Source organism: Coturnix japonica, chromosome 12, assembly GCF_054131305.1.
Source record: "Coturnix japonica strain WE chromosome 12, WE-NBRP24, whole genome shotgun sequence".
In the NCBI taxonomy this organism is placed as follows: domain Eukaryota; kingdom Metazoa; phylum Chordata; class Aves; order Galliformes; family Phasianidae; genus Coturnix; species Coturnix japonica.
Window position 1 is genome coordinate 4,780,201 of NC_140674.1, and position 135,322 is coordinate 4,915,522.

At 50.0% G+C, this 135,322-nt stretch overlaps 10 protein-coding genes across 36 annotated transcripts in view; 5 read left to right on the plus strand and 5 right to left on the minus strand.

Moving 5' to 3' along the window:
• Positions 1–15,869: 15,869 nt before the first annotated feature.
• CRYGS (crystallin gamma S) lies at positions 15,870–24,033 on the minus strand. Of its 3 annotated transcripts, XM_085512676.1 has the most exons (4): positions 19,907–20,093; positions 19,092–19,161; positions 17,562–17,804; positions 15,870–16,189 (listed from the first exon to the last, which is right to left on the minus strand). In XM_085512676.1, the coding sequence occupies exons 2-4, from the start codon at positions 19,152–19,154 to the stop codon at positions 15,917–15,919; spliced, it is 579 nt and encodes a 192-aa protein (XP_085368802.1). In that variant the 5' UTR covers positions 19,155–19,161; positions 19,907–20,093; the 3' UTR covers positions 15,870–15,916. The 3 variants fall into 3 exon arrangements, with proteins under 3 accessions (XP_085368802.1, XP_015726585.1, XP_085368801.1); XM_015871099.3 differs by lacking the exons at positions 19,092–19,161; positions 19,907–20,093 and adding an exon at positions 23,617–24,033; XM_085512675.1 differs by lacking the exon at positions 19,092–19,161 and having other exon boundaries at positions 19,907–23,268.
• A 1,625-nt stretch (positions 24,034–25,658) lies between these two features.
• TBCCD1 (TBCC domain containing 1) lies at positions 25,659–33,815 on the minus strand. Of its 2 annotated transcripts, XR_014933153.1 has the most exons (8): positions 33,471–33,815; positions 33,253–33,402; positions 31,297–31,663; positions 30,493–30,679; positions 29,899–30,396; positions 29,388–29,530; positions 26,783–26,946; positions 25,659–26,195 (listed from the first exon to the last, which is right to left on the minus strand). XR_014933153.1 is itself a non-coding variant. In XM_015871091.2 (7 exons), the coding sequence occupies exons 1-6, from the start codon at positions 33,804–33,806 to the stop codon at positions 26,817–26,819; spliced, it is 1,668 nt and encodes a 555-aa protein (XP_015726577.2). In that variant the 5' UTR covers positions 33,807–33,815; the 3' UTR covers positions 25,659–26,195; positions 26,783–26,816. The 2 variants fall into 2 exon arrangements, 1 of the variants encoding a protein (XP_015726577.2); XM_015871091.2 differs by lacking the exon at positions 29,388–29,530.
• A 266-nt stretch (positions 33,816–34,081) lies between these two features.
• On the plus strand, positions 34,082–45,157 carry DNAJB11 (DnaJ heat shock protein family (Hsp40) member B11). The gene is made up of 10 exons (XM_015871092.3): positions 34,082–34,219; positions 34,340–34,496; positions 37,849–37,946; positions 38,299–38,431; positions 38,570–38,712; positions 39,054–39,136; positions 39,684–39,741; positions 40,292–40,403; positions 40,747–40,906; positions 44,767–45,157. Exons 1-10 carry the CDS (start codon positions 34,152–34,154, stop codon positions 44,829–44,831), a joined length of 1,077 nt encoding a protein of 358 aa, XP_015726578.1. The 5' UTR covers positions 34,082–34,151; the 3' UTR covers positions 44,832–45,157.
• A 6,092-nt stretch (positions 45,158–51,249) lies between these two features.
• On the minus strand, positions 51,250–52,927 carry PROCR (protein C receptor). Its single transcript, XM_015871093.3, has 4 exons — positions 52,855–52,927; positions 52,511–52,747; positions 51,814–52,080; positions 51,250–51,717 (listed from the first exon to the last, which is right to left on the minus strand). Exons 1-4 carry the CDS (start codon positions 52,907–52,909, stop codon positions 51,605–51,607), a joined length of 672 nt encoding a protein of 223 aa, XP_015726579.2. The 5' UTR covers positions 52,910–52,927; the 3' UTR covers positions 51,250–51,604.
• Positions 52,928–53,286: 359 nt separating this feature from the next.
• Positions 53,287–58,527, plus strand: PFKL (phosphofructokinase, liver type). Its single transcript, XM_015871100.3, has 22 exons — positions 53,287–53,390; positions 53,619–53,692; positions 53,772–53,849; positions 53,946–54,135; positions 54,206–54,371; positions 54,544–54,588; positions 54,672–54,780; positions 54,888–54,983; positions 55,053–55,145; positions 55,231–55,356; positions 55,476–55,540; positions 55,629–55,692; positions 55,810–55,956; positions 56,039–56,109; positions 56,192–56,279; positions 56,417–56,569; positions 56,644–56,808; positions 56,963–57,024; positions 57,347–57,458; positions 57,535–57,634; positions 57,707–57,812; positions 57,916–58,527. Exons 1-22 carry the CDS (start codon positions 53,306–53,308, stop codon positions 58,061–58,063), a joined length of 2,343 nt encoding a protein of 780 aa, XP_015726586.2. The 5' UTR covers positions 53,287–53,305; the 3' UTR covers positions 58,064–58,527.
• A 1,917-nt stretch (positions 58,528–60,444) lies between these two features.
• CFAP410 (cilia and flagella associated protein 410) lies at positions 60,445–66,062 on the minus strand. Of its 5 annotated transcripts, none has more exons than XM_032446562.2 (8): positions 65,966–66,062; positions 65,480–65,498; positions 64,975–65,021; positions 64,006–64,235; positions 63,196–63,367; positions 62,529–62,622; positions 61,647–61,707; positions 60,445–61,470 (listed from the first exon to the last, which is right to left on the minus strand). In XM_032446562.2, exons 1-8 carry the CDS (start codon positions 66,040–66,042, stop codon positions 61,313–61,315), a joined length of 858 nt encoding a protein of 285 aa, XP_032302453.2. In that variant the 5' UTR covers positions 66,043–66,062; the 3' UTR covers positions 60,445–61,312. The 5 variants fall into 5 exon arrangements, with proteins under 5 accessions (XP_032302453.2, XP_085368798.1, XP_015726584.2 ...); XM_085512672.1 differs by having other exon boundaries at positions 65,294–65,498; XM_015871098.3 differs by lacking the exon at positions 61,647–61,707.
• An 804-nt stretch (positions 66,063–66,866) lies between these two features.
• Positions 66,867–84,424, plus strand: TRA2B (transformer 2 beta homolog). Of its 5 annotated transcripts, none has more exons than XM_085512752.1 (10): positions 66,867–66,990; positions 71,278–71,556; positions 71,815–71,948; positions 75,737–75,899; positions 76,390–76,578; positions 77,863–77,978; positions 78,817–78,900; positions 82,300–82,362; positions 83,129–83,202; positions 84,032–84,424. In XM_085512752.1, the coding sequence occupies exons 4-10, from the start codon at positions 75,867–75,869 to the stop codon at positions 84,040–84,042; spliced, it is 570 nt and encodes a 189-aa protein (XP_085368878.1). In that variant the 5' UTR covers positions 66,867–66,990; positions 71,278–71,556; positions 71,815–71,948; positions 75,737–75,866; the 3' UTR covers positions 84,043–84,424. The 5 variants fall into 5 exon arrangements, 4 of the variants coding, with proteins under 4 accessions (XP_085368878.1, XP_015726580.1, XP_085368880.1 ...); XM_085512753.1 differs by lacking the exon at positions 66,867–66,990 and adding an exon at positions 69,706–69,817; XR_014933161.1 differs by lacking the exon at positions 71,278–71,556 and having other exon boundaries at positions 82,300–82,561; positions 84,032–84,273.
• Positions 84,425–90,800: 6,376 nt separating this feature from the next.
• On the plus strand, positions 90,801–107,383 carry IGF2BP2 (insulin like growth factor 2 mRNA binding protein 2). 12 transcript variants are annotated; one of them, XM_032446564.2, is made up of 17 exons: positions 90,801–91,093; positions 91,586–91,646; positions 95,274–95,322; positions 95,629–95,680; positions 96,010–96,073; positions 96,869–97,141; positions 100,753–100,887; positions 101,197–101,319; positions 101,554–101,689; positions 101,852–101,980; positions 103,243–103,263; positions 104,370–104,438; positions 104,652–104,771; positions 104,895–104,969; positions 105,108–105,239; positions 105,323–105,436; positions 105,662–107,383. In XM_032446564.2, exons 1-17 carry the CDS (start codon positions 90,904–90,906, stop codon positions 105,755–105,757), a joined length of 1,839 nt encoding a protein of 612 aa, XP_032302455.1. In that variant the 5' UTR covers positions 90,801–90,903; the 3' UTR covers positions 105,758–107,383. The 12 variants fall into 12 exon arrangements, with proteins under 12 accessions (XP_032302455.1, XP_032302456.1, XP_032302457.1 ...); XM_032446565.2 differs by having other exon boundaries at positions 104,655–104,771; XM_032446566.2 differs by having other exon boundaries at positions 101,855–101,980.
• Positions 107,384–108,918: 1,535 nt separating this feature from the next.
• SENP2 (SUMO specific peptidase 2) lies at positions 108,919–119,494 on the minus strand. Of its 2 annotated transcripts, none has more exons than XM_015871089.3 (17): positions 119,349–119,494; positions 116,067–116,164; positions 115,598–115,719; positions 115,110–115,179; positions 114,832–114,910; positions 114,528–114,639; positions 113,912–114,012; positions 113,228–113,322; positions 112,251–112,296; positions 111,954–112,014; positions 111,673–111,813; positions 111,442–111,573; positions 110,946–111,149; positions 110,735–110,814; positions 110,291–110,375; positions 109,945–110,040; positions 108,919–109,715 (listed from the first exon to the last, which is right to left on the minus strand). In XM_015871089.3, the coding sequence occupies exons 1-17, from the start codon at positions 119,441–119,443 to the stop codon at positions 109,653–109,655; spliced, it is 1,680 nt and encodes a 559-aa protein (XP_015726575.2). In that variant the 5' UTR covers positions 119,444–119,494; the 3' UTR covers positions 108,919–109,652. The 2 variants fall into 2 exon arrangements, with proteins under 2 accessions (XP_015726575.2, XP_015726576.2); XM_015871090.3 differs by lacking the exon at positions 119,349–119,494 and adding an exon at positions 117,490–117,671.
• Positions 119,495–129,332: 9,838 nt separating this feature from the next.
• The window catches only part of AMOTL2 (angiomotin like 2), a 6,928-nt gene continuing 938 nt past the window's right edge, over positions 129,333–135,322 (plus strand). Inside the window, exons 1-10 of one of the 4 annotated variants that reach the window (XM_015871244.3) lie at positions 129,333–129,470; positions 129,583–130,308; positions 131,454–131,685; positions 132,560–132,704; positions 132,946–133,038; positions 133,772–134,067; positions 134,166–134,458; positions 134,602–134,774; positions 134,905–135,057; positions 135,226–135,322. The exon at positions 135,226–135,322 is cut by the window's right edge and continues 938 nt beyond it. In XM_015871244.3, the coding sequence (XP_015726730.2) occupies positions 129,635–130,308; positions 131,454–131,685; positions 132,560–132,704; positions 132,946–133,038; positions 133,772–134,067; positions 134,166–134,458; positions 134,602–134,774; positions 134,905–135,057; positions 135,226–135,284 (2,118 nt within the window). In that variant the 5' untranslated portion in view covers positions 129,333–129,470; positions 129,583–129,634 and the 3' untranslated portion in view covers positions 135,285–135,322. The remainder of the gene's footprint in view (positions 129,471–129,582; positions 130,309–131,453; positions 131,686–132,559; positions 132,705–132,945; positions 133,039–133,771; positions 134,068–134,165; positions 134,459–134,601; positions 134,775–134,904; positions 135,058–135,225) is intronic. The other 3 variants (XM_015871247.3, XM_015871245.3, XM_085512715.1) reach the window with 3 other exon arrangements.

The following is a 135,322-nucleotide window of genomic DNA, read 5'->3' on the forward strand; positions in this document are numbered from 1 at the left end:
AAGACCAAATGCAGCTTCTGGGACACATGTACAGTATAAATATTAAGCAACAATCATATAATCATAAAATACATTGAGTTGGAAGGGATGTGTAAGGATTGTTGAGTCCACCTCCTGGTTCCACACAGTACCACCCAAAAACCAGACCCTCTGTCTGAAAGCAGCGTCCAGATGTTTCCTGAAAATGATAACAAATCCCACCCAACTTTAATAAATCCTGCCAAAATGCAAATCCTTGCCACCCTCAGAGCTAACATTCTTACCGGGAGGGCTGGCGTGCAGCAACTTTCAGTAGAAATAAATAAAAGCAGCAGGACACTACTGGTCTGCCAGACTTTTCCTTTCTTTTCCATTTCTGCTGAAAGCAGCCGTCATGCTTCTTATTCACACGACTTTTTTTTTTCCTGAGTTTTCTGAACCTTAAACCTTTAAAAAAGTCACAAATGGCTTATACTTGGGGATGCCTCCCAGAATATCACAACTCAGGAGATGCTTTGGTCTTCCACAAAACCCCCCACTTCTACCCAAACGCTATTAGGATTTGGTGCCTCTCATAACTCTCCTGGAGTTCTCTTCTTCACCTGTCATTTCTTCTCAGTCTGAAGCACAAACCTCAAAGCCCTCCAGCTTAGCTTTCTCATTTTCTAGTCTGCAAGACTATGGGAACAGTTATTCAAGACTTAACACTACTCGCAGTTGGGATGTTCACGGTACAGCTGCAATACTTTATTTCTCAAAAATGCCTGTCTGCTTTGATTTCTTTTGGCCATCATTGAAAACAAACATGGACTCTCTAACTTGGCCAACAAAGTTGAAAAGACCTTCCAGGAATGTTATTTTCTCTTGCACTTGCTCAGTCAGTGCAACACAAAGATAATAGAGACAGAAAGAAAAATGCTGCCAAATATGTTTAGGATATGCAGACGCAGAATGAGAATTTGCCTTAAAATCAGTGGAATAACACACCCAGCAATGCAGGAAGCACACATGGATCAGTGCATTTCAGATACTCAAACGGGAGCCAAACAGCTGTAGGAATTGAGTAATATTGCAAGTGAAGAGTCATTTGGGGATTGCCCACTAGGAGCATGTGCCGCTCCTGAACCAAAGCAGGAATGCAGCTATTCAAGGAATGCTGAAGAGACTTGAGAACACTGCATTATAAGCACTTCTGTCTTTTTTTTTCTTGAACACACACTTTCAGGCAGGCTTAATTAGATCACATATAAAAAGTCAGCCGAGCCTTGAAGTTACATTCTGCAACAAAGGTCGGGGTTTTGCAAGTGTTTTGCAAATGACTGCGTATGCTGTTTCTTGGATCCCACCATAGAGGATACTTTGGTTTTAATACTGTCGTTGTCAACTGAGAATCTGTCCTTTCGCCACCTACAGAACACAATGTATGCAATAAAACCAGGTGTTCAGGAGGTCATTAAAATCCAAAAGCAATTAGTACTGACAGCCTCAACAACTCATTTCCTTCAGGAAGGTGGTGATTGAGGATGGAGGAATAAAGCACAAAGCTTCCCTAGAAGTGAGCCAGGAGGCAGCATCTCCGTTGGTGAGGATGTGGAAGGTCTGGAAGGTACCTTAACAGCATAGCTGTGTTACTGTGTTAAATCACTGCACAGAGAGGCTGGAGACAGGCAGCCAGGCTCAGCAGAAGGAGAAGGAAAATTGAGGGATCACTGTTTGCTGTTGGATTTTACACTGCAAATCTCAGCTGCAAACTTGGAACAAGGGAGGTGATCATAGAACCATCAAGGTTGGAAAAGACCACTAAAATCATCTACTTGTTGACTGCCATGCCAACTGACTGTGTCCCTCTGCTTGTTTTCTCTACCTTTCTAGACATGCATGCCACAATCCTCACTTTTCCCTTCTCTGAGAACACCAGAGCCTTACAGACTCTCATAGCCCATGCTGAAGCCAATTGCTACTTTGCTCTGTTTGCTACCACCCTTCTTCATGCAACTCCTTTCCAATTTCCTTCACTGCCTTCTTCCATATGGAGGGCCTTTGGATATGGAGGACTGCTAAGCTCAGAGCAGGTATAGAAAACCTCCAGAAGATCCTTCAGATGTGAAGTGTAGAATCACAGAATCATTTGAGTTGGAAGGGACATCTGGTCATCAAGGTCATCTGGTGCAAATCTTGTGCAATGAATAGGGACATCTACAGACAATTGTTATAAAACATCTCTCTCAATCACCAGGTTGAACCATCGAACAAGTTAAAACTAGAGAAGGCCTCTTTGTGGAGCTGGATGCCTCTTCCAGGTTATTCCAGCTACACGCTGGGAGCACTGAAGGCACATCCCCTAATGGGAATACACTTGGCAAGGATTCCCCACATCCGAGCTAGCTGCAAGCCAGCACCACAGCTAAGCCCTGTCCAGGGGTTTATGCAGAGCCTTTGTGCTGCACAGAGCCTGTTCTGAGCCTCCGGAGGTCTTCAGGGCAAAGGCTCAGAGCACATCCAGGCTGGGCTCAGCTTTCACGGCACTACCAGCTTTCACCCCCCACGAAAGAGTTAATTGAGATCACCAGGATACAGCGTGCATGCACACACACACAAAAACTCACTGCCAGGATAGTGTGGGATCTTTTCCTTTTTTTCTCCCTCCGTTTCTGTTGCTTCCATCTTCCTCCACCTCCAAAACATTCATTTTCTTTCCTCATTGACGGAACAACCAGCTCAAGCAGAGAAAGGGATAAAATAAACTCAAATAAAATAATAATAATAATAATAAAAGAAAATAAAAATAAATCCATAACAAACCCCTTTCAAATACTCACCCTTCAAAAAGGATAAAATGATTTCAATTTTGGTCTGTCTCATTCTCTTCCCTCCCCCCTCCCTTCCTGAGGTGTATATACATAGCTGTATATTTGGAGAGTGGGGTTTTTTTTAAGCATTATTTAGTTAATATGAATTACAGGCCTCAAGCTGCCTCCCCTCTAAACCCAAAATGAAGCAGCTCTTTTTTTTCTCTCTCTCTCTCTCCTTTTTTTTTTGCTTTTCCCCCTCTTCTTTCCCCCTCACCAACACGATTTACATTCTCAATGTAATGTATTAAAAAGTTGACAGGGCCGAAAGGATTCACATGATGTCGGCTAAGAAACCCAATTTCCATGATGAATTGCCCGGAGCCCCTGAATCACAAACCATTTTTTCCGCTGCTCAGAAGTTGATTTTTTTTTTTTTTTTTTTTTTTTTTAAATCTTCTTAAAGCTTCTCTCCTAATCTTCGGCTAGAAGAGATGGGTGAAAGGATTTTTTTTTCCCTAAACTAAGGAAAGTATTAGCATCTTGGTTGTTGTGCATCAAATTTGAAAATGCAAGGTTAGTAATATTTCAAATCGGCTACGGTCCAAGCCACTTGATAAGTATTCTTGCTGTCTCCCTTCTCTTCTCCCCCCCCTCTCTCTAAGTTTCTGCTGGCAGGAGCACGGTGCTGTTGCAGTGACTGTGTGTGCACACCGTGCTTGCAGGTGGGGTGGTAGGAAGGGACCTTCAGCCGCCCCCACTGCTGCTCTTCCTGCCCTCTTTCCATAGGGTGTGATTTCCAGTGGAGCACAGCCAGCTGTCCCCATTCACGATGGGAGATGGGCATCATGGTGGATGTCACAGCACATGGTGTGAGATGGGGCAAATGAAGCAACAGCCAAATCCAAACAGATGTTTCCCATTTAGGTGCTGGGATAGAAGCCCCATGCTCTCTAGTCTCAGGGATGAACACATTAGCTCTTTTCCTCTATGGAGTTCAGGAAAAATAGATATTTTGCCTTCTCTAAGATGACACCCAACTGTGACAACAAGGCCTTTCACAAGACCTTGTGACCTCATTGCAGCCTTTCAGTACCTGAAGGGAACCTATATCTAGGAGGGGAGTAAACTCTTCAAAAGGACTGATAATACCAGGACAAGGGGAAATGGATTTAAGTTGAAAGAGGGTAGATTTAGGTTGGATGTTAGGAGGAAGTTCTTTACTAGGAGAGTGGTGAGGTCCTGGAACAGGCTGCCCAGGGAGGCAGGACAAGAACAGGACAAGAGCTTCCAATGGTAGCCCCGCTGTGATCACTCACTGAGGAAGGGAAGGAACCCACAAATGCCACAGAGAATGAAAGTCCTCAGGTCTGGTAAGAAGTCACCAGGACATACCCAGGGCAGTCACCCAGCATTGAAAACCAACATCTTAAATACACACTGTGCAAAGTAACACATCCCTTTCTCCATCTTCAGAATCTCCTTACCAGTGTCATCTCATGTCCATAGTTCTTATACTGGAGGAAACACCAGACTTCCCTGCCTCTGGGAATGCAAAGTTGTTGTAAATCAGTGATGTGTCTCACTTTAACCAACGACAGATCTCCATATTTGCCTTCCTTGGTATTTTCCATCTCTTTCAGCTATTTCCTAGATTCCTAAAGGCAGGGTGGCAATTGTAGCATCTGTCTGACAGCTGTCTCAACCATTTTCCTTAGTACTAACACTACTTCCAGTGCAGGGGCAAACCTGATAATTATGGCTCAAAGCTAAGCCTGATGCTGTCTTCCAGGTACAAGTGGTAGTGTACAACTGCCCAGGTGATAGATGTGTCTTAAACTCAGGACCACCTTGAGCAATTCCAGCCCTTGAAGGTTTAGGAAAAACACAGCACTTCAGCTTAGGAGCTGATCAAGCTGAGCTCTGCTCCTGCAGTCACATCACCAGCCTTCCCTTCCCTGGATTTAGCACCAGGAAAGTGTGCATGAAGCAGCAGCAGGAGGGGATGACCCAGTAAGCACTGCCAGGAGCTAATCCGTTCTCCTCAGGCTGATGAAGGCCCCCTCCTGTGTCCTGAGTCCTCAATCCCTGCATGGTGCTGCCTTGCAGAGGGGCTGGGGGAGCCCCAAAGATCACACTGCCTCCCTCCTCTTTCCCTGCTGCTGTTGGTCAAGAACAGTGGAGACATGGCACTGAGGGATGAGGTGATGAGGTCAGTGGGCATGGTGGAATGGGATTGGGTTGGACCTGGGGATCTTAGAGGTCTTTTCCAGCCTTAATGATGCTATGACTCTACCTGAACAATTAGAAGGTAAGAAATATTGCCGGCAGCTCTTGAAACCTTCTCAGATCCCATACTGTGAAGACATTTGGATGCAAGACATGGACTTTGTGCAATTTAAGGGGTTTTCCCATGTATCCCTAGGGCTTGATCAAATTATACCAGACAAAAGCCCAGGGAACCCAATTTATAACTCTTGGAGAATTACAGAAGCACTTTCCTTAACATGCACTGGTATCCTTCAGTAGGACTGGCCAAACAAAGCAGGTTTAAGGCAGGAGGCCAGGGAGATGCCACCAGAACCATCAGCTCTTGCACAATGCATGCACAGAAAGCAGCTGGAACACAGAAACATGAATGAACTTATTTCCTTTACTGCAGGGTAACCAACACTCTCCCTGTTAGATGTCAAACTTGGAGCTCACTTCACACCTAAGTTTTAAATCAGGTGTGGTATTCAGAGCGTACCTTATCTAGATTACGTTCCTTGCCAAGGAACATCAAAGTGATGAGAAGAACAAGTAGAGGGAGCTGAGGATGAGGGAAGATGGATGTTGGCTCATCACCAAGATCCTCAGCAACAAGCTGAGTGCCTGTGTTGCTGCAGCCACGCTGTGTTTAGTACTGCATATCAGGCAGCAAGATGCTTTACAAGGCAGGGTGAGCCAGGAGCCAAGGCAGTACCCTCACCCATCAAGGCATGATCCCACAGCTCCTGAACAGAGCACCCAGCAGCGCCCACCGAACAGTGGGGATGAACCAAGTCCAAAATCCATCTGTAAGATTCCATCAGGAAATGGAGCCAGAAATAAGCTACAAAATCAACCCAAGAGAGAGACCAGAAGAAAGACCAAAGACAAGCACACATATAGCCTGATCTAAGCCTAAGGGCTTCAGTGGAGCTCCTGGACCTATGGGAAGCCAGTGGGTAGATGGGGACCCCCGGTGAACCTGCTCAGAGCCTGGTAGTGCCCTGGCTCTGACATCACATCAGGGATGTCTCTAATCCTACAACCAGGAGCTTTTTCAATATCTTCTGTCCAAAAAGGAGGATGCTTCCTGCCCCATGGGCTGCTGGAAGAGGCCCAAGCAGCCTCCATTGGCCTCGGGTCTGCACCAGGCAGAACTCAAGGTAGGTGCACAGGGCCTGCAGGCAGCTGCCAGTGACTGCAAAGACAGCAGCAGCCTCCAGCGGCCAGCTGGCAAACAACAGCAGTGTAGTTGTGCATCTTGAGTCCCATGGTGAACAACAGTGTGGCCTCATGCCCAATGGCATCCCATGGTGAAGACCAGCGTGGCCTCACATCCAACATCCTACAGTGAACTCTGGTGCAGCCTCATGTCCAGTGTCCCATGGTGGACACCGATGCTGCCTCTCACCCAGTGTCCAGTGTTGAACGCCAGCTTGGCTTCACAGCCAACATGACACAGCGAAGAACAGTGTGGTCTCACGTCCAGTGTCACACAGTGAAGATCAGCATGGCCTCATGCTCAGCATCACACAGTGAACACAAGTGTGGGCTCAGCTCCAATATCACATAGTGAACACCAGCCTGGCTTTATGTCCATGTTCCATAGCAAACACAAGTATGGCTTTGCACCCAGTGTCCTCACATGGCATGGCAAAACCAGCTTCTCTGTCAGATGGGTTGTCACAGTGGGCCCATAGCCAGCAAGGCTACAGTTAGGGCTGTAAGACCCCAAGGTGTCCTTGGTGGATGCCTCATCCCATGCATTTCCTACAAGCCCTCTATGAGCTGTTCTTACCCAGAGAACACCCTGTGGAGGAGGAGCCCACCCAGGTGCCTGGAGAAGCTGCAAAATAGGAGCGGGTGAGCCTGTTTTCCTGTTGTCTCCTTTTTTACAGCCCTTTGAAATAATCATAATCATAGCAATTATTGCAAAGATAAAATAGCAAGGATTATGAAATCCTCACAGGCAAAGCTCTCCATCAATTAGCTAAATCAATCCTTGCTTCAAAATATAATCCACAACAAGAAGCCACAGCAAGAGACAATTAAAAATAGAAAATAACAAGCACAAGAACAACAAATAAATATCTTTGTGGAAGAGAAGGGTGGGGAGGAGAGAGATTCTTATCAGAGAGCAGAATTATTTCAGGCAGTTGCCTGAATATCTCAGCACACTAAGGTCGTATTGCTGAGCATAGCTGAAGGACTCCAGGGATGTCATGAATTGGAGTACACACCAAACAACCGCCTGGGTTGACATTCTGTAAAGCAGTATACATAAAACTGTGTTCCTATGCCTATGTTTAGAGACATGCAACTAGAAGAGCTCTGCAGGACCTCAAGGCCCATCCCTGCCAGCACAGACAGTGCTGGTGTCATCACTCACCGACATCAGCATGCTACCAGCACTCTGAGTAGGGTGCTGGCTCCTTGCTCTGCCATGAAAAGACAATTTCTCTCCTCTCAGCCCCATTTCTTCCTGTTGCAATGCCCCCTACTGACTGAACTGTCTACTGCTCCAGTGCCTCTGTTTTGGGAGCAGAGCAAGCAGTTTGCTTCTTGGAGCCCTGCATCTCCTGCAGCGACCACAGAGGAGGCTGAGTGCCTGATGGGTGTATTACTATTTAAACCAAAGTAATACCCAGTGACTCTCAGATGGGATCAAACCTCAACATCACACGTAGCTTTGTTGATCCCGGTCCCCTGCCCTGAATCCCCACTGCCCACACTGTCCCAAACTCTTCAGCAACACAGAGATCAATGCTTGAATTCCAGAATTGCCCCCATGGACCCCATGGCACCCCACACAACGTGGGCAACCTCCTCCCATGGCAGGGTCCCCAACAGATGGGAATGATTCCCATGTGAAGACACAGGTCCCACTGGGGCACCCCAAAACAACCATGCATAGGAAGGATGTGGTTCCATAAGCACCACACAAAGCCATGGAGATGAATCCCCCAAAAGCTGTAGATCCCCATGAGACTCAGTTTTGACACTGTGAGACGAAAGCAATCCAACGCCAACATGCTGTAGAGCTTTAGCACTGAGCTGGTGCCTTGAATAAGTGTCTATGCCCAGTGTCTGACCAAGCAGATTTGCACTTACGGCCCACATTTCCTTGTATTCACCTCTACTCTGCCACCTGAGACGTGTGTGCTCCCTCTGCACGCCCACATCCAGCACCTGGCACAAAACCCACTGTGCTGAAGGAGCAGGAAGAGCCCTTGGCTTGCAAGGCAGCCAAAGCTGCATTCCCAGCCTCTCCCTCCAGCAGCTTTGTCTTCCCTCTGAAACTCAGAGCTCTTCTGCTGCAGCAGAGAGAAACCATAAGGGACAATCAGAGAGGTTAATAAAAAGTTGAACACGTTCTTAAATGACAGCTCGAGCTGGAGATGTGAGTCTTCTGTTTGTGTTTCTTTGTCGCTCGGCTTGAATATCCCTGCTAATTTTTTGAATATTGCTGTAGTGTACAGAAGAATTGCTGATGACACATTTTCCTAACGCGCGCATTACACAAAAGGAGATTATATTTTAGCCTCTTTTAGAGACTATAAAATCAGATTCATCCTAATGAAACAGCAAATAAAAAGGGTTTTCCCTTTTCTTTCTCAATCTCTTGGCATTTTTTCCTCCTGTGGTTTTATTCTTCTCCTCCCCCCTCTCCTCTTTCTTACATTATCTGTGTTTCCTGCTCATTTCAACTTGATGACATGTTGCTGGGACAACTAAGTCTCGTAACCTTCTTAACTTTGCCATTGTTACTGCCTGGAGTGTATTTAGGAGGAGTGTTTTAATTTCTTTTCCAATGCACAGCGCCTGCCCCGTAGAAAGATATTAGAAATGGAGGGGGGTGGGGGGAAGAAGGCTTTTCTTCTATAAATGTATGCTATTCAAATCATCTCTTTTTTTATTTCCTTTAAACCCATCATTTGTATGCTGTAGGTCGCTACTTTAAAACCCGGCTCGCTGTCGCTGAAAGGATCACCCGTATAATGATGTCATCCATATTCAGCTGAAATCTCAGCTCCACTGGAGCCCAGCTCTTCCCCCACATCCCCAGCCCCATCCTCACCCCTATTCCCATCTCCAGCCCAACCGCAGGTTCCCGAGTGGTCCCTGCTCACCCCAAATCTCCCTCTGGGAAGAGCAGCTGAGGCTGATGGATAAACAGGTGGACAGGCATCAGGATGACAGCATGGGGTTTGTATGGGGAGCATTGCCTGTATCACCAATCACACATAAGGATGAGTTTGGAAGAAGGGACTGGCTCCTTCCCATGGGTTACCCCATGGAGGAGAAGTGACTCACGCAGAGCCCCAAGGATTCACCATGCCAGGGCTCACTAAATCCAGCTGTCCCTGCACCTTTATAGCATAGGGAGAGCTGGGTTCTGCAGAAGGGGTTGTAAGGCTCAGCACAGCATCACCCCAGTGTCCCAACATCAGATACCCAACTGTACCCACGCTGTTCACACAATGTCTTCAGCACCAGTTTGTTGTCGCCCTGACACACTTATTGTACCTGGATCAATGCTCTTTTAACAACTAATTGATCTTTTATTAGCATATAATAACTTACTTATTAAATCTAAATTAAAGACTTAATTGAGACACTTAATCTAGAGTGGCTCAGTGTATCACTCCTCATAAGCATAATGTGTAATTTAATTAATTGACGGCGCTGATAGTGGCGTGTCATCAGTCACATATTCTTCCTGACCTGGGAGCCAGAGGGGCGTGCAGCGGCGGCAGGAGAGCAACACCGGGCTTGATCCACTGCCAAACCAATTCACCTCCCCACTGAAACACACTGAGATCGGCTGCCTGGGATCAGAGATCGATATTAACATGTTATCTGTGCAGCAGGAGAAAGCGGGTGGATGCGTGCCATGAGCTGACAGCAACAGCAAGGGCAGAGCGCTCTGCCTCAACCTCCCTCCCGGTGGGGGTTAGGGTTAGGTTTTCAGCTCCAATTCCCACTGTTGCACCCAGAGTAGCAGAGGGGTTTCCAGCAAGGCCTTTGAGCACTTCATCCCATGTATCTGTGTAGAAAATAGGGCTGGGGAGAGGAAAAATACATGGCAGGAGCTGCGGGTCCCTTCCTTCCGCTGCAGCTCAAATCTGGGTCTGGCACATGGTTTTCCACTGCTTCTTCCTTTGCCCCACCGCCGTCTCCCCACGATGGAGAATTTCATTTTTCAAAACACCATGAGATTTCATTTAAAATAAAATAAAATAAGAAAAGAAAAGAAAATAACAGTCAAAATGGCAAAGGGAGGGTTTCTGAAATATAAAAAAATAAATAAATAAATAAAGGTAAAGAGATGATGGTTGGAACAAAATGTTCCGGAAGAAAGCTGTTCCCTTGGGGTTTCTTTTCTTTAAGCTTTGCATATTACAATTTGAAAGTTTTGTAAAGAGATCCCCATTTTATATTCACACTGGTAGCCTGAATTTAAATATCTCTCTCACCTGAGATTAATACAGGCTTCACCCTGAATTACTTCCCAGCTCTGAAGTACAGCTCTGGAGAGCTCAACTCTCCACAAATTCACTTCTCTTTTAGAGGCATAAAAGCTTAGGAAATATATGAAATATTAAAAGAGCGCGTGTGCCGGGGCAGAGAGGGGGAGAGGGAAGGCTGGGTCATGGGGGGGGGCCCTTTGATATGAAAACCCACTTTTCCTCAAATGAAAGCAAGGATGTGCTGGCACAGGACTCCAAAGAGAAAGATTTCAGCCTAAAGACGAAGCCCTTTGTTTCATTTTGTGATGATGAAGCCCTGCACAAGGAGCGAGATGCAAGCCGTATCACGCACAAAAGAAATCAGCATTTCCGTCGGCGATAGAAAAGATCAAGTTTCTCTGGAGCAAAACAACAAATGAGATTATAAACAAACTTGAAAGCACAGCTCCCTGTAGTGCCAACTCAGTATTAACCAAATGCACGTGATGGGGGAAAGCACCTTGCACGTGCTTGGGGCCCATTAGCTAATTGCCGTAGAAACCTGACATTTTATATCATGATTTAACCCTTGGGCCCCAGGGCCACTGCTCCTCCTGGGCTCTCTGCATTTCCTCTCCTATCACAGCCATGGTTTCTCCACCCAAGGAGGCTGGTGCAGACTGTAACCTTTGCTTCCATTCTCCATACCTACAAAGCAGTGGGATGTAAGGTTTTCCCTTGGCAGACAATCCCAGAGTGGTTGGGGTCAGAAATGACAGCAGGTCCATCTGGTCCACCCAAGAACTACACAGGATGAGGTGCTATGAGCCATCAGCAGAAGATACAGCAGACAGCCCAGGAGCTGCAGCCACCAGCACTGCCTCTGGGTGCTCTGCATGCCTGGCTGCAATGGTTCCTCTAAGCACTGCTGGTTCCTAACCCACACCAAAGCTCTTGTCTCCATCCCTCCAGTCCCAGACTATAATTCCTGCTCCAATGGTCAGGTTTTCTTCTCATCCATCTCTCTTTAGATTCTACCTGATATCAGAGCTCTGCTTGTAGGCACTTGAGAGCTCAGTGCCATGGGCACAGCGCTCACTGTGATGCTTCACAGCCAACAGAGCATTTGGGCTGCACTCATGAGCACCGCAGCAACCTTCCCTTGAACATATGGTTCTCAAGTGCTAAGAATCCCACCCCGCAGGGTGTGCAGGACACCCAGCACCATGATTACCCCAGAAGCCACCAGGTTCACAAGGCAAACCCAAAGCCAAATGGATTGCAATGGGTAACCCAACGAACACCAACGCCAACCAGTCCCCGCTCCACTTTGGGATGCCCCAGCTGGATGTCCTCAATGCAATTATCACCACCAGCTCTAAAGCCCAATGCCTCACAAGCAGCAGCTTGCCACGGCTGCCAGACCCAAGCTGTGATGTGTCAGTGATGGCACAGAGCTTGGCTGTGCTGCTTTGCCCCTAAAGCCTCATTCCCCATGCACGTGGGTGTGCATGCGTGCATGGTTCTGTTTGAGAGGTGCCGGCTGCTGCAGCAGAAGGACTTCTGTGCAGCTCTCCCTTCTGTCAGCTGCAATAAATTTCTTCGCTAGTGCTTCTCCTCTGAATCGAACACAGTTTATTTCATTTTAAAAGTCCCTTTTTCTTTTCTTTTCTTTTTTTTTTTTTTTTCATTTCAGGAAAATGAATGTTAGAGCCAGATAAGAAACTATAGTCTGCTTTCAAGAAGGTTACAAGAAAACTGCATCTTGCATTACTAATCCTTTATCTTTCATGTTAACAAAAAGATTACTGACATATTTTTGAATGAAAGAAAATAAAATAGCAAATGCATCTAAAGAACTGTGTAACTTTCATGCAACACACAAATCGGTTGTTAAACGTGGAGAGAAAAAAAAAAGGAGGGGAATGAAGGAAAGATTCATAATACATTTCCCTTTGTAAAGTGAGCAAACCAACTTTCTATAAGAAGAGAAACTACTGGAGGATCGGAGGAGGCTCCTTTCATAGATGGAGAACAATGTTGCTTTTAACTGGAGGCTGCATTTGGGGGGTGGAGGGGGAAACCTCCCCTGCTGGGGTCTCCAGAGGGGGATTAGGAGGTGCTGAGGGATATAGGCTGCATGGAACCATGTCCCCCAGCCCCTTCTATCAGTGCCGGAATAGAGGAGCCATTGATATGCCAAAAACAGGTATGGGATGAGAAATATCAGGTATGGGGTGAAAATAATCAGCTATGGGGTCACACCTCATGGAACATCTCCATCTGCCCTTGGTGTATGTGTGCCCTGCAGGAGGAGCTGTGCCCTGATCTCATCCCCGATTTTCCAAGAGAAAATATCCCTGCTTCGGCACACAGCACTTCATTAGGAAACCCATCATTGAATTCCCTGACCATTCAGATCCAAAACCCTTTTGATTGAGAATTAGTTAATAACACTGGGCTCAGTATATTCCTTGTTACGCATTTTGCCCACATCCCCCAGATATGCAGTGGTGGGCTCTGCTTGCACTGTGTCCTCTGAAACACATTTAGAAGCCCTGGAAGCTCTCCCCCCTTAATGACACATTGTTCATTAATAAGTGGCCATAGCACTTCCCCATCAGGAAATAGCTGTCTGCCACTTGCTTAGGCTGGAACACGTACTAATCCCAATGTACTGGATCATGTTGCAGAATGAATGGGGATACGTGTGAGATGGGGACATTGGTGTCATTCTAATGAGATGATTTCCCATCCCCAAAACTGCCGGGTCTGGGCACCCAGGAAGGAACACTGCCCTCATTATCTTCTCCTCTCAAGGATCTCCTCCATCCAAACTTAAAGCAATCACTTGCACCCAGAGAACTGATTTGCTTTATGTCCTACCAAGGGTGAACCAAGGGATGTGGTTAGTGGGCATAATGAAGATGGGTTGGTGGTAGGACCTGATGATCTTAGAGGTGTTTTCCAACCTATTCTATGATTCTGTGAAAATACCCCTCAGTTGCTCTGTTTTGCTTTGACTGCTTTCTCAAGCCCCACCTCCCCAAGCATTGCTTCACTTGCACATCTCCTGTTTGCATCATTCCCCTGCACATTGCTCCACTTGCACCTTGCTTTCACTCGTACACTGCTTCCATTTGCACGTCTCTGTTTGCATAAGCCTGTGTTTGTGCTTGTACCTACCCCTACCTGCACATCATTCCACTTACACATGGTTGGGCTCGCACATCAATGCTGTTTGCACATTATTCTACATGCACATCGTCCTGCCTTCATGTCACAGGCTTGCAAACGGCTCCTCTTGCACATCACTCGCAAAGCCTTGTCTCTTCTATTTGCTTCTATTGCCCTCTGCTGGGGACTGCCAAAGGGACAGCTGAACCCTCGGGCACTGCTTTTCTGTCTCCATCTCCCTCTGCAATTCCAAGGGAACTCCAAGCTGGGGTGTTTAACACAGGGCATGGAGCAGCTTGGCTCTGCCTCTGAATCTACTTTGCACGGCTTGGAACCACGCATGAGGACTGTCAGGCCTGCCTCGCTACGATCCTAGGACAGTAATGGGAGGATACGTAGCAGCAGGAGAGACAGAAGGGACAGACAGTGGGGACAGACAGACAGAGGAGGGGACAGATGCCCGCCCCGCAGCTTCCTCTTTGAGAAGCCCTGGCGTGCCTGCTGGATTAGGGATGATAGAGGAGCGTCTTATAGAAATTAATTCCCAAAGTGTAATTAACATCTGGGCCAGCTCGGCGCGCTCCCCAGCTGCTAATGAACCATGGCACCGCTTTAATTCCTGCACCACCGCACCATCTTCTTATTAAATCCAGGAGCAGGTTCCAGCACATTTCCCTTTGAGGGAAAAAGGAGAAAGAAACGGAGCAGGATTTGTCTCAATGAAATATGATAGATTAGAGTTGGCCGGATAAAGAAAGTAAGGGGGGGGAGGAGGAGAAATTTCCCATCTTGTGCACGTATATCGCTGTATTCTCTGTATTCTCTTTCGCAATGACCTCCTTCCGCCCCATCCATCAGCCTGGGGTTGGCTTATTCTAACGAGCGGAGCCTTTTCTCGTGTGGAACAGGCCCATCAGACTCAATCTGCATGCCAATTACCGGAGCAGACCCCCTGATACTGAGAAATGGAAATTAGCCATCAAGCAGGCCGGGCTGGATGGCCTGTGCTCCTGCAGCTCAGAGACACCCGCAACGAGGGAGCCCCCAGTGGAAAAAGTAATCAGGAATAATAATAAAATAAAATAAAACCCCATACAACTAGGCATATTTTGACTGTTGTTCGCCTTGGTTGCCAGCATTTGGGGCATAATGTGGAATTTACCGGAGGGCAGGAGGGTGGGGAGGGGAAGAGTTGGGATAATTGCATTTAGGTGATGGCACGGGAAGGACACAGGGAGGTAATAGGACTGCAGGGAGGAAGCAGAGCCTGATGCCCCAGCATGAGGGTGCAGCTGGAACTGCAGCACCCAAACTCACCAGCTGCTATGCCCACCTGCAGGAATCTTCCATGTAAGTATGGGAAAGGCAACAAAACCCAACATACACACCATGCCCAAGCTGGTGCCCTTTAGGTCCCGGAGAGCTTTGCCCAGGAGCTGATCAAGCTGCTGGGGGATTGTTTGTGCACCGACCCCAATTGCTAAGAGCTGGGTAATGCTCGAGTGTCTGAGGAGGCAGAATTAAACCTCAGAGGAAAGGAGAGAGGTGATAGAGCAAAGAAGGGACTGGGGGAGGATGGGGACGTGCATCACCCTTTGCAGGGAGCTGTGCTCCCGGGGGCTGCAGGTTGACAAGCATCACTTTGCCTGCCTCCCTGCTCCATAATAACCTCATACATCAACCAAGGAGACTGGGGAGCATGGCTGCAAGGGCTCTGCTTGCACTGCCATCATTAGCCCGGAGTCCCTCTGCTCCACATGCAAACAGACTAGAGTCCCCATGAGGAACGCCTTGCATCACAGCTTCCTGCACGGGCATGACCAGTCTGACATCTAGTGGCACAGGGCAAAGCAGGTGTTCCAAACTGGAATGACTGGGAGCCTGGTACCTCCTTCTGCTCAGGGCCTGGGGACTGACCCCTCCCCACCCTCTGCTGCTCTTTGGGAACATTTAGCAGCAATCTCAGGGTAGTTTTGAGATGTTTTCACTGTCTCTGTCCACATCCAATCCCTTTATCTTCTTCTAACTGCCCTATTTTTGGTAGCTGCCCCCCTCGTCCCACACCAAGCAGCATCCTAATACAGCCAGGATGCCCAGCAACCCCCTGCTCCAGAGTCCCTGCCCACTGCCACAGCTGGATGCAGTAGGAGCTGGTGGAGAGCATTCTGCCCAAAGGCAGCACCTGGCCAACGGGTTCACACATGGGGAAGAAGCGGGACAGAGCTTCTGAGTGACTCAAGGTGCTTTATTGGGGGCCCGGCTCCCCACCATTTACTCAGAGATGCTGCGGAAGGACTGGACAGCAGGGGTCACTGCCCCCCATTCCACTGGCTGCCGGTACTCGCCCTTGGGCAGCAGGTACTGCCTGCCCCGATAGTTGGGGTGCTCATAAAACACCCAGGTGCCCTCCAGCACCCGGCAGGCGTGGACTTCACGGAAGTGGCACTCCTCCAGGATGGAAGGGCAGTCTTCAGTGGCTTCAAACATCTGCCCACCGAAATCCCCCTTCTCAAACACCTGGATGTGGCCCTGGGCTCCACTTGGCTGGAAGGAAGAAGGGAGAGAATTGCAGGGGGGTTGGGATGCATCTGGGGTGAAAGCAGAGGCACATCCAAGCTCAGGTCAGGCACCAACACCCCAACACACTGGCACAGTGCTTGAATAGCTCACATCAGCCCCTAAGCACAGCATGGGGTAATTCTTGACCAAGCATCACAAGCAAAGAGCACTTTCAGCCTAAACCCCCACCACAGCCCCAGTTTCAGATGGGTGTGGAGAGAGATGAGCGCACGCTGAGCTCTATCCCATGCAGGCAGCCTGCTCAAAGCCACTCAGTGCAAGCATCAGGAGGGATGCACCCCTCTGCTCCCCGCTCCTCTGGGCAATGAGGAGTTTAATGAGCTGCTGACCCCAGCTGGGTTGTATTACAGACGAACGCAGCACGGGTATTTTCCACTGTGATTTCAAGCGCTGTGTTGCCTGAAGGCACTGCGGTGGTTTTAATCTGTGGCTGCCTGGACACAGTCTCCCCCCGCCTCCCCTCCACCTGTTCTCACTACCCACCCCAGCCAAACTCTGCAGAGTCTCACAGCTCTGTGCCACTGTTCTGGGGGCTCTGAGCCAACATCTACGAGCAGCTGGTCCCAGTGCCTCCTCCCCAAATATGGGAGGGGAAGCCAAACATAGTGGACATGCAGCATCACCTCTGTTCTTCGTGCTGGTAGAGAATGCTGTGCTGCTCTTACACATCCCATGCGCTCCTGCTCTATCCCTTGCAGCAGTTCAGAGCTCTGAACTGGCTGACAAACTCTTCCTGCCCTAGGCTAAGGGGTTTACACACACCTCAAACCCGCAACAGACAAAAGCGAAAGCCTCTTCTTCTTGCAGCTTTAAGACCTGCTCCATGCAATGGCAAATCATTACCCACACTAGGAATGCACAAATCATAGAATCTTTAAGGTTGGAAAAGACCATTAAGATCATCTAGTCCAATTACTGACCCATCAACACCATGCCCACAAGGCACCAGCTATGCTGCTGGTACTGACACCAGGGCAGCAGCACTCAGCTCTAACACCATATTCCCACCCTGCAAGGTTGGAGGCTGCTCCCCCCCGAGGTCATTACCCCAGCTGTGGGACTTGGTGCCACCCACCCATTGCTGTCCTCTTCTTAGGGACCCCAGGAAGATGGGGGCCACCTGAAAGCACCATCCCTAGAGGCGCTCAAGGACAGGATGGATGGGGCTTTGGACAACTTGATCTAATGGGAGGTATCCCCCACACATGATGGGTGGTTGAAAGTAGATGGTCTTTGAGGTTCCTTCCAACCCAAGCCATTCTATGACACTATGAAGCAAGCTGAAGTGGCAGGTTGGTGAACTAAGATACCCCCCCTAGGGAAGCATCACACTTACTATGTGGACGGCTTTGCAGGAGCCGAGGCGGTCATTGAGGCCCATCCAGTGGTGGTAATCAGGGTACTCCCCCCGCCTCAGCACATACATGTTCCCCAAATAGTTGGGCCTCTCGTAGGCCACCCAGGTGCCTCCCTCCACCCGGATGGAGTTGCAGCGGTTCAGGTAGGTGTGGAAATCAGGGCAGTCGGCATTGCACTCGTAGCGACGACCCAGGAAATTCTTGTCTTCATAGAAGGTGACCTGAAAGACCAGCAGGGGAGGGAAGCAGGGGGTACCTCATCCCTCCATGAACAGCATTGGTGTTGCCACTGGAAGGGCAATGCTCCAAAGCATGCAGCCACAATCTGAGCCCATCTGTAACCCCTGCTGCCTCCAACATGGGGAGAAATAGGAAAAGGACAACTGATGTGCAAGTCAGTTGATTCAACACCATGCAGACTCAGGCAGCATTTGCCCTTTTCCAGCCTCCTTAGAAGGGCATCAGCCCCATACATGCTGCCTGGGTTGTTTGGCAACGTTGGAAATTGCCTCAGCCAACTCCTACAGCTGCTCTGGACAGAATTTTCCCTGCCCCAGTGATTTAAACATCTAACACACAGAGCCTTGTAATCCATTTTTTCATGCACACCAGCCTGACTTCTTCACCCTCTGTCCCCAAAGGAGACTTAGCTAATGCTAAGGCAAAGCAGAAACACCAGCAGTCTCAGTATCCCCTGGTCATAGCTTTCCCAATCACAGCAAACATCAACCAGCTGATTCCTTGGTTATTCCATAGTTCATTAAGATACACAATCACCTCTTGATCCCAGCTAGCTGTACTTCACCTACAGCACCTTGGCTTCTTGTATTGATTTAATATTGCTGCTGTGAAAAATACAGTCCAAGGCTGCCATCTCAGCCTCGGAACTAGACTCAGATATAGGACAACCTCACTAACTTTTTTACACATTCACTTTCTGTAAAAAAGTAAGTGAGCCGCAGTTATAGCTGGTTGGTCATTGTGCCCTACCAGCCCAACCAGGCATCTGTGGGTTCACGTGCCCTATCACAGCACCCTGATTTGCCTGTTAAGTTGGTCAAGGTGGCTTCCTGTTTTGTAACAGGAGAGCTCATCTGGTGTCCCCTTCCCACCCTGAGGAGCTACAAGTGACTTGCAATTCAAGCCACTAAGCAGTGACCAACTAGAGGTGTGGTTTGCTGCTTTCTTTCTAGAGCACATACAGAGACTGAAGGAGATGGCTCCTGCCCACCTGCGTTGCCCTTCACACACCCTCTGCTCGCTCCCGTCCCTCAGACTCAGCACTTCTCAGCTTCCCTGTGATGCTACAGGCACAGAGGAGGCAGATGGTTTCCCCCCACAGGACAATGACAGGTGAACTGCAGATTTCAATTCCAGATCCGTCAGTTCGTTTCAGTCACACATTACTCTGATGCAAATCGCCACCTGTCAGTAAAGCCATTGAGTTGTTCTGCTCACAGTGATATCCCCTTAACTGCTCACTGTCCAAACTTTTCTTCTGGGCTTACCTGGCAGATAACAGATTTGCCACAGCAGATCTTCCTTACATGACTGCAAAACTCAAAGAGCATCGGCCACCTAACAGCAGTGTTAGAAGGAAACTCATAAGCAGCAACTGTAAGCAATACCTAGCAGTACCCAGTTGATGTATTAGGCGGCACGAACTCACGGGATGTAACGCGATAGGCCTCCCCGTGCTCGGTAATGTATATGTATGAGGCTGAAATTGGAGCCCTATATAAGGGTCTCACACGGTTCATTAAACGCCATTTTACAGCTCACCATATTGGTGTGATCAGCGTGTAACTTGGTCATGGGGCCGTCAGATGCACATTCTCAATGATGGACGTAGTTCTTTAGGTTACCTTACACAAGGCAACAATTGGTGCCCCGTGTGAGGCTGTCCTGAGAGTGAGTGTGCGACGGCTAACCGCGAGACGGACGCGAATCCTGCGGTTAGATCCCGTGGAAGCGCCGGAGGGGCGATATATTGGCTGCAGCTACTGATTATCCTGCGGTAAGACCGTGGAAGACCGTGGGACTTTGGGCCCGGGTATATATACAAAGGGTGCGAGGACGTACGGTGTCGAGCACCAGAAAAAAACATGGATTCCGTCACAAAGGTACTATTACGGGTTTGTAAAACCCACTGCGGTAGGAATGCTCCTTCTATGAAGGAGATTGTTGCCGTTATTACTTTTTTGCAGGAAGCGGAGCTTTCACCCTCCCCTTGTAATTTGCTCGATTCGGAGCGGTGGGAATCTTTCACCGCTGCCCTGCTCCTAAGAGCAACAAACGATTATAAGGCGGAGGAGTTAAAAACCTGGGTTTTGGTCCTGGGTGCGCTTAAAGCGGCTAAGGAGGAGAAAAAGATCCAGGCAGTCGCGAATGGGGTTTTTGGGGTGGGTTCCGGGACGTCTGGGGTCCCGGAGGGTACGGAGGAACCGCTCCCTTGCGGCGACTCCGTACCCAAGATGGCGCCGACCACGCCGGCCGTTTTCACAATGGCCATGGCGGCGCCCGTAACAACTCCGGAAGGGATGGCGGAAGTTGCCTCATCTGGGGAGGCGCCGCCATATTATCCCCGCCTATACCCCTGTTTGCAGAGCTTTCGTTCACCTGAGGGGGGTGGGTCCTGTCCGAGGGAGGGAGAGTCATGGGGGGAGGCGCGCCGTGGAGGCGTTAAGCCACCCCTAGACCCGCCCCCGGAGGAGGGACCTCATCCCGCGAAAGGGGAGGAACGAAAGGTACTGCCTGCCCCTACCCCTTTGGTTTCGTCTCCCGCGGAGGGGGAGGAGAAAGGGGAGGAACAAAAGGTACTGTCTGCCTTCACCCCGTCGGTTTCGTCTCCCGCGAAGGGGGAGGAGAAAGGGGAGGAACGGAAGGAATTGCCTGTCCCCACCCAGTCGGTCGTGGTTCCCCGGAGGAGGGGGGAGAAGTGGGAGGAGCGAGAGATATCGCGTAAGCCCACTGATTGGACTGACATTTGCGATACAATGCGAGAGGTGGGGCTCAAGGAGCGGGACTGGGCGGTGTTCCCAATTGTAGTCAAACAGGAGGGACCGGTTTGGGTACCTTTGGAAGCAAAAGCAGTTGCTCGGTTTATAGAGGCGATTGACAAAAAGGGATTGAGATCCCCGATGACAATGAGTGCCTTTGAGGCTCTCGTAGCCCCAGGTCCCCTACTCCCATATGATATTGAAAGCCTTATGAGAGTAGCCCTCGAACCAGTACAGTTTACTGTGTGGAAGGAGGAGTGGATAATACAACTCAAAGCTGTTTTAGCACAGGCTGCGCGCGATCCACAGCATCCAGCAAATGGGAAGGAGGGAGATCCAAAAACTGATTTAATGAGGCTTTCAGGTTCATCTGCGGATTTGGCTGGATCTGCAGAGAGGCAGCTTAGGGACCTCCGCCCAGGAGAGCTGCTTGCCACCACGGGGGCGGCTACCTCTGCTTTTATACACTTTATAAGAAAAGCAGAGCCTGTAGCCCCGTGGTCAGAGATTATGCAGGGTCCCTCAGAGTCATTCTCTGAGTTTGCCAATCGATTGATATGGGCAGTAGAAGGATCGGAACTGCCTAAGGAAGCGCTGACTTCTGTTATAAAGGATTGCCTGAAGCAAAAGGCTCATAAAAGTGACTCTTCAGAAAAAGGAAAAAGAACAGATAAAGAACTGCTGCTAGTACCAACGAGAAGGACATCTGTTGTATCACTTGCTGTGTGTCTTTGTGTAATTGCATTCATTACCGGGGGAGAGGGTACTCACTTAACATCACAACCAGAAAATATTTGGGTTACATGGTCTAATCGAACTGGGCAGAAAGATTTCTGCCTTAGCCTGCAGTCAGCCACATCACCGTTTAGAACATGCCTTATAGGTGTACCCAGGTGGGACCCAAAGGAGTTTAACGGATATGTGCATAAGAACAACTGCAAGAGAGATGCAGTGGACAAAGTTTTCTTTATGAAAGCATTTGAGTCTAAGTTCACTGACTGGGCCAGAATATCTGCATGTTTTATTAGATCCTTGAACACCTCCTTGCCCTGGGATCCACCAGAGTTGCAGCTTCTTGGATCCCAATCGGTTGGTAACGTAACATGGAATAAGAACTCTCAAAAGTGGGAACGCCCGGTTAGATGTTTGTATTTTTCGGGTTTTAGGACACCGGGTCAACTGTCCAATCGCAGGGTATGGGAAGGCCTACTCGGGAATGGGGCACCATTCTCGGGAACAACTGGGTCGGAACCCTTTACTTTACTTAACCCCATTCAATTTGACATATATAGCTTGTCAGGGGCATATTGTGGTTTCTCAGCTGAAAGGGTGGAGGGATTCTCCCATCCCTGCTCCGGGGATGGCTCCAAGAATGGATTTGCAGACCAATGCATAAAGCAGGGTGGGAGGTGGCTCTCTTACAATCAGAAGTATGTGGTACGTCATCCTAACGGGTCCACCTATAATCTCTCATGCTACTGGGGCCCTGACGATCTGGCATGTTCTGGTTGTTGTTCTCGAAAAGAACCTTTAGCTGGGGAAGGAATAAACTGCAATGGTACAGCCAAGGCCCTTCCTAAGGACATATTTTTGATATGTGGGGATAGAGCTTGGCAAGGGATACCAAAGAATCCAGTTGGGGGGCCGTGTTATTTGGGAAAGCTGACCTTGTTGGCTCCCAATCACACTGCAATGATAAGTGTTATGAAAAAGATCGATCGAGCTCGACGCCAGAAAAGGTCAATAAAAACATTGGACCAGGATTGTAGTGATGAGGTTCAGCTGTGGGGTCCCACAGCTAGAATCTTTGCATCCGTCTTAGCTCCGGGAGTAGCTTCAGCCCAGGCCCTAAGAGAAATTGAGAGATTGGCATGCTGGTCCGTGAAGCAAGCTAATGTCACCACAGCAGTCCTGTCGGAACTCCTGATGGACGTTAACAACATCAGACACGCTGTTCTTCAAAATAGAGCTGCAATTGACTTTCTGCTGCTTGCTCAAGGGCACGGGTGCAAGGACTTTGAAGGGATGTGTTGTTTCAATCTGAGCGACCACAGCGATTCGATACATAGGAAGTTGGAATGGATGCAAGAACACACGAAGAAGATCGCAATAGATGATGCATTCGGAAGCTGGTTGGAGGGACTGTTTGGTAATCTGGGCCCATGGCTTAAGCAGTTTCTCAAAGTATTAATCATAGGTATTTTATTCTTTTTAGCTTTAATGATTTGCTTACCTTGTTTGTTTCAATGTGTCCAGGGTTGTTTACAGCGTATGATAGAAAGAATGTTTAACGAAAAAATGGAGTACCAACGGGTATATGATAAACTTTGAGAAGAAGGAACTGTATAAACCCAAGATGCCTTGGATATAATCATTAGAAAACTACTGATGTTATTAGATATTGCACTACCTACCTCTGTAGCTTGTCTACCTCACTTTTTAGATAACTTATTAAGTTTAAATTATAGAGACTAACATTTTTATATTAGGATTAAGGATTAGCGTTCGGGATGTAACGGGGCATACTTTATCGAGCATGGAGAGGGGGAAATGATGTATTAGGCGGCACGAACTCACGGGATGTAACGCGATAGGCCTCCCCGTGCTCGGTAATGTATATGTATGAGGCTGAAATTGGAGCCCTATATAAGGGTCTCACACGGTTCATTAAACGCCATTTTACAGCTCACCATATTGGTGTGATCAGCGTGTAACTTGGTCATGGGGCCGTCAGATGCACATTCTCAATGATGGACGTAGTTCTTTAGGTTACCTTACACAAGGCAACACCCAGTGCTTTCTAATAAAGCTGCATAGGGGCAGTGACCCCTCTCTGGTGCAGATCAAGTGGGAAATGCTGTTTCCTTGTCTCCTTTACCTTTTCTTTCCCTCTATGCAAAATGCCACTTGAACGTGGCACAGAGAAAAGATGAGATTTGCACTCATTCATAGACTTAACTCATCCCAGACATTCCACTGCACGCAATGAAACAGGCTCGTGTCTATAACATGTATAGGCTGCAAACAAGCTTACCTTGGGTCCAGCCCTGGACATTTTCTGTTCCAACCAAACTTCCCAGTGCTGGAGTCAAGTCAGGAGCTGTTACAAAACAGGCAGGTCCCAGGCACCCTTTTTATAATGGGCTTGTTTGAAACCAGACAGCCGCTTTGTCATGGGAATAGGATCCAAAATTTGAGTCAGTGATTCTGAGGCTATAGCCCGTTTCCAGAAAAGCAAACAGGATTATGGAATAAAGGAACGCTTCGCCGTCCTCCCTTTGTTATCATCTGCTGAGTCAGAACACCAAAACTCTGCCAAATGCACTCCAAACACACAGCCCCCTGCCAAGACCTGGAAGATGGGGTGTAGGGGGGTGTTTTGGCTGCTCTCTTCCTTCTAAGCATGTCAAACAATCATTGTTCCCAGTCAGCTCTAAAGAGGCCCATCCCCAACTGTAAGGAAGAAATTCAAGTACTTATTGGAGAACACTCCCATGCAATGAAGGGCGCAGCCATGGAAGGGTGGACACATGCACAGGGTGGAGCACAGGGTGGCAAAGAACAGACTCTGATTAAAGCGTCTACTTCAAAAGCCCACAGTGGAAACATCTGCGCAGCAGAGATGATGTGTATTTTTATAGCGTATCCTCAGCTGAGCTGACAAAACTTACCAGTGATAAACTCCACTCAAAAAAGTCTTACCTCACTGCTTGCAATTCGAGGAAGGGATCATTTCTTCTGCCCTCATCTGGCCCACTGAGCAGGGAGGGAGAGGAATGCTGGCTTCTGTCCATCCACACCTCTCCCCAAGCCACTGCATTACAACAAACACCTCTGCAGCTATTCACTGCAGCATCCCAAAGGCTTAGTGAGACAAAGGGGCGCGAAGCTGGCACAGCTGTGTCTGAAACACACAGACCTTACTTCTAATCTGTCAGGACAAGCAGTCTCTGGGCTGTCCCACACACACTGACTCCACATACACTGGTGCAGCTCTGCTGCACCTTGTAGGAAGTTACACTCACACTTGACTGTCAGTGACAGAGGCACAGCAGTACCTCATCCTCTTCCCATTTTAGGTGTCTTGACTCGTCTAGCACTGCTGCTCGCAGCTCTCAGTGCTGGCAACCAGTGGAGATGCTAACAGATGTTTCAGAGTCCAACCAGAACTGAGTTCCTACTAAAAGGCAATCCAGCAGGTACAGCAGGACATCTCCAAGCTCCACTGCACTCACTCTGACTAAATATGAAAAACTCCCCTTAGAATTACATCTTACAGCTTTACACAGTACTAAAAACAGAGGTGGAACTGGCATTGGTCCAAAGAACAAAAGCTGCAGATGAATATTATTTTGCTTTCATTAAGAACTGACCCAGAGACCAGGTGTTGATAAAAAGCAAGTTCTGGTACTCAAGTGATGCTGAGCAGCCAAGACGACAGAGGACAGATGCTAAACGTTTGGAGGAAGCCTCACCCTCAGATACTAAACAGCTCAGCTTTACAAATGCTTTTAAAAGGCGCACCTTCAGAAGATGCCAAATCTTCAGCTGGGAATGACAAGTACACATTCATCTGACCCCAAATCAATACCTGATCCCAGTTCCTCTTCCTGAGTGAAATGGGCTGCCTCTCCAGGAGTCTAGAGACCTTCCAGCAGCCCGAGAGCCATGAGTCCCAGGGCACTGAATCCCATTGCCACCATCCATCCTCAGTGTGGATACAAATCACACAGCTGCTGCATTCAGCCGTCCATGCAATCAGTGCCTCTGTCTACTCTGCCCAGCTCATTCAGGTGCTCATCTGGTAGCACACCGCCCCAAGAGAGGGTCCACCAACACAAAACAAGAGTGGGACTCATTCAAGTTGATAGTCTACTAGGAAATAACAAATGTAGGAGATTGTGTTTGTGTCAAAACGCTGCAACTAAGACAACCTGCAAAGCCTTCAGCTTCACTGCTATTAAGAAATCAGTGCTTTTCTCTCAGCTGACCAGTACACAGCTCATTGAAGCAGTGAAGATGCTGTGTTCCCCTAATAATAATAGTATAGGTATAACTCATTACTTAGAGCTTGTATCAGACTTACCTTGAGTTTTATTGACATCTGTCAAACAAGTCAAATATACAAGAAAGGTAAATCCACCAAAATCACATTGCTTAAGTGCTATCTTCATATTAAACAGATCTATAGCATTTCACTCATAAACAAACAAACATTTGTTTTTCATCTTTATAAAAACAGTGAAGCTGGTCTGTACAATAAAGACACGTGTGACAGCCAAGGCCCTGCATCCAGCTGTACACCAGGAAAGGCTCCTTTGCTGGACCCATGCATACCACAAATGCTAAGCACGACATGAGGCTCCTTGCAGCAAGGGGCACTTGTGTTTTCTCATCATCCTCCAGCAGCACGCACCTTCCTTCTCATTTACCAACAAAACAGTTACAGTATGTTCCTGGGAAAGCAGAAGCTATTACAAATCCTAAACCAGAGAGATGTCCAAATCCACACACAGGTTGAGCATCAGATCCACATCGAGCGCGTGCAGTCAAAACAGCCACAAAGTCTTTATGGGAAATGTTTTCAGGACAGCGCTGTCTGTTCCCACAACTCTACAACAAAGCAGAGGTGCAGATTTTATGCCCAACACCATCAAAGACAAAGCAACGTAAAGAAAAATGGGAAAAATAAAAGGAAATAAAAACATTTCTTATGGTTTGAAACATGCAATAGAAGAGAATAATGAGAGAATAGAAGGGAATAATGCCTCCAGCTCCTACACCACTTCTGCTTGGGAAGAGAAAGAGACTGCAGGGTAACAATTATTTGAAGTCTCACTCAATCCTCTTAAACAAAAAGTGAGACAGGTAAGCACGGATATTACTACACATCTTTCAAAAGCCGGCTGCTCAAGCTTTTACTTCAAGTCACATAGAACATGCCTATCTGCCTTTACAGACACACAAGGGCGTCCCCAACAAACCACCTGCAGAGAACAAAGGAGGTGCTGAGTACACACACAACAGGCTCAACTAAAAAGAGGTTCTGACTGCAAAATAAAGAAAACCAACTGCAAGGCTCTTGGGAGAATCACCACTGAACAGCATCCAACTCTTCTACCTCTACCTAGGCTGTACACATAAATATGGGACAACTCCTCTAGGAACAGAAGAATCAAAAAGAGATGCCTTCTACTCACCCTTCCTTTCCTTTTGGTGCAGAGGAACATGATGCTATCCTGCAGCCTGCTTGGAGCCCACAGCAGGAGGGATGAGGCTATCCAGCTGCTGACGGTTCCCTGTCTGAATCAGCCATTCTTGGAACTTGCTTTCCACCAGCATCTGGAGCTGCTTCCTTTGATCCCTGCAACAAAAACATGATCAGAAAAGAAGCATGCAGAAGTCACAGTTTTCTGCACTTATGAACTTCACTTCTGAAACAAGCCTCTACAAATACCAGCTAAGAGCTGGGCTTGGTTCAAGAACTGTGCCCTGTAAAGAAAGCTTCCACAAAGTGAATATGACTAAAATTAACCCCAAAGGAAGAACTCAGACATGCAAGCTTCCCCATTCCACTAGCAGCCACTCTGCTCCATAAGGCCTCCCTCTTCTGCTTTACTCTCAGAGCACAGATGATGTCCAAAAAGGCAGAATAACACATCAGCAATGAGTGCTCAAGCACCAAAGACATAAAATTTTGTTCTGACAGCATTTGAAGAGAGAGGAAGGAGATCAGGAAAACGATGTGGTTATAAACAGGACTCCTCAAATCGTTTCCATTGCAGGGAAATAACTGTTCTGATTTCGCTAAGAGCAGCGACAACAGGGTGCATCACTCAGCTCAGGAGCTCTATCAGCAATCAGATGTCCAAGAGAAGCACAGGCTCATGGCAGCACTCCTCCAGAGGAGCATCCCAGCCGTTTGGGATCAGCTCAACTCCTGAATTTCTATTCTTAAATAGCTCCTGACAGATATTCTTTCCATTTCTGAAGACCTACACAAAACACAAATGTTTCTAATATCCTGTGGAGATTGCGTGGTTTTGTTTTGACCCCATTCCTAATTTGTTTTGATGCTCCTATCACGGACTGGGAAAAAGCAGCAAACCATCCCCATATATTTCTGTGCCACTCAGCTTCAAAGGGGCCTGGTATACCCTGTTTTCAAGTTAAAGACTCTTCTTTGCACTGTCACTTCCATTGGAAACATTCACTGACAGATCCCCCAGAAAGCAGGTTTCTAAGCTGGAAACTAACCTAAATTCCTCCCCAGTGAATGCAAACACAAACGCAGTCGCTTCTTTCTTCTCTTAGAATTTATCTTCTTCAAGTGCTTATTATATACCTCCGTCTGCTACAGACCTTTAAAGGCTTTCTCTCTGATGTGCTCAGAAAACGAGCAAGCAGGATTTTACGCTTTTACAACTTGTTCTTCAAGCTCTCTTTCTGGTCCTGTCTTACGGGGCTTTTACCTTTAGCCTGGCAGGATTTACATCCTTTCCCCCCCCCCATTTTCCTCTTCCAGACAGCTTCAACTTCTTGAAAGACATCTTCTTATTCTTTTCACCTCACTGTTCAAACACCAGCAGCTTTTCTTCTTTCTACAAGTCAGACAATCTGCTTGCTTTGGGTTGTCTCTCTAGCTGTCTCCCTGCCCACAGGGCACAGAGACACCTTATACTACCAGCTGCCCAGCTTCTTTCCAGCAAGGTGCTAATTCTGGCATATTTTTTCCCCCCTTTCATGAAATAAACGACTCCAGTACCAAGCTCTCACCTCCTCTGACTGCTGCAGAGGGTGCTAAATCTAAGTGCATCACCTATACCATCTAATCTTTCTTTAATTGTTAGACTTTGGTAGGTAAAACACCTTCATAAAAACAGGATGAGAAGCAGCAGCCCTGGCAGGGCAATGGCAGAGGAAAGAAGGAGCACTGCAGATGAGACTGACAGACACAAGAAATGATTCCAGCACAAAAGCTTAAGTTAAAACTTTCTGCTGCTCTCCAAGATGCAAGGCTGGGAGGTTTTAAGGTTTTTACATCTGTCACCACTACTGGATCACTACTGTTCAGCCATCCTCTGTCTGTAGCAAAATCCTCCCAAAGGGCCCTTTCTCCTTCTCACTCTGGAGCTTTTTCAAATGGCAGGTTCCTCTGCTCCCAACACAAAGGCACCTGGCGTTCAGAAAGGAACAGGGAAAGCTCAGGGAGCTGCTCTAAAAACAACCAAATGGATTACAGCTCTGCAGCTTGGTGTGATGGGAAGTGCTGACTGTGTGACTCAACAGGAGGTTTTCATGTCCTGTGTGTCCCATAAACTAAACTCCTCTGAAATCACATGCAGTTACATGTCCACTGTAACTCATGGACTGAGCACAGAATGGGAAGAAAACAAGAGCTCAAATACAGCTTTTTGAGGGATCAAAACTTGTTTCCACCTCTTTAAGGCTTTAAAACCAAGTATCTGGGTTTCCATCTCCATTCTGTATTTGCAAAGGAAGATCCTCAGATTGCTGCATCGCAACGTTTTGTTCACAAAAGACAAAGCAGCAAAACTGAAGCTGACATATTTTTACACCTGACTGCTCAACAAAGCACGCTGACAAAGAAAGCAAGGTGGACTCCTTCAGAGCTCAGCAGCTGGTGCTGAGAAGGCAAATAGATGCGTATCAGCACATGAGATGGGTGAGGAGAGGCCTAGCTCATACAGTAGAAGCTGGGCAGAGGATTTTAAAGAGGACTTTAAAAGCTACTGTCCATGAGGTGATGTATTCTAATGGTCCACATGCACATGCTTAGCTCACCTCAACAACAGGTGGGACAGTAATATAAAGCTTCACTGTACAGGTTGGGGTTAAGAATGATCACCAATCAGCTGCAGGCCAATAATTGGTGGAGCTGTTGTTCAGGGTAGGGGCCCAGATCTCACCCATGTCAGCATGCAGCACTGGAAGCAGAACAGAGACAGCAAGGAGACAGTACCCAGCATGAGGGAAGCCATAAACTCATGCCACCAGGACACCTCTCCTCGGCCCTCAGCAGCATCTAGGCATGTTTTCCTTCAGCTTTGCAGGTTAGGAAATTGCAGTTACAACAAAGCATTCTTTTTGAGATTTACAGTTGTAAACATTATTCCCCTCATTACAATGCCAAAGATCAGGATCTCAAGATTGCCAACTATTAATGCTTTAGAAGTGGCAAGATGTAGCTCACAAAAATCAAACCAAACCAATACTTTTCTGAACCACAATGAACGATGTACGACTGTGCTGAGCTTCAGCACAGTTCAGATGCCTTTCAGGACACAGTACTCACTTGGTCAGGCACGCCTTCTTCACCATTTTCTGCCAGATCTGTACCTTCTGCTCTCGCTGATTCAGTGCCTTCTGATAGGCATGGGGAAGCCCCCCTGGTGTCTCTGTGGTGTCTCCTTCCATCTCAAAAGGAATCACAAAGGTGTAGAAGTCCAAAGGCGACAGGAGGCGGAAGACGCTGGCATCACTGCCCTCCTTGCACAGCAGCATGGGGCTGTCCCAGTAGTTGGGCACGGTGGCCAGCCCCACCTGAGCCATGTGGTCTTCCAGCATGGGGTAATGGGTGTGGAAAGGGGCAAAGCTGACTGCTTGGTTACCCGCCAAGATAAGAGGCTGGGTAGGAGTCAGAATGTGAAAAGTACAGCCGGTGGTGGAGGAAAGAGACAAGCAATAGCAAACAGTGATGACTTTGACGTTGTCACAGCTGTGGACGTGAACAGATGCCTCTACAGGGCCGAGCACGAACGTGCTATTCTGGCACTTCTCAATGGTCACAGAACTGTAAAACAACAAAAATACAGTGAGAAGGGAAGATGGCAACATGAGCAAATGCTGAAAGGACATTTGGCTGTGCCTCAAGAGAACAAAACCTCACCAAAGAGGAGAGAGGAGATAAATGAAGGACTCTTTGCAGCGATGAATTCTGACATGGGCACCCACCAAGGTGTCTGAGCTCTTGGCCAGTGTCTGTTTGTACACCTGGCTCATGATCACCATAGGAGACACCTCAGGCACCACACGAGTGTTACAGGCAATCTTGGCTCTCCTGGTTGTTCCTTCAACTGCAAAATAAAGTTAACCAATGCATTTAAATTGAAGGGAAAAAAAAAAAGTCAAAAAAGCCTATACACATCTCCTACAGAGCAACAGACATGGTGGTTCACTGTCCACATCACTCAAGGAAACATTCAGCACCAAACTTCAGGGCAGTACAGTGATACTGTATCACCACACAAGTCCTAACATTCACCCCTTAAGTTGTATGGTGCCTTTGCTACTCTGCAATGCCCTTGCAGGTGAAGAGCTGTGATTCAAGGCATGAGAACCTTGATCAGTTCTCAGCTTTGCCACAAACACATCACGTTATCTCTTTTCTATGTCTGGCTGTACCTCAGCAATGACCAGTGATGGTAGTGATAAGTGACCTCACTCAGTGGGGCCTTTGAAGCTCATTCATAGTTGCTCACAAAGTAACCCAAGGACCAGCAACTACACACAGGCAACACACAGCACCCTCTACTCTTCCAGACTCACCCCTAACCTAGCACTTTCCCCATATTTACTAGCAGCAGAAGGAAACAGGCAGTAGCAATGGCACTTTCAGATGCCTGGTCACCCAGCACTAAGGAACTAAGACTGTAAATTTGTCTCTAAGAATGAAGGTAAAACCTGCAGATACCTTGTTGTGCCCACGCAAGCTTCTTCCCAGACCGTAGGCAGGCAGTCATTCCAAAAGGATTTATTATCAGGCAGGAGCGCAGCCAGTTCTCCAGTTTGGGAAAGGAGAAGGTTTTGGAGCTCTCAGAGTAGCCATTCTGCCCATGACAGGGCTGCCAGAGGGCGAGCTCATGCAGAGGATGAATGGTCCTTGAGTTGTTCACAGTCCCTTCGATGAGGAAGCTGAGGGCACAGACAGCTTCGTAGGACACCAAGCTGTTGTGGGTGGCGTGTGAGGAGGCACTGAGCTGTTCTGGCTCCAGCAGCAGCTCCAGCATGTCTGGAAGGTGTGTGAGCACGAAGGCAAGGTGGTCCTGGTCATTCCAGTTCTTAGGGGCAGAAAAATAAGAACAAGGTGAATTATCATACAGCTGACAAGCTCCACCAACGCTGTACAACACATCTTTGCTTATACTTGTAAAAGAAAGAAAACAAGTCAGACTTGGTCCTGCTGCTCTCTTTCCACACACAGAAAGGAAGCTGGATTCAGCATCAAGAGCAAGAAGAAAAAGAAATGTGGTGTCATTCTAAGTCCAAGTATCAAATATTTCATTTTAGAAAGCAAAAACAGATTCTCCTGCAATCCTTCCCACACAGATTCAGGCAGCTGCTGCTAGTAGTGAAGGGAGGAAACAAATCAGTAACTGACAGCCAAGGTCTTGCTATGCATCTGTTGGAAACATCGCTGCATCTGCTCCAGACCTTCAGCTATGATTGAGTGCTTCTGATGCGAAGCCAGAGATAATAATAATAAAAAGCAGAGGGTCATTCCTTCACTAGCAAGTGGACCAATAAACCAACCAGCCTCTGAAAGAAGTGTTAGTTCAAATTTTAAAGGGAAAGGAAGTGCAGAGGCTACAGCTTCTTAAAAAGAGAACCACAAAGACTATGAGAGACGCTTCACAAGTAACCAATCCCACTCCACCATGTCCACTGCCCACATCCCTCAGTGCCACAGCCCCACAGGTCTGAACACCTTCAGGGATGGTGACTGCCCCACCTCCCTGTGCAGCATCTCACTGCTCTTTCCAAGAAGAAATATCCAAACTTAACCTTCCCTAGTGAAACTTGGGGCCATCACCTTCATCCTATCACCATTACCTCTGAGAATAAACCTAAAGTTGCTATGCTCTCCTTTCCGTGAGCTGTAGAGAACAATGAGGCCTTCCCCTCAGCCTCCTTCTCCAGGTTATATATGGGTATATCCTACATGGATATAACCACTGACGTTTTAGCAACAGTTACAGGGAATACATCAAATTTATCAGCTATAAATAAACCGGCCCCATCCCTACCCCTCCTGGTGTCGCCAGCTCTGACCCCGTCCCCATCCCCGCTGCCAGCTCCAGCTCCACCACTCTCCCCATCCCGGTCCCCACCACCACCTCCATCCCCATTCCCATCCCTATCCCTTCTGCTGTCACCACCCTCACCACTATTTCCATTTCCACTATTTTCCTTGACTTAGGGAACTGGGTCTGTTTAGCCTTGAAAAAAGAAGGCTGAGAGGGAACTTGATCCAGGTTTGTAAATACCTGAGATGTGGGAGCCATAGTGGTGAGTCTGGTCTCTTTTCATTAGTGCGTGGGGACAGGACTAGGGGTAACGGGATGAAAGCACAGCATAGGAAGTTCCGCACGAATGTGCGGAAGAACTTCTTTACAGTGAGGGTGACGGAGCACTGGAACAGGCTGCCCAGGGAGGTGGTGGAGTCTCCTTCTCTGGAGATATTCAAGACCCGCCTGGACGCCTTCCTGTGTGACATGGTGTAGGGAACCTGCTTTCGCAGGGGGTTGGACTCGATGATCTCTAGAGGTCCCTTCCAACCCCTACAATTCTGTGATTCTATAAGGGGCGGCAGCTCGCTCTGCTCAGGGACGCCCAGTAGAGCAGCCTCCCCTCCCCACAGCCCCATTACCTTGCTCTGCCCCGCGGCCCTGCCCGGCAGCCCTGCAGCTCTAGCCCTGGGGCTGGGCCACTCCTCGCCGATGAGGGACGTCCTCAGGGAGGCTTTGTTCAGCTGCTGCAGGTAGAGGAAGAGCAGGAAGCGCAGCGTGTCCACGGCGAGCTGCCGAGAGGGGAGATGCCGTTAGGTGCCGCCGGCCGCCCCGCTCCCTCCCCGTCCCCGGTCCCTGCCTTGCCGCGCTCCCGCTCCAGCTCCTCGCCGTTCCCACACGCCGCCTCGGCCTCGGCTCGCTGCAGCCTGCGGGGCGGATCGGGAGGAGGGAGGAGGCCGTGGAATCGCTCGAAGTACAGCCAAGCCAGGTCGCGGTCCAGCTGCAGTTTATCACAGGCGATGTACCGCCAACGCGGCCAGCTCAGCCGCGGGTAACAGCCCTCGGCCGCCCTCGCCCGCGTGTAGGCCGCCATTTTGCGCAGGTAGTGTGGGCCCAAGCGGGCGGGGGGCGGCACGGGCAGCGCGCCCAGCAGCAGCGGCTCCGTCCGCGGCCACAGCGACACGGCGGCCGCCATGACAGCACCGCCAACCAACCAGACGACGCTTCCCGCCTCCCCTCGGGAGCCGCTCGCCATTGGCTACCGGAGCCGGCGCGGAGGCGGGAAGAAGCGACACGCCTTGCGATTGGTCGCCGTCTTCTCCTTCCGGCTCTCTGCGATGCGATTGGGCCGCGGCCGCGAGGCGGTGGTGAAGTGTGCGCAAGCGATTGGTTGTCAGCCCGAGCCGCGCGGGGCCGGGCCGCTCCCCAATGGCTGGCGGCTATGGTTGGGTCGCTCTCTCATTGGCTGGCGGCTGCGGCCGGGCGCCGGCTTCGTGTGTGAGGGACGGGCTGCGGGCGGCGGGCTCCTGTCGGCCCGGCCATGGCCCCCGGCTGGCTCGGCCGAGTGTGTCTGCTCCTGCTCTGCCTCTGCGGGGAGGCCGCCGCCGGGTGAGTGCTCCCGGGGGGCTGTTCTTCCCTTATCCCCTCCCTCCTTCCTATAGGCCTGCGGCTCCACAGCGCACGGCCCGGCCCAGCTGACGGGGCCTTCTCTCTTGTCTCGCCCCTCAGGAGGGATTTCTATAAGATCCTGGGGGTGTCCCGAGGCGCCTCCGTGAAGGACATCAAGAAGGCGTACCGCAAACTGGCGCTGCAGCTGCACCCCGACAGGAACCCCGACGACCCGCGGGCACAGGAGAAGTTCCAGGACCTGGGGGCTGCCTATGAGGTGGGGATGGGCTGTGGGCGGGGAAGGGGGCTCAGGAGGGAACCGAGTGGTACAACGGGCTGGACCAGGCGTTGAGGCACCGTCCTTTGGCTGTCAGGGCAATGTGTAGGTCCAGAACAGCTGTCACAGAATCACAGAATGACCCGGGTTGGAAGGGACTTCAAGGATCATGTAGTTCCAACCCCCTGCCTGGCAGGGCCACCAAACATACACCTTTACTAGATCAGGTTGCCCAGGGCCCCGTCCAACCTGGTCTTGAACACCTCCAAGGACGGGGCATCCACAACCTCCCTGGGCAGCCTGTTCCAGGGCCTAACCACTCTCCTAGTGAAGAACTTCCCCCTAACATCCAACCTAAATCTTCCCTCTTTTAACTTAAAACCATTTCCCCGTGTCCTGCTATTGTCAGCCCTTTCCAAGAGTTTACTCCCATCCTGGGAGTAAGTTCCCTTCAGGTATTGAAAGGCTGCAATAAGGTCAAGACTCGGGGACGAATTCCCACATAAATGATTCTCTATAGGGTGCTGCTGTCATCCCTTCTCACCTGTTAAACGCTGTGTTGAATTTCAGGTGTGATGCCTGATAACAAAGCAGAGAGGCTGCCAGGCTGACCTGGGAAGTCCGCTTGTTTGAGGGCAATAAAGGGCAGCAGTTCACCTTGCTGGGGGTGTGTGGAGCTCGAGCTGTTTGATCTTATTAATAGTTGTTTGAGTACAAAAAGGGAATGCATCAGCTGTGAGTGTTGGCACAGGAACTCATTTGTTTGTATGTGTAGAGCGTGACTGTAAGTTTTGGCTGGTAGGAAGTGAAAGGCTGTTGGTTGCCTTCTAGTAAACATGTTGAAGGGTGAAAAGTCATTGCTGAAGCCCCATATGCTTAATGAATTCTGTTATATCTATCCTAAGGCATAGCATTTAAGTAATAATTTATATTTCTAGCATCACACACTGCATAAATCACATATAAACTGTTTTATTACTCAACGCTTGTAAGAAATCTGTTTTTTTCCTCTGCTGTGGATGGTGGGCTGTGTTTCCTTCGTGTCCTCTGTCCTTTTGCTTCCCATCTCAGAATCATAGAGGTTAAAAGGAACTTTGGGTCCCATCTAGTTAACAGACCTGCTAAAGTAGGTTCCCTATAGTAGATTGCACAAGAAAGCATCCAGGTGGGTTCTGAACGCATCTAGAGAAGGAAGGAGACTGCACAACCAATGTGAGCAGCTTGTTCCAGTGCTCTGTCACCCTCAACAGCATAGAGATTGATTATTCCTTGTGATTGTATGGAGCTTTGTGTTTCAGTTTTTGCCCGTTGCCCCTTGTCCTGTCACTGCACACCACTGCAAAGAACCTGGGCCCTTCTGCTGGTTTCTTCCTGCTTCTCCTCATAGAACAGAGGAAAGCTCCTGAGGAAGAGCTGTCAGTTTAGGTAGGAGGTTTGTGCTAGCTTTGAGGAGCCAGGCCATAGGACAATCTGTATCCCATTGTTATCTTTAGGAGTAAAAGAGATTATCTTCCTACCTGGGCTGATGCTGTAGCTGAACCTGTGGCCATAGGTTCCTGCTGCTGTCCCTTATGCTGCTTCCTTCTTCTGGCATGTAACTATAAAATGACTGAGGAAGTGAGGTGAGAAGCAGCTTGAATGTATTCAGAAGAAAGACTTTAACTTTTTTGTGTGTGTCATACAGTTCCTTTTAGTTCAGACTTCTATTCTTAAATAAGTTAACTTAGTCTCACAGCAGAGTTGGTGAGTATAAAGAATTCTTTGGTGGGAGATGCGGAATTTACCGTCTTTGATTTGAAGGCTGATTCATGCTTCAAAGCTGTGGGCTTGGTGTAGTTTATGTGAGCTGGGGCCTTGTCGTACTTGACAGCACTTAATGCACAGAGAGCGTTTATGTGTTCTCAGGGTTCCAGTTTATGTCTTAGCCACAGAAGCAGTTGAAAGGGTCTTTCCTACAGCAAAATAATAGGGAAGAAGCAGCTGTAAAATCATAAAACAGTATAGGACGTAGTGGCAGAGGCAGCAAAAATTGAGTGGTGACAATCTACCTTCCTTTCCCTTGCCAAAGTGCTACTAAAATACAGAGCCTGATTTCTTCAGCATAAAACCTGGAGTTCTTTTGCTAAGAGGCTTCTTCACGTAGCACCTGTTAGTGTCAGGGTGGTTTGGGGGCTGGAGTTCATCTTGGTTTTGGTTTTCAGCTTATCTGCTGAATTGCATTGCTTTTGAGGCAACCTAACATGGGCAAGAACTCTATACAGTATTTGGAGTGCTGTGTTCTTGAACCTCCAGAAGCCTGCTAAGGAAGCAAAGTGAATGGAAAAGCAAATATTTTGTATTCTTTATTCCTTTCTTTCTTGTAACATTGTTAGTAGTCTATTAATGGACTGTGGAACTTAATCCAGTTTTCTCAGGTGGGTGTTGTGTTGCATATCTTAGGTGGCACAGGGAGAGCTGAGCTCTTAACCTTTAGTCCTGGAAAGGTGAAGCCAGTACTTCAAGTCACTGTTTAGTTTTTCTTCTAACCTCTCTTGCTGCTGGCATTTATCATTACCTACAATTGGAGGCTGCCTTTCATCATTAAACCAGCTTTTCTCCAGCTGTTTCCATTCCTCTCTGAAATCTAACCTGGCAACTTCAGCCTTCCAAAAAATAGCCATTGGGCCAGGAAAGGGAAGGAAGGCAAAATCTGGCTGGAAATCTGTGGAGTGGAGAATAAAAGCAAAGATAATACCTAGGAATTAAAACTGAAGCTTTGTGACCTTGAGTGCTGTCTATTGGGATGCACTGTTCTACCTCAGGACTGAGACTGCTCCTGAATTTTGCTGCCCATAGGAACTGAGTCAGTGTTGAAGTTGGTGTGGAGTTATTGTACTCAGCAGGTTCAGCTTGGTAGGCAAACTTGCTGTCACTGCTAATAATTATGAAGTATGCGTCAGATAAATGAATTCCACGTGCTTAAAGAACTGAGAAACCAGGGCTCTATTACATGTTACGTGATTTTCTTCTTTTCACAGAGGAGCAGTTCCTGCTTTGTAAGACTTGATTTTGAGTTATTATCCCCTTCTGAGTCTCTCTCAACTCATTCAGAGTAAACTCAATATATTTTTAATATTCTCTGTGTTGCATCTGCCATTTTAATATATTAATTCTAACTTTTATGAGGTTAAACAACACAAGAAATGTTTAATTTCCAAGCACAGCAGGCAAGTTCCAGCCAATGCTTTTGTGCTGTAATGCACTTCTACTTGCCCCCCAGCTAAGAGCTCTGACAAGGCTCCTCTTTGAGCTTTGTGTAAGCATCCAGGTGCCCTGTGGGTGAACACCTTGTCCTTCTGTGTCCTCTTGCCAGGTGCTGTCAGATGAGGAGAAGAGGAAACAGTACGATGCGTATGGCGAGGAGGGGTTGAAGGATGGGCACCAGAGTTCCCATGGAGACATCTTCTCACAGTAAGGAGGTTTTACCAGTTTGAGTTATTTCACAGTCAGAGCTTTAATTCTGTGATGCTTGTGCGTGAATTTGATGCAGGTCAGTTCAGTGTTAAGACCTCGCACCTAGTCAGGAGGCAGTGACAGTTAAGGTTATGAAGAAATGCACACATATTCCACGTGTTGTTCTTGTGTGTCTTGTCTTGGTCCCATCTCCAAGATCAGTGAATTGAAACCAGCGTTGTCTTCCCACGTAAACAGCTTGGTTTTCCTAAGCAGAGAAATCTCTTTCAGTCACCCGTTGGTCCTGCCTTAGGTGGCTGGCTTCTTGGCCAGAATTCCTTCCAGAACTAACTGGTGTGTTTCTCTCCAGCTTTTTTGGGGACTTTGGATTCATGTTTGGAGGTAGCCCTCGCCAACAAGACAGGAACATCCCTCGGGGCAGTGACATCATTGTGGACCTGGAGGTTACACTGGAGGAGGTGTATTCAGGAAACTTCGTAGAAGTAAGTTTGCTGGCCTGTTGGTCTCTCCAATGTAACCAAGTTTCAGATGACTGGATTGGCTGCTGCATTCAGATTGTGTGATCAAGACCTGGGGTGCTGGCGTGTGTGCTGGTGTCAGCCTCTTCCTCTTGGTTGCAGGTTGTCAGGAACAAGCCAGTGGCAAGACAGGCACCTGGCAAACGGAAATGCAATTGCCGGCAGGAGATGAGGACCACACAGCTGGGCCCTGGGCGTTTCCAGATGACTCAAGAAGTTGTTTGCGATGAATGTCCCAATGTCAAGTGAGTTGTGCTCTTCAGTGCTATATGCTGTTAATTCAAAAACCTGCCACTAGAGGGAGAAGAGTGTCTGTACAACCAGGAATATCTGGGGAATATCAAAGCACTTAACACGGGTTTCTCGTTTCCAAGAAGACAGTCTTAATTATTAAAGTAGAAATGAGTAGATCTATTAGACGAAGAACTTGCTCAATTTGTAAATAAGTGAGAAGGGCAGCATTTGGCTTCCAGCTCTAAGTGTAAGCAAGGAATGTGTCATTTGTAGGGGTGTTCTCATTTTCCAGTAACAAAGCAAATGCTACCACCTAATGCTGAAAACTGTGCTTGCATATTCCCCCTTGCAGGCTTGTGAATGAAGAGCGAACACTAGAAGTGGAAATAGAGCCAGGTGTGAGGGACGGTATGGAATATCCCTTCATTGGTGAGGGTATGTATACGGGCAGTGCCCAGCTTATGACTTGCTTCTTTTCTCTAATACAAGGCTGATCTTTATGGCAGTGTGAAAGTGTCCCAGCTCTGCTTTAGGTAAATGTTCAGGACACGTTATGTGAAGTTCTGCATCCAGAGTGTGCTGCTCAAATCCAGCAGCCCGGTCTTTGCAAGTTTGGGTAACACTCTTGAGATTCTCTCCCTTTGTTAAGAAACATTAAAGAACATTTGCTCCAGACTCCAATATGTGAAGGAATCCCTCTTATAGAAGGAGTTTATGTCCTTTATTTATTAAAGGATGGTTCTCATTACTGTGCGGGCAGGTCTTCAGAACAGCAGAGAGGGGTGAATTTGAAGTAGCACTCTGAAAATCCTAAACTGTTTAGTAAAAGAAATACATGTCAGCAGGGTTTTAGTCACAAGAGAAACAACTGGTTGTTGTTTTTTCCCTTTGACATATGAGCTGCAAATCTCTATTGTGTTTAATATGCTGCTTGTTTCTTTAGCTGTTTCTGGCTGGATAAACAGCTCTTCTTCCTTCACAGGGGAACCCCATGTGGATGGGGAGCCAGGTGATTTGCGTTTCCGAATAAAGGTTCTCAAGTAAGTGACTGGCCTTGTTAGACCACTCTTTCTAGTTACTCTCAAGGAAACTTGCAAACAGTTTTCTGGCTAGTGTTGCCTGCTTGGCTTGTGTCTAGTTTATCCTTCAGTACAATCAGGGCTCAGGTATTTGGGACAGTGCAGGATGTTCAATCCTGAGGATTCTAGAGATTCACTGCTGTCACGATGCTGCAGTGGTATTCCACTTCTGTTTCCCTTAAATTCTGGCATAGATTAGTCCCTGCCTGAATCATGTGATATCTCCTTTTTCCATAAACATACTATTTCCCTATTGTAAGAAAATGTGCTGCAAGGAAAGACTGGATGAGTCACAACTTGACACTCCTTACCACTCACTGCTCTGGAAATAGAAAGGCTATAAGTAGGATGCTTTGCACACAGGAAAACAAAGCTAAGTTTCATTCATTCTTGACTTCCTCTCTGGTTTATGTGAAGTCTCCAATCTCTTTTCACAAATGGATGGGAGGAAGCTGGAGAATCTCCTTTTCCATGGGAAAAGGAGGAAAGCTACAATCTCTTATTTCCGCAGGCACCCAGTCTTTGAAAGAAGAGGAGATGACTTATACACAAACGTGACAATCTCGCTGGTCGAGGCACTTACAGGCTTTGAAATGGATATAGCCCACTTGGATGGGCACAAGGTGAGGAAAAGATTTGCTTTCTTGCTCTAAATAAATAAAATCTACCTGCTGGCCTTTTCTGGTTGGCTTTTCTAGAGACCTCCAGACCAATTTATCCAGAGTCAAAACAGGCTTGGTACAAGGAGTGAATGATGAGGATCAAGGTTCCAGCCCATCAGAGTAGCAACTGCATGTGTTGTCTTCAGTATCCTGGCAGTAATGCTGCCTGTTCCCTTGAATATCGTGGGCTTTGGCAAGGAATCAGTGTCAGTTGAAGCTTTTCAGTGGGCTGCGGAGGACATTCAAGGTACTGGGATGTATTCATAGAACAAAAGTAATGTTCTCAAATTTCTTTTGTCTCCAGGTTCATGTGGCTCGGGATAAAATTACTAAACCTGGGGCCAAACTGTGGAAGAAAGGAGAAGGTCTTCCAAATTTCGATAACAACAATATCAAAGGCTCACTAATAATAACATTTGATGTGGAGTTCCCCAAAGAGCAGTTGACCAGCGAACAGCGAGAAGGTGGGTGTTACAAAGCTCTGTTATGGCTTTGGGCTGCACAGATCTCTCACAGAAGCTGGTAAGAAGTTGGTGTAATGGCACCGCCGGCCTGTAGTGATCAGGAAAGACTTTCATTACCATTTACCCCTCGAATAGCATAATATGGTTGGCCAAGTGCCCTGTGAATAACTATCATTTTCTTTTGAAGGCTGCAAGCTTGGCTGCTGCATTTGTAGGGAACAGGATTAGGTGAAGATGTTGCACTTGGTTGTTTCACTTGGCACAGTTAGCAGTGCTGTGTTTTGTAGCTGGCCATATGTCTGAACTGAGGGACTTACTGGGCTTAGCCCCTATCTGATTGGCCTTTCCTGGAATAAGATCACAAGATTTCTACTTGGATACTCCAGATTTGTGAAAATCCTTCTACAGTCAAGGGTGAACAGTGTTGTACAGCAGTGGGTGAGGTCTGTGCCTCCCTACATCTCCCTCTACCATAAGTGCTTCATGTGTGTGTAGGAAGGAAGTGCGCAGTGAAGACACACACACACCTGTTTTGTGGGAGAGATCAGCATCAGTGCCAAAATGGAAGCTCTTGAGTAAGAAGTGTAGAACTCCTAACACTGTCAGGAGGCTAAATACTATGCTCCGAGATGGAAATTGATCTCTGCTTTGTCAGCTTTTGCAGTGGGTTCTCCTGCTCTGCTCAAGGCATCAGAGTAGGTGTCAAGGAGCCCCATCCTCTGCTGTGGGGCAAAGAAGTTCCTGCACATACCAGTGCAGCTCTCCTACAGAAAAAAAAATCCTGCTCCCCAGCTTCTTTCTGCTGGTCAGAAGAAGGTACGATCACCCTGAATGTGCTGTTTTAGTTGATTCTGGCAGCTGTCCTGCTAGGGGGAAGCAAATGTGTAGCTTTCCTGCGCTCCTCAAGTGTGTAGAGGGCAGCCAAGCCCTGTGTGGTCTCTTTTCATCACTTCCTGCTGTGTTGACATTGCTGTGTGAGCTACTACTTGGAGATACAGCTCTGGGTTGACCAGTCATCTGCGGCATATTCTCTTGCAGCCTTTCTACAGCTATCCAGGCTGGGGTGTCTGTGTCTGTATCAGTTTAAGGCCTTTTCCTTCCACACTGTGCTGCTCTTCTCAATGCTGCACATGGCAGCAGCACCTCTCAGTTGGAACTGAGATTTTTTTTCAGTCTGCTGCTCTCAGTTTGAGAGAAGACTGTGGGCTAGAAGCAATGACAGAGTCCTGTGTGACTGTCAGAACTGCTAGCAAGCATGCCTAGGAGGTGGTGGTACAGACATGAGCGTGTTCAAGCACAGGGCCTTTGGGTGTTTCATACTTTGCTGAAGCAATCCCACCCTTCCTAGGGGAAGGTGACTGGGTAAGCAGTCAGATGCATTCTTGTGTGCTAGAGTATCTCCAAACATGTAGGGATTTACGGAGTTTTATGAGGGAATAGGTCTGTTCATGGTGTGTGACAGCAGTTCAGTGCGTACACTCAGAGGAAGAGTGTAGGCCTTGGCATTCAAAACATCCCTTTTTCTTATTGTTGGCACTGTTCCTAATTTCTTATCTCAAAACCATATGGATGGCTCCTGGGGCAGGCAGAAGACACTGAGAACATGATGCTGATGCTCTGGAATCAGAGAAACAACAGGCTCTTCTCTGTCTGGGTGGTATCAGGGAATTTATTGCATGTTGATCAGAAGTGACTATATCTCTTGTCCGTAATCCATTACTGCTGGGGTTTGTTTATTCTCCGTGTTTTAGCCTCAGTGCTCAGTAAGCAGGAGCAGGCAGCAGCGCCCAAGTTGTGCTGTGACCTGTCACCAGCTCGTGATGTCAGGAAGAACTTTAAGCTGGCTCCGTTAAATATCTAAGAGCACATTAGAACCAAATATCAAGATTCCTGGCTGTCAAAACCAAGCCTTCAACACTGGGGATAAATACTAACATTTCCTGTGAGCTAATGAGGTTATCTTTCAGGCCAGCATGCAGATGCTTAAGGGCTAGCCAGCAGGAAACAAGGTACAAAAGTAGTACTAATGCCATGCTTTTCAGGGTTACTGGAACTCACCTTTCTTCAGTTACGTCCTTCCTTTCGAGAGGCTGCATTGCCAGAAGGCACATCTACTCGCACATTAGCCAGGAAGTGGCTGCCAGCCTCCTACTTCCAGTTCTTTCCAGGACTGTTTTCCAGTATTCCGATGGGGCTAAAGTCACAGTAGTCCCTGTAGTCAGAATTGTTTAAGATAGACAAGCAGGGCAAAGGTTGCAGGGAGGCACATAATCTCTTAAACTAGTTTTTTCTGAATGACTTGCATGCCCGAAAGTTAGGGGGGTTGTTCTGTGGTAAGTCAGTTGATTTTAATAACTGGTTGTGCTTCTCCCTTCATACGTGCCTTGCTTAAAGCTGATAACTACTGAGGTATTTTCTAGGCAGCCTAATCTGATCTGTTCTACAAATGTCAGCATCCAGCCCAGGACTTTTCACCAGGACTCTGGCCTCAGTCCAGCAGGCTGATCTGAGGCAGGACAAATCCTGTCATGTTGAGCTGCAAGCCAGCTGCCAGTGCTTGTTATTGTGAAGCTGATGCTGTTTTGGAGATACCCAGTAGCAGAATTTAGTTGGGTTTAAAGCAACTTAGTGGGGTTTTATTATTGCTGTTCTTATAATTTGGAAGTTACCCATGATGTGAGGAGTTCAATCTCACCATCTCAGATCCTGCCTGTGTGATCCTTTCTGGTGCTGATCAGAGCAGGGCTATCCCATGACCAGGGCTGGGAGTCCTGGCTGCTGTTGAAGAGGGAGTCCCCGTTGATTCTACCTCAGGAAAAAGTGCATCATGTAGATTCTTGACAGCCTGCTTCTTTTGTTCAGGCTTGACCCTTAAGTAGCAGTAAAGACCTGCTAGTCTTTTTCTGGCCATGCTGACCCCACTAGATTAGCTGCTATGGTTTCAGTGCTGACTCGCCTTCCTGTTCTCTTATCCGGCTCTGGTAAAACCTGAGTGCTGACAGGACATCAGGTCATCAATTCTTTGAAATGTTTTATGAATGGCTTTCCAGAAGTGGGGAGGATGGCACTGAATCCAACCTAGTGATGCTCCTTTAGACCCCTTCGTAACACAGTGGCTTTCGAAACATAAATGCAGGCTTTCAGTAGGGTACTATCAAGTCTGCAGATGCAAGTAAGAGAAACAAGCTTACTCTCTAGGGACTAATTCTAGCAGTCAGTAATATTCCCAGCTACTACTTCTGAGCGTGAAAACCTCTCTTCTGTAGTTATTCATGTGAGTTTCTTTAGCTGACAAGTTCAGGAGGAACCAAACATAGCTTTCCCAAACTCAGTGCTAAAGGATTTTTGTAGGGCTGTAAAGGGAGCTGAGTAGATGAGTTGAGCTACTGGAATTCAACTCTGGCAATGCTCATAAAGCTGCTTCTTGATGCAGTTGTACTTAAGATGACAAACGTGTTCTCAACTTCAATAGCAAAGCAGCTCTGGGACTCAGCCTTAGCCGTCTGTGAGGATCTCGAGGTGGTGTGCTGCTCTGAGTTTGTAGTGAGGGAGATTTTCTCCCTTTTTCTCCCTGGAGGCATTGACTTATTGTTTGGTCCTATTTAGTCTTATTTCTGCTGGCGGGAATGTTGAAGGAGCAGAGTAAAGCTGCTGTGCCCCTGAATTTGGGGAGATTTTCTTTGTTGTTTAAATGGTGTTTCTGGTGTCTGTTTTTTTTTCCTGTTATTCAGAAATGTGTGATCAAGCTTGAGGCTAGTGCCATAGGGCCCCTATGTCTGATCTGTAAATGGAATAAACAGCAACTGCAGAGTCTTCCTCCTGTTTGTGCTGTATTGGTAATGCTTTCATTTCTTTTGCAGGTCTCAAACAGCTGTTGAAACAAGGATCTGTGCAGAAGGTGTACAACGGATTGCAGGGATATTGATGGTGGTGAGGGGGGAAAAAAGGACTTTAATCAAAAGTCATCTCTGTTTGCAGTTCTTCCTCCTGCCCGCTGTAGAATGGAAAACAGGGAGGGTGGGGTGGTTGTTAAGGTATATATAATTTCTTTTTGGTAAATGGTGGAATTGTTCAGATGAGTTGGGAGGGGGGGAAGACTACCCTTTTCAGGACACAATGGGTGCTGCTTTTCATGTTCCATGTCCCGGAACAACAAGAATTCCTTGTGCAGACAGAAAAGTGGGAAAAGGAGTTTTAAATTCCACACAGATTGGAATTCCTGGTTTTTAAATATATTTTGATGTGACTTTTCTCGACCATCTCAGCATATTTTCATAGCTTCTCCTGTTTTGTCCTCCATGTTGATCTCTGGGTTTTTCTTCTTTTGGTTTGATTTAAATCCCAGATCTTCTTCCCCTTCCCCTCTGAGTCCAGAGTGTGGTGTTGCTTTGGAGTGAGTGCTTCTTGGGCAGGCATGCAGGTGTTGTTGGGGGTGGGCTGGCAGGAGGGTCTTTGCAGAACATGTTAGGCCCATGTGTGGCTGGGAAAGCAAGGGAAGGAGTTTCTGAAAGCTCCTGTGCGCTCTCCTTACTACAAAGTAGGTCTGTTATCCCAAAAGTCAATGCTCAGTTTTAAATTCAGAGTTGCAGCAGCTTAGCTGAGACTCTTTGGACTTTCAGCGTGAGATTATGGGGAAAATAATGGCAGTGACTCTTCATGATCTTATTCTTCCTAGTCCCTGAATGTAACCAACAGTTGTCTGGCAAAGTTTACTTCCCTTCTGCGCTCCGTCCTCTGTGAGGATGGGGAAGGTAACAGTGCAGAAATAAAGATGTTTGAGTTGGAATGGCAAAAAAACTCCCTGCTTATGTATTTCAGCAGCCCTTACTCTGGTAGAGCTGCAAGTCATTGGACTTGTGATCGTCTTGCTATGAGCTGTCACAAAGGATGAAACTACTGCTGCTAACACCAGCAAAAGCTCCATAGTTGCTTTAATTGTACCAAGGGCCCAGCAACTCATCAGGGAGAGACCTGTGCTGCTCTGATGTCCGTCATGGAGGCGCTGCTCCTTTAAGCATCCTTGTCAGAAATGCTTGTCTCTGCATGTTATTTGCAAGAACTTTGGGAGTGGTAGCTAAGAAGGTTCCCAGAGGTGCCTGCGTCAGTCAGCCTCGTGCTGCTTTGCTGTGACAGGGATGCAGGCAGGGAGAGAGATGAGTCAGTTGGTGGTGTAGGATGCTGCTCTGCATCTTCATCCCGTGCTCCTTAGGGCTGCAAAGTGGGATGGCTGCTGCTGCTTTATTCTTCCTTCCCTGAGCTGGGAAGTGAATAAGATCTGCTTGTGAACTGGGAAGTGCTTTCTAGGGGAGCGGCAGCAGGAAACTGCAAGTTGCTTTTTGGCTTTTGTTGTTAAGGGTTTTCCTTTGCTTTCAAGTTAAAGCAGCACAGATCTGAGTTAGGAGGAGAGCTGCGGCATTGTGCTGCAATGGTCCAGCCGTGTCCCACCCAGCAGCAGCAGGAGCTGACGCAGTGGAAGCAGCAGCACTGGGAAGGTTTCCTGCTGGATCCTTTGTATATTTGTTTTGGCAGAGCAAAGTATGGGGCTCAGGGAACCCAGGGTGCATAACCCTCAGTCTTCCTCTAAGTCTTCATTAGAGCTTGAGGTGTTAATCCTGGCTGAGACTGCTACCTAGAGCATCAGCCTGTTTGACCTGCTGTTTCCAGGTCTCTGTAGGCAGCTCTGTGCCCCGCCTCTCCCCTTGGCTCTGATTAAGAAACCTTAGATTTCAAAGACAGACACACCTGTCAGGGCTGCACTAGTTCCTGTTGTGTCAGTGTAAATAGACAAGGGTCTATTTGCTGACAGCTGCGTGGCCCGCCTTTCTTCCTACCCCAACCAACATGCCCTGTGCTGCTGGTACAGAGATAAAGCTGAAAACTATAGCCAGGTCTCACCTTCTGCGTGTGAGATTTTGGCTGTAATGTAACCCTTCCTACCCCAACCCCCAGCAGCAGGCAGGGCATGTATTGTGAACGCAACTACTTCTGCCCGCCACTGCTTTTCCTTTTCATGCTAATCCTTTTCCTTCCTGTAGGATGTTTTTCCCTTTCCATTGTGGATCAGTGCTGCTCTAAGAGGCCGGTGCTGTGCTGAACAGTAACAATAGCTGCCAAGCCACAGTATTTGCCGGTGTGAGAGCAAAGCACAAGTCAACAGAGAACAGCTCCATTGTTTGTGGTGCAGGTAATTCACTGAGACATGATCCAAGAAGAAAAACAGAAAAAAAACTCAAATCCTACCAGGCTTCCTGCTGCCTTCTTTCCCCTGCTGTGTAGTGTATGTGTGCAGTTGGGATTTGTTGCTGTCCCTGCCTTCAGACAAGCTCCCAGGGTTTCTGTTCTGTCTTTCCAGGAAGCAGCATGCATTAGTGCTTGCAAGGTTATTGTTCAAATGTTCCACTTGGGATTTGGCTGCGTTGGCTCCAGGAAAGACCAGCACTCAGAAAGTCCAGACCTCAGATGTGTCTGTCCCTGTGATCCCCAGGTTCTGCAGTGATTGGTGGCTGTGAGATACTGCGTCCTCTCTCTCAGTAAAGCTTAACCAGCGTGAGTGAGTCATAGCACACGTGGACTGCTTTATCTCACACAGCCTTGTGCAAGGCAAGGATTAGCAGTTCAGATGCAGGGATGTCGTTCAATTCTTTTATCAAGACACTTGTCCTCGAAACATGTTTTTGGAGAAGCTCTTGCCACTTTGAGAAGGGTGTGTTTTAAAAAGCAAATGGTTTTATTGCCTGCCTAGAAGAGGATTGTGATTTACAAAGTGAATGCTTCTGATCACCTCCAAGTTGCATGTTCTTCCAGAGTCTAACCACAGGCTCCCTCAGCTCTAGGTCAAGATTCCATTGCTACCATAAGTGCTTTGTTACTCCCCCCTTGCTGCATCCTGCTGTCTCTGGATAGGCTCAGAGAGAATGTATTCTTCTTGGAGATGTGCAACCTCACTGATCAGAGATGGATAAGACCACCTGTTCTTTCTTGCTCAGCCAGCCTGGGTACTACTGCTGGTTATCTGGTCAGCTTCCCTGGCCAGCAGTGTTCATCAAAGGTAGATGATGATGAAATCGTGGTATAGGATGGCTTTTCCAGAAAGCATTATGACAACCTACATGTTCTGAGGAGAGGGAAGCAACAGTTGCTGACCCAATGACCTTGCCCAGTTATCTAGTCACTCCAAGACAGGTTTTCTGCCTGCAAAGCCCCCTAGACAAGATGCTGCAGTTTTGAGATCATACACAGGAGCTTTTGTGTTTGGTATGTGGGTCCTTAGCAACCATGTGGCCCCAGGGGGGATTTGTTCCTGATGCTTTTGGCCAGGCAAGAGCAGCTGCTGCCTTATTTCTCACTAGAGCCTATTAAACTGCTTGCACAGTGTCCCTTCCTCACCAAGTACAGGCAGGGGTGAAAGTGTTCCCAAACAGCAGCATCCATGGAAACTTTTCTGGAAGGGTTGTGTGGGCTGGCTTGGTTTTTTTTTCCCCTGAAGAGCTTGTTATTCTAAAGTACTTATCTGTATCTAAACATATCTATTTTGGAGAGCCAGGCAGTGGAGATAGGAGGGGAGAGGTGACTGCTGCCAGGGGAGAGCTGCTGTCCTGAAGGCGCCCAGAATCCAGCTGTTTAAATTTGTGTGGGGCTGGACAGGAAAGGAAGGTGAAGTGGCAGTTCCTTACTGGTGTTCTTTTAAATGATATTTAGGTGGTGTTTGGATAGCAGCCGCTCTGCTCCCATGCTGTAGTGCTGAGCTGCTCACTTGGTCTCATAAGGGAATGGCTTACTCAGACAGAAGCTTGTCCCACCCAGGGGACAGCCCAGCTGTGGCTGGCAGGGAGGTGCAATAACTGCCCAACAGCTTCTGTTTGCCACATCGCTGTGCTCAGTGTTGACTGTGGACAGAGCTCAGCTTTTGCCTCCTGTTTCCTCCAGCTGGGCCAGGCATGCTGACCTGGGAGGTGTTAGGAAAGAGAAGAGGGCACTGATAGGAGCCGGGCATCCTCTGTGTGGGAGGGATGTGTCAGCCCTGCCTCTTCTGTCACTAAGTATTTCCAGGGATCTGCCTGCTCACCCCTGGCAGCAGGAGGCTGACAGACAGCAGGAGGCTCCTCTGCCTATAGGAGAAGGCAAACACAGAAGTAAAAGGCGTAATGCTGGCAGTGTGGTGGATGAAGATCTCAGTGCTTCCAAAGATCCCAAACTCACTGTGAGTCAAAAACAATACCAAAACGTAAGTCCCTGGCTCTAGGAGGGCTGTGCAGCACTGCCCTGAATGGAGCAAGTGTGCTCAGCCCACTGCAGCAGCAGGGTTAAAAAGGATGTCTGGAAACTGGAAATTCCACAGATGAAAGCATCTGGGGCTGTCACAACGTGACCTTTGAGGACAGTTCAGAGGAACAGAGCTTGTTTAGTCCTGAGCAGCGCTGATGATTGCAGCACAGGCATTGAGCACATAGAGTGTGTTTATGTTGAGGATAAACTCTTCTTCTTGTCCTGGTGATGAGCAAAAGATGCAGCGGTTTGGGGTGAGGGAGACCTAAATGTGGTGCCAGAAGGATGGAGGGACACCCTGTGTGAGGGGAGCAGGAGTGATGCTGCGGTGTGACCCCAAAGGTGCCGTACAGCCCTCACTCCCACCCAGCACCTCCCTATAGGGTGAGTGCAGTTCCACCCCAAAGGATGAGCACATCACTGCTAGGCTATGTGTGCACACCCATGGGATCTGTGTGGAGGTGAAGGGGAAACCCAGTCCTTGCCCGTGGGCATCACCTTACTCACTGCAACAACACACAGTGTTAGAGGCTGGGCTCCTTATCTCAGCTGGCAGCAATAGCAGGATGAGTGATGGAAAGTGTTTGGCATGATGAGAGAAAAGCATTGTTTGCTCTTAAGGGGATGCTGTGGGGGGGGGGGTGAAAACCCCCAGGGGACTGCAGGGTGGATAAAGCCAGGACGAAAGGGAAAGGGCCCTGTGGCTGACAGGATACAGCTGAGGATTGGCACTTGTGCTGAGGGCTTGCAGGACTGACCCTGGCAGCGGCTACCAGCTGGGGGATGATGGCAAGCACTTAAGCAACAACTGGGGCCCACCCTTCTCTACACATGAGCTGGGCTGCCAGCTGGGCCCTGCGTGCTGCTGGCAGTGGTGACCCTATGATGAGGCAGTTTGAGGGGTGGGCAGAAGAATCTGTGAGCTGGGAGGGGTGCAGATGAGTGCCATAGCCCTTCCCTTTGTGTCATGTGTAGGTTGATGTCGGTCACCGTCAGGGAAGTGATCCAGGGACAGGGTGGCTCTGGGTGCGGTGCCCAGGGAAGGCTGTAGGGCCCCAAGGGCTCCAGCTGTTGCCCTTTTCTCTGAGCTGGCAGAGCAGCCACATCCTGGAGCTCTTCCAGGGCCTACAGACAGGGAAAAAGGCTTTTCTAGAGCTGCCAAGAGCAGAGGCAGCCCCAGCTGTCTAAAGCTGATGTGTTACAGAAACAAAACAAGCCCTCTCCTTCTGACCCCCTACAGTTTCCCCACTCCTTGTGCTGCCACCCATCAGAGCCACCAGATTGCTTTCTAATGGCCTGTGAGTTGCAAAACCTCTTGGAACTACGATGCAAAATCTTGCCCTGCAACTCTGTGCTTGTGATGGAGATGCAGTGGTACTGCCCTGTGCCACAAACACAGCCCTCTGATTTCACCCCATCCCCCCCTCCCCATATGCACAGCACAGCTGGCCTCCCACCCAGCTGAGTGCTGATGTTTGCCTCGATTGGTGCTTTGGATCCCAGGACATTTGGCTGCTGCTTCACTCTGCTGGAGCAGCCCCCTGAAGGGTGGGGGGCTGCACGATGGAGGGCAGCCAGGGCTGCCTGGCAGCTCCAGCAGATATGAGCTGTGGTCTCTTGAGAGAGATCTTCATCCCCTGTTGTGGATGTTGCTATGTCATCTCCCATCCCACTTCTGTTCTTGCTTTCCCCTCCTTGTTGCCAAAAGGTGTTTGTGACCTTCTCTGTGCTTTCTACAGGCCTGCCTTGCCCTGGTGTCAGCACCCAGGGTTGCCATTGCTCCTTGTTCTCTTTCTTCCCCTTCGTTCACCCAGCTTTTGGGGTCCTGTTCCAATATGTGACAGCGATGAACCCTTTAATCTGCCTGGGAGAAACCGTCTATAGTGCACCATGGGGATGTAAAGGGAAAGTAAAGGACACCAATTGGCCTCAGGGGAATAAATTGCTGCTGCAGCTAAACTGAGCAGTGTGCAGTCGGGGTGAGATCAGGCAGCATGAGCCCTGCAGCCTCTCCTGAGGCCGTGCAAGCTCAGTGCATGCTGTGTGACCCCCCTATGCAAGGAACTGTGGCACAAGTGTGGGGGCAGAAGGGCTTTATTGCACCAGGCCCTAAGCAGGGCTGTTGAGCACAGATACGGATGGCCACCAATGGGTCCTTTCCCAGATGTGACATCTGTCCTCCAGGCATCCACTCCCTTCCACACCAGCGTGGTGATGTATCACGGTCTGAATGCCGACCTCTTCACCCTTTGGGGCTTTCTTCTGGCTTTCCACGTTTCATGCATCCAGGCCAAGCGTGGCTCCATGTTAAGCCTCAGTGCACTGTGAGCACCATCCCTGGGGCAGGGGGACCATCCCAGCTGGGGTCCCCCCGGGGTGATGCCGGGTTGGCCCCCTGTGCCCACAGGGTGACACAGGACAGCCGTGGTTTCGCTAGCAGCTCCCTCCTGTGCACAAGAAGATGCCCACAGCCATTCCAACCACCGCAGAGACCCCCAGGATCAGACCCAGCACCAGCGGGGCGTGCGAGCGGCCTCTCTGCTTCCCTGCAAGAAGCAACAACGGTACGTCACCCTAATTCCCATGGGATGGGTGTTGGGAGCAGGGGGACCCCCCCGCACCACACTGTGCCTGGCACACACCTGTCTGAGGGCTCTGGGCCCGCAGGATGTCCACGCAGGTGGTGTTGAGGAAGTGCTGTAGGTTATGGGTGGTCTCAGTGTATTTCATCAGCTCTCGCCGGGCATAAGTGGCCACCGGGTCCCTGCGTGGCCAGCGGAGCTCCCAGGTGGCGCTGGGGACGTGGAAGGTGAGGAAGGCTGTTCCATTGAGGGATACCTCGTAGAAGCTGCGGGTTGTGCCGTTGGGGAAGAGGCAGCAGCCCAGGCGGCAGAGCAGGAGCTGGGTGTCTGTGAGATGGAGGGTGTCAGGATCCAGCTGCTCTATGCACCACCTGGACTCCCTGGGGCTTCCCATTTGGAAGCTGCCCTGTGCTCAGTGAGCTCCTCATGGCTCTCACATGGAGTATAGAGTGGACAAAGGGACAGGGCGAGCAGTGGTGACCCAGGGTGAGAGAGATTGCACCAGGTGCAGAAATGAATGGAGGCAAAACGAGCTCTGGGGAGGAACATGAGTAGAGGGGATGTAGAGAGAGGTGTCAGAGCACAGCCCCAGCAGCGCCCTATGCACGGACACAACCTCCTCACCCTCAGCATCCCCCTTCCAAGCAGTGACCCCATGGTAAACCCTCAGTCCAAGGGCTGCCCTCAGCTCCTTGGGTCCCTGTCCCCGAGCAGCCACCCCCATCAGCACAGCCCCACGGCCCCCAGCAGCACTCACAGTTGAGGGGCCTCTCCTTGCTGAAGACCTGCACTATGGCGCTGAAGTAGCTCAGGTAGCTGCTCACCGTGTCCCGTTGCCGTGCCCAGGCAGCGGGCGGCTCCAGCGGCAGCACCTGAGTGACGTTGCGGTTGTCCAGGAGGTGGCTGAGCCGCCCGCCCAGCGTGGCGTTACCCCAAAACACGGAGCTGCCGTCGGACACCTGCGTCCACTGCAGCATGGTGAAGGTAAGCGGGGCTGGAAGGAGACACCCATGTCACCTGTTGTCCCTCCCCATCTCACCCTCCAGCCCCGTGGCGTCCCACTCCTCCACGCGTGTCCCCACGCATCCCCGCAGCCCTCACCGTCGCTCGATGCCCCGCAGCTCAGGGCTCCGCAGAGCAGCAGCAGCCTCAGCATGGCGGGGCGGTTACACACGGGATGCGGCGGCCCCGCGGCCGCAGTTAAGCGGGACCGGGGAGGTGGGGCCGGGCAGGAGGAGGAGGAGGAGGAGGATGCCGGGACTCCGGCCAGGTCTCTCCCATTTCCTTCACCCACGACGCCCGCACCATTTCGCTGCCGGACGGGGCTGTGTCAGAGCGGTGGGGACACGGCGACAGCCCCGCGGGTGGGATGGAGCTGTGCATCGTTAATGATCTTATCGGCAATCAATCAATCAATCATTGTTATATGAGCATCGCACGGCTCCGTCCGGCCCTGCCCGACGGGTGGGGGCGTGGCCCCACCTTATGGGTGTGGCCATAGGGGTGGGCGTGGGCAGCGGGGGTGGGGCCGCCGGTGCCGGGCAGCGCAGCGATGGCGGCGGCGGAGCTGGAGCGGCTGCGGATGGCGGGGGCCGGCATGGCCATAGCCGTGCTCACCAGCGGCGGCGACGCGCAGGGTGAGGCCCGAGGGGCGGCCGGGGGGGCGGGTACCCACACACGGGAGCCTTGTGGGAGTGCGGCGGGTCCGGAGTCCTCGATGGCGCGGGGGCCTGTGGGATGCGGGGTGTAGGACGCGGGGACATGGAGCGTGGGGCTGCGTGACATCGGGATGTTGGCCCGCCGAGAGCGGCGGGTCCGCCCCTGGCGCAGCGATGTCCCCGCGGTGCCACGTGTCCCCTCCGCAGGCATGAACGCCGCCGTGCGCGCCGTCACCCGCATGGGCATCTACGTGGGAGCAAAGGTCTTCCTCATCTACGAGGTCTGCCCGCCCCGCGCCCCCGCCAGCCGCCCCGCCCCCGGGTACGGCACGCAGGGATGTCACCTCCGTGTCCCCGCAGGGCTACGAGGGGCTGGTGGAAGGCGGCGACAACATCAAACAGGCCACCTGGCTCAGCGTGTCCAACATCATCCAGCTGGTGAGCATCGCCGGGCCGCTCCGGGGGCAAAACCCAGGTGACAAACCGCCGTGCCACGTTCCCCCCCAACCCCCCACTTACTGTCCCCCTCTGCAGGGCGGTACGGTCATCGGCAGCGCCCGCTGCAAAGCCTTCACCACGCGGCAGGGCCGCCTGCGTGCTGCACACAACCTGATCGTGCACGGCATCACCAACCTCTGCGTCATCGGCGGCGATGGGAGCCTGACCGGGGCCGATATCTTCCGTGCTGAGTGGGCCGGGCTGGTGGATGAGCTGCTGCGGGAAGGTGGGTGCTGTGGGATGGGGTGGGTACCCATGGGGTGACCCCAGAGCTCAACACGAAGCGTCGGGCGCAGGGGTGATCAGTGAGGAGATGGCGAAGGCCAACGGGCGGCTCAACGTGGTGGGGCTGGTGGGCTCCATCGACAACGACTTCTGCGGCACCGACATGACCATCGGCACCGACTCGGCGCTGCATCGCATCATGGAGGTGATCGACGCCATCACCACCACGGCGCAGAGGTGAGAATTTTGGCCTGGCCATTGCACGGCTCCCACCCTCCTCATCCTCCTCCACCTTCATCCCTTGGTTATCACAGAATCATTAAGGTTGGAAATGACCTCTAAGATCATCCAACCATTGACCTGACCCCACCATGCCCATTGACCATGTCCCTAAACCTTGTCCTTGCAGCCACCAGAGGACATTCGTGCTGGAAGTGATGGGCCGCCACTGCGGGTGAGGACACTGGATGGAGTGGGGGCTTTCTGTGGTACTTTGGGCCCTTGGGGACACCTGTGTGCCACCACCACTCTCTGCAGGTACCTGGCGCTGGTGTCTGGACTGGCCTCAGGGGCTGACTGGCTCTTCATCCCCGAATCCCCCCCAGAGGACGGCTGGGAGGACCTGATGTGTGAGCGGCTCGGGGAGGTGAGGCACCCATCCCTACCGTGGGGATACAAGGAGGATGCCTGTGTCCAGAACACGCTCAGCTGGCACAGACTGTGGCTGAGCTGCTGTGCCCTTTGCTCCCCCAGACCCGCAGCCGAGGCTCACGGCTCAACATCATCATCATTGCAGAGGGGGCCATCGATCGCAACGGCAAACCCATCTCCTCCAACTACGTCAAAGACGTAAGGCTCACCCCATTGCCTGCCCCACAGCCAGGCCCTGCCTGCTCTGACAGCCTCTCTGTCCCTCAGCTGGTGGTGCAGCGCCTGGGCTTTGACACCCGTGTCACTGTGCTGGGCCATGTGCAGCGTGGTGGGACGCCCTCTGCCTTCGACCGTGTGCTGGTGAGTGCCCAGGGCTGCGGGATGGGGACAGGAGGTGGGAGAAGGGCTTTGTCATCACCCAGTGGGTGCCCCTGATCCACTACAGAGCAGCAAGATGGGGATGGAGGCGGTGATGGCGCTGCTGGAGGCCACCCCGGACACTCCTGCCTGCGTAGTCAGCCTGTCAGGGAACCAGTCGGTGCGGCTGCCGCTGATGGAGTGTGTCCAGGTGGTGAGTGCATGGGGGCACTGGCGGGTGCGGAGCTGGTGGTGGCACCTCCATGGGGTTGGTGGCACCTCTGTTGGGTGTCCCGCTGCTGTCACTCCACATGCGGGTGTCTCTCCCCCAAGACAAAGGACGTGCAGAAGGCCATGGATGAGAAGAGGTTTGATGAGGCGATCCAGCTCCGCGGGAGGTGAGCCACCATGGGGGAACCAGATGGGGTGATTGGGGAGACCTGCTGGAACAGAGGTTCTCCACTAGAGCCACTGCTGTCCTTGCAGGAGCTTTGAGAACAACTGGAACATCTATAAAATGTTGGCACACCAGAAGCCAGCGCAGGAGAAGGTAAGACGGGCTGCCAAGCTGTCCTCTCCATCGTCCCCTCAATTCTAAGGAGGACAGTGCTGTTCCCCTCCTGGTGGTCGTGCCACCATCCCCACCACACGGCTGCTGTCCCCACAGAGCCCCTTCAGCCTGGCCATCCTGAACGTGGGGGCCCCCGCTGCCGGTATGAATGCGGCCGTGCGCTCAGCTGTGCGCATCAGCATCTGCCACGGCCACACCGTCTATGCGGTGAGCGACGGCTTCGAGGGCTTGGCCAAGGGACAGGTGAGTGTGGGGGCACCAAACACCCCACAGGGCTCTGACTGGGGTGGTCCCTGGCTCCAAAATTGAGCACTGCTTCTTGCAGATCCGCGAGGTGGGCTGGCACGACGTGGCAGGCTGGCTGGGACGTGGTGGGTCCATGCTCGGCACCAAGCGGTGAGTGGCCCATGGCCATAAGGGACACTGTAGGGCTCTGGGCTTCTCAGTGGCCTCAGTGCAGGGTCTTTCCCCCTTCCAGGACTCTGCCCAAGACTTGTATGGAAAAGATCGTGGAGAATGTGAGGAAATTCAACATCCAAGCTCTGCTGGTCATTGGCGGCTTTGAGGTATGAGGGAATGCTGAATGTAGAAGTGCCCTTTGGTGTCAGTGCATCTCCCACACCTGATGGAGATGCACTGACACCATCCTGGCCCCGGGTGGTGGTGTGATGTGGGACCCTGCTGACGGCCGTGCCCATTGCAGGCATACGAGGGGGTGCTGCAGCTGGTGGAAGCCCGTGGGCAATACGAGGAGCTCTGCATCATCATGTGTGTCATCCCCGCCACCATCAGCAACAACGTGCCCGGCACCGACTTCAGTCTGGGCTCAGACACAGCCGTCAACGCAGCCATGGAGGTGAGGGGCAGCGGTGGGGTGGGAGCACCGCGCTGTATGAACATGGCCCTGTGACCAGCGTTGTCCCTGCACAGAGCTGTGACCGCATCAAGCAGTCGGCGTCGGGCACCAAGCGCCGCGTCTTCATCGTGGAGACCATGGGAGGCTACTGTGGGTATCTGTCCACCGTCACCGGCATCGCCGTGGGTGCCGATGCTGCCTATGTGTATGAAGAGCCTTTCACCATCCATGACCTGAAGGTGAGCGGCCCTCGGTATCCCAGCAATACCCTGTTTTAGTGGGGAAACATGGTGGGAAATGGAATTGGGAAGAGCTGCGGATGAGATCTGGTTGGGTTGGGGGAATGTGGGGTGGGTGAGGAAGGCTGGGGACATGCTGGGGTTTGTCCTGCAGGCCAACGTGGAGCACCTGACGGACAAAATGAAGACAGACATCCAGAGAGGGCTGGTGCTGCGGTGAGTCCTAAGTCATAGAATCATTAGGGTTGGAAAAGATCTATGAGATCCCCAAGTCCAACCCCAGCCTGCCCCACTGTGCCCACGTCCCTCAGTGCCACATCTCCATGGCTCTGAACACCTCCAGGGATGGTGGCTGCCCCACCTCCCTGTGCGGCTGTGCAGCGCCTCGCTGCTCTGTCTGAGAAGGAATGTTCCCCAACATCCAACCTGACCCTGGTACAACTCGAGGCCACCACCTCTCATCATATCCATGTCCCTCGGGACCCCCTGGGGACAGCCCACGAAGGAGTAACCCCATCCCTTCTCTCTGCTCCCTCAGCAACGAGAAGTGCCACGAGCACTACACCACTGAGTTCCTGTATAACCTCTACTCCTCTGAGGGCAAGGGCATCTTCGACTGCAGGATCAATGTCCTGGGCCATCTCCAGCAGGTACAGGGACGGGAGGGCCACCAGCACTGGGCCTCGTCCCACAGGGGCTTGACCTCAGCTTTTTCTCTGTCCCTAGGGGGGAGCTCCGACCCCCTTTGACCGCAACTATGGGACCAAGCTGGGTGTGAAGGCTGTGCTGTGGATGTCAGAGAAGCTGCAGGAGTCATACCGCAAAGGTGAGCGCAGGGCTGGGGGTGCTGGTTGCAGCATTGCCGCTGTCCCTGCTGATGACTTTGTGTCCCCTACAGGGCGCGTGTTCGCCAACTCGGCCGACTCTGCCTGTGTCATTGGGCTGAGGAAGAAGGTGGTGGCCTTCAGCCCTGTGACGGAGCTCAAGAAAGTCACTGATTTTGAGTAAGTGCCCGTCCCCTGTCCACGGCTCCCCCAGGCTGCCCAAAACTCAGTGGCGAGGCCCACTGTGCCCAGGGCCGCTGGAGAGCCGTGTCCTGTTTTACAGGCACCGGCTGCCCCAGGAGCAGTGGTGGCTGAACCTGCGGCTGATGCTGAAGATGTTGGCCAACTACCAGATCAGCCTGACCGAGTACATCTCGGGGACCATGGAGCACGTCACCCGGCGCACGCTCAGCATCGAGAAGGGCTTCTAGTGGCCATCCCCGATGCAACCTCCCCAGACCCTGCCTGAAATTGCTGCTCCTTGGGGCCAGTCACTGTGCAGATATGGGAATGGAGGCTTCCCTGTGCTTGGCTATGCAGCCCGGCCCTGAAATCATCGTCTTCTAGTTTATTATTTAATGATGGGGTACTCCCGATTCCTTATTTCATGGCTTGATAGCCCAAACCAATTGCTGCTTTTAGCTGACGACCCCACACGGGAGGGGAGTGGAGTGGAAGAGGTTGTGGTGCTGTGCCAGAGCAGGCACAGGACACCGGTCCTGGCAGCCCCCTGTCCCCGGCCACCCTGCATGATGCTTGGCTGTCACCACCACCACGTGGCCCTCAATGCCACCAGCAGGGCCGTGCCCATCATCTCACCACCGCTCTGTGACCCCACCGTGTCTCACCATCGCGGCGTCGCTTGTGTCTTAGAGATAAAACCTGCTGGAGCCAACACTGCGTCACCAGCGTGGTCATTGCAGGGTCCCATAGGGAGGAGGACCAGAGGCTTTGACCCCATGGGGTGTGCACTGGGATGGGGGGGACCATCCTGTGCTGCTCTAAGGAGGGGGTGTGAGAAAGCTGAGCTGCAGAGCCCAACTAACGCTGGGATGTTTCCCTGCTCTGTGCACCCCCCAAGTTGGGGTCCTGGGAGAAAAGGAGCCCAGGCAGCCTCTCATTGCATGACTCCATCCAGAATACGCAAAGTCTGTGTCCCTGTGCCAGGAGACCTCTCAACCCTGGAGGAAAACTGCATCTCCCAGGGTTTGGTTCCCACCTTGGAGGGACGTTCAAAGCGGATGGGTCAGGGTGACGCGTGTGGTTTACACGCAGTTTCTCAGGGTGTAGCTGCCAAACTCCTTGGCTTTGGCTGCGCTCAGCCAATGCCAGACAACTCATTTCCCAGGACTCCTTCCTCCCAGAGCCAGACTGACGAACATCACCATCATGGGGACGTGTCACACTTGTAGGGTTTGGACAGAGCTGTTCTTTTTTCCACTGAGTTATCCCCAATGTGGAGGCCCCTTTGATTTTAAGGGCAGCAGTGCTATTCCCCTAGCTGGCTACAGCGCTTATTTTAGGCTCCGGATAAAGACAGTGAGCTCATCATCCCTGCAAGAGCTGAGTGCAGAGAACCAGCTGAACTGGATGAATGAAACAGCAGCTCTTCCCTGGTGATACCTGCCCTGGGGACCCCAGGCACAGATCACAGCGCTACTCCAGGCACTGGGGAGGGGGGAAAGTGGTTGCCCTATGCTGATATGGGGAGCCCATCTCACTCAACAGGGCCCTGAGCATCACAGAGGGGAAGGAAGGCCACTAACAAAGATGCTACGAGGTGCCCCAGTAGCAGAGAGGGCACCTGGCAGCTGCAGCAGCAGCACCAGCCAAGTATGACAGGCACGGCACGTAGGCAGAGCGCTCTGGCGGGGATTAACAGCCTGACTGCTGTGAGCTGAGAAAAAAGGAGCTGCGCCAGAGCGGCCCCAGGCCACGCTCAGCACTCCGGCAGCCGCCACCAGCCCTGTGACAAGCCACAGTGCTTGCTCCAGACACTCCCCTCCCAGCAAAATGGGGGGCTCCAGGCCATGGGGTGTCTGCCAACACACTTCAGTGGCTGCTCCCATGATCTCTGCTGCAGAAAGGTGCAAATTCTGCCACCAAACAGCTGTTGAGGCAGCCTGGGAGAAGACTTAACCTCTGTACAAGGGCAGGATGCAAACAAGATGCCGGGTAAGTCTCTGGGGCTTTGGCTGTCAGGGCAAGACTAGTATATAATAAATCACACTGACCAGTTCAGTGCAGCTGGGCTTAACACAGCAGGCAAGAACTAGGTCATCTGAAGAGTTAAAGGCATCAGCAATCCTCACCAGAGGGACACGCTGTGTCCCCTCATCCCAAAGCCACATAGATGTGCTTGTGTGCACGGGGCTAACATCCCCAAGGAGCATCCTATCAGCACAACCCAGTGCAGGGGCCTGGGTGGCTGTGCAGACACAGGGAGCAGAGCCACAACCACCACCCCAGGAGCTGCAAAGAACCGCACCAAAGGCCACGTCCCCCATCCTGCAGGCTTTGCATCCCAGCACCAAGCCTTGCTCACAGTCCCTTTGCTCCCTGCTGCAGAGAGCTGCCCCAGCAGCAAAGTGCCTTTGGAAAGCAGGGAGGTGCAGCAGTTGTGGTTATGAGCAGCACTGCAGTCAGACGAAGCATTTCACGGTCAGTGAAGCGGGATGGAGCAGGGGCCAACAGCTGCCCTGCGGCTTCAGAGGGCTCACAATGGGAGCCGTGACCCAGATGTAACACAGCAATGCCCAGAGTCAGTTGCTCTCACCATGGTTGCCGAGCCCCAGCCACAACTCGCAGGTCCTAGAGGGAAAACGGCTTTTATTTGCTATGTCACAATGTTTCAAGTGGTATTTAACAGCTTTGTAAAACCCTTCTGAACGCAGCTTCTTCACTTAAGCACCACCCTTTATACCTGTGCATTCCGACAGCAATGCTTGGCTCGTTTTCTCCCAAAACACACAGGAGCATTTTGCTCTAAGGTTCATTTTACCTTGGGCTGCTCAAATGCCTGCGAGGGCAAGCAGGGGCGAAACTACAGCAGAGCATTCAGGATGTGCTGCTTCACCCAGGCTGCACCAAGGTCTTCCATGGGCCACCTGACCATGGAATCAGATGCTGCTTGTACTAACAAGGCCGAAAGAAATCAAGAGTTTTAAGATAAAGAAAGAATTTGACATTGACCTTCACCATCTGCACCAGAGAGTTGTTGAAAACCCTTCAGGCAGCGTCTTCCCAAGATTCAAACAAACCTTTGTGGGAGAAGCTGCCTTCAGAGCCTGTTCTATGACAACTGGCCAAGTGCTCGGCCAACAGGGAGCAGTGGTACTTCTGGCTGCTGTCAGGCTTTCCAGCCCCTTCATTTGTACAGCACAGCAGCACCTCTGCCCACAGCCCTATTAGCTTTTTCTTGTTGATCACGCCGTGGCTCCCATCGAATGACCCCAGTGATGCAACATGCACACATTAACAGAGCCTGCCACGCCAGCAGGAAAGCTGAGAGGCAGAACCTGCCAGCGTGATGCACACAGCCAGGGGCAATGTCAGGAGAGGTAAAGGGGCAGTTGCTCTCAGCCAGCATCACCTCATCCACAGGGGAAGTGCAGCGGGACGTGCTGAGCCAGGCATGTATGGGCAGAGTGGTGCTGCTGGGCTGGGGCAAGCTCCCTGGCTCATGGAGTGCTCCAGGATACAGCACGCACCCTCACTCCTCTTGCAGCTCTCTCTTCCGAAAGGCCTGCAGCCTCCTCCCCACTGTCTGCTGGACGATCTCCAGACCTTCCGCGTCCAGCTCCTTCGTGAGAAGCAGGATGGCGTTCAGCACGTTGTTCTGCCAGGATGAGACAGACACTGCTTTATACAAACACGTTAACATCAGCCCAGAGAAGGGGGGCACTCGGTTTTTGAGTTGCTGCTCCTTCTAGGGACTTCATCACCTGCACCTACAAGGACAAACCGACCCCCCTGAGGCCCTGAGGGGCAGAGGCTGCCTTGGAGGAGACTCACTGGAATGCAGGACAAACTCGTCCACCCAGTCCTGCATAGACTGCCCGCACACCTCTGGCTCCTGTAGGGAAAAGGGCGCTCAACTGAACAGCTGTCCTTTCTCCAGTGTGACCACATGAAGGGTGAGAAAGGACCTGCCCCCACTCTGATCTGAGCAATGGTAAGATAATAGCAAAAACAGGAGCTGGATAGAACCTTTGGAAGTCCCCAGGCCAGCCTTCCAGCAAAGCAGGACTGCTGCCAACACCAGAACTCGGCTCTGTCAAACCCTGTCGTGAAAAACTCCAGAGGGAGATTCCACAACCTCTCCAGGCACCTACAGGGGAAATCTTTCTTCCTAATGTCCAACTTAAAGCTCCACAGCTGCAGTCTGTGCCCACATCCCCTTCATTTTCATTTGGCAGAAAGAAGAAAAAAAAAAACAGGGAAAAAAGGCAGGGCCTGCAGTAGTACTCTTGGAGCTATAAAGGAAGCCTACAATACGAAAGAACGTGGGCATGAAGGCAACAAGCATCAGAATGAGGCAGAACACGGTCTAGATCCTCGCTATGGCCTCCCTATGCCAATTGCAGCGATGGCACTGAGCCCAGAATACAGCAGCTCCCAGCTGCACAGCCAAGATCCATGAGGTTCATCTGGGGTTACACCACCGAGGGGGCAGAAGATGCACCTATGCACTCGATTCAGCATCCTCCCGCTCACCAGCTGCATTTCAGCTGCTGCCCACCTCCTAGCACTGCCTTAGTGAAGGGACATACGTGCCCGTGGGCAGACAGATGGAGAGCACAAACCTCATCAGGCTTTCTCTGTGTGCGGAGGAAAATAAAGACACAGCACGGCATTGCAAAAATGAAAAGCAATTTGGACTTGAAAGATACTCACTCTTGTCTTTTGGCTACAGTCCACCTCTTGAGATGAGAAGGAGGAAAATTTATCCCTAGGAACAGGCTTCATACCAAGCTGCTCTCGGATTTTGCTGAAGAAAGGGAAGAAGAGCAAATGTTACAATAAGCAGAAGGCAAAACCTTACTCTGCCAGGCCAAAATTCTGCAGTCACTGGCAGTCACCCAACAAGTCTCTAGCCAAGGGATTCAAAGCACATCTCACACACCTCGGCTGCCTACAGAACACAGCAGCCTGGGCAAAACCATAGTAAGAGCCTCACAGCTACAGGATGTAATTAGGCAAGGCAATAAGAGGAGGCTGCTCTCAGCCATAGGACTGGGAACCAATTGCATCACACTGCACTCCAGCATGTGCACGGTGCTGATGAGCACCAAAGCATGCTGCAGGGGAGCTAAGGAGGTGAGCTCACCCACCTCTGTCTGCACATGCAGCTGATAGCAAGCACCCCTCCGTGGAAGGGCCTGTTTGGCAGATAGAGAACCAGACCCGTGAGTACTGTTGACCCAGCACTGCTCCATCACACTAACTGGAACAACAGGAATCTGCACCCACTGCAGGGCTGGCCCATAGAAGATGAGGGGCTTGGCTGGCAGGGTCCTATTATGTTACCCACAGGTCCAGCCCAAGAGCCCTAATATCTCACTTGGTCTCCTCCAAACCGAAGCTCAGCATCTCGCTCTCAGTCTCCATTGTGGATTCGGCAGCACTGGACTCTGTGGATGCAGAGCAGCCATTCTCCATACTCCTCCTGGCTGGTGGGGCCGTGATTTCCTCCCCATCAACCAGGGCCTGGGACAGCTCTTCCTCTGTCACGGCTGTGAAAGCAAAAACAACAGCCTGGAGCCATTTGCTTGCAATGAGCTCCAGCAGCCCAGAAAGACATTGCCTGTGATCAGGAATGTGCTGCTGCTGCAGAGCTACACCCGGAGAATTTCACCCAACAATCCTGCTTTGTAGAGGCCTTTTGCTTTCATTCTCCCCCACGAGAGAACAGTGGCTGTCACCAAGCTCTTAAAAGGAGAAAGATACCAGGCGGGGATGCAAAGATGCTCTGCAAGGCTCCAAAAGCCACCAAATTACTGCTAGCAGGTAGAAAAGCTCTTTCTATAACCGCAGATCCAATTACAGATTCTTTGTTTTGCCAGAGCAAAGGAGAAAGCTCTGAAAAACCACTAATGAATGTTATAGCCTCAGCTCTAATGAGCCTCTTTCAGCCCCGCTAGCACTAACCCTGGCACTGCAGGGCACAAAATGGAGAAACCAGCTTGAGAGCAATGGTTCTACAGAGGGGGGGCTCTCGACTTCTGACAGATCCAGCCTGCCTGCATACCCGTACCACATTTCCCCATCACAAAGAGTGGAGGACACCTGAACAAGAGGAACCAGCACAACACTGGTTTCCAGTTCACCCTACCCAGGGCTCGGGGCTGTTCATTTCCCTGCCAACACCCACCTTGATTATCGAGCTTCTGCAGGCTGGGGAGGTTGCGGAGCACCGTCATCCTGTAGCGGTGGGGGTCCGACCCACAGCAGGGGTTTTCAGACAGCCACAGGACCCTCAGCCGGGGCAGGTTTTTGAGGTAGAAGAGCTCATTCAGGCTTGCTATGTTGTTCTTCCTCAAGTAGAGCTCACTCAGATTCTGGCACTGGTTCAGCGGCTCGAGGTCTGAGATGCCATTCAGGCTGCAGAGAGAGCACAGGCTCAGCCCACCCTTCCTCATTGTGCCCTTAGCGGTGAGCAGGGCCCCTGCAGCACGCAGCTTTTCAACCCCTTTCTCTGCATCAGCTTCACTGAGAAGCCTCACACCGACACAGCGAGGGCGGTAATCAGGAGCCTACGGCTTTGCATGGAACAAAAAGATGGCATTTCATCTTTGTAAACAGAGGGAGGAATTAAAAAAGCAGGCGCTGCTCTCTGCTGAAGATGACAAACAGCTTTTGCTTCCCCCAACCATCCATCACACTGACGCCCTTTTCTCTAGCAGCTCCAGCTGAAGGAGAACCCACAGATTCCCAACATGAAGAAGAACCCACAGAAGATTCCCAAGCTGAAAAGCTCTGTTTCAAAGATAGCAGAGGCTCCACGTGAGATGGGAGAAATGTGGAGCTTGGAGAGCTCCATTCAACCAGCTTTCTGCAGACTGGCTTCATGTGGAGGCCCAGAAAATCCTATGCTCCATAGAATATGACCTATGGAGCAAAAACCCTGAGACATTTTAACCCCCCTCTAAACAAATAGCAAGGGGACAGAGGAGTGTGCTGAAGGATAAGAATTTCCACATCCCTGCTTGAGAAAAGAGGTGAGGAGAGGCTGACAGCCTGGAGACACGCACTAAGAGGCAGCACCAAACCCAAAGCCAGGACACAGCCACGTGAAACACACGATCTCTGCTCTTGCCAGTGTCAGCAGCTTGGGATTCACCTGAATGTGATCACTTCAACGTTGGGCAGATCTCGGCATATGGATATCTATGCAGGAAGAGATTAAACATTAAACTGCACTCTCAGGCAAAAACAAACAAACCCACAAAGCACAACAGAACAACAACAACAAAACACAGCAGTTTAAGCCACACAAGATAAAAGCTAGAGCAGGAATTCAGGTTGCTTCAATCTAACCCAAGCTTAGCACCGCCTGAGGGATTTGCTGCCAGATCCAGCACAGAATCAGCAGCTCCTCCACCCTTTGCACCCTGCCAGCATCTCGCTGCTCTTCTTTCCAGCAGCTCTGCAGTCCTTACGCTGCTTTCCAGGAAGGATCCATCCCTCTCACCCGGGCATCCCTTTCCTGCAGTGCAGATGTGCCTACGAGCCCAAATCCTGCATCGTCAGGTGAACACAGGTACCCCAGTACCCTCCCAGTGCCAGTTCTTTCCAGGTACAGGCAGGGGATCGATGAGATGAGCAGACGGCAGCACGGTACTTACATCTGTGATGTGGCTGCCCCTGTGGGAGGAAAGGGCTATCAGTGTATTGGCCTTGGTCACAGCTTCCCATCTGCTGTGCACTGCAGGCCTGGGCCTATCCTACACCTCTGCCATGTCCCCTCCAGGGCTGCTCTGCCATTGCAGACCTGCCTGGGACCTCAAGGCTGCTCAATATTCACAAGCCCTGCCTGTCCCCAAAGCCTCTCCCTGCCTATCCCCCCTCAATGCCCTGCCTGCCTCCATCCCTCGGCCTGTCCTTTCCATTGCAAGGCCCTGCCTGCCCCCAACCCATAGCCCTGTCCCCAACCCTTAGCCCTACCTATCCCTCCCCAATACCCTGCCTGCCTCCATCCCTCGGCCTGTCCCCCCCACTTGCAAGGCCCTACTCGTCCCCATCCCCTCGTACATCCCTCTCACGGTAAGGCCCCTCCTGTTCCCATCCTCAGCCCCGTCCCTATCCCCACATCCCACATCCCAGGCCCCCACCAGCAGTTCAGCCTCCGGACCCCATCGAGAGCGACGGCTTTGGCCCTGGCCAGCACTGCAGCCCGGCTCAGCCTCATGGCCGGGCCCCGCCGTCGCTAAGGGTGGGGCGGCCGCCAGCGTTGGCTCCTCCCGGCCGGGGCGGAGCAGGGTAGGCCGCAGAGCTCGGGAAATGCAAAAAAACACCGAATGTGTGGAAAAATATCCGCTCCTTTGAGTAATGCAGGGCGAGGAAAGTAATAGCTTTGGCCATAGCGTCACTGAGCGCGCTGTAACATCACCAAGTATTAAGGAAAAGGCTTTGGAAAGTAGCGCTGTGTGCACGGCGGTGTGAGGGAAGCATCGGGCGGTGCTGTGCTGCCCTCGCGCGGCTGTTGTGGAAATATCCCGATTTCCACTACTAAAGCGGAGCTTTTAGATGGATTACTGCCTCAAATAAAAACCCTTTTTACATCCGTTCCCACAGCGCTTGGAAATATGCCCTTTAAGAGGCTGATGCGAGCCGTGAGGTAGTGCCCACAAGCAGCGCCTGCACTGATGTGGAAGGAGAGGAGCGGGGCTACAGGGGGCTACAGGGGGCTACAGGGGGCTACAGGGGGCTACAGGGGGCTACAGGGGGCTACAGGGGGCTACAGGGGGCTACAGGGGGCTACAGGGGGCTACAGGGGGCTACAGGGGGCTACAGGGGGCTACAGGGGGCTACAGGGGGCTACAGGGGGCTACAGGGGGCTGTGGGTGGACTGGGCTGAGGCAGGCTGCTGAGGGGAGGGAGGACGCCATCTTTAAGGGGCGGACGCCATGTTTAAGGGGCGGGGCTTCTCACAAGGCGGGAATGTTGTGGGCGGGGCTTCCCCTCACGTTCTCCTCGCGGTGGGCGGGGCTTGCGCGGCGTGCGGCTGACGTCACTTCCTCTGCGGACAGCGCTGGCGCCGGGGACGGTCGGGTCGGGTCGGCGCGGTGCTGGCGGTGGCGGGGAGTGGAGCGGAGGGACCATGAGCGACAGCGGGGAGCAGAACTACGGCGAGCGGGTAATACACGGAGCCGGAGCGCGCTGCCCGGCCGCCCCTCCCCCCTCACACGTCTCGCTCCGGGCGGGAGGAGCGGCCGCCCCCCGTGTCGCCGTCGGGGCGGCGGCGGTGAGGAGGCCGCGGTGGAGGGAAGATGGCGGCGGGGATGGAGGAGGTGGGGGGCGTGCGGCGGGCCGGTGAGGTGAGGTGAGGCGGCCCGGCGCCATCTTGGGCTGGTGACCGGGGAGTGTCGACAGGGACAAAATGGCCGAGGGAGGGCGGCGCGGGCCGGGCCCGGTGCTGCGGGGCGGCATTCACCGGGCTGCGGCAATAAGGGGGAAGGCGGCACCTCAGGGCACGGGGTGTGGGGGGGGGATGGCAGAGAATGGCAGAGCTGAGGAGGAACCCGCCGCCTCTTTGTCCTTTGTTATCCTGCCCTAAATCTGCATCGCCATCCGCTTCTGGGGAGATCTGCTTCTATTGCAGCTGTAGCTGTTGTTTCTTAATCTCCGAGGTCTGTAGGTATTACTGCTGTGTTTTGATTGTCTCAGAGTCAGGCTGTAGCTTTTTTAACTTGTAGAGCTGGGGATTGAGGGGGTGGTAGGGAGCTCAGAGCTTCAACCTTCGCTTTAGGGGTCAAAAGAATTAAAATGCGATGTAATAAAGCTGAAGGGGGAGGGAAATTGCGATGTCTTGTTGCATCTTTCTTTGAAAACGGCCTTTTTCTACAGTAAAGCTTGGTAGGATGTGAGCATTGCTATTTCAGGGTAGGGTAGGTCAGTAAAATGTCATCCTTGCAGGCTGAGAACGCTGGATGGAATTGGATACTGAAAACTGGCGTTAAGGTATCGACTTGTTCTGCCCCCAGTGCAGTCCATGCCGTTCTCATACCGGATGTGTTTCCCATTAGGAAGCATTGCATCTCACGTACCCAGGATAGGTTTCTGCATGTTAAGTTTAAACAGATTTAATTGCAGTTGTGCAAGTCAGGCTCAGAACCAGTTTAAGATGGTAGCTTAACTTTAGTAAAGCTTGTCAGGCTAACCTGCATAGGGCTTTATTTTGTTACAATGGTAGAAAGCATTAAGACCTTATTGTAGAGTCGTATTGAGACATAGAGTATGTCTGTTTCTATATTTGTGTACTTTTATTAAATAAAAGAAAGTAATGGACAGACCATCTGCACCGTGAACGAAGCTTAAAGTAAGTTGCATCTGACTAGAGCATGTTTAGAAGAAGAATGTTATTCCTCTGTAGCTGTCAAGACTCATAGGTAAGTTGGATGCAGATACAGCCAGTTAGTTACAAACTTGCTATTCTAGAGTAGATGAGGGAGAGGCTTTGTGAGTGTTACTACCAATGTTGGTGTGTTTGAATAACCAAAGCTTCTGTTTTACTCAGTGGCCTTCTATTTCCTTAAGCTGCAAGCACTGAAATTGACTTGCAGAGTAGGAACTCTGCTTGGATAAATAGTCAAGTGGATGACTTTACAGCTGGCTGTGAAGCTGTTCCAAGTCCACACTGCCAATGAGAGCTGTGCTCCTGGAAGTTGTGTTCCCGCTTTCTCCCTTGCAGCACTGTTTGTACAGTCAGACCTGGGAACGGAGTCAGCTGAATTAGTCCAGTTCCATTTCCAGCTGTGTGAGCCAGCCATAAATACCCTGTTAGTCCTGGGGATGAAGCAGCAGTGCTGGGTGCTTCCACACCTAATGGCACTTGCTGTTTTGGAGGCAACAGGAACTTAAACTGTCATATGTCATAGTTATGCTTGTTTGTATTTTAAATGTTTCCAGTCAAATTCTTTCTCAGCTTATGCATCGTGATACAATTAAACTCTGGAAACTGAAGCTGAAGAAATAAGTGATACATTGCTTCAAGCACGGGAATATTGGCAGCACACTGTAACCAACTGTGGCTGTTTCTGAAGACACTCTTCGCTGTGACTGTGCTTGCTGGAGTGTGTGTAGTTATATAGGGCTTCAAAGGCAGCTGGTTGCTAGAAAGTCTTGCTTCCTCTGCCCTCTGCTTGTTTGCAGTCTGCAGATAGCTATTCACCCTGCAAATTAACCCATAGTCTTAGGTTAGAAGCAGTGTAGTAACACGATGCCACCAAGGTAGGTCATGTTTTGTGCCTCCTCCCCCAGCTTTTGGCCACACCTCCAGGTAGGCAGTGCTGTACCCTGAGCTGTCACACAGTAATATGGCTTTTTTTCTCTGGCAGCTCACAGTACTGAGGGATCAGGTGATCCTGAGCTTCAGGGCCACGAGTAGAAGCTGTTTTTTTTGTTGTTTTTACTATTGGATCCATTGCTAAATTCAGCAATAGAACGGCTGTGTGTGAAACCCTGACACCCTGATTTGGTAATGCATAGTGGTAGGTTGTATACATTCCCTCAGGAAAGCAAGTAGGAACAGCTGATTTGGTAAGGATTTAGTATAAATAGCACCAGTAATACTGACTATTTGAAGTTGTTAAATGAATCTATAACTTACAGTTCTGAGTGAGGAAAAGCTGGATTGGGAAGTAGAGATATAACACAGTTCTGGTGTGAACCTGCTGCCTGTGGACACTTGGTCTGCTCTTCAGCTTTTCCAGATTAGAAACAGTAGCTCTTCAGTAGGAAGCACCAGCTTTGAGCTGCTCACCAGGAGTATTTGATTATAGCAGGAAGAAGTTTTTCCCCTTGATGTGAGCTTGATGAATCTTTCTTTTTTTTTTTTTTTCTTTAAGCCTGAAATTCACAAAGGAGCAGAAAGGAAAAGAAGGCACTGAGTTATGACTAAAACAAAGTAGTGGACGTCCCAGTATCAGTGAACAATGAGTCAAGCTTATATGGACCTTCATCAGGTCACATAATGGGGCATAAAATTTGGGGCTTGCAGATGAAGATGTCAGCCATTTGCTTATGCTAATACCACTTTCCTGCTGTATTTCTTCAAAGCTTAATGACTTCCAGAAGCCCTGAGGAGGGTGTGCAGGGTGCAGCTGTGCGTGGTGCTCCTTGTTGCCTCCCTCCCACAGCAGTGTGTGTTCCTTGTCCTGTCGCTATGAGCCCTTCTGTCTTTGGGCATTGCTCCTTCTGCCTTGCTGAGCTCTGCCAGGAGGGTTATGTTCAGCGAGTGGATTCCCTCGGAAGAAGAACAGCCTTAGTTGGTTTATTTGTGTAATCCCTTCTTCAAATCTTTTTCCAGCTCTTTCTTTACCTCTGCTCAAAACTCATCTACGTGGGCTTTTGGAAGGAAATAGCAGGTGTGGGGTGAACTTATTATTCAGGTCTCAGTATTTCCACTGCCCTTCGCAGGGTTGCTAAGTGTGCTGGCAATGGCTTAACACCCCTTGCTTGTTTTGGTGAAGAAAAATGTGGCTTTGACTAACTTTGCTTTCTTTCTATTGCTGTGAGTATTAATTAAAAATCTACTTCGCTGCAACTTCCTCTTGCCTCAGCTGTTATTTTACGGTGGGCGATTGTAAATAGTAAATCTCTGTGGTAAGTCACATGGGAGCAGCTGAAGTGCAATTCGACATAGGCTTAGCAAATAGGTTTCTGAATGTCTGATACAGAATGCCTTCTAAGTTGAATGTTGAGATTGAAGAGATGTTAGAGATCAGATGTCTTAGAACATATCATGTCCTGATTAGGTTAGGTCCCTACCAAAGCAGAGTGCAAGTAAATAACAGAGCAGTTGGGATATTTTCCAGAGCAGCAGTGTGTGAGTGTTTTACCCAGAAGCCTGTTTGCACACTGGAAAACTCCCATTTGGAGGCATCAGGTCTGCACGTGTAACCAGGCTGGTGCAGGCATAGCTGCAGAGCACTCACAGCAAGCAGGCATAGCGTGCTATGGAGCACTCACAAGCTTGCTGCCCATTAAGCGTGTCCCAGAAAGCAACGAGGGCGTGGAAGGAAGTGGCTAAAAGAGGAACTGCTCTGCTTTCTGCATTCTTCCACTTTGAGGCATCTCTGGCTGCAGCAGGGATTTCACTTCAGGCACTTCTTGTTGATTATTAAGTGTGCGGCTCGTTAAGTACCCAGTATGTGAGTTTCCTCGTGCTGACATTGATCTGTAGGTCGTTAGTTGATCTGTTGTGCATTTGCTGTTAAATATAGGCATAAATAGCGAATGTAGTTACGTAGCGCTAAGCTTAAACTGAATCTGTCTATAAAATAATAGGGAAACGGTAGATACGATTCTGCTTATGTAGTAAAAGTCCAGAACATTATATATTTTTTTTCTAGTTTCAGTTTTGGCACTAGATTTTGATCCTGGAGTTTTTAAATATTCTTCATCCTGTTCTTTTTCTATTAAGGTTAATGGTGAAGAAGGAAAATGCGGAAGTCGCCATTTGACAAGTTTTATAAATGAGAATAATTTGAAGCTCAGGAATAAGTGAAGCTGAAATTTGAAAAAAAAGAAAGTGAATGCATGCTAATTATCAGACCAGAAGTCCCACTTGTAGAATATTGAGCAATTTGTGTGAAGTGGGGAAGATGAAAGAAGTCAGAATTTGAAACGGAAGAATGAAGAAAAAGGAATAAAAATGAAGTTAAGATAAGAAGTAATCTGGAATCTGAAAGCACTACGCTAAGTAATTACTAGTCTGTTTATGTGTCCCTGTATATTTTGCTAAACATGCATGCATTATCTGTTTAATAGCAAAAGTATATGCAGGGTAAAGAAGTGTCTACCAGGGAAAAACTTCTTAAAAATAATCTAGGCAGTTCTAATGCCAACTGCCCGGACACATAGATATGAATTTTTACCATTTATTTCACTGGAGCTTGTTTACAGACCGTAGGTAAAGCAGAAATTGTATACAAATTAGGCTTTCAATATCTGCGTGCAGGAATCCCGTTCTGCTTCCAGAAGCGGAAGTGCTCATGGGTCTGGCAAGTCGGGGAGACACACCCCTGCAAGATCTCGATCTAAGGAGGATTCAAGGCGTTCCAGGTCAAAATCTAGATCCAGGTCTGAATCCAGGTGAGTTTCTTTTTACCTCTTCCCCTCTCTTGGCGAGTCCGATGTCTTTGGATTGTTATGTCAGAGGTGAACTGAAGTGCACTACAGCCCAGTTCTGTTTCCGGAGGTCATTGGTGATCCGTACACACACAAGGGGGCATGGTTGGTTTCAGAATTCAGAAAGCTGAATGATCAAGTTAGATCTTATTGCAGCCCTATTTGAGAGGCTGCTTTGTAGGCTTGTATCTCTGCTGATCTGCTTTGTAGCTCGCCTGCCTCTGAAGTCTCTCTTGGAATAATGGCTGACTTCTGAGCCTGAAGCTCTGGGCGCTCGTGGGCACGTCACCACATTTTATGTTTTAGGTGACACTGTCTCGCTTTTTCCACTGTATGCTGTGATGTTTTAGAATAGTTGCTGATGCATTCTGTGAGAAAGGAGCAGATAAGTATCATAACAAACCCACCTTGACGTCTGTTTTAGCATTTCAACATGTATTAATTGAACTTGCAAACTAATTGCCTGAAGAGCTCTGAGGATTGGGCAGCTTCCTAAGCTTCCAGAAAAGTTGTGGAGAAATAACTCAGTGATTTATTCCACCATTGAACACATGACAATGACTCCAGGACTGCGTTACCAATCCTTTGGCTTATCAGCTAAGTAGGCTGTAGGCGGTTACGGCGTTCCCCTTGAAACCACTAACAGACATCTTACTGAGACACAAAATATGCCCATAGTCTAAAAATAAGGCATTAAACGTCAGGGCTACCCACTTGGCATTGGGCTTACCATGGGTGTTGTGCAAGGGGTACATAATTAAAAAGGAATGATGAAGAGGCAACAAAGCCAGCAGAAGGGTAATGACGTTATTTTCTGAAGAGCAGATAATTCAGTGCGGGATGAATGTACTGATGGTACCTTTAGTCATTTGTAAGCAGTCAGAGGAGAAAAACAAACAAAAGCTTGGGTTTCAGCGGCAGCATTTCCAGCTGAGCCGTTCACAATATGTTTTTGTGTGTAAGCTCTGAATTAGGTTTAGCAGAGCCTCAGGGTCAGGCTGTGGGAGGGATAACATTTCTGGAAGACATCATGCAGTCACCCCTGACGGAAAATGATGTTGTATATTGTGCTTAGACTGAATTGGAAGGTCAGGATGAGCAGCCTGAAAGACTTTAGTGGCGAGGTGAATATCTTCTCAAGAATTTTGATAGCAGTCAGATGCAGTTGTCTCTGATTTACGCTTAAAAATCCCTATAGTGCAAGAACAGAAATGTGAAGTTGAAGGACCAAATGCTTCATGTTGCTACTAGTGATAGAATTGAAGGACAGTTTGGGAAAGGTCCTGCCCAAAGCTCTATTCAAGACAGACAACTCTGGGTTCAGATGGTGTTCTTGGAACTTTGTACAGTTGGGATTTTAAAGGCTTTGTGGGTGGAGACCACACATGCTCCTTGAGGAACCTTTTAGAGTGGCAAGCAAGTCAAGACCCAGCCCAGCATGTTCTGTTGCACTGTAGTAACCCCTTGGGCTTCCACAGTCTTTGAAGCACTCACTGCTTTTCGCTTGCAGGGTAACCTCAATGCCATGTAGGAATGCAGCCTCACATAGTTTGAAATGCTGCTAGAGGCAAACACAAGAACTGGGCCTTCCAAGTCTTGGTGCTGTGATCCAGTTTTACAAGTAACCGTGCAGATAATTTCCATTTACAAGGAACCTTTGAAATTGTACCATGGCACCTGACTTCTTTTCGATGAACAACAGTAGGTGCTTATGACTGCCACAGCTTCCTGAGCATTTAACAGCTGTCCTGAAAATACCTACAGCTGGAAATAACAACAGTGTCTCGCAAGCTTAAGAGATGGTTCATTAGCAGAACTGCGAACTGTATGTAGAGCCAGTGTCCTTCAGTCTGATTTTAAGTGCCATCGCACACGCTTGGATGTGGTCGTGAGCTCTGACTCTCACCAGAGATAGATTGTGAAGTCTGCCATATTGTGTGGTTGTTTCTGTTGCAAATATATTATTGAGCTGCTAGCTTTATGAGTGTGAGCTTCTGTTAGGATCTAATCTGTGTCTTTGTATATTTGCCATTTGGGGTGTGGACACTTCTGATTTGAGGAATCCAAAGCTGTTTTTCTTGAAGTTTCCATCAGTGAAATAGCAGATATTCTGCACAGGCTTTGTTGTCTTTAGTTCTTTGTAATGTCTAAGCAGTCCCTGATGAAGGAATATGACTTTCAGCTGTGATGGCTTTGCATTGGGGAGGAAAATGGCAGTAGTGTTTAACATTTAAGATAGCAATATGACCAGTGTCTATTTAAAATAAGCCTTGTTCTAGTGGTTTATCTAGCTTAGAAGGGTCTGTCTTTTGTTCATTGTAGTGGGTGCATTCTGGAATGTGGAACATCGATTCTGTGTTTGTGTTCAGGCTTCCTGTACCAGAGGCCGTGTAACTGTGTGCACATGCTGAGTTTCTCGTTGTGTTATTTCATTGTCTTTTTATACCATCTTCTCTGCCCCTGGGATGTTCCCTCTTCTGTTTCTTTTAGTATTATGTTCTTATACCCTACCTACCTCCCCAATTACCTGTTCTTAGTGCTTATCTGAGTGTTGTAATGGGACACGCTGAAGTCATTTCTTCTGGATGTGTACTTATTCTTCAAGGTGGGAAGGGCAAGAATGGCTGGGCTCACTTCTGAACAGGTCAAAGACAGAGATGTTTAACTAGTGACAAAACCCAATAGTGGAAGAAGCTGTTAAATGCTCAGGAGGGAGTGAAAACTGGCTTGGATCAAAACCATCATCTGTCCCAGGGCAGCGCTTGGGCTACTGTGTGAAACCTGGTCCTGCAGCAGTGGCTTCTTGCCTCAGTCAGCTTCCACAAAAGGGGAAAGGTATTCAGGGCACAAATGAGAGCATGAATATGAGTAATTTATGGCTAAAGGTCCTTCGATATTAAACTGTTCAGTGCACTTCTTAGTCTTGAAGCCATTTTCTTTGTAGCTACATGGAATGCAGATCATTCAGTGACTGCAAACAGCACACTGCACTTGGATGGAGCTGGTCCAGCACCTACCTGGCTTTTCAGGTAGAGCTATCTGCACTGGGAGAGCGAACTGTTGGCTTAGATGAAGGAACGGGAGTGTTTATTGGCCTTATTTACACAGAACTGGTGCTGTCACAAAACACTTCCAAGTTGAAGCAGGCTGAAATCACTGTGCAGCTGCACCTTTGCCTAAACACACTCAAAAGGTGAACTTGGAAACATGTATGAACAGCTAATGTAAAATAACTATTAAAACAGTAAAAGATAAATAGGTTTGCTACCACTCCTGTTAAACTCTGGTGTCTGTCATTGTGAACTCTGTACAACAAGTATTTGTCTATCTGTGTCATTGAAGGCAGTGCTATTCTGAGTGCTAGAGTAAACAGGAGCGTGCACCTCTGCAGTTGTGCATGTGACAGTCATGTTTACTTTTAATTCCTGTTCCCTCTTTCTGCTAAGTCTTTTGGAGAGAATTGTCAGCTATTTTTGTTTAAATACTGCTGTAAATGTTCAGGGTGAGGCAAGTTTGAAGCTTTTTGAGGAACTGAAAAGCCAACCAAAATGTTGAAGCCCCTGTTTTGCAGTAATCTAACTGTTAAGATTGAGTGCTTGGTCCTTGAGATTAGTGACTGGATTGATTGTAGCTTAATCACGTGCCACCACAGGTTCTTAAAATATATTTGTTTAGACTTCTGCGTATGAATATCTGAGATCCTTCTGAAGGGTTCTGGAAGAACAACACTGTCCCTCTTGTTTTTTGCTCAGATCTAGATCAAGGAGGAGTTCCCGCAGGCACTACACCAGGTCACGCTCTCGCTCCCGCTCTCACAGAAGATCCAGAAGTAGGTCGTACAGCCGGGATTATCGGCGGCGGCACAGTCACAGCCATTCCCCCATGTCTACTCGCAGACGCCACATTGGAAACAGGGTATGTGTGTTCTAGGTGTAGATTGCTGGTACGTAGTCATCAGTGTATCCTCAATCAGTCAAAGTTTAAAGCTGTCTTAGTGGTTTGTTAAGTAAGAGCTCATAAAGCAACTTTCTTCTAGCTGTTGAGTCTCAGGTGCCTGAGAGCAGTGGGATGCATGCTAAAGCTGGGGAGGAAGCAATAGCTAAAATGTATAATGCTATCCAAGCCTCTCTGTATCCATATTCAGCAGTCATCAACTAGTCTTTGGAGTGAAGACAGTATCTTTTTTTTCCTGTGCTGCCACTATGTTTGATACAGGGCTTCCAGAAATACAAAGTGTTTTTCTGAAAGAAGGCTTTTATATCTTTAGGATTGATTAGATTAGTATCCACTTCAAAGTAACCCAGCTTTAGTCTCAGCAGTGTATTTTTGTTGGGGGATTCAAACTTGTGCAATAGCTGGTGTAGCAAATAGGCATTTTTATTCTGATATCTGTCTCTTCCTTTAGGCGAATCCTGATCCAAATTGTTGCCTTGGTGTGTTCGGGTTGAGCTTGTACACCACAGAACGAGATCTGAGGGAGGTTTTCTCCAAGTATGGTCCAATTGCTGATGTTTCCATTGTGTACGATCAGCAGTCTCGACGTTCAAGGGGATTTGCATTTGTGTACTTCGAAAATGTTGAGGATGCTAAGGAAGTAAGTTGCTGTGTTGTGGACTGCATTCTGTACTGTATGTTCTATACCAGGATGTAGCCTGGGAAACTTGCTGCTTGACCTGTTAGCGTGACACAGGATCCTCTTGTGTTAATTGCTTTCACTAGATGAAATAAGCATAATGCAAGCTAACGCAAAAATGTCTTCCCTGCATTCTAGAGCCTAAAAAGTACTTCAGACCTCACAATAAATGTCAGTCTTTGTTCAAAAGAGTCCTCCTTTGTACTAGAGGAAATAGTGGAAGGGCATGATTTTGGTCTCTGTGGATTGAGTTGTCGTATAATTCACAAAAAGCAAACATCAACGTACTCTAGTGTGAACTGTGCCAACAAGAAAAGGAAAATAGAAACACGTGCTCTCTTTTCTCTTAATTAGGCATGTTCTTTCCAAACTTCACGTGTGATCTTCTGTTTAATATTAATGTTCAGAGTACCCCAGACTGGTGCTTCAGCGTTCTCAAATGCTCAGGTGCCCTATGGAAGCATTAACGTGCATTCTGTTTGCTTCTAGTGCCTCAAATGTAAAGGGAGGAGAAAATCTTCTTTCCAATTTAATGCCAGACAGGCATTAAATTAAAATGATATCGCTACTGAACAACAAACTACTGAATGTATGCTTACAAACGCTACAGAATGACCAGGGAAAGGAGCTTGCTAAGTGTGTAATTCTGCACTCAGGCCTGGCCTGGATAGTGCTGTGAATAGTCTCATCTTCTGCATAAATTCCACTTCATATTGTCTGGAGTGACTTTCCCCCCACCACCCCTTAAATTTGGCAAGAGACTTCCGTGTTAAGCTGAAGCTTTGAATGTAAGCTGTCCTGCATGGCAGGAAAAAGAAAAACTGTTTCAGATTTGCTTGTTATTACTATATTCAAGGTTAGGGTACAGTTTGAGAATGTCTTTGGAGAGGGGGGGTTCTATGCTGTTTGATGTTCCATGTTGAGGGAGTTAAGATTACTTGTAGAAGCGTTTTTAAAGGCTCTCCTTAATCATATCAGAAAGAGTGAAACCATGGGTAAGTTACATTCCTCACAGACATTTCATGCAATATAAGTTGTGTTAAAGTAGTTACTGAAGCTTATACCCAGCTGGCCTAGGATGTCTTAGAGTTTAGGTCAGTGATTAAGTGTGAGGCGTAAGTGAAATTCAGAACTGCCTTAACTGAGATCTCTTAGGGCTTTTCTTAATACGTCAAGCAGTGTTTAGGAATTTGTGTTGGTAGTAAAATTCATACCTACAGCTAAGTCTATTTTATCTGTGTTTAGGCTAAGGAACGTGCCAATGGAATGGAGTTGGATGGAAGAAGAATCCGGGTAGACTTTTCCATAACAAAAAGACCTCACACGCCTACCCCTGGAATCTACATGGGAAGACCCACTTAGTAGGTTACAGTTGTGGCATTTTTTCCTCTGGAAGTGTAAGGGTCAGGATACATTGTGTCCTGTATTTTAAAAGACAAAATAACAGCAACAAAACAATTTCTCAGTGGCTGATCTGAGGTCAGTTTAGATTACAGTAAGCAGAAACTTATGTCCATTAGCTATGCAGTCCAAACATAAGCTGTCTACACATTTAAGTCTGCAGTAAGAATTTTGGATAAGTTCTAAATTATTTCAAGTTGTTTCTGATTAGTGGATGTTCCCCTGTGTGCTCTCAAACACCAGTGGCTTTGTAAGCTCTAGTTTTCAAGCATCCCTCAACAAATACTACTGTGCAGCTTTGCTGCAGTTTACCCTATCCATAGTGTAAACATTTGACAAAGTTACTAAGAATGTGAGTTATTTTCCCAAGTCAATTCTCAGTTGTTTTCTCAAGATTTTCTGGTTACAGAGCTGTTGGCTGTGTATTGGTGTTGTATTGAGGCTCTAAGTTTATTTTTTTGATGGAGAAATTCATCCAAAAGCTTTCTGGGAGTAAGAAGTGAATGAGGAGTTGGGTACAGGCACATAGAATTCCTTGTGTGCCTGCCTTAAAATGTTGAGAGGTTTCAGGACAGAGAGGAAAGTAGCTGCTTTAAAGATCAAGCATTTTAAACGGCAGTGTTAAGTAGTTCTGTTTCCATCTGCATCACTGGGAAACACTCATAGCATCACCTTAACTGTGAGAATGGAAGACAGTAACTTAAGTGAGTTAAAAAGGGATATGCTTGACTGACTGCACTGCAAACAGAATTGATGTTTTATGTTTTCTTAAATGAAATTCTCTTTTGTTACTTGTAGTGGCAGCTCACGGCGACGGGATTACTATGACAGAGGATATGATAGAGGATATGATGATCGTGACTATTACAGCAGATCATACAGGTGAGGCAATGTTTGTAGTGCTGAACTACTTCAACTTTGTTCTACATGTGTGTGCCAGAATATTTCTGTGCTCATTCTAATTGGAATCTCCATATACCTCTACAAAAATGGCTGGTCAAGACAAATGAGGTTGGTCAGATATGAGAAAAATACTTTGTGCTGTTTCACAGGAGCGTGGTTTATTCTGTACTGCTTCTTTAAATTGATGAAAAACAAAGTACCATTCTCTGTACTCACGTTTCTTGTTCCTCTCCCAGCATTAACATGATGGGTGTACAGGTGTCAATCTGATATTTGAGTTTGCAATTTGATGCCAAATTAGTTTTTGAATGTAGTAGACAACAAGTAGGATGTTTCAATGGTCACCATTGAACAATTATGACATCTCAAATGTTGCCACAGCAAAGAATCAGATATTAGAGGATTACTTGTTCTGTACTCGAAGCTTGTTTGGCAAGGCTTTTTTAGCATACTCTTATCAGGTTGGATGAGGATGTTCTCTTGCAGGGACTTGTGCTTTTTATTTCTGTCTGCAGTCTTAGGTTTTCAACAGTACAGTGAAAGTGCTGAATATTCCAGTGGCAGCATAGGTTGTTGGAGGGCTTCTAAAGCTGATAGAAAATGTGTTGAAAACTCAGTTGGCACTTAATTGGTTTTGGTGGCACAGCCAGCTCTATATTGTGTTCTCTGTTATGACTGCCCGGAGGAGTTGTGTCATGTGAAATTCCCAGAATTTGACTCAAACACGTTAAATTGGACACACAGATGACACATTTCATTATTTTATTTTAATCTAATTGCCTGGTGTACCTTTGGTTGCAGAATCATAGAGCCGTTCTGAGTTGTTTGCTGTGCTTTAATGCATCAGCACTGGGTACATCTATGACGGTTGCTTGATGACAGTGTTTGGAGAAGCATGAGTTTGAATTCTGTTGTTCACTTATAGCTCACAATGAACAATCTAAATCCTGAGATCTGAGCTTTTGCAGTGTGCTCTTCTGGATATTTACATTTGTATGGTCTTTCTCAGTCACTTTGGGCAACTGTTTCCTCTTTCCTGTCCTACTACTTGCAGGCACTTGTTTTTTCCAGCCTGTCATCAAGGATTTGGTCTGTTTCTCTCTTCCTTGCCTTTCTGTACTTCAGCACTGTAGGGGCTGGGGGAGGATTAAGGTGCTTCTGCATCACGACACTGAATGCTGGAGACACAAGTGCTTTGCTCATAGTTCTGGGAAAGAGTATTTTCTGCCTTAAAAAACAATTCATTTCCCTGCTACGTCAGTGGCTTTGAACGTCAGGGTTAAGCTGTTACAAGGACAAGATATATTGGTTTTCATCTTGCCAGCAATTGTACATAGGCTTCCACATGAAGTAGGTGAGACCTGAAAGTAGCAATTTGACCAAGCTTTCTGCACGAGGTACAAAAGCTTGCTCAGAATAGTGACAATTATCCTCATTTTACTTAATGTCCTAAAGATAATGAAGTGAAATCTAGTAGACAAAACAGCTGAAGCAGCTCCCAAAATTGTTGGGGAGCAGAGAAGTCTTGCAACATAATCAAAGCAGTCTAAGTGGTGCTTGTAGCTTGTTTCTCTCCTTTATTCTTCCTCCTAGGAAGAATTGTGGTAAACTTATAAAAATGGCAAAAGCATACAGAGACCAGAAAAAAAAACACAGGGCTCTGGAATGTTTGATAAGAGTTTTATATTGCCAGTTTTTCTGGCAAGATGGTACAGATCTTCTTTTACACAGGGTTTATCAAGGTTTTCTGGCTGTCCTTGCTTGTTTGTTTTTAATATGTAACTTATTCCTCAGTTTAGAGTGTGGTAGTTGTGTCTTTACGTTTTGTGGCTCTTGATGTTGAGCTGTGGCTCAGATCTTTTTGTAAAACATTATCAGGAGTTTACATTATTTCGCTTCTGAGTGCATACTACTGAGAATAGATGCAGAGACTGATATTGACTGTGCATAAAGAAGAGGACATGAATTAGAGAAGGAGGGAGTGAACTGCTTCAGTTCAGAGTGCTGGTTTTAGCGTTACCAGAATTCATAGCCATGCTTTAGTTCAGCTCTTGCAAGCAGTTGTGCTCCAGGCCATGTTCTGACCTTCCTGTGTGCTCTCCCATTCTGTCTCTGTCATGTGATATTTAGGGCTTTGGGGTAGATATACTCTGAGTATCGACAGTTCCAGCAAGAATGATTCCCATCCCCTAAAATAACAAATCTTTGTGAGGCTCGCTGCATAACTTTTCTAATGTCTTTTCAGATACTGATATTGCAGATATGGAAAAATAGCAGATAGAGCAGATGCAGACATCTTTGACTTTCAATCTTTTTGTGTGTATCTGCTTTACAAATATCATGGTCTTTACTAGTTAAATACTTAGTAGTTATCCTGCAGGTATTGCTTGTTTGAAGGAGAGATCAGAATAGTGTTGCTTATGCTGTGGGTTCTTCCTTGAATAAGGGAAATGGGATATATAAGTTCTAAATCCTGAGCAGCAAGTGTTACACACTAGTACTTGACCCTAGAAAGTCAATGAGTAATAATTACTTTACATTTTCTTCCTTATTTGCTTTCTGTGCAATGAAGCCTGAAGGGATATATAATGCAGGATGGAATTGTCATACTGAAATTCTTCTCATGTTGCTGTAGAATACTTAGCCTGCAAAATAGAGAAGACTTCTTTGGGGGGGGGGGAGTAAAAGAGGAGACTGCTGGTTAGAAGTGTAGTGGATTTTTTTTGACTGTTGTATGATTATGCCTTTTTGAGCTGTGAGAGCTCTGTAGTAGTCACACCTGTTCCGTAATCCAAACTTGATTCAGGAGTGCTTTGCTATATCCGAGTCTGTGGAAGTAGTAGATCAGCTTCTGCATATTGTTTAAGTATTATCATCTGTTGCTTTAGCTCTAGGGGACTTCTGTATAAGTTGTACTACTGTTCTGAAGATGCCTTTGTTGAAGCATGAAGTGTTATGGGTGTCTGCCTCAAATGTGGCATCGACTTGGTCATCTTTCCTTAGGACAGCAGTCTGATCTCACTGCTTAAAAAACAAATAAGATTGTGTGCTTTCAATGGCCAAGCATCTGAAAATAGAAATGCCCTTAAAAGCAGGGGCTTTGTGATTTCAGAGCAGTACAGCTTCTTGAAGAGTATGATGTAAAATAGAGTATTGGCCAGCTAAGTGCAAGACCTCTAAAGCTGCACCTTGCCAGTGTACTCAGCTAACTAATTCCTGGGAATCAAAAATGAAGGTAGTAGGGAAGTAACAAAGCACTTATCTAGTTAAGCTACCAAATGTTTTCTTGTCTTTATCATATGCTTGAGCATGATTTTCACTTGTATGGTGAGCTTCTTTGTGAAATATTCAAAAACCGCTCTGCTTCTGTTTTCACAGAGGAGGCGGCGGTGGTGGAGGAGGAGGATGGAGAGCTGTTCAAGACAGAGATCAGTTTTACAGGTATGCCAGGAGATCATCTGGTGTCGGGTAAAAAATAAATGGAAACATTCTTCTACGTGGCCTCTTTGGGATGTTTGAATCGAGCTTGAGGATGTCTTCAAATGCAGTAAGAGCAATGGGGCAACTGTTGAATGCTTGAGAATCTTGGATGAGCAGTGGAATTTATTTCAAAGGCTTCCTCGTTATGTGAAGGGGTGAGGTTAGTATGGAGGCAGGTTAGTGCAGCTTTACACAAGAAAAACTTGTGATCTGTGCCAAGAAGTTAATGTCCTCAGTAGTTTTTGGGAATTACTGTTAAAGGGATTAGAGAAACGAGGTGAAGAACTGAAAAACTTGTGGTTGGATTGAAAAGCTATCCCAGAATTTTGGGGGTGGGATTTGTTGGCAGCAGTGACTGCTGTTCAGGTTGATTCTTCATCTAGACAAGTATTTCAAATTCAAAGTTAAAGTGTGATTGGGCTTTTGCTGCTTCTTTGGGATGCTCTTGGCTTGAAACAGAAAATTCATCCATAGCCAAGTGTGAGTGTAGGAGGGCTTATTTCCTTTACTAGTCCAACGCAATATCAATCTGGCCCTCTATTCATAAAAAGACTTTAATAAAACTCATGTCATCTTTGCTCTCCAGTAGAAACATTGATCAGGTCTTCATACTCATGTTAGCTTTCCTGAGTACATTATTGATTGAGATAACAGTATCTAATAGCGCTGCTACCATTCATCACCCATAGGATTTAAGAGGGATTGTTTCTGTTGCCTTATTTTGCAGGAGGAGATCACCATCCCCATATTACAGCCGAGGGGGCTACAGATCTCGATCCAGATCTCGATCCTATTCACCTCGTAAGTAACATTAGAGTTCTCGTGTCAAAAGCTGATTTCCACTTCACCTGAACTTCTTCCTTTGTGCTTTCCCATCCCTAATGACTTCAGTGTGGTTGTATTTATGTTGTTCTAAGTTTCCCTTTAAAGTTGCACTGAGCATGTGGCAACCTTGAGGGTAGAGCAAATATTTAGTTTGCAACAAAATAAACTAGGTAATACTGTTGTTTTTTTTTCTTTCTCTGAGGTGGCACTTCTCTCTTGGGAGCTCAGTTGAACAGCAGTTTGTAGCACGTTGAGAGCTTGGTTAAGTGTAGACCAGTAAGGCTGAACTTTCAAGTCGCAGAGGTTCTGGTATTGGAACTAAATTTCCTGATGCAATGTAGAAACGGGGAGGCTAAGTTAATCCAGGATCTGAGTGGTGCTTTTCTTCAAAATAGCTTATTTGCATGACAGATAAAGCTGTATTTTGGCAGAAAGTTAATAAGAATGCAATGGCATTCCTAGCATATTCCCCTAGTAATGGATACACTTAGAATGAATGTGCTGTGCTCTCAGCATTCTCATATTTACTCTTTGTGTCTGAAGGAAAACAGGTGGAACTGTGCTTTTACTGATAGTAGGGAAACTGGCTTCAGCTGCAGCTACAGTTGCACATACCAGCTGTGTGCTGAAGCATCAGCCCTGAGTCTATCTGATGTGACTGGAACTTAGTGACAGAATAGTGCTGATGTTAGGGAGATCGCTGGGCACTTAGGAAGCAATCTAAGCAGACTCGGTGTGCAAGTGAAATCTTTAAAGACCTACTAGTATTTGGAAGTCTAATTCTGTGTATTTCTTTTTCTTTCAGGTCGCTATTAAAGCATGGCATGTAGAGGAATTTCTAGCTACAGCCTTTGAGTTGAAATTGCGAGTTTGTGGACAATATTTTTATTGTCTCGTCTGTTTAAACAAGTGAACAGTGCCTAGTGAATAGGTGACTTTTACACCTTTTATGAAGAATACTTCTGTGATGCTGTTTCATTCTGCATATTTGTGTAGTTTGGTGCTTTGTTCCAAGTTGTGTTTTGAAAGGAGTATGTTTTGCATGTATTTTTTTAGTCTCAATTTTGACTCCTGAAAGGTTTCTATTGTAAAAACAAACTGTTCAGTTAGTTTTTTTCTACTGATTCCAAGGTATTCTGAAGATCAAAACCTGTGTAAAGTGCTTTCAAAAAGTGAAAAATAAAATAAAAAAGTTTGATTTTTTTTTTTCCAGTGCTTTTGACAAGTATAAATTATGGGTTGAAAGGGGACTCCCACACGTACACAGTATTCCATAATCTATGGCACAGAGTTCATAAGTAAAGTTCACACTCAGATTGTGTTGTTGGGTAATTGTTTTCTAATTGTAATACCTTCAGGTATATAAATCCAGTGCGTAGAGAAGTCCACTAGCATGTACAGTAGCAGGAGGAAGGAACATCACTCAGTGGCAGCGTACACATGGAGCAGGACATCTTAGAAACTTACGGTAATACTGCTGAGCTTTGGTTGGGGGGGTAAGGAGGGTGAGCTGCTAGCAGATGCTTTATCCCATATAAGATGTAATCCTTTAAGGAGAGCTCGAAAGGGGGCAGAGGGTTTCCTGCGAAGTAGGTATCCACACGCTTACAAAAGGCAATGTAATAATGCTTAGGTTATGTTGATTTCACTTTTTTTCTTTTTGAAAGTACCTGCATATCTTTACCTGCATATGAGGCTGAAATGCTGGAGGCAGTATGACTCAAATAATGCTTTCCTTTCACTTTCCTACTTAAAGCAGTCAGAAGTACCATTTTTGCCAACTTGGATTCATGAGTATCATACACTTAGAGAGATATTACTTGCAAGATTTGGGAACAGTGTGGAGCTATGTCTAACTAGAACAGCCTCCAGCCCAGTAGCACAGGTGACCTGTATCCTGCAGTAGGTCTGGAGTAAGTGCAATTTAGTACTAGAAAGTCAGAGATTTTCAGAGTTTCTTCCATGAGGTTGCACCAGAGGGAGAGGATCAATGATTGGAAACTTGGTACTGCAGTCTTACTTTTGAGAACACCAATCCTGGTTCTATGGTCCGCTGTGCAGACTGTCAGCAATAGAGGGTGCCACCAAGGCCATCACAAGTTGGGATTTAAGTGGTAAGACATTGGTGTGAGCTTCCTCCCCTTCTCCAAATGCTTTAATTTAGCAAGTGCTTATCTACCGATGTAGTGTCTGAGCTATACCCCAGTTCTTTTCAGAGGTGGTCGTTTGACCCTGAATCTGTTAGATGTCTAGAAGACTGGGCACATACCATCTTACTGCATAGTGAGTCTATGTAGTTGAATCCATGTGCTACTTATTTTTTACCACACTGTAGAAAATGCATTGAATTTTCCGTATTGGTTTACAGCGAGTGTATCTCGCATAGATTTAGCAGTATATTCATTTCTGAAGTCAGTTATATTCTGTACTGATGTAGGAAAAAAACATGCTTCAGAGAGCAAAAGGGGAAAGCAAGTTTCAGCACATTCTGTGCCACTGCATGAAGTAAGAGGTGGTATTCTAGGGCCTGAAGAAATGAGCCCTGCCTGCAGCATCTTTGCAAAGGCCAGCAATACTGACAGCAGTGTGCCAAACATCTTGCAAAGGAAAGTTTCTACAGCTACTGAGGTATTCTTTTATTTCAGTTTTTATTGTATCTATAAAAATTGTTACCAAGTTTTCAGCACTGATTATTTTTAATGGAAGTTAATAGTAATCTCTCTAACCCAGCCTATATCTCCATTCAAACCTGTAGCAGTGTTCTGTGCTGGAAGATGGCAGGCAGCCCTTTACCCATTGCAACTTGAATGCCTGAACATTGTTTCTGATCAGTGCAATTTCTAGGGCTGTGGTTATGAACACAAGAATGTGCTTTCCACCTACAAGTGGAGTTGCTGTGTGGTGCGGCCTTTCTGCTTTGCAGAGCAGGGAAGCTGTTTGTTCTTTGGACCACGTTTCATTAGTCACTATCTTGTACATCCTTTGACTCATGAAACTGGGGTTGACGAATGCAGAGTCAGGAACTTGTGTCCTCCGGTAAGCTTTTTTGTGTTTTAGTAAAATGAGGATTTCACAATCTGCAATGTGCTTCCTGGCAGCTGAGTTTGTCTGATGGCCTGTTAATGCTCAAAGGCATCCTCCCACTCCTACCCCATACTCTCACACCTGGTAGTTCTGAGAAGTCCTAAATCCATGCTAGTAGGATCAACTGCATCCAGAGCTGGTCAAGATGTGTCTCAGAAGAGCCTCTTGTCTGGGTGTTTCCTGCTGCTGAATCGCTCGAGCTGCTTGTCAAGCCCAGAAACAGCCCCTGGTGAGATGCCCCCCAGCGTGTGTAATGCTGCCCTGTTGGGCAGGAGTGACGGATTGCTGTGGTATGTGATGCATTTCTGAAACACGCCTGAATCACTGTGGGATGTCCTCATGCTCTGCCAGCACTGAGCACAGGGACAAGCCTATCCTTAACTTCAGGAGAAGCTGGATAGTGGCAGTGCATTTGTGCACCAGAGACTGCAGGGAAAGATGGAAACACATCACAGAAGGGCTGCAAAGATAGTCCGGACCTCTGCCATAGTGGGGGCTGCAGAATGTAGGCACTTCTCTGTGCAGTTTGCTGAGAAGAGGCCTTCAAGCCCTGCTCAGGAGATGCCACTAGTGACACTGAGTCACACTGCTATAGCACAATCAAAGCAACATCTGTTGGGTTGTTGCGAAGTGCCCTGCGTTGACCCTCTTTCCTGCAGACACTGAGGCAAACAAGGTCTTATAAGTGTGTGGGAAACAAAACAATGGAAAGGTTACAGGAAAAGCTGATAGGTAGCTGTGATTATGCAAGTCAAGGGCTGCACTGGGGGGGTGGACGAAGAGCTGCAGAGCCAAGGTGCCAGTTGGGTGAGGAGCTGTCAGGTTTTTGGGTTCTAAGGAAACCAGGCGATGTTCATGCTGTTGCATCTAACTCTGTGAGGATTAGGCAGTTTCATAGAATCTCAGTATGGTTCAGATTGGATGGGACCTCAAGAGACCCAGCCCTCTGCTCTGAGCAAGGCTATCCATGCTAAGGGGGGTGCAATGTATCTGCTCTCACTTGGATGTCAGGAGGGGACAGGTTTCCTGTGCTGACCTGACTGTTCAAGCTGCACCTCTGCACAATGGGGTGTTACATCACAGCTCCCTAGTTTGGCTTTGGGTAATTTCGTCATTTGTGTATTGGTTCCAGTAACTCCAGCATAAAAAATAGAGGTTTGTGTGGCTGTCCTGGGACTGCATCTCTGGGACGTGGCTTTTGCTTCAGAGACTTGGTCCTCGATACTCATACCTTTTAAGGTCACGTTAGGACAGCCATCAAAACCCTTTGGCCTGTTGTGAAAGAGCTGTTAGTGCATCTCTATTGAATCTGCTGTGTCTGGGTCATGCGCAGCCCTGGAGGAGGTGTAATTCCTGGAGACCATCACGGTCCACCTGTAGGATTTTTCCATGCTCTTTTGTAACAGCCAGGAAAACAGCTTGATAATCTTCACTCGTGTCCTTGCAAACAGTGGACAAAAGTACTACGTGTATCTTCCAACCAAACTGTCCAGTACCTTCTCAAAACAGGACTAACAACACTCTGGATGCTGTAGTGCTCAGTGCTGCTGATTGCAGCTCTTCTCCCTGTCTCTCCATGGCAGCTGCTTGTTTTCTTGCTAGATTTCTTAAAGCCCAAAGGATGGTTTCAGGGAAGCTCACAATGAGATCTGAGTGTTTGCAGGCCGCTCCCTTAGCAGCAGAGTGCCAACATTACTATCACTATCCTGCTCCTTGATACTGTGCAACTCGGCTAGGAGTGGATACACAGAGAGTCGGGAAGAGGAGATGTTTGTATCACAGTTCCTGAAAATCCATCTTTTGTTAGGAGCTCTGGCAAGACCAGAACAGTTTATTCTGTGAAACTGATGCTGTATTTCTCAGACTGCCCGTGGCTGTGCTGGATTTGCTCTACCTTGAGCCTGTGGGTCCTTGACACGTATCTCAGGCTCTTTCTGGGGACAAATACCTGTAATAAACCACATCCAGAGCCCATGTGCTTTTGTGCCTCCCTGAGCAGGCTGCAGCTCCATGCAGCATATTGTGGCATCTACAGTCACCGCTGCTGCTTGAGCAGGAAGAGAAAATAAGTCAGCGTGCAAAGGAACCAAGTCGGTTCGGAGGATGGAAGGGTTACCTGGGGGCTATTTGATGCCTTCTGTTTGGCACTGCCCCTCTGGCAGATGTTTGCCTGCCTGCTCCCAGTATCTCCAACCAAGGAATGTCCCCAGCTCCTCTCCTGTATCGGATCAACCACGAGCTCCCTTCTCCCCCAGATTTCTCCTGTTTTTTCAGAGCAGCCCTTCACGCACAACACGAGCCTGTTATCTCCTCCTCCAGACTAAACAATCCCTCCTTCCACCTTCCCTTCCTCTCACCTATTTTTTTTTCCTCCTTCTTTTTGTCTCTCTGCTGCCTCCCAGATGTGTTACACAACCTAAGTCATCTTAGAGAGGCACGATCTTATTGCATCCCCACCTGCACCACTCTTGGAACAAAACCTGAGCCCTGCACACTCCTAAGGTCCATCACAACACTGGGATGGCATCAGAAAGAAAGCAGCAAGCTCCTTCTGCAAAGCCCAAAACAGTGGGCAGGGGGATGAGCTCATGTGGGAGCTCTGCGTGAAGTATTTGGGCAGGAGGAGCTGAATATAGGCACGCAGCATCGGTATTTTTCAGTTCAATGAAGGCACGAAGCCGGCAGCTGCCTTGTGCCCACGGGATGGGAAGCACCAGCTCCTACCACCCTCCCTCCTCACGAGGCTCCTACGAGCATCCCCAAAACGTGGCTCCCGATGCTGAGCCTGGCAGGAGCTGTGCCGGGAGCAAAGAAGAAGAAATTGGAGGAGAAAGGATTCTTCTGGCTTTGCATCATCGCAGTCTGACCACATCTATTTTTGCTGTACGCATGGCATCAAGCACCCGTCACCGCTATTCCTACCCGGTCGCACCGCCGCATGACGGCCACCAGCAGGGAAGGGGCTTTGCTCTCGTTGGCTTTGCTGCACACCCGGGGAATCCACTCACCACCCTGCGGCCATTGGCTGAGGACAGCTGGCAGCAGGCACAGCGCTGCCCTCCAAGGACACTTGTTCCATCCAGCCAGGCTGGGCTCAACCACCTTAATTTAGGCTCCGCTCACAGCCGCTCTCATAGAGATACGGCCTTGTTGCAGGGAGCTCCTGGTTCCTTGGGGTGCCCACAGAGCATCCACACCCACCAGGGCAGCCCATGGCATCGGGCTGAGGACAGGTGCTGCTTGTTGCAGGGTTGGCCGGCCTGGGGGCTTTGCCAGCAGCATCAGGGATGTGCTGGGCTCCTGGAGCATCCGAAGCAGCACACTGACTGTGTGGGCTTCCTTGGCTGCCCTTCCTTTATTTTCCCCTTTCATTTATTTCTTTAGTTTTCCGTTCCTTTTCTTTCACCCCTTTTCATTTCTTTTGTTTTTCTTTTTTCCCCATTCTTTTTCCCTTTTAATCAATCTTTATTCCCCTTCTATTTTTTGTTACCTTTACTTTCACTTTAATTTCCCTTTTTACTTTTCTTCATTATTTACTTTTCCTTCTTTCATCTTCTTTTTTCCTTTTCAATTCATCTTTTCCATCCCTTTCTCTGCCCCCTTTCATTCTTTCCTTCCCTTTTCCACCTCTTTTCCTTCCTTCCATCCCCTTTTCATTTCTCCTTTTCCTCTCCCCTCCCTTTTTTCCCTTTTTTCTGTTCCCTTTTTCCCTTCCCAATTTGCCTTTCTTTTCCCACTCCTTTCCATCCTTTCTTCTTTTACCTTTCCTTCTTTTCCTTCCCTTTCCCTTTATAAATCTCCCTTTCCTCTCCTCCTTCCATCCCTTCTCCCTTTCCTTTTCCTCTTCACATTTCTTACACTTGTTTCCCTTTCCTTATCCTCTTTCCCTTCTTCCCCTTCCCAATGTATCTCTCCCTTATTTCCTTGTACCTTTCTTTCCATTCTTCATTCTGTTCTCTGTCCACCGTTTTCTTTCCCTTTCCTCTTCTGTTTTTTCTTCCACTTTCCCCCTTTTCTTCTCATTTCCCATTTTTCTGCCCCCCTTCCTTTTTTCTTTCCCTTTCCAATTTATTTCTCCCTCTTCTCTTTCACCTTTCCTTTTTCTTTCCCTATTTTCCTTTTCCTTCCCTTTTCCTTTTTGCTGTCCCTTTTCCTTTCTTTTCTTTCCATCTTTTTCTTTTCCTATTTTTCCCCTTTTCTTTCCTTCCTCCCCCCTTTTACCTCTTTCACCCCCCTCCCTTCCACCTCCCCTCTCTCCCACCTCCCCACTTTCCCTCTGTCTCCCCCCGCTCCCCATCCCCTGCCCGCTCCCTCCCCGAGGCGGGGACATCTCGGCCCATCCCCGCCGGGGGGGCCGAGGCTCCACGTGCGGCTGTGGGTCTGGGGGCGGCGGGGCATCGCCGTGGTTCGCCGCTCAGCTGGGGAGGCGGCTCGGGCCGGGCTCGGCTCGGCTCGGCGCGGCTCCGCCCGCTGCCCGGCGGCGGGGCGCTGTTGCAGGGCTGCCGCGGGCTCGGCCGGGCGGGTGGCGCAGCGCCGTGCCGTGCCCGACGCTCATCTCCGGCCGCCGGGGCGGGAGGAGCCGCGGGGCTCCCCATGAAGCGCCGGAGGATGAACAAGCTCTACATCGGCAACCTCAGCCCCGCCGCCACCGCCGACGACCTCCGGCAGCTCTTCGGCGACAGGAAGCTGCCCCTGGCCGGCCAGGTCCTGCTCAAGTCCGGCTACGCCTTCGTGGATTACCCGGACCAGAACTGGGCCATCCGCGCCATCGAGACCCTCTCGGGTGAGCAGCCCCGCGCCGCCCCCCCCCGCGCCCCCCGTTCCCCGTTCGGGCTCCCGGTCCCCCCCCGGGCCGCCCCTCTCCTCCGCGCTCCCCCCCACCCGGTTTCTCCGGCCCCTACGAATTTTTCGCTGATTTTTTTCTCCGATTTTATTGAGGGGCGACCGAACGACGGAGCCCGGAGCCGGCCGCCCCCCCGGCACCCCCCCGACCCCGAGCACCATTTTACGAGGTGCGCTGCCCCAACTCGCCGGGGGCGCGGAGCGGGAGGCGGCCGAAGGGGCGGCAGGGGGGGGGGGCGGCGAGGCGAGGCGGCCGCGGGCGGAGGGGGGGAAAGCAGCGCCGTGGGGCCGCGTTCCTTGGGGTGGGGGTGATGAACTGGGGATGGGGGATAAGCAGCGGAGGGGTGCCCAGGGAAACGCTTCGCCTGGGGGCGGCCCGGGGCGAGGGGTTGGGGGGTGCGGTAGCGAGGTGCTGAGCGCGTTTTTCCCGCAGGTAAAGCGGAGCTGCACGGCAAAGTGCTGGAGGTGGATTACTCCGTGCCCAAAAAGCTCAGGTGAGCGAGGAGCCGCGGGCAGAGGGGGCACGGGGCCGTGCATATGCACACACGCGCACACGCGTGGGGGGGGCGCGGGAGCGGCGCCCGCTTTTACTTTCGCTCCGCGAAGCGCCGCGCTGGGAGGAGGGAGCGGGGGAAGGACGGATCGGGTGGCAGCACCGAGGGAGCGGGGAGGGGGGTGTCCCCATCGTGCTCCCCATCGTGCTCCCCATCGTTCTCCCCACGTTCCACCCGCGGGGAACACCTCTTCTGCCCCGGGTGGGCCGCAGCGCTCCGCTCCCCTAACGAGCCCGACAATGAGCGCCGTGTGTCCCGGAGCGCGGCGCGATCGGGGGCAGCGCAGCATCGCGGCTCCGACCCACGTTTTCCCCACCCGACGTGCGAAGCGAGGGCTGCGGGCTGAGCCTCGCGTGTGTCTGCGTGGTTTGTGCCGTGGGCTCGGGGGGCAGCGGCGCTCCGGGGGCGAGTCACAGCGATGGGTGCTCGCTGCCGCATCCGCACCTCCCTATACCTCAATTCGTGGTTTGCGAGTTGAAAATCGGTGGTTGCGCCGTCGGGATGGGGTTGTGTGCGTCTGTGCTGAGTGTCGGAGGGTTAAATGATGTGTTACAAAACTTTTTTGTGTTCGTTTTGGGGGAGTATTTGGGAACGCGAGGTGCGGTTTGGTTTCAGCAGGGTACTGCAGCTCTGCTTACGGGCACCGGGGGGGTGCGCTGTTGGTGTGCCCCTAAGGATGGGCTGAGCATCCCGCTGGTGGGGGGGAGATGGGAAAGAACAGGATTATAGTGACAGCCCTAATAATCGTGATGTTAACAGTAATAATAGCAGTGATAATAATGTCGATGATAGTGGAACACCCGGAGCCCAGCCGTGTCCCAGTGCCTTGGTGGGCTCCTGTGGGGAGGCTGGGGGGGCCTTTCCTTTTCTGCCCCCATCAACTGAACCGTTTTCAAAGCGTAGGGGTTGCTCCACGCTGGGGGTCGCTGGGATCCCTTGAACACTCCTGATCCTTCACTCCATTTGAATCCATTTTATTTTGCTTTATTTTTCCATCCTTTCTGAGCTGCAGCACCTTTTGGAGGGTGGATTATTTTTCCCACTGGTGCAGGGCAGAGCTCGGTGCTCCATTCCCCCAGCCCCATATTACTACTGTCACAGCTTGGCAGTGGCTGCAGTGCTCCTTTGGGGCAGAGCTTTGCGGGCAGAGCCTCGAGCAGCACCACACACCAGCACTACGCACGTGCTGAGAGCAGGACAGTGTGCTGCCAGCCATAAATCCAGTGCAGAAAAAAAGCAGGATTTTCAAATCATTTGGCCACAAATAGCTTTGCTCAGGGTTCAAAATGGAATTCAGAGCGAATTAGAGGGAGGTGATGCTGCAGTGGGGACCCACACACTGATCCTGGTGCGTTGCTTTTGTGCAGCATTCAGTCTTTTTGGTGGTGCAGGACTTAGATGCAGAGCCCCGTGTTGTGCTGGTGGGCTCTGCTCCCAGTGCCACTGACCCTCCCCAGGGCACAGCGTGTGGCCACGGCCACCTCTGGGGTTGGGGCTGGGAAAAAACACGGCGGAGGAAAGGGATAACATGGAGGGTGTGTGTTTGTTTTCTTTTTCCTCCTCCCCCTTCTCCCCCCCCCCCCCCCTTTAATCTGGAAAAACCGTGGCAGATGGACACTGTAGCGCTCAGCCCCGCGCTTATGTATCCCCAGAGCTGTGCTGTCACATGTGCAGGGGGACCTTAATGCCTTCAGAGCATCAGGAGCAGCCCCGGGCACTGTGCTGGTGGATGTGGGGCAGTGCAGCGATGCTCCTCCCCACGCAAACCCCGTATCCAAATGGGAACCCCCGAGCAGGAGGGGGGGAACCAGCAGAGCTCAGTGTTTGGGGTCAGTGCAGGTGGGTGTCACCCTGAGTGCCCGTGGCTTTGGTTCCTGTTGCCAGCGCTTGCTTGGTTGGTTGTTTTTTTATTTCTCCTCATGTGTTTGTGATTTGTTTGAGCAAAGCTGTGGGAAATGAGCAGGCTTTGCTTGTGTGCCCGTGCAAAGGATTTACCCGTTCCTTCAAGCTGAGGGTAGTTCGCTGCTGTGGGGCTGGCAGTGCTTGTCAGGTGCTTGTCCTTAAACCATCCTTAGTGATGATGGCTATTATTGTAATTGGTTCCTCCCAGCCTACTGCAAAGCAGGAGAGGTGCAGGTGTATTCATCGTGAGGTCTGTTGTTGGAGTGTGAGGGGGCTTAAATTAGCCTGAGGTGCTCCCAGAGATGGGAACTAATACAAATAATGATGATTATTAATTAATTAACCCTCTGATCTGTAGTGGTGGCTATCATGATCCAGCACTGCTTCAAGCAGGGGTCTGATGTACAGACTCAGTGGAAGTAATACTGGGATGGGGTGGGGTGTAACTTACTATAGAGATGCTGTTTTAGCAAAGGGTCGCTCTATATGTTCTCCAGTGGTCCCTTCCAACCTCTACAAGTCTGATTCTGTGGGTGGGATGAATCAGGATGAGATGCTTTGAGGTGTGGTGGGGAGGGTGGGATGCTGTGGGACAGGATGAGTGCAGTGGGATGGGATGCAGAAGGATGGGTGGGTTGAGGCAGGATGGGTGGGGTGAGGATGGAATGTGTGGGGTAAAGTGGAATAGGTGGGATAATGTGGAACAAGATGAGTGTAATGAGATGGAGTAGAGTGGGATGAAGTGGGATGGGTGGATTGGGAAGGATAAGATGGGTGGGATGCAGTAAAATTGATGGGATGGGATGAAGAGGATGGGGTGGGATGAATCTTTCTCCTTGCCTTGGAAGGATCTTGCATCTGTGCACCCAGCCCTGATCCCCCTGGTGACAGCTGGGACAGGAGTCTATGGCCACTGGAGGGATCAGGGTTTGGTAATGCTGCAGCAGATGGTGCGTTCTTTGACTCTGGCTTCCCCATATCTTTCAGTGCTCCATTTCTCCTATTGGCAGAGCCTCCTTTGGAGAGACCTGCAACATATAGAGGGTCACAGAAAGGGACTGTATATTAGTGGTGTTTTGCAGAAGTATTTTGGGAACAGTGACCCTAAGCACTGCATCCCCAGCACGCCTCCACCTGGAGCTCATCACAAGCAAGGGCAAAGCTTTGAGAAACCTCTGGCTGCTGGTGGGTCCCCAAAGCAAGCTGCAGATTCCCTGCACCAGCCTGAGCACTCATGCAGCCACAGGGAAAGGCAGCTCTGTGAGGTGCCCTGAGCTGAAAAAGGCAGCAAAAAGGGGAAAAAGGACACCTGTTACAACACAGTGATGAGGTGCAGGTGAGCCAGAGGGGGAAGTGCAGGGATGCAGGGCTGTGTGGCAGCAGCACCTGGGTTGTACAGGCAGGTGTGTGCCTGCATCCTGCACTGCTGTGGTGCGCGGAGGCTGAGCAGAGAGGTTTCCTTGGAAACACATCGTCTCTGTGGGGATGGAGCTTTCCTGAGATGGCTTCAGGCCTGGCAGGAGGTGGCCAGGGCTGGACTTGGGGCTATTCCCCGGGGTTCTCTGGGCAGCGAGGTGCTTTGGTGGGCTCTTGCTGTCTCCTTCCCAGAAAGCCCCCAGTACGGCTGCCTACCCACCACCACAACTCAGGGCTTTCTCTTTGCAGGAGCAGAAAGATCCAGATCCGAAACATCCCCCCGCACCTGCAGTGGGAGGTGAGAAGTGCCACGCTCTCTCTGTGCCCCCTCAGAGCCCCCGTGTGGTCCTCCATTTACCTCCCAGTAATCCCAGCTGGGAGGTGGGAAGGGTCTGGGCTCCCTCCTATGGTCACTCTGGGTTGATGGGGTGAAGGTGGTGGAGCTTTTGGGTGGAGGTGGCTTGGAAACAGCCCTGAGGAACACAGGAGTCCTCCCAAAAATGGCTCATCCTGAAACTGACCTGGGGAGGAGGTGGGAGGTGGGGCAGGTTCTGAGCCTGGCTGGTTCCTGCCCCATGCTTCCCATTCACTGCTCTCTCCCCAGGTGCTGGATGGTCTCTTGGCTCAGTACGGGACAGTGGAGAATGTAGAGCAAGGTAAGGTGTTTTGCTGTTTCTGTCCTCAGGCTTAGGGTTTGGATTTCAGGTGGGCTCATTGATCCCCTTTGGTCCCTTCTCTCTCAGGGTACTCTGAGATTCCATGGTTTTCTTCTTAGCGTGGTCCCCATCTGTGCAAAAGCCCCAGTGCTGATCCCAAGCACAGCCCATGCTGGAAGAGCCACCTCTTAGCAAATGTAAATGTGGTTTTCCCAGTGACTGAGAAATGGTTTGCGTTCTGCTGCAAACTCAGGGTACCAAGGGATGGGCTGGTAGTGCTGGCCATCTCCTGCTGTGCACTGACGCTCCCTGTCTTGCTTTTCCCCCAGTTAACACAGACACAGAAACTGCAGTAGTCAACGTCACATATGCAACGAAAGAAGAAGCAAAAGTGTAAGTGGCTCCTTTTTTTTTCTTTTGTCTGTGTTTTCTTTGTGTCCTGGGAACTTGGTGAAGCACCATGCGTGGGCAGGGGTTTGTCCCATCAGCCACATTTGCTTTTTTCCATGAGCCATAGAGCTGGTGGAGGCTGGTGCATCTCCATGTGATGGGGACAGGTTTTGTTCTCATTGCTGTGGCACTTCCTGTGGAGAGCAGTAGCCCTGCAGCATCGAGGGAGGGGAGATCTGAGATGATACCAGCCCCATTGCCCTCACTGAGGACCTTCCAGGCAAGACAGATCTTCAGACAACCATGTGAATTCTCACAGCAAAGCCCAGTTACATTTCCCAAGCCCTCAGCCTCCTTGGGTTGTTTCTCATCTCATAGATCTTCAAATACCTTCAGGGCTGCCCCATGGCCCTGTGCTTGTCCCCTCTGTGCCTACTCCTGTCCCCAGGCAGCGCTCAGATGTGTCCACTTGCAGTGCCCTCCGCACCCCGTCTTTCCTACAAGGAACTGTCTTACCAGCTTGGAAGTCTAGACCTGAACTGGGAATGAGCTGTTACCACCAGTACAACCAGCCTCAGCTGCTGGGAAGGAGGAACACTGAGAGGAAGGTGGGAGAGGCGCTGAAGAGCCTCTGTGGTGGTGGGAGTCTTACATGTACCTCTTGGCATCTGGGGACAAGTCAGGTTGGAGACCCAAGCTGGCAAAAGCTCCACTTCTGCTCCCTGGATCCATGGGAAGCATCTGACTGACTTATAGAAGTCATCCCTTTCACTATCCCCTTCCCTCTCTGCCTTGCAGAGCAATTGAGAAACTCAGCGGCCATCAGCTTGAGAGCTATTCCTTCAAGGTTTCCTACATCCCGGATGAAGAGGTGAGCTCCCCTCCGCCCCCACAGCGATCCCGCCGCGGGGGCCACGCTGCCAGGGAGCAGGGCTCCTCCCCGGGGGGCTCCTCGCAGCCCAAACAGCTCGATTTCCCACTGCGGATGCTGGTGCCCACGCAGTTTGTTGGTGCGATCATAGGAAAGGAGGGCTTGACCATAAAGAACCTAACTAAGCAAACCCAGTCCAAGTAAGTACCTCAAACTGTTTTCTTTCCTTCCACAGGACTCTGTAGGTTCCCTTGCTTTTGACTGTTGGCAAATGTTGTATTTTTGGGGTGTAGCTTCAAGCAGAGGGCAGTGAGCCTGTACCATTGTCATGGAGTCCCATGGTGTCGGCCAGATCAACCCCACATCCCAGATACATCCTTGCTGGCCTGGGGGGAGTCTGCTTCCAGCAGGGCTCTCAGAGGGGAGCTTGTACTATAAATAGACAGAAATGGAGATTTCAAAGCTTGGTGCTTTACAAAGCAGGAGAGCACTGCCAGCTCCAGTGCAGCCCCAATATGGATGCGCTCACTGCAGTCAGGCAGCCAGCATCACTTGGGTCGCAGAACTCTCACCCTGAGAAAATGGCTTAGGCTGAGCACTGGGAGAAAATAGGCAAATCTGGGGATAAAATGGGGATCTGAGAGATGGTGACTATCTTTGCCCATGGGATTTGCTCCTTTTTAGTGCTCTGTAATGATAAGAGGTGTCAGATAGGGGTAAATGGGGTGATGCGCAAGCGTAGAGTGAAGGTTGGGCTTTTTGTAGCAATTTGAAGCCTTTTTTTTTCCCCCACAATCTGACGTTTTTGCTTTTGAAGAGAAAAGGAAAGCAACAAAAGAAATGTCTTGTTGAAGTTTCCCATGTTTCTCATGTCGATGTTTACATTGATTGCATGGTTTTCCTGCACGCTTTGTTTCTGCCCAGATTTGTTTGTGTTTCACCCAAAGCTGTCTTCTCCCATGTTCATCATCCTGAACCCGTTGATCCCACAGGACATGAGCCTCCTGTACCAGAACATCCTCCAGAGCAACCTATTTATCAGAGAAGCTTTTAGAGGAAATTATTTAAACCTTAATAGTGCATTTGCTTGAGCTGAATTCCTTCCGACCCCAGCTGCTGCTCAGCTGTCTCTGAAACATGCTGACCACTGCAGATCTCTGTAATATGGTCTCCTGTGTTTGTGGCCTCGTGGTCTGCAGAGCAGAGTGATGTAGTGCTTGGCATAGCTCAGGAGGATGCTCTTTTTGCTGGTGCTCACTCCTGCCAGCAGTAGGCAAAGACTGGTGCCCATCCTGCCCGTTCTGGTATGAAAAGTTAACCTCCAGCCTGGGTAAGAGAAACGTTTGAAGGTCTGTGTGCATGCGTCCCTTGGGCTGAACTTGGAGCTTGAGCTCTGCTCATCTTGTTTGCCACCATCCCCTGCTCCCAGAGCTTGTGGGCGCTGGTTTTTAGAGTTGTTCTGGTGGACAAAAAGAGGTTTGTATGGAGAGGGGGCAGCACCATGAGGAGGGAAGCATGGCCACCTCGTAGCTGTGAAGGCACCTGCTGCCCTCCCAGCTGCAACGTGTGCTGTGTTTTGGCTCATCACAGCCCTTCTCCAGGTGAGTCCCTGAGTGTGTTTGGCAGTGGGTGTGCCCTCACCCTTGCCACCTGAGACTGGAAAGTTTTCCTCTGCAAGCCCTGATTTCTGCCCCAAATCTTTTGCTGCTGTGTGGGCAGTTTCTGCTGTAAAGTTGTAGGCTTCCCATGCTTGCTTCCATGCTTAGCGGTGACCAGAGATGCTTCCTGAGCTCAGGGGACAAAACCAACCCCAGGCTGAATCATTCTCTTCCATGGCCATCCCCTTCTCCATCCTCCCACTGGACTTGACCTGTGCACTATCAGCACTGAGTTGTGCTGGGATGCCCGGAGCCCTCTGGCTGTATGGGGAGGACATACCTGGATGCAGCAGCCTGTTCCTGGTGTCCCATCTCCTCTCGGCTCATCCTCGCTCATCAACATTTGGGATGGATTGTAGGCAGGCAGGAAACCTGGCCTATGTTTCTCTTGGATTCTCATTGTTTTGGAGCCTCTACTCAGCTCATTCGTGGCTCTCAGCTCTGCTTTGAGACCAGGGCACAGCCATGTGCCCCATCTCCACCAGCCTCAGTGGCCTGTGGGGTCAAGGTGCCCAGCTCCATTCTCTTTGCAGTGGCCACAGGTTCTTCCTTGTACCCCCCCAGCAGTCACACCAAGCTGGTGTAACACAGCACCGCCATGCTGAAGTACAGACCTGTTATCCCTTCTGGTATCACTTTGTGATCCTTTTGCTACCCCAGCTGTGTCACAGGATGGCAGGGGATGTCCCCATGCTTGCTGAGCGCTGCCTCGAGCCTCTGAAGGAACAAGTTCTCCAAGTCAACCTGATGGAGCTGCACAGCCTGGAGCAGCTTGGAAGGTGTCTCATGTGAGTGACAGCAAGCAGCTTGGTCACTGTGTGCCATAGACACAACTGAAGCAGAGACTAAATCAACCAGTGCTTCTTTGTGTACGGTCCAAGCAGGACCTGTGTCCTACCTGAGCAGTTCTAGCCAGAGCTATAGGAGATATGCTGAAGCAACACAGCCTGCCAAGCCACCAGACTCTGCTTTTCCTCTTCAGTGCTTGGCTGAGACCACCCCCAGGTTGGTTCCAAAGCTGCTGTAGTCCAGACCTTTAGCTCAGGGAGGGCTTGCCCAGCTGCTTCCCCTCCCTATAGATGAAGCCTTCATGGTCCTGTGTGCTGGCTGATGGGCTCCTGGAGGAGATGACCCATGTAAACCTGCCGTGACCCCACATCACCCAGGCGTTGTGCTGGGGGACACTCTTCACACTACAACAGTTGGCCTTGCTTACCCTGCGGCACCCACAAACAGTCCTGTTTGGGACGTGGACCTCATAGAAAAGCAAGAACTTGGCTGTTGCCAGCCAGTGCCAAGATGGAGCTCAACATGCAATGCTGGTGACATTTGCTTAACAGCAAGTACAGCACCTTCCAAGGAGGTCAAGGCTGGCTGCAAGATGGTGGCCACACAGCCAACAAGATGGCTGCAGCGAGTTGCCCTCTGGGGGGACAACGATGCGGTGGAAAAGGAGGAAAGCTGTTCTTCGAGATGTGTGGTTCGTGCCCGGGAATCTCCTACCCTGCTTTCCTCTCTCCTCTCTCTCAGGGCCCTTGCCAGGCACGGTGAGGCCCGTGCCTCCTTCCTGCCACCTGCCGAGGGAGGAGCGAGGAGATAGAGCACGGGCTCGGCCAGTGCGCAGGGGAAAGCTTTCTGGTCTCACATGGAAGGGCGTGAGTACAAGAGCTGTTGTTAACGTGCGTGTGTGACTCCAGGCCCTGGAAACCATGGGTAAGTCGTCCCTCCGTCTTGGAGGACGTGGCGGTACTGCACGGCCTCAGGTGTTGTGCAGAGAGATTGAGGTTGGCTGGAGGGCTCTGAGCTGATCCCTGCTCCAGCAGGATGAGCCGCAGGGACAGAGCTGGCTGCTGAGGGCTCTGTCCAGCAGAGATCTGTTCAGCCCCATCTCGGTGCGTTGTTGGATGGGGGTTAACGTCCCACTGTTCCCAGGCAGATGGCAGGGGCACATGCAGGCCAGATGCAATCTAATCAGAGGGAGCAAAACGCTGCTTCCAAGGGGCAGTGGATGTACATCAGCTTTGCCCAAAGACAAATCAGATGTTGATATGAGCCTGTTTGTGTTTAGCAAGCTGAATACTATACTCTCAGGTACCTTCTTGCAACACCAGCCTCGTCTCAGGGCCTTCTCTCTGCTGGTTGTTTCGCTGTAGGGTTGACATCCATCGGAAGGAGAATGCTGGCGCTGCAGAGAAGCCCATCACCATCCATGCCACACCAGAGGGCTGCTCCGAGGCGTGCCGCATGATTCTTGATATCATGCAGAAGGAAGCTGATGAAACCAAATCGTAAGTGCCCCTGGCTGAGTCACGTCATGTCAGCGGGTTTGCTGGGTGATGCTGTGGGGTCCAGAAGCTCAGGTGGCTCTAGAGGGTGTGTGTAGGTGAACTTGGAGAGCAAAACCCTTCCAGGTGAAACAAGTCTGCTATTCCAAACCATGTGAAACACAGAAGTGCCATTAGCCCCCAATCTCCTGTTCCCCAGGAGTTGAGGAGATGCAGTGATCTGTTCCTTTCACAGGTTGCTGCTCCCCTTTGCTGGAGAGTGGTCTCTGGGCCAACTGGGCTTTGAGATGTTGTTTTTGTTCCATGTTTTAGAGCAGAAGAGATCCCCTTGAAAATCCTAGCACATAACAGCCTGGTGGGGAGGCTGATTGGCAAGGAGGGCCGCAACCTCAAAAAGATCGAGCAGGACACCGGCACAAAGATCACCATCTCACCGTAAGTGCTGGGTAACACCAGATGGTTCCCCACATCCAATACACCATTGAACCCCACAGCTAATATCCTCCTATGTATATTCCTCATCAGGGATGGGTGGTGGTGCTGGGGAGGAGCATCGCACCTAGTCCTGTGCTGTCCAGAGGGTGATCCCTATTTTCTGCTTTGGCAGTTTTCCTTTCTTTTTGGCATGATAAGTAACAGCATCTCCTGTTCTGTCTGAATGTGGGCTAGTTTGCAGGATTTAACTATTTATAACCCTGAGAGGACCATCACGGTGAAGGGCAGCACAGAGGCGTGCTCCAATGCTGAAGTGGAGATCATGAAGAAGCTGCGAGAAGCCTATGAGAATGACATTGTGGCCGTCAGTGTAAGTTCCCAGCCCACCCCTCTGAATGCTTTAGAGCCACTGCTGAGGCAACCAGAAAAACAATGGAGCTGTGGGGGACAATCTGTTATGGGCAGGGCTGTGCTATTGGTAAAAAGCCTCAAAAGCCCACTCAACCATTTGCCCACTGTGTGTCTTTTCTAGCAGCAGGCCAACCTGATCCCAGGACTGAACCTTAGCGCTTTGGGGATCTTCTCAACAGGGCTGTCCATGCTCCCATCCTCAGGAGGGGCTCGAGGTGCTGCCGCGGCCGCCCCTTACCATCCCTTTGCAGTAAGTGCATGAGAATTTGGGGTGTGGAGATTCATTTTGTGGGAGCCCTCATAGCTCTTGGGGTTGGGTTGATGCTGTAGCTCTGGGAGGCATGGCCTGGGGAGCCTTGAGCAAGAGCTCCAGCTCTTGGCTGCTTTGGGAAGATGCTTATCTCTAGGTGGAGAGGATGTTGAATGCCTTTGGCTTGTCCCACTTTGGCTTTTGCTCCCTGGGTAGATGAGCTGTGTCCTGGTGTTGCTCTGAGCTCAGTCTCACCTCTGCCTAGGACTTGCCGTATCTTGAAGGTGCTTTTAACCCACACTATCCACATCCTGTGTGTCATGGCCAGGTGATGCCATGCAAATGTGGGCACACCTCCTCCTGAGGGGGGCTGAACAGTGGCAGGATCTGTGGGCATTGCTGCCAACATGCTGAGTATGGCTGGGATGGGAAGGAGCAGCAGTGACTCCTGCTCGCCCTAACACTCTGAGGGTTGTGCTTACTGAGGGTATATCTTCAGAGAGAAACACCGCTAGGAGCATTTCTTGTTGACATGACACAGGTCCTTCTGACTTTTCCAGAAGTCTTGTAACTGGTAAATGCAGGTACAGCCTTAGGAAGGAGATGTGTGCAGATGAGTTCAGGTATTTGGGCTGTATTGCCTACTGTAGCAGAAATGGCTAAGCCGTGGCCTGAAGCAGTGATTGAGCACCTGGTGGAAGGCAGGGCCAACCCAGGGATGCTCAGGTGCATGTGATGTACCTGAGTGACTGCAAGGGTGGAGCCAGGATCCAGTCCTTCCCACACTTTGTTTAGGGTTGGCAGCAGAGGCAAAGGTATCTCTCTTGAGGTCCCTGCCTACCTGGGGCATTCTAAAGGTCAGCAGCTTTTTCATTTCTGCATCCATGGCTGCTGCATTTGGGCTTGTCCTCATGTGCTGTAGACAAAGACTTTGCCACCCCACTATTGTTGCTGTACTTTCCATCACATTATACTGTTGGATCTCTGTGTGTCCCTGTTGAGCTGCACAGACACACACCAAGACATGTGGAAGCCAAAAACCCATGAGGATGGTGGGCAGGGAGAACACCAGGCCCCTGTAGCAGTGGTGAACATCCTCTTGTCCCCCAGCAGCCATAGGGGTGCAAACCTGCAAAGCCAGCCCAGCTCCCTGTCTGTATCTCTCTCTCTGTGTTTGCTCAGGTGCTTTAAGTGCAGGGAGGATGCCTCACTGCATGTTCATTTACTTTTGTACTGTTTTCTTTTTCTGGCAACACCAACAGCAGAGTGGCAGGAGGAGAACGGTGAGTGCTGAGCCCATGCTGTGGGCTTGTGGTGCAGAGAGGCGGCTGAGTGTGACCCTGGGGCTTGTGGCCATGTGTGGTGACACCCAGAGGAGTCCCTGTCCCCTGGGCATTGCTGAATTCTGGGCTAAGGAGCATTGGAGCAGGTTGAAAGCAAAGGGAAACCCCTTTGTTTCTTTCCTGCTTTCAGCCTCTGGAGCAGCAGGGGGGTGTCTCAGCACACTTCATGTCTATGGGGTGCATAGTCAGTCTGCCCGTCCGTGTGTCCCTGGGAGAGGATGGGAAATACAGATTGGTGCCTTTGGGAAATGCAGGTTGGAGCATCTAATTTGGCAGCAGCATTTCTTGCTTCATGGGCTGGAGCAGCTTTCAGTTCTCCTTCCAGGCAGGTCCCTGGGCTCCTTTACCCAAAACCATGTATTTCCCAGAGCAAACTGAGGAGCAAACCAACACTAAGTAGGGAGTTGGCTCCCAGGCAGTTCCTTGCCCCCAGCTATCCTCTGTTTCACATGGAATCATAGAAGTCATTACAATTGGAAAAGATTTCCAAGATCCCCAGCTCCAACCCAGCACACCCCCCTGTGCCCACAGCCCATGTCCTTTGGTGCCACATCTCTGAACACCTGCAGGGATGTTGAGTCCCCCATCTCCCTGTGCAGCACCTTGCTGCTCTGTCTGAGAGGAAATTGTTCGTAATATTGCATCCATGTCAGTGTCAGAGTGGTGACTGTGGTGGCTGGAACTCATGTCCTGAGCTTTGGAGAAGTGTGTGGAGCATGAGGGAGGAGGTTCATGGTGTGAGTTGGAAATAGGGAAGTGCTGAACTCCCCATGCCCCTGGGGCTGGGCAGGGTGTTGTGGTGCAGGAGATGATGCCTGTGGCTGGAGCACAAGCTCGGTACAACCTTTATCTCCTCTGACACTGAGAAGCATGTTGTAAATCCGTGACATAAAATGGTCACAGATTCAATTGTAACCCAGTCTTCACCGAGGACCACTGTTGGTCAAAGCATTGTTTCGGTGTTGGTTTACAGACTGAGGGACATCCCCATGTCCCTGTCATGGGGTCTGGGGACACCCCTGACTTTGCTCCCTGTCCCCTTGCAGAGCTCCTCGGCGTACCTCTCAGGGCTGTACGGAGCCTCCCCAGTTGGCGCCTTCCCACATCAGCACCCCGTAAGTGCTCCCACATCCCCACAGTTCCCCCTTTGCTGTCCCAAGGGCAGAGATGTGGCTTTGGGCAGCACTTGTCCCCACAGAGCACAGTGCTCCTGCTTGGGAGGCTCTGCCTGGGACAGTTTTGGGGGTCTTGTGCCAACCAGCTTCAATATCAGGGGAGGCAAATGGAATAACACAGGAGTTGAGGATAAATCTTTGTGCTCTCCCCAGCAGCTCCCGGAGCAGGAGGTTGTGAACTTGTTCATCCCGACGCAGGCAGTGGGGGCCATCATTGGGAAGAAGGGGCAGCACATCAAGCAGCTGGCGCGCTTCGCAGGGGCTTCCATCAAGGTGAGCAGTGGCCTCGCATCCATCTTCTTGTTGGAGATGGGAAAGGGCTCCTCCAAAGAGATTGTGGCTCTTGCCAAAGCAGAGCCTGCTCACACACTCATGTCCCCCTCCCCTATTTTGCAGATCGCCCCAGCAGAAGGTCCTGATGCCACTGAGCGGATGGTCATCATCACAGGGCCACCTGAGGCACAGTTCAAGGTGGGCTCAGAGCTGGGAATGGGAGCACAACTCAGGGGCATCCCTTGGGTCCCCGGTGCCCTGGGCCTGGGGGGCACTGCTTGTTGGTGCTGGGGTGCAGGCTGCTGTTTTCCTGCGTTTCACATCATCCTCCCACAGGCCCAGGGGCGAATATTTGGGAAGCTGAAAGAAGAGAACTTCTTCAACCCGAAAGAAGAGGTGAAGCTTGAAGCCCACATCAAGGTGCCTTCGTTTGCTGCTGGCCGTGTGATTGGCAAAGGTGGCAAAACGGTACGGCAGGCGCAGCAGCAGGGCTGGGTCCTCCTGGGTTATGGCCACCCCGGCAACACAGACTCTGCCTTCTGCTGCTGCAGGTGAATGAGCTGCAAAACTTAACGAGCGCGGAGGTCATCGTGCCCCGAGACCAAACCCCGGATGAGAACGAGGAGGTCATCGTTAAGATCATCGGGCATTTCTTTGCCAGCCAGGTGAGGCTTTTTCTGTGTCTTCTCTCACCTCCCCAGGTTCAGCCTTCCAGATACCAACTGTACGTGAGCATCCTTTCCCCGGTGGCTCTGGGAGGCACTATCGGTGTCTCAGCAGCTCTCCCCAGTGGCGGTAGTGTTGAAATTAAAGACGAGCTCCAGCCGGGTAAAGCACACGCATATGGGCACCCTGTGCTCCCCTGACGCCGCCTCTCGCTTTCTCCCCAGACTGCACAACGCAAGATCAGGGAAATCGTCCAGCAGGTGAAGCAGCAGGAGCAGAAACACGCTCAGGGAGCCCCTGCCTCGCAGCACAGCAAGTGAGGCTCCCTCCGGCACAACGATGAATGTAAACCCTGCCAGCGTGGGCAGGGAGCAACCAAAGAGCACCCTGGGGCGAGGGGGTGGCGTGGGGACGGCCCCCTGCACCCCGCAGCACCCGGCCTCTCCATCCCACAGCCTCCACCAGACTCGATACCCAACGCTATCCCTTGAGTTGGACTAACATAGGCAGAGGGGTTTGGGATTTTCTTGTTTTCTTTGTTTAGTTTTGGTGGGTTTTTTGTTGTTTTTATTTTTTTTCTAATCATTTCTATCATTTCCCCCCAAACGCCCCATTTTGGAACCATTCCCTGGCCAGGTGTGGCTGGAGGATCCCATCCGGCACCCGGTGGGGGTCGTATCTTTTAGGATTAATATATCAATAACAAAACTTTAACGCCGGTTTTTAATTTTTTTGTAAGAATTTTTTTAATAATTTTTTTTTTTCTTTTTCTGTTTTTTTTTTTTTTTAATGTCAGAGGGGTTGGGATGTTTGTTTTTAGTCAAAGCAGGCTTTTCTAGGCTGGTTCTCTCACGCATCGTAGGGCAGAGTTGTAGGATTGCCAGCAAGAGCAACAGCAATTAAACAGGTGTTAATGAGCGGTTTCTGAAGGGCTGTGAGAGCAGTGCCACAGGGACTGCCTGTATGAGCCAACAGAAGGGATACCGTCTCCTAGCAGAGAAACCTCTCCCTTCCACCCGCCCTTTCCTCTTTGCTTCACAGAGTCCATAACTGGGTTTTGCATCTGTTCTGCCCCCTCTCCCCCCCCCATCCCCATCCATCTCTTTGTCTCCATCACTGCCAGGCAAAGCTGTGCTCAACCTCAGCACCCCAAAACCAGCCCGCAGAGAACAACCCCCTCACCACCCACCCCCCACCTCCATCCCTCTTTTGGGGGATAAATTGCTTTTTTGGGGGGTTTTATTTTCATAATGGAGGGAGAAAGAAGGGGAAATAATACCTTCAAAGCGTTGTTGGCCCAGGGCTTGAAGAAAGAACAAAGACCTTGCAAGAGTCTTTACAAGAACACAACACACACACAAAGAACTACCTCAGGTTTTCGTACCTCAGCACCTTGCGCTTGTGTTTCCCTTTTAGAGGTTTTTTTGTATGCCTTGTAAAACTGAGAGTTGGAGCTTTTTTCTTCTTTTTTTTCTGCTTTTTTTTTTTAATTATTATTATTTTTGTAATAAAAACAAAAGTTGGAAAACTCTTTCGACCAAAGTCAGCTGCGAGGCGGGAGGAGGAGGAAAACCAGCCCAACGTGTCCCAGAGCTCTTCTGTAATCTCCTGCTTTTAGCCCAGAGCCCGTGGCTGTTCCTTCGGAGAAAGTTTGGAGAACCGTTCAAAAGAGGAGATTAAAAAAGCACAAAAGGTAAAAAAAAAGCCAAAAATATATAGAGCAAAAGGCCATGAAAGCCAAAAGGCCATGAAATCAAAAGGCCATGAAAGCCAACCGGCAAGAGGAAGGACCAGGGCCGAGTGCCTGGCGAGGTGCTGAAGGCTGAGCTGAGTGCCAGCGATGTACTGACAGACTGCAAGGCCAGTTTTTGTCTGCTGCAAAGTGTTCTGTGAGAAAAGCCGCCGATGACGAAAAACCACCCACAAAATATATCCAGCTAACAAGAGCCCTGAGCTTGCTCTGCGTTGCTTTCTTTCCAGTGCCCTGTGATGGCTGTGCTGAGCATAGGGTGGGCGCACAGGCCTTGGGTGGGGAAGGGGCAGACAGTAGGGCTGCACTTGGGGATGGGGGGGTTTTGTTGTAAAGCCAGCAGCATGGAGGCTCTATGGCCAAAGGAAGAGGCGTGTTGTCCCAATCAGCCTGCACTGCATTGTGTAGTGTCTTTGTTGCTGGCTTTGGGGCTGGATGTTGACCCAGTGGACTCGCGTTGAAGCCCAGTCTCCCACATCCCACCCTCTCAGGCTGCAGCAGTGGGAGCTCCCTGCATGTGTGATTTACTGTTGGTGGGAGATGTGTGCCTGGGCAGCGAGGCTGCTGGCAAAAAGAAAACCCAACTCACAGCCTTGGACTTGGCTCCTTCCCTCTGGTGCACCCATCAACAGCAGCTCCAAACACCAAAGCAGGGTGCTCGTGCCCACGTGCTCTGTAGAAGCAGCCTCCATCTTTGTGTTGCAGCAGCAATCCCCGGGTCTGTCCCCTGGCCCCCAGCCGTCCCGCAGTCAGCCATGACCTCTCCCACCCCAATGGATCACCCACAATAACCTCAGTGATGGGTTTGATCCTGACGCGTGGGGCTGAGCCCTCCCAGGGTCCTCCCTGTCTGTAAGGACTGCATCGCCTCACAGCAGAGCTCATGGCAGGATGAGCGCAGCCCCCTCTCCCTCCCCCTCCCCGCCCAGGGAGCTCTCGGTGTGACTCACACTGCATCACAGGCACCAGGCACGCTCTCAAGGCAGCACAGAAGATATAAGAGATGATTTCCCACTAAAGAATGTTCTTAGAGCATCTTATAGGGACCTAAGGGCAACAGCCCACAGGCAAAGTGGAAAAGGATGCTTCAAGCAGTCAGCTACTAACAGTAATCAACAGCTAAAATCCCTCACGTCCTCAGGGAATCCACAGAAGATTAAGTATCTCATGTAAGGACAAACCACAACAGATTGCCTTTGTAATAGTTGCCTCTTCGGGGAACCTCCTCTGATTTGTGATGGATTAAGCTAATCAGTTTGGAAGCAAAGACTGATCCAGCTCCTGGCCACAGCACAGATAAATCCACTCCCTTAGGGAAGCAGCAGCCTGAAAGCATATCATTTCATGTGAGCACAGAGGGGACATCCCCAAAAATCAGCATCTTTACCCCAGAGCTGAGGGAACTCCTTGTCACTGGTCAGGAACCGCCTCCCAGACACCATCTGATGTGGTTCTTAATAGCACCATTCCAACAGGCAGCCTACATGCCGGCTGTTAGCAGCCTCCCCTCTGCAATAGTACACAGGGAACTCAAAGACCCCCAAACTTACTCCAGTTAAAGAGCACGAGCTCAGCAGGATACAAACAACAGAACAAAATCAACTGGACTTAATAAGACATTCTCAGTGCCCCCTCAGGATTTCATAAGCATTGCTGAGAGGCTTCCATGCTCTGATACTCACCCTAGCTAGAGGCTCCTTCCTCACATAAGCAAGAAAAAACCACTCCGGATACATCAAATCTTTTCATTTAGGAAAATAAAACTCCACTCTATTTCATCACCAGGTAGAATTTCTTTCCAGTAAAGGCTCTTTATATAAATTACATATTTAATAAAGACACAAAATAAATACTTCTCTTTTCACATTAGGTAATTCCCTGCAGACAAAACAAGAACAAAACCACCCCAACTATGGGGGCTTCACTACAGATTTGTTACAAATCAAAAAGACCGTAAAGATTCTTTTTTTCCCCCTTTCTATGGTCATCACAAATCCAGTTATAGGAATCAAGTAGATCATAGATATTCCAGAAACAGCAGAAAACTCTCCTTGAAGAAACAGCAGCTAAACACATTGTCCTTGGGGAGATCAGATTGGCTACCACGACTGTTACCACCATTCAAAGTCCCACTTGTCCATCAATGTGGCCACGTGTGCTGTAAGATGAGAGCCCTCCATCCCAAGGACAGAAGTTCACACCATTTCTTCTCAACCACTCCCCTGGTGAAGTCCCAGCAAACTCTCAAAGACTTTCACTCAAGGCACATCAGCTCATTTCAAAGAGAGGCACTGTCTCCGAAATTGAGGAAAAAACAGTTAAACAATACTTTATAGCTTAAAACAGGAACATTTTCAAGTGGCTGCGGCCTGGTTCAATAAGGCATCGCAGAAATAAATAATATGACAAAATATAAGTTAGTGGCTCCGAGGTCATCTGCGGCGATACTCGTAACGCTTCACGTCTCACAGCAGCTGCTGGTGGATTATTTCCCACACCATCCTCTTGCGGAAGTAAGGCATGTTTTCCTGAAAAGAAGAAGAGAACAAACCCATTAAATATGATAGCAGAAATTGACAGAAAATACATACCGTGTTCTTTCACACCAAGTTCATTTTAAGCACCGTCACCGCGGCCACTGTGAGTACAGCGTGGACTGCTATGTCTCACCCCCGCTTTGGTGCTGCAGGGATGAAACACAACCACGTTTATTTGACTATTAACAACAGCTTAAGGCAAACTCTAACTTTGGCTCACCTGAGTGAAGGTGAAGGGTTTGTCTCTGGAGACGTAATCTGCGTATTTGCACATAAAAACTCCGCAGTCACTTCCATTTGATTGCTGAGGAATTTCCTAAAGAATGGAAAGAAGGTGGAGAATTTTTTCCATCTTAAAAGAAAAGCGACTTGGAGGCAGCACCACCCACCACCACCACCACATTTTCTTGTGGAACCAACATGCACAGCCCATCCCCACACACAAGGAGTACACCCAGTGAACCACACCTTCACACCCCTTTAAAGCTTAGACTAAGTAAGAAAGCATTAAGGCCTTTGTGATGAGTTAGGGGTTCACATTTCAGATCCCGGTAGTGCTCACATACATGAGGCTCCATGCTGCGAAGAGTCCACTCTGAAGATGACAGCTTGACTTTTTGTTTCTCCCAGCTTTCTTCTTGCAGGTATTGGCTGTTTAAAACAAAATAAAACAACTCCACCTCTGTATTTTAGGCTGACAAAAAAGAGATGCTGAAAAGACCACAGGAAGCCAAATGGCTGGACAATAAAACATCAGTGGATATTTAGTGCCATAAGGCATTTGGAGGAGCAATTCAAACTTTAAGTCTGCATACACTTCATGGTGATGCTTTGCACATGCACATACTGGAAACCCAGACATGTATCACACATGGAGGAGGTGATGTGAGAACGGTTTCTATTCCCTAGCTACAAACAAAGCAAAGGCTTCCAGTTGTGTTACAGATACAGAAACCTAAAAGCCTTCTCTGAGCTCATAGTGCAAAAGCACTGAGCGAGCAGTTACTTACAATACAGTCTCACAAATCTTGTTTCCTTTTTTTCCAAACGAGTCAAAGTAGGTGATAGTTTTCTTTCTGACATCGACAACCTGTTAATGGAAAGTAACCATGAGACACCCCACAAGCCTATGCAGCAAACAGAACAAAAGCTGGCCGACATTTCTTGCTTGCTTGCTTTCTACCTGCTTAATTCTTCAATTGAAATAAAAGCATGACTCACCACCAAGGTCCAGTGTGATCTCAGGTGAATAGGAATCAAAATGATGTCCTGGTTGAACAGATTCACATTTCTGGTCCATCTTCTCACTGCTCTGTAGCCATCAGAATCAAGTTTGGGATAGAAGAAAGTACTAAAAGCATAGACGGTTGGATAGTCATCTTTTTTGCCTCTTTCCACCAGAAGATTCATGTAGAAGTTAACGACCTGCATGGTAAAAAGCAATCATGAGATGTAAAATAAGAGACTGCTCACCAAAATAAAAACCAAAAAGCACAAAACCAGAGAAGCAATGCTTCCAGAAGACTAACTTCTAGACCAACCCAAGAAATACAGGAGCTTCTAGAAACACTCAGCCTTTATGTACCTAAAATAAGACTCGACAGATGTTTATAAGTTCTGCAGACCTCAAATAACTGCAATCAGACACCTGTACGCATTGAGGACATTTAAAAAGACATACACAATGGGAACATCACAGTGCCACAGCTAGTTTTACCTCATCATTTAGCCAGCAAAGTTCATTCAGTGTATGGATGTCATCACGGGTGAGACTGAGTCTGAAGGCGCTGCTCATGATCTCGTCCCCTTTACCTTCGCCCAGCGCAGCCATGATCTCTCTCTCCATGGCCTGAAGCAAGCAATTGAATGGGAAAGAACCTGTGAGCACACCAACCTATGTTCTAATTCTAGCTTTCTAATTTGAACAACAGACTGATAATTGTGGTACCTCTGTGAGCGGAGGAAAGATTTCTCTTTTTTTAGGTCTTGGGAATTTCTTTTCTTCCACATCATAGACAGATGGTTTTTTGGTCTGAACGGGTGCCAGGTGCAATTCAAAGGAGGCCTCCTCTGAGCTTTCATCTCCACACTGTCTCAGTTAGACAAAAAGAAGTCAAGCTAGCAAGCAAATTTGCTAGGGGATAACACAAAGTCTTGTTCATGTATAAAACTGGAAGTGTGTTTTGAATATGCATCCATACTCCACATACATCTAAATAACAAGCTTACCCCTGTGCTGGCTTGTTTCTCCTGTCCTTTCTTGTCTTCCTTTTCTTCTGGTGTGTAGTAACTGCAAAAGGAAATAGAGAGAAGCAGGCTGTAGTAATATCATCCTGCATAGTTCTTATACATCCATCTTCTGGTTAAGGAATGCGTTACCATAGATCAGCTATACAAAAATCTCTCTCACTGGCTGTGCTTACTGCAACAAGACACGAGCCACATCATTGAGATGAGTATGACTATTCTCTTTCTGGACACTGCTGGAACACACAGAACAAAACCAAAGAGGAATCAAGACTCTACCTGGTCTCGTCATTTTCCAGAGACTGGCTTGAGCTGCTGTCATCATCTGCACAAAAAAGCATACAAGAAGTCAACAGTTAATGTCCATCAGGCAAGCATGACTCTCAGATTATGATGGAAAAGACAAAAAAAACCCCAACAACCCTGCTAATAATAACTACAAGGTTATGAAGTTTAAACTCTGTCAAATAGGCCTCCTAGATATTATGTGAAAGTGTATGAGTTCTGATGTCCAGGATCTAAAGTCACTTTCAGTAGTTACATTCTTCAGCTTACCAGAAAAGATGATCTACAAGAGAAACTAACTTGTTATAAAGAGAGGTGCTGTGCTAATCCAGGAAAGAAGCAATCTGCTGGTTTATAGGAACTGCTGAGTCCCAGCCTGAACCACTGATTGAGCACCTGGGAAAGGACCTGGCCAGCCCGGGGAGCACAGGTGAAAGCAATGAAGCTGTGAGACTGGAAGAGGTGGAGCCTGGCTGCACCTCTCTTAGACCCCGTTTAAGGGCTGACTGCCAGTGGGGAAAGATCCCTGGTCGGAGATGACTCCCTTGTGAGCCTACATCTTCAGAGACAGGTGAGTGCTTTTTCTTTTGTAACATTATCTCATTTCATGCTAGTTCCTTTTGCTATTTCATTTCTGTATCGCCTTTCTGCTGTGTTAATCTTTCAGACTGTAACAACTGGCTTAGTGTTCAAGCTCTGATATCATGGATGTGGTCATATTGTTCTAAGAGCCAATGTAAGTTACAGCAAGTCTGGCATAGCACAAAACATACCTTCAGGACTTAAATACTCTATTTGTAAGCTTAAATACTCTATTTGTAAGCTTAAATACTCTATTTGTAAGCTTAAATACTCTATTTGTAAGCTTAAATACTCTATTTGTAAGCTTAAATACTCTATTTGTAAGCTTAAATACTCTATTTGTAAGCCTAGCTATAAAACAAAGCACCTAGAAAGCAGGGGTTGCTCACCACTTATAACTATCACAAGCTGAGATGCATCCCCTGCACATTTTTGTTCTTCCAGGTAACTTGCAGCAGTTGATTCTTTGGTGTAAACTTCAACACTTTAGTGCAGCAGGAAAAAAAGACAACAACAAGAATCATAATTTCTATCTGTACAGTATAATATTGGTGCATACCAATCTGTGTCTGTGTTCTCTAGGACAAGGCAGCATTCTTTGTTACAGTCCCTGGCCAACCCTTTTCAGTCTATTTATTGAAGCTGTGCAAAAAGGCACGCTGCAATTTCAGCACCATTCTGGCATCAGTATTTTCTAATTAGGCCCCTTGTACAAAGCTTTGGGGTGTAGCTATTCCACTGAGATAACAGCTATTACTTTTGTGTTTTTCCTGGTGTGGTTAACTTTGTGCAATCACTTACACAGCAACAGAGATATCAAACCAACATCACTGGTACTCATGAATCAGATTTATACGCAAGTTCCCTCTTGTAGGTTGCATTCAGAACAGGAGTTCTGTATGTAAGATTGAGATTTCTTCCTTTTAGTCTACTGGGCTTTTAAAACTTAGTTTATGCCAAGTCCTGCCTTAGGACACTGTCAGGAGCCCTGAGAGTGCAAGAGTTGCAGTTTTTTCCCTCTGCTTCCCCATGTACAACAAAGTTTATGTTCATTTCATCCTATAATTACTTACTTGGAGCTTGTCGGCTTTGGAGTATGGCTGTATTTAGCGTATTTGTCCTTCAGTAGTTTCAGGAGTTGTTTGTAACTCTCTTTTTCTTCTCTCTGAACATCCTAGCAGAACGGAGGGGAAAAGGAACAAAGAAAAGATTGGAATCATTGCATATGAAGCAAATGCTTGTCATCTTAGTGCAGCCTGCACAGGTTGCTCCCTAAAGAAGCTCATTTTACCAGGAATTCCTACACGTTTGTTTTGTGTTATCCCCCGTGGGAAAGATTTGTGCCCCACTGTAATTCTCAAAATGTCTTTTGCAACCATTTCCTCAAATGTGGGCCTCTTATCTGCAGCTGCGGTCTGTACCTCTTGCATAATAATTCAGGCTAATATGCATTCCTGTCAGTACACATAATGACTGTGTGCTATGAGTCCCCAGGATATCTTAATCATACTTCACTGCTTGCCACAGCCTGCTTCCCCACTACTTCAGTCTGAGACTTTTTTCCCATGAAATCTAGGTTTATTATGTGTTTTCTAATGTCTGCTTCAGACATTAGAAGGACCTCTTGGTGTTTTCATAGCTGTAATTAGTGAATGGTTTGACTTCAAAAAGCCGTTCTCAGCCACGTACCTCCTCAACGGTGCGCCAAGGCCTCCCTGTTTTGCCTATCCCTGAAGTAGAAGGTTTTGGCTCATTGTCATCTGCAGTAGATTTGGAGTTGTATTTGTCATTCCTGTTTGAGCTAAAAAAAATAACAAAGGCAAAAGAAACAGCATCAAGAAAACATTCAAATAAGCACTTATGATTAATTTGGATAACTATTACTATATGGACAATGATCCAGGTGTTCGGCAATAGCCAAGAAGTTCAAAAATGAATGTGAAAGGTGGTAAGCCTTTACAGAAAGTCAAAGGAACTGAAGGACTTTTTTTACCTCAGATGTGGAGGTGTTGCAGGAGGAAGGGCCACTGTAACACTGTCAGAGTAAGCATCACTTTCAAAAGGCATATTATCTGTAACAAAGGAAACCAAAGTTTTATGAGTTTACAGTAAAGAGCTTCACCAATCAAACAGAAACAGAGCTCATGTGCAATATTCATAGATGTTATATACTGTGCCTGCAATAATCTGTATGTAAGTCTGAAGTTGGGTCATATGGTATGCAAGGATGAGTGAGAAAGAAATGAGTTAGTGACCTGATGTCAGCCTTACCAACACTCAGCTTTTCCAGCACAGGGCGTGGTGGCATATCAGATGCAAGGTTATATGGAGCATCTGGAAGCTTGAATAGAAACACAGAAGCATTGCTGTGAGTATAACTTGAATGCAAATACAAGCAAACATAATGTTCCTGAAATGTAGGCATTCTCTATTAGGACTCAGGGATCATGATATGCCAGTTCAGATTGCAGCAGAGTGCAAATATTTGCAGAATCTCTGACAAATACACTTCTTTTAATACAGGAGCTCATATATGCAGTGATTAAAACAACCTGAGTCTAACCTTGAGTTGTCCTCAGTCAGCTCCTAACCACACTGAAACATGAGTTTGGGCCCTAAAAATTAAGTTCCTTAAAAGAAACTCTCTACAAGTAGCAAAGAAGAACCTACTGCTGTACAGGCTTCATTATGCAGAGAAGCTCCTTCCTTTTGTCTCTCACAATATATCACAATGGCCTACTGTTAAAATCCATGCTCACCTCTTCTCCCCAGGGGGTGGTTGAACTTATGCTGCTGTCTGAAATTACCCAGTATTCATCTGCTGCCCTGGGTGATGAGTTCACCTCAGTAGAAGAGCTGGCTTCTCCTGGAGGCTCAGAGTCTTAGAAAAAGATATGACAGCTCATATAAGAACATGACTGAAAAGGTAAATAGAGATCAAGTGATACCAGAACAGCACGCTAACAGTTCAGCATTAAATTAGGGGAACCGTGGATGGCCTACAAAGCTCCGTGTCTCCCCATAAAATCTGTGCTAGGAGATGTACACCTTTCTGCCATAGCACATGACACAACACTGCCTCAGGCTATTGGCTACGCAGATGATCACAATGAAGAGAAATGGCTCAGAACTTCAGTCTTTATGCTGAAGAACAGAAGCCAGTTTAATAAGGTACATGAAACCTAAAAAAAAACCAGGTGTATTAATAATGTCTGTAATGTGCAGTACCTTCTCTTCTCCTTTTTGGTTGAGCCTCATCAGAATCATCAGAATCTTCTTGCCAAGAATCTTCTTGACGAGGATCTTCTTGCTGAGATTGCTGAGTACTGCAGGGAAGAAAAAAAAACACACAGATCGGCATTTGGGAGCTGCAGGTGAGATTCTAAGAGACTCATTTCCCTGCACAGGACCCAAACTAATCCTCCTACCCCAGAGCTCTCCCCTCCAAGCACCTCTAGGATCAGCCCAGACAGAAACAGGTGGCAGCATCTCCCACTGATGTCTCCCATCCAGCAGAGCACGCACAGGAAAATTAATTCACCCACTAAAACCGCATTAGGCCCCTTTCTCCAACATTCAATATATACTTTCTGACTGTTACAAGCAACCAAAAACTCTTAATTAATACATGGGCTTTGCCTCTTTCCTCAAGGAAAGAAATACGCCAATGATTACTAAGCCATGTGAGTTCACTACAATGAGCTGCAGAGGGGAAAAAAAAAGCCTAAGTAGGACAGGAAATATAAGATGGGAAAGCAACGTGTGTACACCCACATAAATAACTCACTGCTAAATCAGTGCTTGCAAACCACTCATTGCAATCACTCTCAACTGCACCCCTCCTTACTAAGTGGTAGCTGAAGTACTGCATCAGTTGGCACAAAGATAAAGTCTAGAAATCTATTTATTAACGTTGGGAATAGACAGCTTATTTCTATATGTTTTTTTTATTTTCCTATTTGTTTCCATAAATGTAATGTGATGTTTCTGTCCTGCCCCCCCTCCCTGCATAGCAGGGACCCTTTGGTCCTCTGTGATCAAACCGGATTCTAACTGATTCTAACTGATTCTAACTGTTACACATCCCAGCCCTGCTCATCTCCCCCCTCTGGACTGACATCCCTCCACATCAGGAAGACAAAAAACCAACTTCTTAACTCTACATTTAATGTAACACAGAGGATAAACAACTTAACTCTACATTTGATGTAACACAGAGGATAAACAACTTCTTAACTCTACATTTAATGTAACATAGAGGAAAAACAACTTCTTAACTCTACATTTGATGTAACACAGATGACATTGGTCATTACGGCGCTATTAACATCAGGCAGAAAATACCAAGGGATAAATGATAAACACAAATAATTCCCGAAAAGACACGCTCCTACTCAACTTATTTAATATTTCAGCAGGCTAAATTAAGAAGAAAACAATAACAAATGTGTCTTCCCATCCATTTTTGTAGCACCAGCTACACCTTCAGTAGAAGGCTCCCAGCTTCAACCTCTGCCCAGACGCAGCCATACACGCCCTCCCCAGGGCTGCACTCAGGGCTAAGAGCAGCTTAAACACCCGGCTATGTTACCACCAGCAGCTTTAAAAGACAAGTGCCTCCCTCCCCCAGCTCCAATACAGCACCCGGTACCTGTTACAATGTCGTTTTTTCCGTTTACACTTAGTCGGCTTGGGTTTTGGAGGCATAGCTGGATTAGCTTGCTGTCAACGACTCCGAAAAAGGCTAGAAAAACCTTCTATATCTTCAATATTTCTCACTCCGGGTAGGAGTGAGAGGAAAAAAAGCTCAGCTACAAGTCTGTAGCTGGAAAGCGCAACTCACGAAGAGTCCGAGCACTGCCCCTGTAGCAGGGGCTCCTCTAAGGCTCCAGGTGAAGCAAAAGCCAAAGGTTGTTGAGCAGTAGGCGCAAAAAGGTGGAAAAGATGCTGCAGGAGGCAGATGTGCGTCTGCCCTGCACACCACGATGGGCCCAACTACCCCTCGAAACCGTGGCAACAGCCAAACATTCTATTCCCCCCCAACTGTAAAGGTGGGGGGGGGGGGGGGGTGTAAGCAAGGTGTCACAAAACCCCACTATTTCTGCGTACACACACCCATGTGTGGGCATCTCTCCTCATCCAAACCTCTTCCTGCAGCACTGCTGTGGGCACTTTGTGATAGTTTACCATTTGAAGCTGTAAAAATTGGACATTTTACCCACTTTCCCCATTACTTTCACCGTTGAGATCCATATTTTTTCCTCTCTCTGTTGTGGGAGACAACCTTTCTGCCCAAGTAGCAGACATGACGTAAAAGGCAACTTCTGTGTAACTTCACTGCCACTTTACATTGGGAATGGGGTGTGCTCAGGACATCTCTGCACCCAAAACTTCAGCTGGCCACGCTGTCCCATTCACCTGCATTTTGACTGATAAACAGCACTCGTGGAGAACTGAGGCTGTGGATGCCCCATCCCTGCAGGCATTCAAGGCCAGGCTGGATGTGGCTCTGTGCAGCCTGGTCTGCTGGTTGGTGACCCTGCACACAGCAGGGGGTTAAAACTAGATGATCACTGTGGTCCTCTTCAACCCAAGCCATTCTGTGATGATTTTCTTGTAGAGCCTCAGACAAGGAGCTGTGAACACCTTTGCCATTTTAGAGACAAGCAGCATTTCAGACCTTACTCCCAACAGCACGGCTCTTGAAGCCACTTCAGCAGTTCCACCCTATTTGCTCCCCTCATTTGCAGCCATCTCCCAGCAAAGCTGAGTGCGTAAAGTGTGGCAAGCAGCCCGTGCTGCTCTCCCTTTGGGAAGAGGGATGGGGCAGGGATGGCTCTGCTGCGTGCCATCAAAAGCATTGCCTTTCCTTTCACTTTGCAGTGAGCTGTAGAAGCTGGGAGGCCCCTTTGGAATCATGCAGCCCAACCACCTGTTAAAGCAGGTTCCCTATGGTACAAAAGAGCTCAGGGTCTTGAGTATCTCCAAAGGAAACCACACCACCCACTCCACAGCTCCGACACCACCACAGGAGCTTTTTTTTCCCTTTCATTTTTGTATGAAACTGAAGTTTCATACTTCTCAGTTCACGTCTCTTGCTGTGTCACACATAGAGCCCTACACATGGGCTGGAATAGCCAAACATATCAGTGTAAACATGCTGGAAAGGAGCTGGTTAGAGAAGGACTTGAGTGGCCAGTAAGGCCTATGGGACCCCGTGTGCCCAGCGGGCTGAGGGAGGCCAGACAGACAGGGAAGTGCTGCATAGAGCCAAGGGAGGGCAGTTCAGGGCCCGGAGCATGTCCCTGATGAGGGGCAGCCGATCCGCTGTGTCCGTGCAGCAGCGGGGTGCTGTGCTCGGTGCTTTAGGTACATGGCCGGGCTCCTGCCATCACCCAGCTGCCCAGGCCGCTCCCTCAGTGCCGATGGGCGGCACGCTCTGTGGGCCCCACATCCCGTGCCGGCTGCGGGCCGGGCGCAGCGCGGAGGGACACGCGGCGGAGCGCTGACCTGAGGAACGGCCGTTTGCGCGGGGCCGGGGGTGGCGCGGAGCGGCGCGCGGCGGCGAAGAGACTGCCGACAGCCGCCAGCAGCCATTGGTACATAGGGGGACATGGGCGGCCAACGGACCGGCCGGCGCCGCCGGAACTGCGTCTATCTCGCGCGACGGCGCGCAGGCGCAGACTCGCGGCAAGAGGTGCGCGTGCACGTGCCTCGCTCCCGGCGGCGGCGGCGCGCACGTAGCCCCCGCGCGCGCTCCCGGTTGGGCGGAGAGGCCGCTATTGGGGGTGCGCATGCGCGTTGTGTAGCTCCTGTGAGGCCTGTTGTGTGCTCGGCCTGTGGTGGTGCTTCAGAGCAGCCCAGTTTGAGGTTAACACAAGTGTTACCTAATGCTCAGCCTGCTCACGGGGCTGCTGGGTTTATTTAGAGCTTTGTGCCGGGTAATGTGTGCAGAATCAGCTCTCTTGCCCCTCTAGTGCAGGAAGGCTGTGCTTGGTCTCTAACATCAGCTGGTGAGAGGCTCAGCCCAAGGGCTGCTGCATTTGGATGTTTGGGATGCGGTGCTGAGGAATATGATTTAGCCGGGAAGTATTGCAGCCTTTCAGTACCTGAAGGGAACTTACTGCCAGGAGGGGAGTCAACTCTTGGAAAGGGCTGACAATAGCAGGACACGGGGAAATGGTTTTAAGTTAAAAGAGGGAAGATTTAGGTTGGATGTTAGGGGGAAGCTCTTCACTAGGAGAGTGGTTAGGCCCTGGAACAGGCTGCACAGGGAGGTTGTGGATGCCCCGTCCTTGGAGGTGTTCAAGGCCAGGTTGGACGGGGCCCTGGGCAACCTGATCTAGTAAAGGTGTATGTTTGGTGGCCCTGCCAGGCAGGGGGGTTGGAACTACATGATCCTTGAGGTCCCTTCCAACCCGGGACATTCTGTGATTCTGTGATTCTATTGGGAATGGTTGGACTAGATGATCTTCTAGGTCTTTTCCAACCTTGACAATTCTGTGATTCTGTGATTGCTGCCTGTTTATTATAAACCATCTGTTCCCACAGCACCCAGTGCTTGTTCAGGGGTCGGTATATTGCAAGCCAGGAAGCTGTGGAGCAAACTGGCTCAATTCAAGAGCCCAGAGCAGAGCTGGCATTTCATGGGCTGTGTTTGTCACAGGAGGTCCTGCTGGTTTCCTGTGCCTGCAGGGTGTTGTGTTTTAATGAAGCGACCTTCCTCATTTCTTAACTGCTCCTTGTCTGTTTCAGTTGGCCAGAAGAGATGGCAGTGACCTTAGACCAAGCTGGATGTGGCAGCCAAGCTGTGAGGACACAGGCAGGTGTGTAAGCAGAGCGGTGAGGGCATGTATGTGCATGTATGGGAAGGGTGATCTGACAGGCAGACCGGCCCGGCAGAGGGCACGGCAGCACTGTGCACAGCCTGCAGCTGAGAAATGCTGCTGTGGTTGCTTTCCCTTCCTCCCAGTGCTCAAGGTTTAGCCACATTCTGCAGCAAAGAGCTGGAGGGGGCGCAGGGAGTTTGTTTGCATTCCTGTGTTGGAAAAACTCTTTTGTCAGCTTAGTCCTGCAGAGCCAGGACTCGTTTGCAATGCTCCTGCTGGTTCTGTGTGCTGTCAGATCTGCAGGTATAAGTTGCCTCTCTTGTGCTGAGGCCAAGCGATAATGTGCTGTGAACTAGGAATTGTGAGACAGTGGGGTCTGTGTGACTGTGGGACTCATCCAGCCTCCAAATAAACCTGCACAGATCTGTGACACATATAGTTGAGACTGTCCTGAGCCATAGAGTGCAGTCCCTGCCCTCACCAGGACTAGGCAGGCTGTTATTCTGTGTGTTTGATTGAAGCAGGTGCCCTCTTGCAGAGTTTAATACAAGGGAAAGATGATAATAATAGACATACCTGCAGGAGGTTATATATCGTAACACATCCATTGTCTTTGCAGGTCAGTTTTACAACAGTTGCATTTCTCAATCCCTGTAATTTAATCTGATGGTTAACTTCATGACTTAGTTCTTTACTATGCCTCTGAGCTTCTTCCTCAGTACGCTGATGTGTAGTGACTCAAAATGATGGCATTTGGTGCACGTAGATCCAGAATCCTGTTAGTGGGCATTGAAATACACAGGGGTTACCTGTGTCCCATCCCTGATCCCGGTAGTGAATGCATTGATTGCAGAACCTGGGGTCAGTGATAGTGTGTTACCCAAAGTCCTTGCCTTTATAACAGTGTCAGTGTGGAAACAGTGTAATTCACTGCTCTGGATGCTATAGAATGGTAATTTTAGGTATATAAAGAATACACATTATCTGTCATTAAAATCTCTTTATTTCCCCTGTGTTGGGGATGTCCAGGTGGCATAGCGCTGTACCCTAAAAAGCTCTTTGCTTCCTCATACCCCCTACCACACCCCTGGTCTAAAGCCAACGGGGCTCCACTGTGCTCAACAGCCGCAATCTACGTCATCACTGTGCTTTGGCTCTGGACCTTGTGCCCTACAAAAACAACCCCGATCAAACCCCCGTGTGCAGTCTATCTAGCTGCTCAGTGCCCGTGCTTTCGCTTCACTTTGTGCAAATATTGGTTCCAGATCACAAAGAAGGAGGGGTTTGGCACATGGGCTTGCAATGCAGCGCTCCCAAACCAGCAGTACGAGTCTCAGCAACATGAGCTTGGCAATGCTTTCACATTGCTCACTTGCTAATCTTCCAAATTCTTTGCCTTGGGTCTAATCCCACAAAATATGATTCAATTTGTCAACATAGCTACCTTATGACTAGTGTGTGTTTAGCTGGTCAGCCCATTTCGTACAGTTGCTATCAAGTGGAATAGTGTGCGACAGCAGAAGCGGTTGGAAAAATACTTTTCACCCCAGATAGCTCAGAGGCTGAAACTTACTTGCTGTTTTCCACTGCCCCAGCTTGCAAGATTACACTGTACAATACAGCGCCTGTAGTTAAGGTGCATTTAGAATACTGTTTCACGTTGACTGCGTTTTTCATTCCCTATAATTTACATAGCTGAAGGTTAACTTCATGGCTTAATTCTGTATTATCCCTTCTAGTTTCCTGCTTGGGACGGGAATAAATCTAAGCCCATTTCTGTTTAGCAGAGTGTGTTTATAGTTCATCATAGCAAGCTGGGCATATTTCACCAAGTGGCTCCATCTCCAGCATGTCTGGCTGGGTAATGGGGCTCATGTGGACGCCACGTGTGGCAGCATGTTGCCAGGGCAGAGGTGACTTTCCTTTGAGGACCTCATAGTATGGCCCTATGTCCCCCCCCAAAATAGACAATTTGGCAGGCAGGAACAGTCTTGTGTCTTGTACCCTAGTGTCAATCTGGGCAGAGTACAAAGAAACCATTCCTGAATAATAGGTGTTTTTAAAGCACCAATTTCTGTTCCTCGGGATATAGAGTTGTGGGACACTGACTCAACTCCTCGCTCAGCTAAACAGGGCAGGACTGAATTCATGCCTGTCTTTTAGGCTGCCCACTGACACCTCCCAGACATTCCTCCTTCCCTGTGGGCTCTGTGTCCTTTATCACTCAGCTCAGAGGGGACTGTGCTGTCTCCACAGCCTCATGGACCAAGAAAGACTGGGCACAAGGGCTTGTGTGGAGGTGGTATGTTGTCTTGACCCTAGCTGTATGCTAGTAAGGCATCTGGTCAAAATAGCAAAGCAGCTCCTCTGAAAGGCAAGGCTTGTGCTGCAAAGTGCCATGTTCGTGGCCAAGGCCAGAGAGCCAGAGCGCAGGCAGCAGGCCCTGGGCCATGCAATGGAAGGTTATCGATGTGCCATCCTCTATGCATGCTCTGACTGCAGCTAGTAGTGGGGTGGCCCTAGCACCTTCTCTGCCCATCCATCCCAATTTGCCTTCAGGGAAGGGTACCTAAGGGTAGGGCAAAGCAGGGCATAAAGTGCCCAGAGCATCCCTTGTCAGCTCTCCCTTTGAGAAGTCTCATTGTCCTTAATATTGCCTCACCACCACCTCCACTCCCCGCATCCCCAGCAAGGACACAGGTCTGTGATAGCAGCAGCACCACAATGGCCAGGCAATGTGATGATCCTGAGGAATAGGCTCTATGGGGCTTCTGTCAACCCAACACCACCTTCTGAGCAGTGTAAGCAGTGGCTGTTGGGCTGCAAGGAGTGATTTTGTTTACCATTCCTAATAAGCCAGCTCTTGTTATCATGGGGTGAACTGGATGTGTCATATTTTTACGGTCAGGGGTAAACAAAAATACCACGGCGTGGATCTACGCTGAGAATATCTGTGAAAACAAGGCTGCTGCTGATGACTCACATCTCTGCAATGCCACGTTAGATTTGCTAAACGCAGCTGGCTCGTGGTGTAGCACGGGAAAGGCTCCACCCCAGCCGTGCTGTGGTGGCCTGGCCTCAGCTGGCAGCAAGAATGTCAGAATCAGAAATGAGGGTTGATGTCAGTAAGTAAGGTCTGCAGGGGGGATCAAATCGACACCAGGAGCCATGTGTGGAAAGCGCAGATTTTATGGTCATTTCTCATGCCTGTAGACACGGAACTCAGTCCTGCACTGCTCAGAGCCTGCTGTGAATGGAAGCATGTGCTGCACTGTGTGGATGCGCATTAGCAAGCTTGCACTTACTGTGAGGAGAATCCTGCTGGGAAAACCAGCAAGAAGCTCAGTTAAAACCACAAGCAAGGAAAGGGGTGCAGTAACATTAAAGCCAATTGCAGCTACTGGGACAAAGCCCATTCTGTAAGGATAGCTTGGTATCCAAACAATGCGTCAAAACCAAAAGGTCTCCTGAACTCCTTGGCTGGTGATGAACAGAGGCAGGAAAGACAGGAGACAAAGAATATAAGTGTTCGGACAATACACTCTTGATAGTACATCCAGATCTTGCAGAGCATCCTTGCTGTGGCTGCAGGAGGGGAACTGTGGCGAGCTATTGGGACGGGTGGTCCTGCTTGTGCCTATGGATGGGTTGTGATGTGGGATAAGCACAGAGGGCAATTCATATCTGCTCTGTGTGTGGAGGGTTTCTTATTGACTGGGCAAATGAGCATTTTTCTCTAGGACATTCTTAAGCATGTGCTTGTCTTGAGCGCTCCCTTTCATCAGATGACTTATTTCCTTATCAGCCCCCCCACAGCTCTTCCAGAAGCTTCCAGGATATTTCCAGCCCATGGAGATTTCTGACCCTTTTTACTTTACTGTTCTTCAGTGCTTCTTCTTCGCTCAGAGAGATACAAGGCCCACCAGTAAGTCCAGGTTATTGCTCAACATGTCATCAGGACTCAGGGCATCATTGTGAATGTGCTGCACAGATCCTTTGACAGGGAAGTACAAGAGAGAAAGGGGAAGCACATAATTCAGGCTGATTTTTTGTTCCTACAAGCAAACTTAGCAACTTCAAGAGCTTTATCTTCCGCATTTCTTATGTTTCTTTGCAAACCCAAATCCGTGCATGCAAAAATATTGCTGTTCATTTCATCAGGTGGCAGCACTTGGGAACCAGTTGGCAGTGGGGCTGGGTGAGCAGCCCAGGAGGCAGGTTGTCCTGTGGAGGCCACTGGGGAGACCAAATTGTGCTGTCATCCAACCCAGACAGTGTTTGAGGAATGTATCCTTATGCTGAGATCACCTCCCCAGGACTTTGGAGGAGGTAATATGTGCTGACCTGGAGCAACAACCGCTGCTCTCCAGCTTGTGGTCCGGGCAGGCAGAGCCAGAGCAGCATCATTCTCTGTTCCACTGGGCTGGAACCAGGTGGTGCATTGGTTCAGTAACTCTTGCCTGGATTGTGAAGGAGAGAAGCTGAAAGTTGAAGGCAAACTCATGTAAACTCCTGCTGCAAGGCTCTGGTGTCCACATGGAACTGGGCATGGGGTGGGGTCAGCCCTGACCTTTATTGTAGCAAGGGCGGCCCCCCTCCTTGCCCCTCTATAGGGGCTTCTCCTACGCAAGTCAGGTTGTTCCACGCAGAGCTTAGGGGCTGCCTGCTAAATCACACCATTAAATCCTTGAGTCCGGGTTTTAGTGTTTCCATGTGCCGAGAGTGTCTTAATCTGGGCTGCTCGGGGAATTTTTATCCCGCGGATCCTTTGGTATGCCTGGAATGTTTGCTTTTCCTACTGCGTGCGTGTGTTTGAGGCACTCCTGTAAAAATAAGAACTTCCTGGCCGCCTTGTAAATCTTCCCTTGACCAGCACCGTCGCCGTGGGTGATTAATAAATGGGCGAGCTGAACCCAGCACCATCAGGGAGCACGACAAAGGGACCTCGAGGCTGGCCTCCCTCCAGAGCCCGCCCAAGGGACGCGCGTGGTGACACCATGTTTCGGTAAGAGCCTGGGAGAGGAAGAACGAAACGGAAATTCCAGCGAGCTAAGGAAATGCACCAGTGGGCCACGGCCTTGCAGGCGCTTTCTATTGTATCATCGAGCAGCTAAAACACACTGCATGGCTGGAAAGTTGCTCTGCCCGCGCTGTGACTCGGTGTCGGCGCTGCTCTTGCCTGGAGCTGGTTGTATTGCTGCTCCAACTCAAGGTGCTGAGTTTCTTGTGAGGCCTGGTCCACTTGATGTCAACTGTAGCTGAGTTCAGTATTGCTGTTTTTCCTTCTTATTTCCCCACTTCTCCCCTTGGATCCTCTTCCATCCATGCTTCTCCCAGCAGTCAGTCACAGGGCTTCTGTTTTGGTGCCATTATGGAATATATGGAAAGAAAAAGCATTTTTAGAGCCTACCTCCCCACCTGCCCAGATGTTGCTCTCACAACCATTGGCACACAACATGCTCTTATTTCTCATTTCACCAAACCAGTGCACCTGTTGGAGATGGTTGTTTTAGTCTACTTCACATTAGGTACAAGGGGCAACATCCCTTTTCTTTCCCTGCTCGCTGTCCATTGGCCAGCCCTGATCTTCCAAATTGATTAGTTCTCACTTAAACATCCAGGAGCACAACACCAACAGGATTCTGCCATGGCAGGTTACCCCCATGGTGGGGAAGATGCAAAGCTTCCTTAGCAGTCTGGATGTGTGCAGTGATATCCATCACAGAAGAGCAATATGGAGCAGGGTGGCAGCATCCTGCTGCCCCTCTCTATGCAACCCCCACTCCTTTTGCAGGTGATGGCTGTAGATTGAGGTTCTTGTACAGAATTGCACCTTGAAGAGGTTCCGCCTTTTCAGTCCGCTCCCACTCCCAGCCCTCCATGGAAAGACTGTGAATCCAGCCTTCCTGCATGAGGTATCCCATAGCCCACAGGGCTGCAAACGTGCCATGAATTGTTCTTGTGTCACCCCACAGCCCTCCTCTGCCCTGGAACCCCCTCCCTGCCAGCCCTCCTGCAGGCAGGAAATCACACCCAGAGATCTGCATTTCTCAGGAAACAGTGAAAATGCCACAAAGGTGAGAATGTGGCCAAATTATTGCTGGCGGGAACAGAAAAAGGACAAGTTAACATCCAGGAGTGGAAATTACTCATTTCAAGAATGGGGGGGGATGGGAGGCAGGAGGTTAAAATGCAGAGAAGAGAAGGACATGAAGCCATTTCTGACAAGCACATAATGCTGTCAGAAATCTGCACTTCACACTTTGATGTTGGGACAGAAGATGCCCATGTGTGCTTCAGTGTGGTAGGAGCTGTGTCATGGGGATGGCTGCCCATGGGGAGCACCCCAAGAGCCTATTGATACCATCACCTGCCCTGGTCCTGCATCGCTCCAGTTGAGCCCCCAGTGAGATACAGAAGTGGAAAGATTTTGGGATGATGATGGCTGAGAGGGAAGAATGGATGATGGGGCAGAAGTGATGGGTGTCACTACACCCATCCTGCACCCCTTCAAGACATGGCATAGCCCTGCATGTGCCAGCCAAGCTGACACGAGCTGGAGATGTCCCTGGGGACATTGCTGAGGTCTCACTGTTGGGCTGTTCATAATGCTGTTGGGTTGACAGCCCCAATGATTCGAGCCCACATGGATCCTGGCATGAGTAAACAGTGCGGGAATGGGGAACAGGTGCTTGCGTGGCTCCTTGAGCCCTGTTTTTAATTCTTACTTTGAAGCAGGGTTTTGTGAGAGGACCAGGAGGGAGCTTTTGGCATCCCAGGGCTCAGTGGACACGGCACCAGGCTGCCCATGTGCCGTCACCATCCCTTCACAACCATCTTGCTGGCCACAAACTTCTCCATCACACGCATCCTCCCCAGCTTCGGGGCTCGGGAGTGGCAGCTGGGAGCCGCAAAGAAAGCCAAGGTGATCTCATCCCACGACTATTTTCTTGGCTCATTCAGCTCGCTCCAACGCCTCAGCGATAAGGCTGGACGATGAGGTCAGCAGCAGGGTTTGGCATCGCCGAGCTGTGTGTCAGTGAGAGCCCAGAGCTCCAACACCTGCACTTAGTGCTGTGTTTTGGGGTTAGGGCTGCAAGGAGATGCTTCTCCCCATAGTGAAACCACTTCCGTGTCTTCTGGTCCATTATCCTGTTTGTACATCCTTCCGCTAAAATTAACACTGGTTCTGCTTGTTCATCTCTAAAAGGAGATACCGACCCATCTGATATCTAATCTCACAGCTAAGAGGATCTGAAGCTCCGGGATGGCTATTGGCAGTCACAAGCATTCCGAGCATCTCACCTTTGACACAGCACCGCACATCTCCATCTCCATCCCTGCATCCGTTCCCTGCAGAACAGCCAAGTCTGGGCTTTGTGGGCTGCTTTCACCTTTCCACGTGCTTCATCTTCTGATGAGAAGCAGTGGGTCTGTGTGGGTCTGTGGATGGGGGAGGGCTGTGTGAAGTAGCCAGCAGCTGGTCAGGCTCGTCCAGGGGGAGCATGGAAAGGTGGAAGCTTCCCGTATCTGCCGTGTTAGAAAGAAAAAGAGGAGCAGAGGGCTTTTCCTCTTCAGATCACTTTCCAAAGTGCTGTTATCAGCCCAGGAGGGGTTTCCTGCTGCCAAAAATAGAGCGGTGTGGAGATAGGAAGGGAAGCGGGATGACGCAGGCATAGATAAGGCTGCTGGATGAGCCGGGGGGGAGCAGGGACCTCCGGCATGCTGGGTGCCCCCATCCCACTAAGAGACCCCCGGTAGGGTTTGGGATCTCGCCCACACCTGCCCTGTGTCCAGGGCTCGTTTCTCAGCCCCGTTATCAGTCAGTGAGCGGCTGGATGCTGAACGTCAGCCCGATACCTCCATGGTTGGGGGCCGGCAGGGGAGGTTGGCCGAATTTCAGGTTGTGCAGCGTGCCCCTGTGCCTCTGAAGGATGCAGCGGGGTCTGGCCGAGCAGAGAGCGTTACCCACAGCCAGTCCCCTTCCTCCCCCCAGACAAAGCCCCCCAAAGGATGGCAAAAGGAAGAGCCCGTCGGCGCGCTCCGGGCTTTGTTCGGCCTTTGGAAGGTGCCAAATTCCCTCTCTCAAGAATGAGAGCTTAATGTCCCGTATCTAATTAGCAATTTTCCCTGCACCTGCTCCTCGGCCGCCCCTCGGACCATCTGCCGTCTCGGGGCCCCGCGGGCGGACGTGCCCGGCGCTGGGGGTCCCGCGGCTCCTCCGCTGCGGCCGCACGACGGGGAAGCGGCTCCGCAAAGCCGGGCAGCCCCGGGCTCCGTGCCGCGGGTCCCGACCTGCTGCACCCCACAAAGGGAAGGAGCAATATACGCGTGTATCCCGCACGAGAGGCGGGGGTCGGGGGGCTGCGCTGGGGTAGGGGAGCGGCGCTGGCAGAGGGCAGAGCAGATGGGGCCGCGGTTTTTTTGTAGGGCCGGGAGACAATGGCGCGTCTCTCGGGGCCGGGATCAGGCACGAAGATTTATGCAGGCGGGCAGCTGGCGGGCACAGCCTCGGAGCCCCCCCGGGCGGCAGCTGCTGCCCCAACCCCTCGGCAGCCCCCGGCCCAGCGCCGACACCGACCGGCCCGGCCCCGAATGGCGGTGGGGCGGGCGCTGCTCCCCCTGGCGGCGGAGCGAGGACGGGGAGGAGGAGGAGGAGGCGGCGGCGGGGCGGGGCGGGCCCGGCCCCGCATTCCGGGCATAGCAGCGCCCGAGCCCGGCCCCCGCTACCGGCGGGGCCCGCAGTCGGCAGTGGCCTCGTTCCCCGAGCGGCAGCACGGCCTCGCCGCTCCGCCATGCCCCGGTAAGTACCGCCGCCCTGCCCCCAGCCCCCGGCCCCGAGGAGCCGCACAGCCGTGGGGAGAGCCGCGTTCCTCCGGCCCCAATCCCGCTGACGTCCCCGTGTCCCCCCGCAGGTGCCCGCGTCGCTCGTAGAGCCCCCGGACGGACGGACGGAACGCGGCGGAGATGAGGACGGCGGAGGACTCGAGCGGGACGGTGCTGCACCGCCTGATCCAGGAGCAGCTGCGCTACGGGAACCTGACGGAGAACCGCACGCTGCTGGCCATCCAGCAACAGGCGCTGCGCGGCGGCACGGCCGGCAGCCCCCGCTCGTCGCTGGAGAGTCTGACCCAGGAGGAGAGCCAGATGGTGCCGCAGTCCGCCCGGCAGGAGCCGCAGGGCCAGGAGCACCACGCCGACCACCTGTACAACGAGCACGGCGGATACCGCCCGGCACAGCCCCAGCACAAGGGCGAGGAGCTCCCCAGCTACGAGGAGGCCAAGGCGCACTCGCAATACTACGCGGGGCAGCGGGCAGGGCAGCAGCACGGCGGCACCCGACGCCCCGACGACGCCCTGAAGGAGCTGAAGCACGGCCACGTGCGGTCGCTGAGCGAACGGCTGATGCAGATGTCGCTGGAAAGGAACGGGGCCAAAGCGCACGGCCCCATCAGCTCGTCCCACAGCTTCCCGCAGCTCTCCCGGCAATACACCCTGCGAGGGCAGCGCCCCGAGGGAACGGAGCCTCGCGGGCCTCCACCGGAGTATCCCTACATCCTCCCCAGCCAGGAGGCGGCCGTCGCTTACCTGTCCCGGCCCTGCTCCCGGGACGGGGCCGGCTTCCAGCACCCCGAAGTCAGGTAACCCACAGCCCTCGCCGCTTCTTGGGTGCTGGTTGGCCCCGGTTTGCCTCGGTTGGTTCAGGATTTCCATCCAGCAGTGAAAACTCCGCTGCTCCGGGAGGGATTCGGGGTTAATGCAGGAGTTGGAGGCAGGTCAGGAAATGGCTAAATTCGGAACAGGCGTGAGCCAGCGTGGAAGGAAAATGTGCTGCTCAGAGTGGAAAAAGCTGCCTGGCCTCCCCGGCTGAGGGTGCCCTCGGCCCCGTGCCTTCCAGCAGAGTGTATGGGAGCGTTGAGCACTGCTCCTTCCTTCCAGCCCATTGACACCTCCAGCAAAACCTGCCTCTGCTTGGAGGTCTGTGGGTGTGGAGATTTGGGCATCTCCTGGTGCTCAGGGAAGGCTGGGAAGTGTGGTGTTCTGGCATGGAATTGCTATAGGCAGGAGCTCCAAGCTGACTTACCAGGGCAGGGAGTGATAGCATTTCTGGCAGGAAACAGCTCTCCTTCCAGGGAACAAAGAGGGGAAGCAGAACTGTAAGGAAGATGCATTTGTTCTTCCTCACTCCTGGATCACCCCATAGGAATGCAGGCTCCAGCACGGCGGCCACATGGCTCAGGATGGCTGAGGCAGCCATGGGATGTCGAGGAACTCTGGGTGATAGAATGGGGTTGTATTAACAGTGTGGTGGCAAGGCTTGGAGCCAGGAGCCCTCTCCTTGCCCAGAAAACCATGAGGAGAAGTGGTAGTGCTGCAGGTTTCCAACATACATCTTTGCTGAGGGTTTTTCTTGACTGCATCACCCAGCAGCAGGGTGGTACCGAGCCCCCCCCCCCCCGGCCTAGCAGTCAAGTCCTGATGTTCTCAGGTGCTTAAATCCTGGGTGTGGAGGTGCTCAAGCTGCAGGCAGCGCCGTCAGATGGGGTTTCCTTCGTATTTTGTGTGCCCAAAGCCAACCCTTCCCAGCTGTGCAGGGCAGGTTGAGCACTCATCCTTCTGAGCATGACCCATGGGCACCCAGCACCTCTTTTGTCCAAAGGTGCTTCAGGAGCTCTGCGTATCCACACGGGTTGGTTGACAGAGGAGAACATGTGGGCAGGGTGCTTGTGGTGGCCAGTGTGTCCATCCCCATGAAGTGGCTGAGCACCCCTCTCTTTCCCCCCAGCAGGCTGATGCCAGCACCCGTCCCCGCAGCGTTCCTGCCCTCACCGAGCACGCTGGGCTCTCTCAGCCCCGCTGGTGTGGAGGCCCTGGTGAGTGCACAGGCGGCCTCAGCTGGCAGCCGGCTGGCCCAGGTGGATGCTGTGATGCGGGAGAATGAGAGGCTGCTGCTGGACAATGAGAGGCTGCGACGGGAGCTGGAGAGCTGCACGGAGAAAGCCAGCAGGATCCAGAAGGTGAGCTGGCCTTTGCTTCCTGTCAGCACGCTGAGGATGCAGGACCCCAGCCCTGCTGGTTATTTGGGATGTGGGCAATGGGTGCAGATGCTCAGCCCACCCCTGCTCCCACCCAGCGCCTCACCCACCAGCATCCATCCCTTGGGGGGAAGGGATTGACCTCCTGCCGTGTCACGGGCAGCAGGTTTAGGCTGAGAGCAGGTACACCTGGAAATGGCCTCATCTGCACAGTGCGGCTTTGTCCCTTGTTTTTGAGCGAGCTCGTGCATTTGCTTCCTTGCCGCCTGGGGCAGGATCAAGCAGCTGCTGTGAAAATTCACCCCCTTTTGTGTTTTAATCTCTGCCCCCTCCCTCCGGTGGCTGCCCCCCACAGCAAGCAGCTGCACTTTGGTGGCAGCGCGGCTCCTTGGCCAAGTGTGGAAGAGAGGGGAAAAAGAGCCCATTCTGAGGCTCCAGTAGCACTCAGGCTGTCTCCACCCGCCCCAGGAGCGTGCCCGGCCACCACAGAAAGCCCTTTGTACAGCTTTGCACAAGGACAGGGCTGTTCCCTGCTGGACAGACGGACACTGGGAGGCACAGGGAGAAGCTGGGCCAGCCCCGGGGGGACCATAGTCAGCCAAATCCATGCTAAGGCAAGAGAGCTCCCTCTGTGCCCACAGGGCTGAAAGCAAAAGAAAAAGGGTTTTTGCCCCCAGACCTGTGTTGTTGTGGGGGTTTCTCACTCTGTGGCTCCTGCCCATCCTCTGTGGGTTTGCGGAGCCCTGTTGGCAGTGCAGGACGGGTCCTGAGCCTGGGCAGTGTTTCACCAGCATCTGCCTTTCTTTTCCTCATTCCACGAATATCTCACCCCCGCCCATCACTTCCTCCTCTCCAGCTGGAAACGGAGATCCAGCGCATCTCAGAGGATTACGAAAACCTCATGAAGGCATCCTCCAAGAGGGAGGCACTGGAGAAAGCCATGAGGGCCAAAAGAGATGGGGAGATGCGGCGGCTGCAGGACTTCAACCGAGACCTGAAAGGTGAGAGTAGCTGTGGTCCACAGCTCCATTGGGTGGCTCCCGTGCCCCAGTTCCCAGTTCCAGACCCTTCCTCTCCCCTATTCCTGCAGGCCCTCTCTGTCCATCAGCCTTTCCCCAGTATACTTCTTTTTAGCAGTTTTATTAGTCGGAGTGTTTTCACAGGTGGGAGGGGGTAGGCGGATTCATCTGTCCAAAACAGCCTTTTTAAATCTCATTTCTTTTATTTGTGTTTTTGCACCAGAACGCTTGGAATCGGCCAACAAGCAGCTGGCCAGCAAGACCCAGGAGAACCAGGAGAGCAACCAGGGCACGGTGGCAAAGCTCCTAGCGCAGAGTAAGTCCCCAGGGGTTCGGCTTTGCCTGACTTGCCACAGCAGGGACTCAGTGCAGAAGCCTTTATGTTGGATGAAGAGGTGGGGGGGGGGTAGAGAGGAGCTTTTTGCCCTTCCCCAGGGATGGCTGTGCTGCTCCGGGCGCTGGATGCAAGCCATTAATCCCGGCCGGCCGGCGGGGTGACCTGCATTCTCCACATTCCTGCTGCCGTGTGCAGGCTCTTCCAGCACAAAGTCCGCACTCCCTCGCTGTGCTTGCCCAGCCCTTCCGTGCTTCTCTCCTGTGCAAGCTGGAATTTCTTTTCTTGGGGGAGAAATATGGCGAGATCCATAGCTCTTTATTTTTCCTAAATGCTATTTCATCAGAGAGCTGGCGTTGGTATCGTGGGGGAGGAATCGTGTCACAGTCCTTACATCAACAGCTAGGTGTAACCTAGGATGGATTTTCTCATCTCAGGCCACATTTTTGGCTGGAATTTGCTAAAATGAGGCTTTCTATGGCAGCAAGTGTCCATGGTGGTGTCATGTCCATCAGGGCACGGCCATGTTCTGAAATGTGTGCTGCAGGGTTGCCCTTGGCCCCAGCGCACCTCATGTGCTGGCTGAGGGCTGCTGACACCACACAGCTGAGTGGAGACCTGTGGGCACAGCCTCTTTTTTTGGCCGGGGGGCTCTGTGGGCCTTTTAACCCCCCTGCACTGTGTCTCCGAGTCTTAGCCAGATGTTCTTTTGCAGGCTATGAGCACCAACAGGAGAAGGAGAAGCTGGAGCGGGAAGCCTCGCTGCTGCGCAGCGCCAACGAGGACCAGCGCCGGCGGGCAGAGCTGCTGGAACAGGCGCTGGGCAGTGCCCAGGCACGGGCAGCCAAGGCAGAGGCCGAGCTGCGGAAGAAGCGGGCGTATGTGGAGAAGGTGGAGCGGCTGCAGGCAGCCCTGGGTCAGCTCCAGGCTGCCTGTGAGAAGCGGGAGCAGCTGGAGCTGCGGCTGCGCACCCGGCTGGAGCAGGAGCTGAAGATGCTGCGGGCTCAGCAGGTAAAGGACATCCTGGGGACTGTGAGGTGGGAGGGGCCAGTGATCTGCATCCCAGCATCTCCTCACCTTCTCTCTGGGTAATTTCTTGGCTGCTGCAGAGGCAAGTGGGAACCACAGGTGGAGGGACGCCCGAGCTGAGTGCCCATAGACTGTCTGAGCAGCTGAGGGAGAAGGAGGAGAAGATCTTGGCCCTGGAGGCTGACATGACCAAGTGGGAGCAGAAGTACCTGGAGGAATGCACCATGCGGCAGTTTGCCATGGATGCTGCCGCCACTGCTGCTGCCCAGCGGGACACCACCCTCATCAGCCACTCACCACGGCACTCACCCAACAGCAGCTTCAACGAGGACCTCCTGCTGGCCAACCACAAGCACCAGGAGATGGAGAGCAGGTACCCCACCTTCCCTGTGAGCCACTTGTTGGGTGCTGTGAGCATCCTCAGTGGTCCAAGTGACTCCATTGAAGTTTATGGCTTTGATTCCATCACAAGGTCCTCCTTCCTATCTCATCTTCCCCCTCTTTGTCTCTCATCAGATTAAAAGCTCTTCATGCCCAAATCCTGGAGAAAGATGCCGTCATCAAAGTCCTGCAGCAGCGCTCCCGGAGGGACCCCAGCAAAGCCCTGCAAGGCTCCCTGCGGCCGGCCAAGTCTGTACCATCTGTCTTCGCTGCCTCTGCTGCAGAGGGCTCATCCCGTGGCAGCACAGGTAAATGGGGATCCTGGCCCAAAATCTCCCCTTGCCACTTTGGAGGTGGCTCTCAGTAACTGGGAGATTTGGGAGTGTTTTGGGTGGGATTTCTCCCATGCTGACAAATTCCTAACGCTGTCTCCTCCAGCAGGTAAAACTGCTGCAGATGAGGCAGCATCGGTGCCCACCGCTGTGCCTTTGCCCTCCCACACCAAGCACGGCAGCAAGGATGGCAGCACACAGACAGATGGGACGGCACAGAGCCGGGGTGAGGGTGCAGAATGCCCAGCCAGCTCACCAGGTGAGTCCTGCGGTCCCCAGGGCTGCACCAAGGGTTGTGGGGGGGCACAGAGAACAGGGCTGGGCTTTGTGTTACAGCTGTAAATCTGTACACTGAAATAGTCCAGCTCCAGGAGGACTGTCGTACTCCTTTCTCCAGATCTCACATTCTCACTTCATTTCTCTGCAGAGAGCTCAACCATCCCCAGAGCCCCAGACCTGTCTGATATGGTGGAGATCTTGATTTAAGGCTCTACTGGCCTCTTGGCTTGGACTTTCCAGCTTTG

Bases quoted from the DNA above. Each gene is read 5' to 3' on its own strand.
- CRYGS (XM_085512675.1), bottom strand. From the start codon at position 20,095: ATGGCCATTGTGAAAACGGCCGGCGTGGTCGGCGCCATCTTGGGTACG. The intron at 17,805-19,906 runs GTTTTTAACTCC...CTGGTCTTTCAG, and splicing joins CACCCAGGACCAAAACCCAG to GTCACCTTCTATGAAGACAA. The intron at 16,190-17,561 runs GTAAGTGTGATG...TCTTCCTTCCAG, and splicing joins CCTGCAAAGCCGTCCACATA to CCAAGTGGAGCCCAGGGCCA.
- TBCCD1 (XM_015871091.2), bottom strand. From the start codon at position 33,806: ATGGCGGCCGCCGTGTCGCTGTGGCCGCGGACGGAGCCGCTGCTGCTG. The intron at 33,403-33,470 runs GCAGGGACCGGG...CCCTCTCGGCAG, and splicing joins TGGAGCGGGAGCGCGGCAAG to CTCGCCGTGGACACGCTGCG. The intron at 31,664-33,252 runs GTAATGGGGCTG...TCTGCCCCTAAG, and splicing joins GGGCCGCGGGGCAGAGCAAG to AACTGGAATGACCAGGACCA.
- DNAJB11 (XM_015871092.3), top strand. From the start codon at position 34,152: ATGGCCCCCGGCTGGCTCGGCCGAGTGTGTCTGCTCCTGCTCTGCCTC. The intron at 38,713-39,053 runs GTGAGTTGTGCT...TCCCCCTTGCAG, and splicing joins GATGAATGTCCCAATGTCAA to GCTTGTGAATGAAGAGCGAA. The intron at 39,137-39,683 runs GTATGTATACGG...CTTCCTTCACAG, and splicing joins ATATCCCTTCATTGGTGAGG to GGGAACCCCATGTGGATGGG.
- PROCR (XM_015871093.3), bottom strand. From the start codon at position 52,909: ATGCTGAGGCTGCTGCTGCTCTGCGGAGCCCTGAGCTGCGGGGCATCG. The intron at 52,748-52,854 runs GTGAGGGCTGCG...GTCTCCTTCCAG, and splicing joins CTGCGGGGCATCGAGCGACG to CCCCGCTTACCTTCACCATG. The intron at 51,718-51,813 runs GTGTGTGCCAGG...TGCTTCTTGCAG, and splicing joins GGCCCAGAGCCCTCAGACAG to GGAAGCAGAGAGGCCGCTCG.
- PFKL (XM_015871100.3), top strand. From the start codon at position 53,306: ATGGCGGCGGCGGAGCTGGAGCGGCTGCGGATGGCGGGGGCCGGCATG. The intron at 55,357-55,475 runs GTGAGTGCATGG...CTCTCCCCCAAG, and splicing joins TGATGGAGTGTGTCCAGGTG to ACAAAGGACGTGCAGAAGGC. The intron at 55,693-55,809 runs GTAAGACGGGCT...CTGTCCCCACAG, and splicing joins AGAAGCCAGCGCAGGAGAAG to AGCCCCTTCAGCCTGGCCAT.
- CFAP410 (XM_032446562.2), bottom strand. From the start codon at position 66,042: ATGAGGCTGAGCCGGGCTGCAGTGCTGGCCAGGGCCAAAGCCGTCGCT. The intron at 64,236-64,974 runs GTGAATCCCAAG...CTCTCTCTGCAG, and splicing joins GTTGAAGTGATCACATTCAG to CCTGAATGGCATCTCAGACC. The intron at 61,708-62,528 runs GTGAGTATCTTT...TTTTCCCTACAG, and splicing joins ACTGTAGCCAAAAGACAAGA to GAGCCAGAGGTGTGCGGGCA.
- TRA2B (XM_015871094.2), top strand. From the start codon at position 66,955: ATGAGCGACAGCGGGGAGCAGAACTACGGCGAGCGG. The intron at 71,949-75,736 runs GTGAGTTTCTTT...TTTTTTGCTCAG, and splicing joins AGATCCAGGTCTGAATCCAG to ATCTAGATCAAGGAGGAGTT. The intron at 76,579-77,862 runs GTAAGTTGCTGT...ATCTGTGTTTAG, and splicing joins ATGTTGAGGATGCTAAGGAA to GCTAAGGAACGTGCCAATGG.
- IGF2BP2 (XM_032446564.2), top strand. From the start codon at position 90,904: ATGAAGCGCCGGAGGATGAACAAGCTCTACATCGGCAACCTCAGCCCC. The intron at 100,888-101,196 runs GTAAGTGCCCCT...TCCATGTTTTAG, and splicing joins GAAGCTGATGAAACCAAATC to AGCAGAAGAGATCCCCTTGA. The intron at 104,439-104,651 runs GTAAGTGCTCCC...TGCTCTCCCCAG, and splicing joins CCTTCCCACATCAGCACCCC to CAGCTCCCGGAGCAGGAGGT.
- SENP2 (XM_015871089.3), bottom strand. From the start codon at position 119,443: ATGTACCAATGGCTGCTGGCGGCTGTCGGCAGTCTCTTCGCCGCCGCG. The intron at 114,640-114,831 runs GTAAAAAAAGTC...TATTTTTTTTAG, and splicing joins GCAACACCTCCACATCTGAG to CTCAAACAGGAATGACAAAT. The intron at 110,815-110,945 runs GTGAGTCATGCT...TTCCATTAACAG, and splicing joins GATCACACTGGACCTTGGTG to GTTGTCGATGTCAGAAAGAA.